This window comes from Pseudonaja textilis, chromosome 1, assembly GCF_049901715.1.
Source record: "Pseudonaja textilis isolate UNSWEBS1 chromosome 1, rPseTex1.2, whole genome shotgun sequence".
Taxonomy (NCBI): domain Eukaryota; kingdom Metazoa; phylum Chordata; class Lepidosauria; order Squamata; family Elapidae; genus Pseudonaja; species Pseudonaja textilis.
The window spans coordinates 112,107,088-112,251,266 of NC_141990.1; the positions used below are offsets into that span (position 1 = coordinate 112,107,088).

At 38.0% G+C, this 144,179-nt stretch overlaps 3 protein-coding genes across 7 annotated transcripts in view; 1 reads left to right on the forward strand and 2 right to left on the reverse strand.

Annotated features, from left to right (window-relative positions):
- Positions 1-14,634: 14,634 nt before the first annotated feature.
- CYB5R4 (cytochrome b5 reductase 4) lies at positions 14,635-53,977 on the reverse strand. 4 transcript variants are annotated; one of them, XR_015739787.1, is made up of 16 exons: positions 53,775-53,977; positions 51,684-51,837; positions 48,559-48,659; positions 47,350-47,434; positions 43,974-44,015; positions 36,376-36,430; positions 33,961-34,018; positions 33,399-33,492; positions 32,107-32,139; positions 30,599-30,721; positions 29,155-29,295; positions 28,461-28,613; positions 28,050-28,200; positions 26,431-26,517; positions 17,493-17,631; positions 14,635-16,230 (listed from the first exon to the last, which is right to left on the reverse strand). XR_015739787.1 is itself a non-coding variant. In XM_026726771.2 (16 exons), exons 1-16 carry the CDS (start codon positions 53,847-53,849, stop codon positions 16,176-16,178), a joined length of 1,572 nt encoding a protein of 523 aa, XP_026582556.1. In that variant the 5' UTR covers positions 53,850-53,977; the 3' UTR covers positions 14,635-16,175. The 4 variants fall into 4 exon arrangements, 2 of the variants coding, with proteins under 2 accessions (XP_026582556.1, XP_087770897.1); XR_003376520.2 differs by having other exon boundaries at positions 17,493-17,657; positions 26,431-26,657; XM_026726771.2 differs by having other exon boundaries at positions 17,493-17,657.
- A 436-nt stretch (positions 53,978-54,413) lies between these two features.
- On the reverse strand, positions 54,414-64,951 carry RIPPLY2 (ripply transcriptional repressor 2). 2 transcript variants are annotated; one of them, XM_026726504.2, is made up of 4 exons: positions 64,702-64,951; positions 64,407-64,479; positions 63,322-63,386; positions 54,414-54,851 (listed from the first exon to the last, which is right to left on the reverse strand). In XM_026726504.2, the coding sequence occupies exons 1-4, from the start codon at positions 64,782-64,784 to the stop codon at positions 54,689-54,691; spliced, it is 384 nt and encodes a 127-aa protein (XP_026582289.1). In that variant the 5' UTR covers positions 64,785-64,951; the 3' UTR covers positions 54,414-54,688. The 2 variants fall into 2 exon arrangements, with proteins under 2 accessions (XP_026582289.1, XP_026582288.1); XM_026726503.2 differs by lacking the exon at positions 54,414-54,851 and adding an exon at positions 58,556-58,844.
- Positions 64,952-101,586: 36,635 nt separating this feature from the next.
- The window catches only part of SNAP91 (synaptosome associated protein 91), an 89,809-nt gene continuing 47,216 nt past the window's right edge, over positions 101,587-144,179 (forward strand). The window contains exons 1-4 of the mRNA XM_087914782.1: positions 101,587-102,130; positions 103,121-103,280; positions 141,231-141,373; positions 143,414-143,489. Coding sequence (XP_087770908.1) covers positions 103,151-103,280; positions 141,231-141,373; positions 143,414-143,489 — 349 coding nt within the window. The 5' untranslated portion in view covers positions 101,587-102,130; positions 103,121-103,150. The remainder of the gene's footprint in view (positions 102,131-103,120; positions 103,281-141,230; positions 141,374-143,413; positions 143,490-144,179) is intronic.

A 144,179-nucleotide genomic window follows, 5' to 3' on the forward strand; every position in this document is an offset into this window, starting at 1 on the left:
GAGAAAAATCTAGAATAGTTTCCCTCTCTGTTGGCATCTTTCCTCTTTAATACAGCATCACCATGTGGATCTCAATCTTTCCCTTTCACTGATTCCTTATCCCACTTCTCCATGTATAAGATCATCTTGCTCTCTTTTGCCAATCTTGTTTTAGCATCCAACTTGCAGTGTGGGAATAGTTACTAATTGTTTTTTTCAATTCTATGTCTCAACTCAAGTACATCTGAGAAAAATATATGAAGAGGAAGAGCAAGATTGGGGTCAAAAAAGGGTCCTTATAGTCTAACAAAATGCATTTTTGCAGAATAAAATCGTTACCCAGGCAAAGTCAGAATCAATTCATTTATTTTTCACATGTTTTTGAACCACCCATCTCGCTCAATGCTTCTGGCGCAGCTTCTTTCATTGTATACATTGGAAGCATATGCCCCCAAAGAAAGTCAACTGATCGTATCCTGCCCTTATATAGAGTCACTCATGCCATCCAATGAAGAAAATCTAAATGACAACTTGCTATCCTTCCTGCTAAATATATCTGTGTCACTATGGCACAACTATTTTAGAAAATATGCTAGACATAACTTATCAAAATAAATAAAGGTGTGCCTTAATGTGGCCTTACACTGCTCTTATAGCTACTTCAGCAATGCCCATCAATTTTAATAAGATTCTGTCAAGAAGATCTGCTTCAGGATTGTGGTCTATTAACTCAACCCTTCCACCTCTTTCTCTGCTACATTTAATGGCATCCAGTATTTTATCCTAGGCCCCTTGTACATATGTGCTTCTCTGCATATATATATAAAACAGAATCCTTGTTAATTGGCATATGAACAATACAGCGTGAAAAGGAAGAAGAAGCTCATAGGAATGAGTCTGAAATTTATACTAATGAGGAATCTGTGGATTCTTGCCAAAGAAGAATAATCAGGAGATGAAAAATAGCATTACCCAAAACCAAATAATTAACGATCATGGCAATTCTACACCCACAAGCAGAGGCTGTAAGACAGCTAATATATTATCCAGACAGCAAGTAGTAAACTATTTATTAGCAGCAGCTACCACTATAAAAATTGACACTGAGCTTAAGCTACACTGTGGTAATTCAGGTGGGATGGCAGCCAAGCTAGAATGTCAATTCAAAAGGAAATGAGATTCCCTCTCAGGTGAGACGAGGCCACAATTACCCACCTTCCAAATATAAACTAAGTTAGCAAAGCATGGCAAAGGGTTTTTTTTTAAGTCTCAGAAATTCACAAATGCCTAAATATCTAAAGCAATGAAATATGTGTAAAAGGAATGTGTATATTAAGAGCCATCAATAGAAGACACGCTAAAGGAGAAACACTTTGATGATGAAACACTCTAGCAAAAGTTATTTTTCTACTATTTGGGCTTTCCATTTAAGTACTGTGGCCTATTATATAGGCTAGCCCTAGCCTGTATAAAAGTTAGCACCAGAGGTGGTATTCAGCTAGTTCTGACAGGTTCTAGAGAATAGGTAGCAGAAATTTTGAGTAGTTTGGAGAACCGGTAAATACCACGTCTGGTTGGCTGTGCCCCCATCAATTCTCTGCCTCCTGAATCCCAGCTGATTGGCTGGGTCTTCTTTTGTTGCCCTGCACAGGAGAACGGAGATGGAAAGCAGGTTAGTGGGGTGGGGAGGGAATGGGGATTTTGCAGTATCCTTCCCCTGCCATATCCACCAAGCCACACCAAGCCATGCCAACAGAACCGGCAGTAAAAAAAAATTGAATACCACCACTGGTTAGCACTCTAGATGACTGCCCATCCTTTTTCTCCCTCTTTGTTTCTCTTTAATCATTGTCAGCCTCCTAAGAAACAGGGGCAAGGCTGAAGAGAGAGTAATTCAGCAAGATCAGCAGTTTTGTTTGCTGATCCTGGCACACCTGTTTGAAATCTGCATTGTTTTCCCTCTTCATGCTGCCTTAGAGGACTAGAAGCCTATGACAGCCAAAAGAAAAGCAATTAAGAACTGATACAGTTTCCAGAACAAGCCAGAGAGGTTGAATGAAAAAAAAAAAAAATCAAGGTCAGAAATTTACAGGTACTCCTCCACTGACGAGCACAATTGAACCCAAAATTTATATTGTTAAGTGAGACATTTGTTAGGTTTTGCTTGGCCCCATTTTACAACCTTTCTTGCCACGGTTGTTAGGTGAATCGCTACGGTTGCTAAGTTAGTAACACAGCTGTTAAGTGAATCTGGCTTCCCCATTGACTTTGCTTGTCCGAAGGTCGCAAAAGGGGATCACATGACGCCTGGGACACAGCAAAGGTCATAAGTATAAACCAGTTGCCAAGCATCTGGATTTTGATCACATGATCATGATGCGTCTTCAAAGGTCATGTGGAAAATGACCAGAAGTCGCTTTTTTCAGTGCTGTTGCTTTGAACCATCACTAAACGAACTCTTGTAGATTGAGGACTAACGATATCCGTCAAGGACGGTTGCATAACTGATCATGGCAGAGTGAAAAAGGGGGAAAGGTGATGGACTGCTCATAGCATATAACTACATAAAGGGGCTGAACTTGCAATGTGACATCATAGAGCGCATCCGGTCATTTTGAAGAAATTTAAGCTTTTTGTAGATGCCCCTGACCAGTTCTTACAGGTCAAATAGGAGATACTACTATTCAGTGGTGGGATTCAAAAAAATTTACTACTGGTTTTGTGGGTGTGATTTGGTGGGCGTGGCAGGGGAAGGATACCGTAAAATCCCCATTCCCTCCCCACCCCACTGACCTGTTTTCCAACTCTGTTCTCCTGTGCGAGTCAACAAAAGAAGACCCAGCTGATCAGCAGGGACTCGGGAAGCAGGCAATAGATGGGGGTGGGGACAGTCAGAGGTGGTATTCCAAACTACTCAAAATTTCCGCTACCGGTTCTTTAGAACTGGTCAGAACCTGCTGAACACCACCTCTGCTACTATTGTCATGTCTTTGCTGTGGGATTCTCACAAGCAAAATTTTTCTTATCCTCCTCCATGGGAAATAGGATACCGAGATGGCTTTTGCTCTAATTCAGAAGGATCCTTCCTACATTCTTAAAATGAGACCTGTTGCTTTAGGCATTAAGACCAGAAAATGTTCGATAAGAAATAACTCTCTTCATGAAACACTTCTTAAATCACAAAGCAATTTCTCTATTTTGAACTTTACAGCCGTAGTTTCTTAAGGACCACATTTTTCTTTTTAAATTCCAATGGGGAAGATGTGTAATAACTGCCTCAAGACTGAGCAAGAACAGCGGCCTGTAAAAACAACCTAATTAAAGTCTATTTCAGAGTTCTTAAGCAGCATAAGATTAATGAGGGTAATATTGTGGTGCTTTTTCTAATCAATCTGACTGCTGTGTCCACAATGTGCACTGTCTCTGCCTTCACTTTCTATTAGATTCTCTACATGGCCAAAGAATAGGACAGGGGGCTCATAGCTTGTGGGAAGAGAGTAAGGAATTGATCTGCTGATATTAAAGTCTGACTCTGGTTTGCTCATATAATTTAGCCAACTGGAAGCCAACCATAACTCCACCAGGATGAAATCTTTCACAAATATTGGCATGTTCAAAAATATCTGATTATTTTGGAAGGTCAACTCACAGGCTCAAATATTTGAAATGCGATTTCTTCACACAATTAGCAGTACAATGCTTCCTGTTTCTACATTGGTGTTTTTATTAAATTTTACAAAGATTATTAAAAGGAAGGAAAAGACTCAAATTAGGCACTCCGATGATGATGATGATCAGCAAAAAAACCTTCTCCATATACCATTATATCAAATACACACACACACACACAGAGAGAGAGAGGGGGGGGTTAATTTGAATGTAGACATTGCAATAACAACATCAGAGAGGATAAATCTTCCTAAAATAGCTATCCAAAAATGCTACAGAAGCTTTCCTTTTTGAAAGCACTTTTTCATTTGCAACGAATCATAAAATTACAAAAGCATTTCTGCTGAATTTGCTAAGTTTCAATGATCAAGGTATAAAAAAAGAAAGTCCAGATAATACAGATCATAATAAAACATTTGTAGTAGCTCAGCTGTGATGCAGCCCTGTGTATAAATATAATTTAATGAAAAAGTATATTTCAAAACTCCAGAGCCAAATCTCCAGGCATAAAAAAGAGCCCATCTATTTGGGGAAGGGGGTGAAAAAGAGAGATTAGAAATGGGATTCAAGCCAACCATTAAAGACACAGACTCAATGAAGCCACTTGGGGGATTCAGTGCATATGCAGAATTTGTTGAGGAAAGGAAGAAATGAAAGAGAATATTGCTGGCAATTAAATGCTCCAACAGACAAACATGGAAAACAAAATTTAATTTATTTATTTTGCTTTTTAACTAATAACAAATAAAAAACAAATCAGAAACATAATAGTCATAATGATAAAGAGTAGCAGTGATAGTTAAGAGAATTAAAAAATACACATAAAAAGTGCTATAACAAGAAAGTGAAAAAATATGATCAAACAAATAAAAAATATATATGTAAACAGTTAAAATTCTATATCAATTTGTCTAATGCAAGTATTTTTTCTTAGATATACAAGACTTGCTGAATATTTCCATTAGACAAGTCTTACATATTTAAGAAAAATTGAATCTTGACTGGGTCCTTTGATAAAGATAATTCTTTCTGACATTACTGGTCCAATCAGAAAGTTATTTAGTGTTCTCACCTATTTTATTCTATCCTCTCTGAATCAGGTAGGTATTTAGTTCCTAGAAACGCAACATTATGAAAAGATTTTAGGTATCTATATAGAAACCAAGTTCAGAATAGATGTCTAGACAGATTTCTCAAGAACAAAAATCTCAGACATTCTAAGTGATATATAATTATGTTAAATGTATAATTCCACATATGATTGTTGCTTGGTTTGCCTTGCAGATTTAAGGGACTGTCTAGAAATGTAGCTAATGTGTATTAACTATTCAATAACACAGCTAATTGTATAGCACAATAATCCCCTAAAGTAGTAATACAGTATTTCTACTCATTGTTAACTTGCAGCTGACAAAATAAAATAGAATAGCTTTATTGAAAGAAGGCAACTGCTTCATCAATTAATGAGTGGCATGGGAGAGCATGGAATTTTATCTCATACTTCAAATTAATAAAGTAGAAAGCTGCAACCAACAGACCATAGATGAATATGTTTATTAAAATGCAGAGTTTGGCCACAAATTTCCTTCCCTCTATCATAAAATGCATTGATCTTGAGGTATTTGGTTTTGAATTCACATTTTGAAATGTTGGCTTTTTTCCCTTGAACTGTATCTTGTTCTCGGTTTTAATATTCTGATTTTGGGGGGTGTACTCTTGTTGTAACGGCTACTTTAATCTGTCCCTGTTTTAAAGTATTTTTTATGATTTAGCAAACGGAGCTTCACATGGAGCTCTCCAAGGTGCTAATCTTGATTTCTGTTTAAGATTGCTTTACATATCCCACTTGGCAGAGGCTGCTGTCTGTTATTTTTGAAATGTGTGAGTATCAGCTTCTTTCTTTTGACACTTAAGAACTTAATGATAGGTTCAGTTTCTTTCCTGGGTAACTGAAAAGCGGCTGAAGCATAGAAGAAGTTTCTTCTCCACAGCTTTGCTGATTCGGCACCTACCCACTGAAGTTACAGGGCAGCCTTTTCTCAAACTTGATTTACTCCAAATATATTAGATTTCGACTCTCAAAACAATCCAGTTTGGAAATTCTGCAGAGCAACAGCTCAAGGAAGACTGCTTTGCCTGCAAAAGTGAGATTGTTAGCCTCAAACGTATTTGATTTGCTATAGAAAGTTTCACTGACACAATTAGGTAATAATCTCAGAGTCTTAATTTGTTTCAGCCAATAACAGAGCATGTGGTACTACAAAAAGTTGGTTCTTGACCTCATGCTGACCCTTGCTGAATCAATTCAAGAACCAGTGCTTCCTCTCCCAGTGTTTTTCACCCACAGTTGTTTCTGCTAGAGAATATAAAGCTATTACATCTCCTCCGATTAGAAATACATTAGTTGAATTCTTGATGAAAACACAGACATTAATGTATGATTTATTTCTGCCCACGCTTGGAACATTCTGACCTGCAATCATTCTTTCCCCTACAATGAGGGGAAAGGCTCAGTCCAATTATTGCTTAAGTACGCGTTGCCTTGGAAACCTGTATGGAAGGACAGGTGAGATATAAATGTTCGAAAACAACTAAATGAAATTAATTAGCATCATGTCATTATTGTCAACACTGCAAAGCTTGTCTTCAAAGTTCTCTGTAGTCATGCCTCACCTAGTCCTTCTGATTTTTTTCCTGAATTTATATCTACCAGTGTTATTTTTATTTATCGTTCTATGCTGCCCCTTCCAAAAAAGCCCCCCTTTCCATTTGTGTATTTAGTATTGTTCTGTATCCATAGTGCAAGATCCAAAGCAGCAAACCTTCAAAAATAAAAAGTACAAGCTCTGTAGTAGATAATGTGAGGAGAAAGTTTCTTCAATCCATTTTGTAAAAATGATGGGATATTTTATTTAGATCAGACCTAACATTTTAATCTTCTCCTTTATATCCAGCTAAACTAATTTAAAACCATCTTAAAATCTCTTATAGCACCCAGTTCTGTTTTTACCCCTTTTCACATACAACTTTAATATTGTGGGATGCTGAGTTGTTGGCACTATAGGAGAACCAGAAACACCTCCCAAACAAAATCAATTCCAGCTTCCTGTTTTCTTATGCAACTCTATGTTCTCCTGGTGCTTATTCTACAACAGGGGTGTCAAACATGATTTCGTGGAGAGCCACATCAGGGTTGTATTTGACCAGGGTGAGCATGGCCACCTCAACATCACAGGGGTGCCTGTGGTAGCCCAAGCACTCTGCCAGCGAAAACAGACTCCCAAGTCTCTTTTTGGTTGTGATAGTCTCTACAACCCTCTGACAGTGAAAACAGAACTTGGGAGGTTCACACGCAGTCTTTGCAAGCTCCATTTTCACTGGCAGAGGCACCGTGGGCTGGTCCTTCATTTCCAGGGTGGCCCCATGGGCCAAATCTGAGCACTCTGTGGCCCGGATCCCGGCTGAGGGCCTTGAGTTGGACACACCTCTTCTATAAGGTGTTCACATGGTACCACTTCTATTTGCTCTGTTCAGAACCTCTCTCTTAAATGAATTATTTTGCACAAGAAATGAGGCTACCAAATCTCTCAGGGTTCAGACCATTAAAGTATTTATGAACTTCCATTGAAGTCATGCTATGATCCTCAACATCTGGAAACTTTGCCATCCACTTAAACTGAGAGGGAAGTAGGTAAAGAGTCGTTTCTTTGGGACTTTCATTGAACTGTTCTTTGCCTTGTCTATGGTATATATCTAGCATTATTATTTTTCCAATTCAATGTACACAATTCCTACTGCTAACATGCTGCAACCATGTCAGAATAAAGCATAAAACCAAAGATGCTCTGTATCAAAGGTCAGCATCAAACCGCATTGATTTCAGGTTTTCACTTTATTCTACAAAGAAATAATTTCCCCCTCCTGTGGTTGCTGATGTAAGATTTGGCTGACGTAAAACACTCAGCTATAGCTCCTTCTGGAAGACAGGAAGGCATCTCTCAAATTCATTTCAACTATTCTCCTCTACTTAAATTATTTATGATTCACACATTCCCAAACGAGATGGCTGAATTAGGCTTTGCCACCTGTCAAAGGAGGTATTAAACTAGGAAACCATACTGGATTACATTGCTGAGAATGGCTTTGAGATAATGGAAAAGATAGAAGTAGAAATTAAAGTGAGCTGGAAAGTGGAATAGAGAACTGTTCTACTGCTTCGTCTCCTGCTTGGGTGGAGGGGTTGGACTAGATGACCTACAAGATCCCTTCCAACTCTGTTAATCTATCTATATGTTTGCATCACAAATACCAAGCAGGAGGAAAGAAAATGAAACTGAACTGAAAATATTGGTTAGAGGAGCAATAAATTGATATGTTAGCGTGAAGATCTTGGTGTTATTTGAAAGGCCGTTGTAGAAAAAAAATATTCTGCCGATACAAGTTAATTAGACCCTGAGGAAGAAGCTTTCTAAACCTAAAGCACAGCAATAAAATAGTCAAGGAACAAACATTGCAGAATAAATTCGTTATAGGCATGTATCCAGGAAAGGGAAAAAGAAAATCAGGGTTTTAAAAGCATTGTCCCTCAATTTTCTCCAAATTTAAGAGGCTGAAAAAGAACAGGACATAATTTTTAACACTGCTTGAGGCAATGAGAAATTTGTTTAGAGCCTAGCAACAAATAATTCAATAAAGCTGTTCAAACGCTACCTAAACTGCATTTTGCAGATGGAGCACTATCCTGTTCAGCCTTCCTCAGATTGTGTGATCTCCAGATATGATGTGTTACTCCCTAGGATCATCAGATTTGTAGTCTAGACACATCTGGTAAGCATTTTTCAGGCCTTCCATTTTCTCCTTCTCTCCAATTCTTTTTTTGACATTTTGGTTTGCTCTGAGGATTACCTTTTTCATGCCTTTCTAATTTTTGTCCAAGAAACCAACTTAATTTGACACCAAATTAATATGTTACAACTTCTAGATGGATTTTATTGAAATTTCACTGCATCCCAGATTTTGCACTCTGACTATTTGAGTTCAGATAAACCAGAAAAGAGGAGGAAAATTATGTATTTAATAGTCACATTTATACAGCTGCCCATTTCAATAAGTTATTGCACAGTGTACAACTATATTGTTGTGTATTTTCCAGATTCATATTGAAGATATCTTCAATGTTTTCACTTGATCTGTTCTATCTTCTTTTGAAGGGACTAAATATAAACAGTATTATGCCAAGAAAAGTGATGATAACTAGAACTGGCTGAATTTTCTGAAAATGGATCCAAATCATTTTGCCTTTCAACTTCTTCAAAAAGTGATGTGGCTTTTTGAACTCTTGCCAAGTTCCCACATCATGCTGTAATACAGCTTGTCTGGCTATTATGATTTATGCTTTAGCAAAGCGCATGAAGCAAGACTCTTGGGATTATTCAGTCTTGACTTAGGGCAATACATGAAAGGAAACGGGGAAAATGCTGTCCAAAAAGAACGCTGCAAAGGATGAATAAAGAGCTGTGAAATACAAAATACATTACAGTAATTACCACAACAGCATACCTTTTACCAGTTCTTGGATATTTCCCTCTTCCTTTATGCATGTAATATTTCCAACTTTTAGGAATTAGTACGTTTGTTTCTACCTGGAAACTGCTTCTGGACTTTGTGCTTGAGGTGGAAAGAAATGCAACTTTGATTTTGGATTTTAGTATTTAGATAGGTTTGTTGTTATAGAAATGGTTAGTTTACACTATTTTGTAAAAGTAAAAAGTTGAGTTTTGATCTTACTGCCTTATTCTACCGCACCAGAATGAGTCAGAAGTAAATGCCTCCCCCCCCTTTTTTTTCTACACTTCTTTCTTCCTTTTTTCCCTCCCTTATTTTTCCTACTATCTGAATTCTTATTTTTGTATTTTATATTATAAGCCAATTAAAAAAACCAACAAGAGCCCTGTCTGCCAACTTGCTCCTGAATACAGCACAGTTCAAACCTCTCAACTGCTTGAAAGGTTGTTCTGCTCTCCATTTACCAGTCTACCTGTTAGGATCTTCAGAGTTCTCCACTAAGTCCACTTCGCTCTAAAGGGAGGACAGGCTGTGGCTCTTCCCAGAAGACTCCTGGTGCAAAGCTTAATAAGTAAAACCTTTTCAGTTGCCTGAGTCTTTTAAAACGATGGCCTGTTGCTTTTTATCTCTAACATTTCCTTTTTGCTATTATTATTCCCATTTTATCTGGTTGTTTAATCCCATATGCATTTTGCAAATCCACTCTTGGACAACCGCTTGTCCAAGATAGAATAAGATCTGTCTTGGGTAGGGGGTTGGCCTAAAAGATCTCCATGGTCCTCTCCAACCCTATGATTCTATGATTCTAATAGAGATACCCCAGAAAATGTCCACCTTCCCAGATCTGGTGGAATAAGCAGAAACAATCATCAACATTATCAAATAACAATGGTGTTTTCAATAATCATTAATTTTTTTTGAGTTATGTCATTCAGTGTGGAAATACCTACAAATTAACTTACCATTAACTTACAGTTGTCCCATCATTTTTAAAAAAGTACTTTTTCAAAGCTAAACTTTAGCTTTGAAAATTAAACAAAAAAACTAATAGGAGGAAGTTTAGCACAGAGAAATAGCTTCAAAAATGGTCAAATATTAAGATGACTGATAATTTGAGAGAAAGCACAGATTTTGCTTGACCACTGACCAAATAATAATAATAATAAACACCAACTAATATCTCAGGGGCTGCCACAAAGAAGGGGGAGTCAAGCTATTCTCCAAAGCACCTGAGGGCAGGACAAGAAGCAATGGGTGGAAACTAACCAAGGAGAGGAGCAACTTAGAACTAAGGAGAAATTTCCTGACAGAACAATTAACCAGTGGAACAACTTTCCTCCAGAAGTTGTGAATGCTCCAACGCTGGAAATTTTTTTTTAAAAATGTTGGATAACCATTTGTCTGAAGTGATGTAGGGTTTCCTGCCTAAGCAGGAGGTTGGACTAGAAGACCTCCAAGGTCCCTTCCAACTCCGTTATTCTATATTTTTTTTAATCTTGGGCATTATGTATTTTTTAAAGCTGTATGCTATAATTTTAATGACATTTTTTTTGGTATGCATCTATGAGAATCTGTTTGAAGACTCAGAAGAACAGGAAAATATTCTAAATAAATGCCTGCCATAATTCAATGAGCAGCAACTTCAGCTTATAAACCAAGTAGCACCAAGACTTCACCTCTTTTCTAACACCACCAGAGTGAGTAAGATTAACCTCAGGAAAGATAGGGAGATATTTCTTCCTTCCTCGTTTACATTTGAGAATTCCCAAACGGAGTAGCTCTTCTACTACCGGAATAATTTGCATAAAGCCACCCCGCATACTATCCACACGCAACCTCCCCTCAACAGACCAAGGCGCTGCCATCGACCCAGGGCGACATCTGTGCAAACCTCTCGGGAGCCTTTTAAAAACAGAGCCGCCTCCCTCTCATAAAGGTGAAAACAACATTGTTTGGCGATCAGACGAAGCTGGGGGGAGGGGGGAAGGTGGACGTGTCCAAATCATGTCGCCACCCCTTCAGAGATCGCATCTGGCGACGCTTAAAGAGATCCCAAGTTCGCCGAGGCGATGTGACCTGAGCATCTCGCCTTTTGCTCACGTCTCCCACCGAATGACTAGTGCGATCATATTTCCTCCCTTGCATTTTCCACGAAGAGAACTAGGTCGCGCGTTCCCTTGCTCCTTTACGCGTTAAGAGAAGGTTACACTTACCCTCCCACGTTTTCCCTCCTTTCCCTCCACTCGCCAGGCGCGCACCCGCGGTCTTCTCCACAGAAGTCCGCCGCCCAATCTCCAGACGGCTTTCATTCATAAGACGCCGGGCGCCGCAGAGAGACAACCGGCACCTTCTCAGCCTGCCTTGCTTGAAGGGAAGGCGCTGCAGCCTTGCCGCCTTCCGCCGCTCAACCACGCCGGCGCCTCTCAGCCGGTTCGAGTTTGCTGAGGCGTTTCTCAGCTGCCCTCTAGCGGAGGTCCGGATATTTGCACCCCAGATCCGGTAGGCAACCCACAGAAGAGATCTTGTAAAAGTTGTTGTTAATCCAAAGCGAGGACAAAGAGGTCCAGCAATCGGCCTCAGTCTTGGCAAATTAAGATAATGAAACGGTGAATGGATTCCACCCACTTTGCTGTTAGTCGTCCTTTACTTTTTCTTTCCCTCTTTCCCGGACTTCTCAAAGCAGCCTTGTCTTCCCATATTGTGCCCAAAAGATGATACTTTGAACCTTATGGTTGTTTGCCTCAAGGGGGAATTCTGGATTGCTTCATTCGGTGATCCGTTTGTTTTCTGGTCAGTTTTTGGAGTCTTTTCCAACACCATTAAGGAAGCCTCGTCCTCGATCATGCTTTTTCAAAGTCCCATTTTTGCTACTATGGTGTCACAAAAATAAACATCGTCCACACAATTCTAATCTTTGTAGGTATAGAGACAGCTATTTATTTGTTTGTTTTGTCAAACATGTACAAGATAACAGGTATAAGTATAAATATAAACATGAACAAAGGAAGTAAATACAGATAAGTGGGGATAGTAAGACAGGATGGTAGGCACACTGGTGCGCTTATGTACGCCCCCACATTAGTGGTGGGATTCAAACAAATTTACTACCGATTCTGTGGGCATGGCTTGGTGGGCATGGCAGGGGAAGGATACTGTAAAATCTCCAGTCAGAGGTGGTATTTGCCAATTTTCTGAACTACCCAAAATTTCCATTAACAGTTCTCCAGAACTGGTCAGAACCTGCTGAATACCACCTCTGCCCTACATCACAACAATCTGTGTATGTTTTCCAAGGCCCTCCATTGCCATCCCAACAAGTGCCAATCTATGATTTATTTATTGACTGCCAATCCTAGCATACAAAAGTTACCTGTCACTTCAGTAACCGCATTCCACAAAGGCTGGACGTCATATTTATTGTCGTTATTTTGGGCTTCTTTATATTTAATCTTAAAATCTTTTTTCCCCAATGCTTCTTGATTTTCATTATTAGAGCTTGCAAGTCATTTGCATCCTCAGCTGTCAGTAGTGTCATCAACATAGTACAGGTTACTGATCCTTCTTCCTCAAGTTTTACACTCAATTTATTCCAGCCATGCTTTCCTCAATATATGTTCAGCATATAAACTGAATAAATAAAAGGAGGGTTACAGAAACATTATTAAGTGATAGTATAATGCAGTATATTGTTGCTTTGGCCAACATAGCTAGTATATGAGACACCCAGATCTGATCCAAAGCCAATTTTCTAGTCTTTTGAATCTGTCTCATAGAATTTTGCAGTTTTCAATACCCTTCTGCAGTTGCAAGACATCACTTTAAAATACTTCCTCAACTATTGAAGATGAAGGAAAAAGGAAATGCAATCTCGGAAATTATATGAATCAAAAAATGTACATGCGCGCATGTTCCCTCTGTGCTGCACAGCATTGTGGAGAGCTGTACATCTTTTTTTCTAAGTAATGATCTCACATTGACTTTTCTATTCCACTGAAGGATAAATTGTATCCACATCCTTTTCAATTCTGGAAGAGGCAAGTAATTTTCCCGTGGTTTACTTGACTTGTCTATGTTACTATGACAACAGGAGACTCCAGAGCAAGTTTGCGCTTATAGTCTTCAAAGGAAAAAAAAGATCTATGTTGGAAATGATACAGTGGTAATAAAAATTTACGTTGGAAAAAAAATGCAAGATTCCATCTATTTGGAACTCCTACCAGCAAGGCGCAAACACAACCCTATTGTTCTCATCTTGTTCCTAATTCTCAGCATCAGGTACCCAAGACAGAGTTCATGAATGTAAAGGATTATTTTGGTTATTATTTCAGGCAACCACAATTGTGTTTATCTAATGACCTTCTACAGCTTTTGTGAGTTATCACAATACTGTGCGGCAGCTAAACTCCAGTTAAGTTGCATAACAAAAATTCCTATTCATTGGTGCCCACAGCATTGCTATTTTAAACTATCAAGTAATAACACAAACTTTTCCTTCACATTTGCTTTAATATTGTATTACTGTAGTATTACTGTGAATGAATAACTTTCTATAACCATCCCTGGATGTCCCATTTTTTTTTCCCCAAACCAATTAGTTTTCTCAAAAATAAATTCTAAGAATTCCCCTTTTAGGTAAGCAGAGCTCCCTTTTAAGTTAACGGAGTTAACTACACACGTTTTAAAGATATTGCTAATATTTTTTTGCACTCAACCTCTCCTAACTTGAAAATACACAACTTTTTTCCCCCTTAATTTTCTATTACATTTTTGTGTGGACATCCTGTTTGACTGTAGCATTTTTTTTCCATCAGGAGCAAACTGTTAAGTTTTTTAAAACGTGTCTTTGTTTCTCTCAAGTCAGAGTGTTAATGTAAGGATTACCATTTTCTATCAGTGATAAGGGTGAGGCACATATATTGTGGAGACCATTTTGTTACACTCATTGCTAGCGCAGGACAGGAATTCCTAAACTTTTTGCCATCACACCACCCCTTTGTGCAGGGGCGGGCAATTAATATTCCCAAGGAGACACCTGAGAAACTGGGACAGTCGTGGAGGGCCGAACAAATACCCTAAAATTAATTCTGCTGCCGGTGCTCATGTACTGAAGGACAGGGTGAGGCACATATAGGGAACGTGGTCTCACCTTAACCCAGCTGCTGCTCTCCTGCCGCAGATGCAGAAAAAATTCCTCTCAGCAGCTGACTGAACAATATACTCAGCTTCTTTTACTGCCCCTTGTGGCATGCTTATTTACATTTTTTCTGCTAACTTCTAATTGACCTCATGTGGGCCAGATGTGGCCCAAGGGCCATAAAATTCTCAGGTCTGCTTTAGTGTAATCTTAATGGCCACAACTCCTCTAGAAATCCAAACTCCAAAATGAATACAAATGAAAAAATGAAAACAATACACTGAAACTTTGAGAAAGCTGAATTTATTATAACAAAGCAATTAAAAGGTGCATCACACTTTCTCTGGATTCTGTTTGCACCTCCCCAAGAGAGGTTCACCTCAAAGTTTGGAAAACTCTGACATCAATGCTGGGGTTAACCTCACACTGAACTGCAACAATGGTTAGAAAATACAATTGGACTTTGATAACCTATATATGAAGTCAAACAAACCACATCAATTCTTTATTTTGTAATTTGTTCAACACCTTTAATCTTGTAAAAGCCTTTTCATATTAATAGATTTTCTCTGACAATAGAAAAGAGACCAAGTATTTTAGTATAATCTGGAAAAAAAAACCTTTTGAATTTTCTTCCTGTTTTCAGTCAAGGTTCAAGCTCCAGCAACTTGAAAAATATCCCAGGTTTCTCCCTCAAGAGACGAGGGGAACAATTTGGAGGAAGTGGGATCTCAACGGGAAGGAAGAACCTTGATATGAAATTCAGTAAAAACTGGTTCCCTTTGAGAAATACAGCTATAGATTCATTGTGATACAGGCACACATTTGCCCATCTTACTGTTGCTAAGTTTTATTATTAGCTATTTACATTTTTTAAATTATAGCATTAAAATCAATATCTTATTGACCCTGTTATACATTTTTCCATACTTTGATACAAAACAATCTTAAATATATTTCCGAAAAGAAGGCCAATGTCGTCAAGATGTTAAATTGTAGGCTCCTATCCAATTTCAGTCATTTTCAGAGTGGTGGTTGTGGAAAAGTAGAAAAGGGAAACATTGTACACATTGCCTTAAGCTCCTAGAGGGAAGAAGGATATAAATCTAATAGTTTCCTGATCAAGATTTCCAGAGCGAACTAATTTAAAATAAGTTCTTCAATTTTTCTCTAGAAGACTGTCTTTGAAGACTACCTATCTTCAGAAGGCCATCCTTCCAGAATATGGGATGTCAAGCAATTTTTAATCTCCTAAAGTCAATACAGAAGACTGAAATAATACAAATATTTCCTTTTAAGGTAACATTTCCTTGCTTTATTAGTCTTATACAAAAAGTAATTCATTATATAAAATTTATGTATTGTAAGAACACAAAGTTGACATTTGTAACACTAGAGCTTCATATGAATAGGGTTATATTGTAACCAATCTTTTTCCTGAGTTAACCACTTTATATGTACTTTTCTAATATATTGCCATAAGGTGTTTTACAGTAACAAAGTTATAACTTAAGAAAAGGTATCTGGTGCTTATCAGTGCAAAGGAATGCTACTAAACCTTACTCAATGGAGGTTAGAGTTGATTCTGCTCAATGCATATAAAATCAGCTGATTTATCTAAAATATTTCAGTTCACATTGTAGCAAAGATAAATACAATTACAAATAAGCAAAATATAAAATTATTTCTTGACTGAGAATACAGAATTCAAGTACTTATATTAAAATGAACATTATTCATGCATAATATTTTCTTGCCGAACTTCAAAATGGAAGTAATAAATATGATGATGAAATACATGTACAGGAGTTCCAGTGTTCTCTTTTTGTTATGTGGTAAAACAATATACATCATTACCCGAGTGTCCAAGAGTTTTCAAAAGCCTGAAACAAAATATATTAAATGGAAAATTAATATAGGTTATGTGAAAATCTAGTTTGTGTGAAAAAAGTAATGTAAAAGTCTGTTTTAATTTCTTTATAATCTGTAAGATTATTAAAAGTATAATTTGGCAGGCATGCCAATTCTTAAGGTATGGAATGAAGAAGAGAACATTCATTTGTCACATTTACTCTTTTAAGTTTGTTTAAAGTTTTCATTTGACCTGTTTCACAATTGAAAACTAAATCAAAGTTCAATAGGAACTATAAACATAGTTCTTTTAAAAACAGTCTTTAACTAGAACTCTATTTTGAGTCAAAGAATTAATTTAATGGTGCCAAGGTTTATTGAAAATTGCTTCCAAACAGACCCCTTGAATATTAGCATTAATTAATCATTCATACTGAGGGTTGTACTTTTCTAATATATTGCCAGTAAGGTATTTTACAGTAACGAAGTTATAACTTAAGAAAAGGTATCTGGTGCTTATCAGTGCAAAGGAATGCTACTAAAAGATAGCTTGTCCAATGAGCCATGGCTTAAGCAACAGCAATTAACAAAAATCATATGTACACTGGTATGGAGGTTACATACTTACAAAACCTGAGTTAAAATGCCCATAAAATGCAGTTGCACCCACAATGATTCAAACAGGAACTTGAGCAAATTGTGATATAAATTTGTCCGTTTATTTAATATAGTCTTCTTCTACTTATGCTCAAAACATTTCACATAATGTGTGAGAGTGAATGTTTCAGTTGTTTAAAACAGGGGTCCCCAACCACCGGTCCCCGGACCGGTACCGGTCCCCGGAACAATTTCTACCGGGCCACCGGTTTGCTGGGCGCCACCATCTTGTTTTGATGAAAAAGTGCTTCTGGTGAGCGGCGTTTGGGTGCTGAAAGAATCCTCGCACCTTAGTTTCATTGAGGGGGGGGCAGCTTCGAACAAAACTAAGGCGCGAGGATTCTTTCAGCACGCATGGCAAGGAGAGCTGAGCGACCGTCCCAAAGCTGTCGCGAAGCCATCGACACAGGTACAAAGGAGGAGTTGAAGGTGGCGGGGAGAAGCGGGGGACGGCTGGCTGGCCGGTCGCTCAGCTCGTCTTGCCATGCGTGCTGATGCCAGTACCGGGCTGCAGATGATTTTGTGATGCCGGTACCGGGCCACGGCACAAAAAAGGTTGGGGACCACTGGTTTAAAATACGCAACATACAAAATATGCAGTTGAACAGTATTTATCTCCTGTTCCCATTTCACTTACTGTATTCCTTGTTCCATAAATGGCAATGGACCACAAATGCATATGAGTATTTTAGACTCGTGTTTACTTCTTTTCACAAATTCAGAAAGCAAAGAGAGGGAGATTTTTCCTTGTTTGCCTGGCCATTCTTTCTTTGGCTCTGAGAGAACAAACTGAATGTCAAACCTGAGAAACAATAATTAAAGACACCAATGTTTAAAATGCACATTTCAAATGCTTAATCCACAGGCATTCCACCATCCTCATGTAAATAACAATTCCTGCGGAACAAAAAGGTAGTTCTCCATTAGCAACTGCCATGTACAGTGACCGTCAGCAATTAAGATGGTGATGAAAAAGTAACTTTCCTACCAATCCTCATATTTAGGCCTTTCACAGGTCCATAAAGCCAAAGAAATGCTGAAGCAAGACCATAAGCACTTAGCAGCAACTTTGCTTAATCATTAAATTGCCAGTCCCAATCGTGGTTGCTAAATGAAAACTAGCTGTACTTCCAGCAAGAAAGTGAATCAGTATCCTGATCCTGGATAGTTCTGCTCTATACTCTATACAACTGGCACAATAATGCAACAAGTTGGATCGAGAGTTGACCTTCCATTTGTCTAAAGGGCTGAGATCACTACTAAAAGGCAAACAGTCTTTCTCCTCACACTGCTACATTGTTCTGCAGAGTCTGTAACCTGAAGTAGATTTTTAGGGACATCAAAAAGACTAATGAACAATGAACATCCTATTCTCTTCCTTGTCCCCAAAGGTGCTTTTTCAAGAGGCAAAACTGGACTTTCTTGTTTTTCTTTCAAGATGTTTTCCTTCTCATCCAAGAAGCTTCTTCTTGGATGAGAAGCGAAACCTCTTTGAACGCACCTTTGGGACAACTATGACTTGGATGACTAAGAATCTTCAGACATTTATTCCCTTCCTTGAGCCAATCAGAGTGAATGACTGCTCACAAAAGGTCTGGATGCCCATTGAAAAGTTAATTTTAATAATTTTAATTATTATTAAAATAATAATTTTAATAATGTGCTAGGAGAGCCACTTATTTGAAGTATTAATTATTTTCAAGCATTTTGGCTGTCTACTTTTAGAACATACTACAGAGGTAATTAACTTTGCTCTCAAGTCTTCCTGGCCTTATGCTCCTATATAAAACTTAAAAGTAGAACATGTTAGCTTTGCATACAGGAGTGGATATCATCCATTCTTATTCGCCTTACCTTCATCCAACACTGACAATTCACTTATTTAACTCAGTGTGTGTGTCTTTGTGTAATATATATATATATATATATATATATATATATATATATATATATATATATATATATATATATATATATATATATGGATCTTTGGTTGTTCGGGTTTTCTCCCGCGTAAGATTCGAAGTATCTAGGCAACGTTTCGATGAAGTCTCATTCATCATCTTCAGGCTTCTGTCTCCGGCTCTGTGCTTCTCAGAGTAATGGAGATTGCAGCTGCTTCCTCCTTTTAACTGCCAGCGGGGTGGGACTTGATTGGGTGGGGGCTTAGCTGTGTTCTGATTGGGTGGGGGTGTGTTCTCATTGGTAGGGGGTTTGGCTGTGTTCTGATTGGTTGGGGGTTAGCCGTGTTCTGATTGGTTGGAGGCGTGTTCAGTTCAGGTGGGGGCTTGGTTGTGCTCAGGTTAGTCTTAGTTGCTGGGGATTTGAGCTGGAGAGTTGTGATCTGGCTGTTTGGCTTCTAGTTTGTGGTCCTGCTGCATCTTCATAGTGGGTGTCGGTTTGCTTCATGTATGGCTCAGAGGGGTTTGAAGTGGGTAGTGATGCAGCTGCAGTGCAGCTTCTGGTCCATGGTCGTTTCTCATTTTCTGAATGGGTGGGAGTCTGTTTTCTACATGGAAGTGTGGTGGTGGCATCTTGTGTGGCTCTTATGGGTGTGGGTCCGGTGTCCTTCATGTTAGGTATTCGTCTGTTCATGAGGGCGGGTTTCCAAATGGCTGGAAGGCGGGAGGTGTCATCTCGTTTGTTCATGCTGTGTGGGCGTTTTTCTATCTCTATGGCTTCTCTGATTATTCTGCTGTTGAAGTGTTCGGTTTTGGCGATAATTCTGGTATTTTTAAAATCAATTTCATGTCCTGTGGCTTTGAGGTGTTGGACCAGGGAGGAGGTCGTTTCTTCTTTTTGATTGAGTTCTTATGTTCTTCAATGCGTGCACTTATTCTTCTGTTAGTTTGTCAATGTATGTGGTAGGGCAGGCAGTGCAGGGATTTCGTATACTCCTTGGTTTTCTAATTCGATTTTGTCTTTGGGGTTTCTTAGGATGGTGGATATTTTTCTGTTTGTGCAGAATGCTGTTTTGATGTTGTGTTTTTGGAGGATCTTGCTAATTTTGTCTGTAGTGCCTTTTATATATGGGAGGAGGGCTTTGCCGTTTTCTTGTTCTCTGTCTTGGATTTTGGTTGGGGTTTCTTTTTGGATTAGGTGGGTAATCTTCTTTCTTTGGAATCCATTGGCTGTAAGTATCGTTGGTGAGAGTGTGTAGTTCGGTTTTTTGGTGTTGTTCATCGGCTAAGCATTTTGTTCTGGAGATGAGTGTCTTGGCTACGGAATTGATCTGTGCTGGGTGGTGGTGTGAGAGTGCATGTAGATAGCGGTTAGTATGTGTTTTCTTCTGGTAGATGGTGTGTCCTAGGGAGCCATTGGATCTTTTGTATACCAAGACATCTAGGAAGGGAAGTTGATTGTTGGCTTCTGTTTCCATGGTGAATTGTATTTTGGGGTGTAGGCTGTTGAGGTATGTGAGGAAGTTGTTCAGTTTTTCTTTCCCGTGTGGCCAGATTATGAAGGTGTCATCTTATCTGAGCCAGAGTTTGGGTTTGTGGTTGTATTTTCTAGAGCTTGAGTTTCAAAGTGTTCCATGTAGAGGTTTGCGATAACAGGTGAGAGGGTGATCCCATGGGTGCTCCTTCTATTTGTTTGTATTTTTGTCCATTGTAGGTGAAGTAAGTATTGGATAGGCAGTGGTTGGTTAGATCTAGGATGTGCTTGGGGGTTGTATTTGTTTTGGATGGCTGTCAAGGCTTCTTTTATTGGCACTTGGGTGAAGAGGGATATGACATCGAAGCTTACTAGTAGGTCGCTAGGTTGTAAGTTTTGTTTCTTTATGATCTCGATGAACTGGAATGAGTTTCTTACATGTGAGTTGATGGATTCTGCATAGGGTTGTAGTTGTTTGGCAAGAAATTTGGCCAGGTTTTGTAGAGGTGAGCCTATGGAGCTGACTATTGGTCTGAGTGGGGTTCCTTCTTTGTGTATTTTGGGGAGACCATAAAGCTTGGGGCATCTGGATGATTTTCTCTGGGTATGATTCCTTGCTGGATTTCTTCACTGATGGGGAGGCTTTTATTTTGGATTTGGTAGTTTTTCTAGGTAGGTGGTGGGGTCTGTCTTTAGGGGTTTGTATGTGGGGTCTTGGAGTAGGTTGGTTAGCTTGGTTTGGTAGTCAGATGTGTTCATTACCACTGTCGCGTTGCCCTTGTCTGCTGGTAGGATTATTATGCTGGTGTCTTCTTTCAGGTTAAGTAGTGCAGTTTGTTCTTCTTTGGATAAGTTGCTTTTGGGTGGTTTGCTAGTGCAGAGGATGTTGGTGATTTGAGTCTGATTTTGTTAGCATCATCAGGGTTGGTTTTGGTCAGGCTGGTTTCAACTCATATGATGGTTTCTGTGGGGATGTGTTTGGGAGCGACAGCAAAGTTGAATCCTTTTGAAAGGATCTTGGTTTCAGCTTCAGTGAGGATCTTGTCTGAGATGTTGTGCACTGTTTGTTTCATGTGTGGCTGTGGGGGGAGGAGTTGGTTTCTGGCGTTGTTGTAGTTTCCTGAGTTTGTTGGTGTGTGTGTCTGTCTTGAGGATGGTCTGTGTTTGGCTCTCCAGACAGCGCAGTTGTTTGGTTGTCCCAAAGTAGAGGGTGAATCTTGTTGCTGAGTCTGAGGTGGAGTGTGAGGAGATCTTTGTTGATTTGGTTGCAACTGCCGAGATCAAAATTTAATTCCCACAAGCTTCCAATTGAAATGCCACACCAACACAGCAGCCACCAAACGCATCCTTAAAAGAACAGAACTGGCCCTAATTAGAAATGAACTTCACACAAAAGGTTTCTCCTAGACCAAATCAACAAAGATCTCCTCACACTCCACCTCAGACTCAGCAACAAGATTCACCCTCTACTTTGGGACAAATCCAAACAACTCGCTGTCTGGAGAGCCGAAACACAGACCATCCTCAAGACAGACACACACACCAACAAACTCAGGAAACTACAACAACGCCAGAAACCAACTCCTCCCCCACAGCCACACATGAAACAAACAGTGCACAACATCTCAGACAAGATCCTCACTGAAGCTGAAACCAAGATCCTTTCAAAAGGATTCAACTTTGCTGTCGCTCCCAAACACATCCCCACAGAAACCATCATATGCGGAGTTGAAACCAGCCTGACCAAAACCAACCCTGATGATGCTAACAAAATCAGACTCGAAATCACCAACATCCTCTGCACTAGCAAACCACCCAAAAGCAACTTATCCAAAGAAGAACAAACTGCACTACTTAACCTGAAAGAAGACACCAGCATAATAATCCTACCAGCAGACAAGGGCAACGCGACAGTGGTAATGAACACATCTGACTACCAAACCAAGCTAACCAACCTACTCCAAGACCCCACATACAAACCCCTAAAGACAGACCCCACCACCTACCTAGAAAAAACTACCAAATCCAAAATAAAAGCCTCCCCATCAGTGAAGAAATCCAGCAAGGAATCATACCCAGAGAAAAATCATCCAGATGCCCCAAGCTTTATGGTCTCCCAAAATACACAAAGAAGGAACCCCACTCAGACCAATAGTCAGCTCCATAGGCTCACCTCTACAAAACCTGGCCAAATTTCTTGCCAAACAACTACAACCCTATGCAGAATCCATCAACTCACATGTAAGAAACTCATTCCAGTTCATCGAGATCATAAAGAAACAAAACTTACAACCTAGCGACCTACTAGTAAGCTTCGATGTCATATCCCTCTTCACCCAAGTGCCAATAAAAGAAGCCTTGACAGCCATCCAAAACAAATACAACCCCCAAGCACATCCTAGATCTAACCAACCACTGCCTATCCAATACTTACTTCACCTACAATGGACAAAAATACAAACAAATAGAAGGAGCACCCATGGGATCACCCCTCTCACCTGTTATCGCAAACCTCTACATGGAACACTTTGAAACTCAAGCTCTAGAAAAATACAACCACAAACCCAAACTCTGGCTCAGATACGTAGATGACACCTTCATAATCTGGCCACACGGGAAAGAAAAACTGAACAACTTCCTCACATACCTCAACAGCCTACACCCCAAAATACAATTCACCATGGAAACAGAAGCCAACAATCAACTTCCCTTCCTAGATGTCTTGGTATACAAAAGATCCAATGGCTCCCTAGGACACACCATCTACCAGAAGAAAACACATACTAACCGCTATCTACATGCACTCTCACACCACCACCCAGCACAGATCAATTCCGTAGCCAAGACACTCATCTCCAGAACAAAATGCTTAGCCGATGAACAACACCAAAAAACCGAACTACACACTCTCACCAACGTACTTACAGCCAATGGATTCCAAAGAAAGAAGATTACCCACCTAATCCAAAAGAAACCCCAACCAAAATCCAAGACAGAGAACAAGAAAACGGCAAAGCCCTCCTCCCATATATAAAAGGCACTACAGACAAAATTAGCAAGATCCTCCAAAAACACAACATCAAAACAGCATTCTGCACAAACAGAAAAATATCCACCATCCTAAGAAACCCCAAAGACAAAATCGAATTAGAAAACCAAGGAGTATACGAAATCCCCTGCACTGCCTGCCCTACCACATACATTGGACAAACTAACAGAAGAATAAGTGCACGCATTGAAGAACATAAGAACTCAATCAAAAAGAAGAAACGACCTCCTCCCTGGTCCAACACCTCAAAGCCACAGGACATGAAATTGATTTTAAAAATACCAGAATTATCGCCAAAACCGAACACTTCAACAGCAGAATAATCAGAGAAGCCATAGAGATAGAAAACGCCCACACAGCATGAACAAACGAGATGACACCTCCCGCCTTCCAGCCATTTGGAAACCCGCCCTCATGAACAGACGAATACCTAACATGAAGGACACCGGACCCACACCCATAAGAGCCACACAAGATGCCACCACCACACTTCCATGTAGAAAACAGACTCCCACCCATTCAGAAAATGAGAAACGACCATGGACCAGAAGCTGCACTGCAGCTGCATCACTACCCACTTCAAACCCCTCTGAGCCATACATGAAGCAAACCGACACCCACTATGAAGATGCAGCAGGACCACAAACTAGAAGCCAAACAGCCAGATCACAACTCTCCAGCTCAAATCCCCAGCAACTAAGACTAACCTGAGCACAACCAAGCCCCCACCTGAACTGAACACGCCTCCAACCAATCAGAACACGGCTAACCCCCAACCAATCAGAACACAGCCAAACCCCTACCAATGAGAACACACCCCACCCAATCAGAACACAGCTAAGCCCCCACCCAATCAAGTCCCACCCCGCTGGCAGTTAAAAGGAGGAAGCAGCTGCAATCTCCATTACTCTGAGAAGCACAGAGCCGGAGACAGAAGCCTGAAGATGATGAATGAGACTTCATCGAAACGTTGCCTAGATACTTGAATCTTACGCGGGAGAAAACCTGAACAACCAAAGATCCACATATAAATACCCGCTGAGAACCTCAGAAAACATATATATATATATGTATGTATATGCATACATACATACATACATATACATATTTGTTTTCGTAGACCTGCATACATACATACATACATACATACATACATACATACATACATACATATATACCATATATACTCGAGTATAAGTCGACCCGAATATAAGCCGAGGCGCCTAATTTTGCCACAAAAACTGGGAAAACTTATTGACTCGAGTATAAGCCGAGTTTTTCAGCACATTTTTGTGCTGAAAAAACCCTCGGCTTACACTCAAGTGAGATTCCTTCTGAAAAAAAAATGGTGTGGAGCTCCGGAGCTGGGCAGCCGCTTCCTTCCGTGTTTCCGCAACTGTAAGCATGGGGGTAATTGGAAGCAGAAAAGTTCTTGCATGATGATATATTGTTTTTCTTTATTTAACTGTTTTTTTTGGGGGGGGAAAAGACCCACCGTCATGTGAGAATGCTCAGACACGAAATCTATCCGCCTGAAAATAAGTGTGTGTGGGGGGGATCGCAGAAAACAACGCAAGCCGCTGCCACCACCTCCTCCCCTCCTCCTCCCGAGCAGACTGAAAACAGCTACGGTGAGGAAACGAAGCCACCCGGCTCGCGTTGTTTTCTGAGCCTAGAGCCAGGGCGCTTTCATTGCACGGCGGAGCTTCTTGTTTCAGGAAACACCGGGCGTCGTTGCTGCCCCTGAGGGGAGGGCGATTCTGGGCTGCGCGATTAGGGGACTTCGTGGCTTTGGGTGTGTGGGTGGGAGCGAGGACGGACGGAGTCTGCGCGAGCGGGCTTGCCTGCCCTTGCTGGCTGCCTCTGCTTCCTTAGGGGCGGGAAGGGGGCTCATCTGGACCAAGGGTGAGTCTCCCCTCAGTTTCCCCTGAAGGATCTTCCGTCGCTTTTGCCTTCTCCCTATGTCTTCCCTCTGTTAAAATCCCCCACACACACACACACACTTATTTTCAGGCGGATAGATTTCGTGTCTGAGCATTCTCACATGACGGTGGGTCTTCCCCCAAAAAAACCCGTTAAATAAAGAAAAAACAATACATCCTCATGCAAGAACTTTTCTGCTTCCGATTACCCCCATGCTTACAAGTTGCAAAGGAAACACGGAAGCAGGGAAGCGGCTGCCCAGCTCCGGAGTTCCACACCATTTTTTTTTCAGAGGGAATCTCACTCGAGTATAAGCCGAGGGGGTTTTTTTCAGCACAAAAAATGTGTTGAAAAACTCGGCTTATACTCGAGTATATATGGTATATTTTCTTAAGTTTTTGCGGGTACTTACATGTATGGCATTCAGCTTTGTTCGGGTATTTTCCCACATCATTGTAGTTGTGCTTTTAAAGTTGTAGCAACGTTTTGGCAGAATCTCATCTGCCATCATTACATTACAGAAGCCTGATGATGGCAGATGAGATTCTGCCGAAACGTTGCTACAACTTTAAAAGCACAACTACAATGACGTGGGAAAATACCTGAACAAAGCTGAATGCCATATATATATAAACGCATATACATATATATATATGCACACATATACATATTTATATATACATACATACACATACACACATATATAAAATCCCAGAATGCCATAGTTATTAGCATATGTGTTGTATGAATGCTTATATACATATCAGCCTATATACAATAGACCTTGTGACGAGATGGCCAGTGAACAAACTTAATAAATAAAAATACTGTATGCTAGAGATATCAGAAAGACATAGAATGCGGTCACAAAGTTCAGAAACAATAAAAAATAATTATGTTTATTATTCTAGAAGGCATGGGAACAATGAATTTTGATAGAACAAAATTCAAAGAGAGTCAGAGTTCTCCCTCCACTGTCCAAGATGGATGGCCATTTAACATGGATGCTTTAATTGAATTTCTGAATGGGACGGGGGCTCAAATTTAGCAGCCTAAGTGGTCCTCTTCCAATTCCACTGTTCCCCCAAAAGAGGTCCCTGCTTAAATTTTGAGCTTTTGTATCACATTCTTATATTGTGAACAGCAGACAGGGCTTCAATGTATAAGGATTTTTTTTTAAAAAATACAAAATCATTGTATACATCAGTTTCTGAAAACTATTAATTACCTCATGTCCTTAAGAGCTAACTGCTCCAGCTGACTTTTCCAAAGTATATCATCTTCTGTTTTGTTGACGAACATCATTTTTACTGCCCTTAAGAGGATAGTTCAATATTTAATGTTCAGCTTTTAAACACAAACAGTATTCTTTGAAAAACACAACCCTGAACACCTCAGTAAGAATTCCCAGAATGCCTTTAGCTAATCCACTTATTCAACTCTAGTAGCAGGTCTCTGAAACACACAAAAAATAGTAAGATGTGATGATTCCAGCTTTCTGTTTGCCCCTTCTTAGCTAATAGCCCTTCTGCCCATTTGAACAATACAGTACCCCCTATAACTGGCACTTTGGGAGGACAACTGAGTCCCTTACTGAGGAAAAGGGGGCCACCTATCTATCCACTGGGACAATCCTTCCCATCCCACTTTGTTCTCTTTCTTGAAGGGAAAGAGAACAGATTAATCCTGCTCAACTGTTTTCTCATTTCGTGTGGTTTGTAACTCTAGTCTTTTAAAAATAGAAGTAGACTCATTTTTCATTATTCCTCCAAGATTATTAAACATGGAAAGCCCATATTTAAGAAAGCAGGAGCCAGGTTTAGTCTGGAGTTATAAGGAGTCAACAAAGGCAATAAAATTAGACCAAAGTTATTTCATGTTTTTATTTCAGCAACTTGATTGCCATAAAGAACAGGAATCTCATGGCATCTGGGCCAAGGGCTAACATGCTTTTATGATGGTTATGATGTGATTTTCACCTATGCCAGGAAAGTTGCTATTCTAGCCAAACATTAGAAAGGGTATAGATAAAAAAATAAATTCTCTAGACTATAATCATTGTGTTCCGAGGGGAGGAGAAGGAGGGAGGAAGGAAAGAAGGCCATTTTCCCCAGATGCCCTCAAGGGGGCACTGCTGGATAAAGCAGAATTGTATTAGATTTCCCAAGAAAAAGTGGTTGAAAAGCCAGTGTGATCAGCAAGATTTAGTAAAGGGAAATATTTACAGTAATGCTCCCTGTGACAGACAACGGGAAGGTATGCTGAGTTCTGCCACGGCATATCCATGCCAAGGGACAGGTTTGTTGAGTTTTATTACCATAAAACAAGCTGCGTGAGAAGCTGGTGCTTTATTAGCAAAATGCCTTGCGTATGAATTTTTCAGTGGCTCTTCCTTCATCTGGCATTCCCAGATACAGTCTGTGTAGTGCTGTGCATCTCACTATTTATTGCATGCAGCGGTAAAAATGGGTGCTAGTTTGGTTCAGGCATACAAATAGTAAAATAAAAACAGAATAGGTTGTAATAGGTTGAAGTTACACTTTGCTTTCTGTGTAAAGAATGTTGTCTTTACGAGGAGCTTAAAGGATCTTGTTGATGGAATGGGGGAGGCAGCTCAGTGCTGGTTTCTCCCTTTTGCTGTTGTAATAGTATGTGGCAATGACCTTGGGAAACAGAAGGAAGAGCTGCAGATCAATAAACTGGCATGTAAAAGTATATGCTGGCAATCATTATTATGAAATTGGTCACTCATCAGTTACTTCAACGGTATAGTTTATTTGAAGCAATATAAGGAAAAGGTTTTGAATGCCCCTAAATGAACAGGAAACTTCTAGAACAGAAAGATACCTGAGGGTAGCACTATTACTCAAAGCATAATTGAGAAGTTTAACCATTGGTGTGAATCCGGTGCCTGCTGCCAATAAAAGCAAATCTTCTACATCTTCCAGTTGTGATTTTCTAAAAATACCTTCAGGATTACTCAAAGAAATATAGTCTCCTGTTAAAAAACAAAATAGGACAGATATAGTACAATAAATGATAAGATTAGAAAATCATGATACCTCTATTCCCTAGATACAAGTTAGCATCATCACAGGTATTCTATAGAAAATAATAGAACAAATGAAATTGGGCAATTTGCAGCCTACACAATACTATTCTTTTAAAAAATGCATATTTTGAAAACATTTGAAAAATGAAAAAAATAATAATAGATTTTAAGATGCTCTGAGAGAGGAAGAAAAACGTCTGTCATACCTATTTGTAAAGTGTCAAGCACCGGTGTAAAAAGTCCTCCAGGATAAATTTTAATCATAAAAAATATTTGTGCCTTATCATTGGAAGAAAGGATTTTGAATGGTGATACCAAGCAAGATAATACTGGTGTGTAAGGCTTGACTATCTCTGTACCTAAAGACAGCGCAAAAGAAAAATCCATAATAATAAGCATTAAATATTCCAAACAGCTTTAGTGCAAAAAGGTACAAATATTAAGAACAAACGTATTAATATCCAGATGAATAATGAAAACCATAAACTAAGTGCGACATTCATGAACAATTTATTTCTAAATAAGCCAAAAATCTATGCATGATCATGCTATAAACTAAATGTTAAATGTTATATTATTTTGTTTGATTAGAATATTTCTCCTATCATATTTACTATCAACCTGTTTTGTATATTTGTCTCTACCCATCCTATCCAATTTATGCTATTATGGTACTTTTGGCCAAGGAATGTTAAAATGTTAAATCACTGGACTGCAGAAAATACCTTACAATACTGCATTATCATCAAATAGATGAGCAAAAAAACCCAGCTGTATGATACAATGTATAAGATATATGTTTTTCCCTTAGTCAAAGAATCAACTCCTTGTGCTTTCCTTGAAAATCAGAATTAGGACCAATAAAATCTAAAAGTAGGGTAAGATTTTCATTCCCATTACCTGTAATAGTTTGTTTGAGGTAAAGATGGTGTCCCACTGGCACTTGGAGATGAGTTCCTGGTGGTAACTCTACACAGAACAGTCTAGTATCATGAGTGACATTTGTTTTTGACAACAGCTTGCATTTCCTGTAATACAAACCTTAGGAACACAGAAACCGAGGAATTAGCTGAATTCACTTTGCTCAAGTATTAACACTTTTAAACGTTCATGCTTCAAATACATTTAAAATCTTTGTTCCTTTTAGGAATTTCAAAAATAAATTTCTCAGTGACCTGAACTCTCTTTACAGAAACAGAATGAAAATTCTAAATCTAAGTCACCGAAATCCTCTGCCTCTTACAAAGTATATCAAGCAAGTATTCTGCTCACCACTATTTTTCATATATTTCATTAATATTTTAATCTCAAAATATTAACATTTATATTTACTGGCATATTAATTATGCCAATATGTTCAAATTCTTGAGATATGGATTCAAAGTACATTTCTAGCCAAAAGGTCTGGTCCACATATTCAAGTCTTACGGTGGAAAACAAATCAATTACAGACACGATGGTGCAAAGGTATGGTAACTGATGCTATGCCTGTGTAGCAGATAAAAACCACTTTTTCTCCGAGTGGTGAATTAAACTGTCACAGTGAGACACACAATGGTCTAATCTTCGTTTATGTTGCTTTTTCATACATATTCTCCTGAAAATTTGTTCGGAAATAAGTGTGTCAGGCTACTCCTAATCAATGCTTCAACAAAAGCAAGGGTGAACAGAAGGTAGACAGAAACTCCAGGCCCAATTAGGGGACTATCACTATTTATCTTGTTTTCGAGGCACTTCTTTCTATCTTCAGAGCGTTTGTCAATATCAAAGACACCCTAACCATCATTCTGCTTCCGGCCAAAGCAAAATCACAAGTTTGACAGACATCCTGTTTTATTAATGGGACCTGTTATTATCTAAACTGCCTACAGTTGCTCGGAGGCACTGATGTTCTGAGCTACGCAGTGTACACAATTATGTACAATTCCACCAAAGAGCATCTCCTAAAACTGGCACATCCATGCAGGTATTGATTCAGATCCTGTAGAGAGAGGCTAGGTCAAAACCAAGTATGGAAGGCATTCAAGGGATGTTGTTAATTATCGTTAAGATGCGGTAATACAATCTGAAAAGCCAGCCCCGGGCTTTTTCTATCCCATCTGATACTAAACACACTTAAAGTGGGGTTATTTCGAGTTTCTTTTTCATGACCTCCTCTTCCTCCTCAAGACTGTGTAATCTTTTCTGCGTGTCCCACCTTAATGGCTTGCCCCGGCTTTCCTGAAGGTCAACTCTATACTCCTTCACAGATGTATAGAATGGGAACAGGAATTTCTTTTATACCCTAAAATTAAAACGAGGTGTGCGGAAATGAACTTTTGAGTAGAACAATAAAATGTATTACCTCTATCTGTACATTTGACAAAAGAATTATGGTTCTTTAGAGGCTGCCCAAGTTTTTTCCAGGACAAATCTTCTTTCTTCTTCAAAACAAATTCCACTTTTCCCACTTTTTCAGAAATCTGTACTAAAAATATACATAGTATTGTTCTATAGCAATACACCTACAACATTTTGCACAGGTCATGCAATTTTACAAATTGCTATCCATCAGTACGGCTGGAGGGCAATTTCATTCAGTTTCTTAAAATGGAAGGTGTAGTACAGGTAGGCCTCCACTTACAACCAATTGAGTCCAACATTTTTGTTGCTAAGTGAAACGTTTGTTAAGTACGTTTTGCCCCATTTTATGATCTTTCATGCCACATCTGTTAAGTGAATCACTGCAGTTGTTAAGTTAGTAACACGGTTGTTAAGTGAATCTGGATTTCCCCTCCCTGTTGACTTTACTTGTCAGAAGGTCATAAAAGGTGTTCGCTCACATGATCCCAGGCCATTACAAAGGTCATAAATGCGAGTCAGTTGCCAACTGTCTGAATTTCGTTCACCTGACCATGGGGGTGCTGTAACGGTCATAAGTGTGAAAAATGGCCATAAGTTACTTTTTTCAGGGAAATTGTAACTTTGAACAGTTGCTAAATGAACTGTTTTAACCCTACATTACTGAATGAAACTTTTTTTTATACATAGATAAACTTCCAAAATATTTGTGTGCCGTAGTCTGAAAGCACATATTTACAGTTAAGCAGTTTTTGGATTAGATCCCTTTGCAAGGTTATAGAATACAAATGTATAGAATAAAAAATTTAAAACAAAATATAAAGCCAGAATCTTGGGGGCAGAGAAATGTGCACATCTTTGAGTCAGTGCTGACTCCTGGTGATCACCTGAACAAATCCCTGCAAGGTTTTTCAGAAGTGGTTTGCCTTTGCCTCCATCTTACAACCGAGAGAGAATGACTGACCGAGGATCATCCAGTTGGTTTAGCTTAGGTTAAATTTTGTTATTGTGGGGTCCTTGATGCCCTCTGAGCCTTGACCGTTTTCTTGCAGACTTTTCATTACCAAACTAGGTAACATCATCGTTCCCTGATGATATTGTTATTCTTGTGTATTCTGGCCCTATTTTTGTGATCTTTTAGACTAAAGAAGAGAGATTTTTTTTAAAAAACCACCTCTGACTTGATTCTAGTATTAGTTTTGGAATGTGGAACTGTTGTAAAATTATATCTATTCCAATACAATATAATTTGTAGGAATAGTGAAGTGTCTTTTTGCTTTAGCATTTTGCAAATTCCTCAGTTTTATACTTTGGAAGCTTTCAATAAATTCTTTGTTCCTGCTTTCCTTCTATTGTTTTTTTTTCTTTTTCCACTCTAATTATTTTTTAAAAAATTAAAAATACCTGGAAAAAAATCAAAATGGAATATTCATATTACATCAGCTTTTGAGTATGTTAATCAGATAAAGCGAAAAAATCATGTTTGAACCACAAAATAATGGATTTACTTACCTATCATATCTTCATAAACTGCGTAACTCAGTTCTGAAACAGATCCATATAATTTGGTTTAAAAGTCTTTAATTTACATAAGATTATTAGTTATAAAGTCTGTTAAGCACTAAAGTAAAAAGAAAATATGAAACTGTTTAAAATGGATCATGTCGTATTTCTGTTTATGAAAGTCTGTACAATGAAAACTTACACAACGAGCTATTTGCCACAACTCCATTACTACATGAATGAGCCTTAGATTTGTGGAGTTTTCCTCTTTCCATGGTATGTAATAGTTCCAAAACTGTTTTTGTATGTAAAAACAGGCTTGTACTAACCTGGAAAAAACAAATTTGGAGCAACCACTCATGTGTAATAAGGAGCTCTGATAAAATGTATGCAAACCAGAGGTTTTCATGTAGCATCAAATCCCTGAACCCGAGCAAGAAGTGAGCATATCTGGAACTCTAATTTCCCTGGGAAAAAGAATGGATAACCCAGTGGTAGATCAGTTATGCTGTATTCCGAGTTAAATCCATGGTTTATTTAAGATGGACTTGGAAACACTCCAACATAAAATTTAGAGAATTGCTGCTTCTTACAGAAGACATTTCTGACCTACTTCAAACAATACTTCTTAGTATTTTCATGCTTTCTATATTTCTACTCATTAGATGTGCCTAATGCAAAAAACCACAGGCATGCATTTTCCATTTGCTCCCAATTACTGAAATTCGGTACTTTGAAACTCAAATACTTTGGACACCTAATGAGAAGGAAGGACTCACTGGAGAAGAGCATAATGCTGGGAAAGATTGAGGGCAATAGAAGAAGGGGATGACAGAGAATGAGGTGGCTTGATGGAGGCATTGAAGCAGTAGACGAGAGCTTAAATGGGCTCCAGAAGATGGTAGAGGACAGGAAGACCTGGAGGAACATTGTCCATGGGGTCATGATGGGTTGGACATGACTTCGCAACTAACAACAACAACAATTGACACCTAAATTCTATATTAATCTCATTTTTCAATTGGTTTAGGTGTTTTTTAAACATCTTGCTCAAGAGCAGAAACAAGTGCAAAGAAAAAAAGCTCCAAGAATAAACAATTTTTCTTCTATCACAGATTATAGCACATTTTACATCATTGGATCCTAGTCTTATGATATAAATGCAGCCTTCGCCATATACAAAAGCTGAAAAAAGCACATAATATTGGTATCCGCTGAACTTGTATTATTTTAATACAGCCATAATCCATTTATTTATTGATAAAGTATGAATTATATTAATATGCCAATAAAGAGCTTACCAACATGTATAAGGTACGAGAAGTCTTTCACAATTATTTCTCCTCTTAATGTGCATTCTTGAATATCTGCTATCACCCATTCAGAATTCATATCCTTTCAGAAGGAAGGAAAATGGGGATGGGGTATAGACAGCTCTTACAACATTGTTCTACATTATTATCACTAGACACAATCAATGGCATTTTACAAAGCAACAAGAAGCAACAAGAAGAAAGTGAGGATGAGGGAACTAAGTGAAGAATGCATATCTGGTTCAATTTAGGTTTAGTTTCAGAAGGTCATTTAAAAATGATAGAAATGTGATTTTTACAATAGTAAGAGAAGGGTCATACTACTAGTGTGGAAGTAAACTTCAGACATGCGAAGACAGCAAAAAAGATGCCTGAGGGAAGTGGGCGGTAGGTAGGTAGGTAGGTAGATGAATAAATGTGTTCTCAAGAAATGAAGATACCTTTAAACATTTTAAAATAACAGAACTGAAAAGAAACAAAGGTCAAGCCTATACTGAAAAAAGACAAGATTACAATATTGCAACTATTTTCTATCAAATGATTTATTTACCTTTTGTTTAGTGTATATTACCACAGTGACTGAATCTTGTGTCTGGAACCAGTCATAACTGAAATAAATTGAGAAAATTGTAAATTTTTCTTTTAAAAAAATATGTGCCTCCACAGGGATTTTTCTTGATGTGTGATTTATTAAGTATTTACCGTATATACTCGAGTATAAGTCGACCCGAATATAAGCCGAGGCACCTAATTTTGCCACAAAAAACTGGGAAAACTTATTGACTCGAGTATAAGCCGAGTTTTTCAGCACATTTTTTGTGCTGAAAAAAACCCCCTCGGCTTATACTCAAGTGAGATTCCCTCTGAAAAAAAAAAAATGGTGTGGAGCTCCGGAGCTGGGCAACCGCTTCCCTGCTTCCGTGTTTCCTTTGCAACTTGTAAGCATGGGGGTAATCGGAAGCAGAAAAGTTCTTGCATGAGGATATATTGTTTTTTCTTTATTTAACTGTTTTTAGGGTCGGGGGAAAGACCCACCGTCATGTGAGAATGCTCAGACACGAAATCTATCCACCTGAAAATAAGTGTGTGTGGCGGGGGGGATTTCAACAGAGGGAAGACATATAGAGAAAGCAAAAGCGACGGAAGATCCTTCAGGGGAAACTGAGGGGAAGACTCACCCTTGGTCCAGATAAGCCCCCTTCCCTGCCCCTAAGGAAGCAGAGGCAGCCAGCAAGGGCAGGCAAGCCCCACTTCACGGACTCTGTCCGTCCTCGCTCCCACCCTGAAGGATCTTCCGTCGCTTTTGCCTTCTCCCTATGTCTTCCCTCTGTTAAAATCCCCCCCACACACACACACACACTTATTTTCAGGCGGATAGATTTCGTGTCTGAGCATTCTCACATGATGGTGGGACTTCCCCCCCTAAAAACTGTTAAATAAAGAAAAAACAATACATCCTCATGCAAGAACTTTTCTGCTTCCGATTACCCCCATGCTTACAAGTTACAAAGGAAACACGGAAGTAGGGAAGCGGCTGCCCAGCTCCGGAGCTCCACACTATTTTTTTTTCAGTGGGAATCTGACTCGAGTATAAGCTGAGGGGGTTTTTTTCAGCACAAAAAATGTGCTGAAAAACTCAGCTTATACTCGAGTATATACGGTAATTGTCAGGAATAATCATAGGAATAATCTTAGGCCTCCTTAAACTGAAGGAAAACATCACAAGAATTCTGATAAACAAATAAGATATTGAGACTTCTATTCTATCTTACCATCCATTTATAGAAATATAAATAAATTGATATCAACAATCACTTAAACATAAAACTTCCAGTCTCGTATTCTTATTTTGAACTACATTAGGTAATACACTGTAACAATACATCAATTGTTTATGGAAATTTTCCAAGAGAGCTATTTAAGTACTGTGAACTGCAACTGAGTTGTGAAAACAAATAATTTGGCTTGACCGCTATTTATATAAACAATGTTTAATTCAAAGTATGAATCCTGACCGTATAAAATGGCTTCCTAGGTTCCTATACCCCATTAAGTTTTATAGGTAGAGTGGAGAATTAATTCTCAACCAAATCAACATTATGTGATCTGTTCTGACCAACAGACCTGTCTTGATGACTCTGAACCAATAGAAATCTTTAACACTTTGTGTCAGAGAACTAAACTAAAAATGTTACTTGCATTAGAGTCAATCTACAAATTGTGAGACTTAACCCCCAGATGTGGACAGTGGCTTGAAACTGTCTATATTCAGTTGATTGTCTGAAACAACTAAGCAATACTGGCATCATTAAAGGTGTATGACAGAAAACCTTGAACGTACTACTATATCATAATTATACTGCAGCATCTGAAACAATGGACTACCATTGCTCAACATTTATACTTAGACTGATTTATCTTTTGGCTTTGACCAAAACTCTTCCAAACAACCCCAGATAGAAGAACCAAATATTTATCTATTCATTTTTCTGAAGCATACCCACAAGGCAGGAGAATGCTTCTGTGTAATGAGAATAATGCTTCTGAGCAAATGATAATAGATTTTTGCCATCCTGAGCTACCTACTCCAACATGAACATTCACAAGTCTAATTTAAAAAAAAAAATAATTATCCTTCCAAGGGACTTCATAATTATCAACTCCAAGAGACTTCACAGAAATATTCATGAAGCTTTCTTGACAAAATGCAAAATGGTTTCCTGATGCCTTGTTTTCTTCTGACCTCTTAATCTATTCTATAGCCCTGGGCAATCTCTCACCCAAGCACTAGCAGACCAGACTCTGAGAAAAAAGTTAGGTTAAAATGGGGGGAAATTAATCTCTACAATACTGGCTGATTTGTTCCAATTACTAAATAAATTATATAATATACTTCTAATGTATTTTTAATCAGTCCTTCCTTAAAATAAATAGAATTCCACTTAATGCTGAAATATGACAATACCTGGGAACTATTTCTTTGAAACAGTCATCCAAAACTTTTTTTTCTGGAAGTATACCTACAAAATATAAGAAGTACAGTAATATACAATGGTTAACATTATTCTAGCATTAAGAATTTATCAGACTAAATTACTCCTCGGGACAGCAGGAAAAACAATGGGGAGAATATATTCCTGATTTTCATGAACAATGGGGTTAGATGAAAAATACTATTAATTTTGTTATTTATCATTTTGTTGAAATAATCATAAAAACTGATGGAGATGGCTACTGGAAATAATTAAGAACTTCCATTTTCAAATTTGTTTGTTTAATATAAATATTTGATTACACAATCCTAGCATAAAAAGTGGGAGGGACACCTTACACTAAACTATTATTATTATTTAAATTTATTATGACCACCTGCTCCAAATGTCTTGGGTGGCCTTTTGGGTGGACACAGAAATGTCCAGAACTACAGAAATGAAGAAAATATTGGCTTGCAGGTCACTTTTTAAAAAGCCACATGAAATGGAAAAACCTTGCCATATAATTTCTTTTTATATCAGATGAATCGTGAGTATTTGCATATCACTTATGTTGTATGTTGTCATTTCAAATTGTAAATGAAACTTTCAATATGTACAGCAGATGCATATTCAGAAACATCAGAAGGAGTCATTAACAAGGTTGCTAAACAGTTCTCACTGAAGAACCCATAAAAGAACTTACGGATCCTTGAAAAGCAACTTGGACCATACAACAACACTTTTTTTGTGCTTGCACAAACTCTCCTGAGTAGAGGGGTAAAAAGAGCACTACCTCCAGTACATGCAAGGGAACACAGTACAAACCTCAATGCTGGGTAATGATTCTACGATAATCAGCTAAATATAATTTTCAAAACTTATTTCAACATCTTGGATTTCCTTACATAATCCTCTTTAGTCTGGCTTGACTTTAATAGTGGTGGAAAAAAACCCTTACATTGTCATGGTGCATTGGGGTTGGGTGCGTCAAATAAAGATTCACTCTTAGGTGTTTCCGAGTCTTAAAATTATGTTTGCATATTTTTCTTTTACTAAGATTATCATACCTAGATTGTAAAAACCCAAACAACCATAAATTGGCAGCAAAGATAAATTATCAAGCACTAATAAACGTGTTGTTGAATGTGTTGTTGAAACTGCTGGCTAAAGAAACAATCCTGGATAAGAAATAACAAAGCGGAAAAACAATTACAAAAAAATAAAAAATCATTTTTATCAACAGGATTGTGGGGAACTAGACAGCCTGTGATATATTATCATTTCAGTTGTGTCATAAATTCAGTTATTTACCTAAATAGATGAACAGAATTATCACGGGTGGGATATTTAGCTAAATAGATCAACAAATTACCACGTGTGGGCAAAAGAACAGTCGAAGCAGGAGCAATTTCTGACTTCTTGCTGGCTTCCCCACTGACTTTGCTTGTGGGAAGTTGGCAGGGAGAAAGTCAATGAGGAAGGGTTGCAAGTTGCTTGGCTAAGTCTTCCCTACCTATGGTCATCCCCAAGTCCCTCTGCACTTGTGTCATGCCAGCTACTCATACACCCCTATGCACCCTCCCTAATTCATGCCACTATCCTGCACATCATTCCTACGTGTACTTCACACGCCCTGCTCCATCTGCATTGTCCCTCCACACTTAACCCTTGCCACACTTCTCAGGCCCTCCCCTCGCACCCTCATGCACTGTCTCTAACCCTTACCTCTCCTCTTACACATCCTCTCATTCCCTTACCTACCAGGCAGTAGCCACTTACCTGCCTGCTGGCCTTGGATTTACAACTTCCTGCCAGCTTCCCCAATAATTTTGCCTGGGGGAAGCTGGCAGGGAGTGTCAGAAATCATAACTGGAAATAACAATCATGTGACTGTGGCTGACCAAAGCAGCACGGCATGTTGAAGTGGTCACAATTTTTCCAAATTTCAATCCAACAGAAGTAATGAGAGAATGGGAGTCTAGATTCTTCCTATAAAACCATTTGAGTGAACAAAACTGTTGCCCTATGATGCACCATTTCACCCAGTGGAAGATTACAAACAGACAAACCTACGTTTTAATTATTATATAGATGAAAGATAATAAAGGTAACCCTTTTCCTTGTGTTTGACATGTTATTAATATTAGTAGTATTATTTTTAACAAATTTTAATGGATTATTTTTACTGTAATGAAGTATTGTACATCATAAAAATGGACCACCTTCTATTAATAACTTCTTCATAACACCTCTGATACTAACATAAGCCATTTCCCCACTAGTAATTTACAAAGCATCGTACAGCTGCTGTTCTTGTCCTTGTTATTGTTATTTTGGCATAATGAAGCCTAAATGGGTCAGGAAGATGCTTTCAATTGTTAGTAGAAAACAACTGTAGAACACCTAGTTTCTGGTCTGGATCCTTGACACCATTTCTTTTTCTTTTGTTTCTAGAAGGACGCTAAAAGGAAAACTTCTTCCTTCCTCTTCCTCTCTAGAAAATGTGCAGTCCATAATCTAAGTCTGTGATTTAGCCCAGAATAAATCCGAACCTAAGTACAAATCCAAAATAAACGCATTTAGAAAATAGCCAAGGACACTACATAAAGCAATACAATTGCCATGTTGGTTGCAGAAAAAGGTACCAGCAACATCAAAATTATTGTTCATTCTTACTGAAGGAAAGAAAACAAAGTCTCCACACCACAGTAAAATAACAAAATATACCACAATACTGTACATCCTCATTCACAGTAAAAGATGCTTCTATTTATTAACCACTATAGCTTTTTTTCAATGTAGCATGACCTGCTTTATTCTTTATAGAAACTGAGGAATTTGATTAATTCTGGGATTCTAGTTTATTATAGTTTTTTTGATTTTGCAAAAGAATAGGAAAATAGTCAAAGAAAAATAGAAGAGACCAACAGGTCATCTGGTGATTTTAGCCATGCTAAAACAGGTTTAGAAATAAATTTGGTTACTTGGCAATCTCTGGAAACTAACTGGATATTTACAATATTATTGTATCAGATTAAAAATTTGCACTTCTGCCTCTCTCTGTATGATAATTACTGTAATACTAAAAGTATAGGATACTTCAAGCTGACAGTTATGCTGAATTATCAATTCACCGCTACATTAAACAAATCAATGTATTTCAGAGCTACTCCATCCACAAGACAGTCCCTTTGTCTAACGAGATGCAAAAATCAGATTATATATGGCCTCCCTTTTCATTACACATAATCCTCGATTTACAATCGGGCACTTAACAACCTTTCAAAATTATGACAAACACAGGAAAGGTTACCTATAACCCATCCTCAAAGTTACACCTCCCGTGATCGCATTTTGGACCATTGGCCCCTGTTCACACTTACAACCAGTTGCCAAGCATCCTTGTGATTGCCATTTGAAACTTCTCTGCTGGCTTCCCCAGAAAGTCAATGGGGAAGCTGGCAGGGAAGTTTTCAAACTGCTGTTGCCTGGTAAAGGATTTGTCTCCCCTCTGTGCATTGAGGGGAGAGGACACTTGCAGTGGGTTTGAGAAACAAAACCTGGATCATGAAGATCCAAGATTTTTTTTTTTTCACCAGTCCAGCGTGGGAGTTTCCACCCGCCTTCAATGCACAGAATGAAACTATAGCACTGGGTTTACAGAACGGAAGCCTGGATTTTCAGGATGCAAGCTTTTTGCTTCAGCCCAACACCTCCATGCACAGAAGAGAACTCCAATACTGGCCTGAAAAAAGACATTTGCATCCCGTATTATCCAAGTTTCTTTCCAAACTTTCTACAATTCAAAAACATCCAGGCTTCTAGACAGAAATGTTTCTGAATGGTAGAAAGACTAGTATATAGAGGGGAGGGAAACTCCTGTGGGGGGAGGTCCAAAGTTTCCTTTCTCCGGCCCAGTGTTGTTCTCTTCTGCACATGGAAGAAAGAGTGGTAGACCAGAGAAACAAAACTTGGGATCTGATTTTTGTTCCTCTGATTCAACGCAGCTCTTTTCTGTGCACAGAATCATCAAATTAAACTTTGATATGCATGTCTGCAGCCCTTCCCATGCTCAGGAATATAATTTAGAACACAGGCATGGTTTAACAAAGGATCTAAAACGTGCTTTGAATTTCCAGCCATTTATGATCTAATCCCCCAGTTAATGTAAAAGATATTTAAAATACCTCTGTAAAACAACTGCATGTTCTATGATAGACCAATATAAGCAAATAAAGTTAAACCTATTTAATAAACATTTTTTAAAATAAATTGAGATCACTTATTTCTTGTTTCTTTAAAAACGCTTATGCCTTAAACCAAATTTTGAATTTCTATCAAGATGAATATGTATCTTAGATAAAAGATATTTCTCTTGGGAAAGAATGAGTTTCTTGTAAAAGAAATCAATGTTAGGTATTAAATTGCCTAATTTAGAGAACATCTGTTTCCTCTTAGAAAAACATCTAAGTTCTTTGACATTCCAGAAAATGATTAAAATATGTCAAAAATACACTTTAAGCAGTTATTAGAATCATAGATCAAGGGCAAAAATAATTACTTATTACTTGTGATAAATGTTTAAAATAGCTGGAAATGAAGCATAAACAATCACAAAGGGAAAAAAAACTCTGAAAACTAAAAAAAGATTTTTCAAACCAAAGGAAAATACAATGAAAAAAAGGGAACTGAAAAAAACAAAAACAAAAAAATAATAAAAACTCTTCACCTACCCCAAGCCAAGGTGCCTATCTTCCTCTAGAAAAATACTAAATATTTCAATACTACCACTTATTTTCTTCAGTTGATTCTAAAACAATAAGCTTCTGTCCAATTTAATAAGCCACAGGAATCATTGGAAAAAGAAATTACTCCATTTTTGTTTTGTTGCTAAATGAATTTTACTGAATAACTTCTGCTTCTAAAACATTTGTGTAGGCAGTTATGAAAAAAAAAAATAATCTTTTTAAAATATTTCTTACCAAAGTTCCATTTGCTAAGAACCCACTTAGCAAGATATAAGCCATATATAAACCCATATTATAAGATCTCAAAAATATATAAACCCATATTATAAGATCTCAAAAATCTCACAAAATAGGATTGGGAGTTTATACTGAACAGAAACAGGTGTCTGTACAATAAGCACTTTTTATTTTATTGATTTATTTATCAAATTTATCAAACTGCCCATCTCACTTTCAATTTTTAGCTTATTTTCGTTCCTGCTTCCCTTTTAAAAAACAGACTTATATTTCTCCATAAATACAGTTACAAACTAATTTTGCTCAACATTATAAGGAATATTTAAAAATCATAAATTTCTATCAACTGGGCCCTGTAACATCCTGCTGAATGTCTTTCTTCTTTAAAACTGGTTCTCATTCCTTTATATATTTCAAGTTGAGTCATCCTTGTTTTGTGTGAATCAATAATGGGTTAGTGCTACCATTTTCTGACCTAAAATACCTCCTTCATCTCTGAAAAGCACTGTTTCACATAATGTAGTGAATTTTTTATAAATTCAGTTTTTTTCTAGAAGGCTATAGGTGTTTTTTTAGTTTACTTTATTGTCATTGCACCTCGTACAACAAAATCAAACACCATCTTCAGTGCACATCATGACTATGACCATGAAAATAAACACAAACACACATCCTTCACCCTCCACACATTAAATCTAAAACCTCTGACACCGCACCAACACTGCACTATACAGTAGAATTCAAAAGAGCTACTGCTCTGGGATAGAAGCTGTTTTTCAGCCTGTTTGTCCTTGTTTTTATTATTCTGTACTGTCTGCCAGATGGTAATAGTTCAAAAAAAGGGTTCCCAGGATGAGATGGATCTTTGAGAATGTTTTGAACTTTCTAAAGGCAGCAGGAGCTATAATGTTCTTCCAAAGAGGGGAGAGGGCAACTAATGATCTTCTGGGCAATGACGTTAACCCTCTGGGGTGCTTTCCAATCTGCCATTGTGCAATTGGCAAACCATACAGAGGTACAGTATGTTAAAATGCTCTCTGTGGTGCAGCGGTAGAAGGTCACCAGCAATTTTTAATTCAGTTGTTGTTTTCTGAGAAGTTTCAGATAGTATAATCTCTGCTGGGCCCTTTTGACCAGGGCTGCAATGTGGGCACCCCAGGTCAGGTCCTCTTTTAGGGTAACACCCAGAAACTTAAAACTGGCCACTTGCTCCACTCGGTCTCCATTGATAAGCAAGGGCTAGATGTCTGATCTGTTCCATAATTGATGGGAAAGTGCTTCTGAAGTGGAAAAGTCCCACCAAGTTTTCTCAGTCGCCTTTTCTACTCAGGAATAATTTCAAAGCTAAAGCTCTGTACTGTTCTTCAGTTTGCTCAAGAAACGGTTTTCCCTCAGGAGGGGGTGATCCTTGTTTTATCTTTTCAACTTCAGACCTACAATTTATCACCACAAAGCAGCATTGTAAATGAAGTGAAACAAAAAAGATTGTCTGCTTACAGATAAACTCTTAACTTGGGAATGATCTAGTACCAATCGATACCAAGCCAACCAGAAGTCCAAAAAAAGCTCAAATTAGAAGATTCTTCTACAGGTAGTCCTTAACTTACAACAGTTCGTTTAGTGAGTGTTCCAAGTTACAACCGACAAATGTGACTTATTACTGCTTTTCAGTTATAACCTTTGCAGCATCCCCGTGATCATGTGATCAAAATCCAGATGCTTGGCAACGGGTCCATATTTATGACCACCGCTGTGTCCTGTGGCCATGTGATCCCCTTTTGCAATCTTCTGACAAGCAAAGTCAATGGGGAAGCCACATTCACTTAGCAACTGGGTTACTAAGTTATCAACTGCAGTGATTCGCTTAACAGCTGTGGCAAAAACAGCCATAAAATGGGGCAAAACTCACTTAACAAATGTCTCACTTAACAACAGAAAATTTGGGCTCAATTGTGATTGTAAGTCAAGGACTACCTGTACAACGATGCAAAACTTTACCAAACAGAATCAACCACAATCTTACATTCGTAAATAAGCATGTTTCTATGTATTATCTTTCTCCATTTTTAGGAGAGGTGGAGTAGAAGAAAGCGTAAATAAACTCTGCTATATGATATTCAAGAAAGGTAGTATAAGAGTTGGAAGTAAAAACAAGGGAGAAAATCAAGAACAGAGCCATTGGAACAGACTTTCTGTAAAAAGGCCAAAAAAGAATTCATAATAGTACATTCTCATTCTCTCTTTTTTTAATAATGCTATTATTTTTAGACATGGCATAAACGGTAAGAAAGGGGGGTAAAATATAATAAAAACCTAATTGCCAAGGCAACGCATTTACTTCCTATGAAGCATGAGGCCTTTTTTCTCTCTCAAATTGTCTGATGCTTTTAAATGTACTTCAAGTCCCTTTTTGTTATTCATCGCCACACCTATGGAACATTGCGGCCCAGCTGGTAGAAAGGATTACAATAGTGAACTGGAGATAGATGGTATGATATTTCAGTAGGAAATCCAGTACAGTACAAGATTTTGCTACTCCATAGATGAATTTCCTTTTCTATATTGTACGCAAAAAAAAAATGCTGAATGTTTATCATACTTACCATTCAAGGTCCTGTTTTCTTCAGTTACAGGGAGACAAATTTCTGTAAAGTATGCAAAAAAATACTGTAGTGATCATAATAAAGAAAATCTCTTCCGATATGATACTATGTGCAAACATTCTGGGCAAAAAAAAAGTGCCAAAAGCTTTATTCAAGAAAAAATAACCAAGAGTTGAATAGCAACCACACAAAATATCAGCTCTAAGAAATGTGAGAACTAAACTGAAGAGAAAGCTACTTCCAACGACATGAAGATGCTTCCTTCACAACAACTGCAATCATTTTAAGTGCATGAAATGTGAGTAATGTTTGTGTCCGTAAAAAGTATACTAGTATTACACTCTTAGCACGTAGGGTGTCATTTAGTGAATGACAAACACACTTGGCATCTACTGGAGGATACAAAATCATGATAGCCAAACTGCACGAAAATTTCATTTACTCCATGGCTATGCCATTAGTTGGTATCTATGAAAGTGCTGAAACATTGGCTAAGATGATAGCTCATAGTTTGTCGCACTGTGGCAGTATCACAAGAAACATCAATAGGACAGAGGTACAAAAATGAGCCATGGAATGAGCCCCCTTTCAAAGAAGATGAAGTCAAAATATATGGACATTTCAACATATGGGGAATCGGTGGCTCTGAGGGGGGACTACAGCCATACAAAGACTTGTGTTATTTGAATTGTCTTCAAACAAATCAAAACTCCTCAAGGCTAATGCCACCAATTTAACTCTTTAATATCTCCTCCCAAAATATGCAAAACTAGAATCAAAATGTTCAACCATATCTACTCTGATGACGTCATTTTTCATAGTTCTTCCATCTCTTGAACAAAATGGAATGCAGTCTTTTATATCAACAGAGGGAGATGTAATGGGAAAAAGTGTCTAATGATTGTTTTTAAACTGCAGCTTTTTATACTTTCTATCACCAATAAATAAATAAAAATATGATTTAAAAAGTAAGAAAAACTAAAAAGCAGCCTTTTAAATTGGGTTGAATACACACTCTGCAAACCCCAGTAAAACCCATGACTGTCAGAAGCTGTGTACCCTCAACATAAAACACAGTGTTTAAAACACTGGTAAATTTTGACAACACTAGTGTGCAGCTGACTAGCGTGGAATGCACTATTATTCCTCCTAATGATAATACCAGCATCCAAAGACACAGATTTATGTGATTTGTTTATTTATCCTTAAAGCTACTGCACCACTCCAAACACAGCAAGAAGGCACAAGGGAAAGATTGCACAGAACTGCTTTGGAACAAGGACCGGATGCAGAGCAAAACAATTAAAGGGAAAAGCATCCACCAGCTGGGGGGAAAAATGAACAATAATCACTCACAACCCTAGGAATTGTCTAGGAAACCTAGTCCCTGAATCTTAATTTAATCGTGTAAAAGTTGGGCAAAACTGGCTTGTTTTATAAGCTGTTTGTGCTGTTGTTAATGTTTCCCAACACTCGATTATGATTCTGATGCAAATAAGTCATTATTCTGCTAGGTCAAATATCCATTCTACATTATCCAGACAGCGTAAACTGGACAGCAACAGCAAAATTCAGTGTTTGAGAGATTTCTCTAAATTGATTAGATAATCAGTTTTAAAGAAGACAAAGATGTCAACACAATGTTCACAGGATAAGTAGCATCAACTTCAAACACATGGGTTTCTTATTACTGAGTGGGGGGGGGGGAAACATTCATAATTTCACATCGGGACATTTAAAGATGCTATATAATTACGAAACATGAAATATCTCTAAGCCAGCAAAACCCTCTTCCATGACGTTCAAATGGTGCAGGTTAAACAGGTGTTCATACACATCTGCAGGGAGGAGTATTTCAGAACCATCCACTCTTCACAAAATCAGGGGTTAAGGAATTAATTGGAAGTCAACTGTTAGTAAAACATGACATTGGCAGCAACACACATGAATTTATGCCTCAGCTCTGTGAAACTGTAAAGGATTGCTCAGAAAGTTGGTTTTGATGCACAAAGCACCTTGGAAGCAAGTACTCATATGTTTGTCTTTTGTTTTTCTCTCTTTTGTTTTTCTTTGCTAACCTATAGCAACCGACTGAAGCAATGTAGCCACAACTCAGGTCTTTACTAGCAATAAGGTACTATGATGTGCTTCTGTAAAAGTCACATCACAGCTACTGCACAAAAAAGTCATAAATATGGAGACATGTTGGCTTTCCATATTCTCCCTAGAAATCATCAAGTCATAGCTTACACACACACACACACACACACACACACACTAATGTCATGTATAATATATTGTGTATAGATAAATTATGACTGAAGAAACTGATACTTTTCCAAAAGTTATGGTCATACTGCAGTATTTTATCTCTAACAATATCCATTATCCTTCTCCATTTTAAACAGCAAAAAAAAAAAATCTTTTAAAATCTCTGACATATTTAATTGCGCTTCTATTATTGTTTTTTCTGTTTTAAAATACATGTTAGATCAGGGGGTCTTCAAACTTGATAGTTTTAAGAGTTATGGACTTCAACTCCCAGAATTCCTCCTCCAGTCATATTAGCTAGGGAATTCTGGGAGTTGAAGTCTACAAGTCTTAAACTTGCCTAGTTTGAAGACCCTCGTGTTAGATTATCCATTATTATTTAGTTTTTTTCTCATTAAAAATGTAAATTTCCTAGTGGAATGCAAAATTAGCATACATTAATTGATCATCAGAAACAAATCAGATTACAAACATGAAATATTCTGAATAGCTTTCTTAGGAATATTAAAATATGAAATCAGCAAAATAGTAATACATTGCAGAAATTGAGGTGTAATGTACACATAGTTATTTAGTAGCAGTATTTTTCACAATGAAGCACGGCAAATTTCTGCCAATTACTTGATTACCTTGTGTGTAAGAGCAGCAATAACACAAATCTCTATATATTCTTGGCCAGCATTTTTAAAAAAAATCCACTATAAAGTAGAAAACCACATGCCTTCTATATAACATTTTGGAGAGTTTATTGACATTGAGTCTTGTATTTAAAGTTAACATATGTAATTTTTCATAAAGCTAGGCATCCTGATATTCTTTATATATTCTAAGGATAAAAACACCCTCAAGTTAACCTCTAATAACTCCATAAACAAATCTGTACTATTTTCCTGGCAACAGCAGTCTACCACTGTCTAATTCCAGAATATTGTTTCCATTTACCGTCTATTCTATATATCTGAAACTCCTTAATAGCAAACTTAGTTTCTAAGCCCAGTTAAGTCAGCCAGGTGCTACTGCTGTTGAGACATGTTATACAAGACCACGCCAATCATTCTTGACTCAGGTCACTGAAATTGAGCACACCTTATGGAATAGAGTATACCTTTTAGAGAAGCTGCTGGTTTCAGGGCTATTCTTCCAACCAAGCATTCTTTCAGCATCGATTCATAATTGACCCAGCGATGAACCTGCAAGGAAAAATGTAAGCTTCTATTTGACATTTATGTTCATCTAACATACTTGATAACTTACTTCTAAATAACCATGAAAATATTCTAAATCCCATCAATTAAGCAACACTAATAACCAAATTGGTAAGTGAATAAAAACATACAGGCAGTCTTCAACTTACAAATGTAATTGAACCCAAGATTATGGTCATAACTCATTGTGGTCATTAAGCAGGTCACTACACAAAATGCAAGTTTACAATTATTTTTTTTGCAGAGTTGTGAAGTGGCACCATGGTTGTTAAGCAAATCCATTATACCCATTGGTTGCGTTTTGCCAGAAATTGGCAGAAAGAAAACCGTCAAAAATTGCAGATACATGAGTGCAGCATGCTACAAATGGATGTAAAAATGAACTAACTGCCAAGCATCCAAAATTTGATCATGTGGTTGAGAATGGGCAGGATGGCTTATGGCCATCATAGGTAGCTTTTGAAGGGTCCGCTGTAAATTTGAACAATTGCTAAACAAACAAGTCGAGGGTTACCTGTAATTCCTGAGCTATATATAACATTTCCTATTCCACACATTAATTCATAGCAGGAATAAATGAGGAAAGGAATTATGCCTTTCCTCCTCAGGTGAACTCTAAATATGTAATCCATTTTTTTCAAAACTAACCGTAACTATGTTGTGCATTTTATTTTTATTTTTTTTAAAGAGAACTTCAGTTCACAACATTCACTTTAACCTGAGATGAATTTCTCCTAGGTAAGGTAGATAAGTTTATCTATGTATCTGTGCCTCTGTGTCTGTCTATGTGGAGGTAGAGAAAGAAAGAAAGATTGTGAGCCTTGTTGGTTCACTTCCTTTGGAATGCTTTAAATTTATGCTATAGTTATTAATAACTAGTTATTATAATAATTATATTAGCATATTGGAGGTGGTAACCCTTTGAGAGCTGTATGCAATGAAATTTCATTTTAATGTATGGCAATTAGTATACATTCAAAGTGACAATAAAGTTATTCTAAGTCTAAGTCTATCCCTTAAAATGTAATGTTTTAATGAGATGCACTACAAAGCAGCGGTTTTTTTCTTCTTGTTCCTAGAAATTGAACACCAACTAACTCTGCTGCTACCTGATCAAATAAATCTGTGCCATCAGTTCCTGCAGCTTTCATTAACTCAACTTCTCCACCAGGGTGATACTCCATATATGGTGTTACGTTATACACAAGCCCTAGAAAGCAAAGAACTATTATTAAAAATACCATTTAAATGAGGAGTTTGCTGAAAACTAAAAGTAGTATAAAATGTCATGTTTATTTTGAACAAAGACTGAAACAATGAAGCTGGTTATGCTTTGCTGGTTGTGTTAGCTGAATTGAATGGCATAAAAAAACATTTATTCTAAAAATAGTTGTCAAAACATTTCATCCATGACAATGGACCTCAAGTAAATACATAACTATAATCCTGTATAAAATAGTTATTTGTTTATTTTTAAAAAATGTTAAGTCACACTTCATTTCCAAGTGATTTCTGGGCTCTGCATAAAGCACACAGTAAAATGGAACATTGTAATACAACCTACTAAATTAAAAAAAAATAGAATGACCTTCTAATGAACTAAGTCAGAAACCAACTGAAAGATAAATTGGCAAAATATTCCTGGTTCCAAGGCAGACATACATATTATAGGCTATGGCTATATAGTATTTGCATTTTTTGTTATTTGTACTAGGAATGCCATCTAGTGCAAAATATTTATATTGCACATAAAACAGCTTACATTAATATTATACATTATCTCTAAGGTCAGCTTCATTTACTTTCTATGCTGACAAATGAATTTTATCATCTCTTTCATCATAAAGCATCGGGATGTATTAGTATACCTTGTATCCCTGCTTGTTCAAGGAAAAAAAACAAGTTAACACATGCCTAAATGAGCACAGGCGAAACATCTTCACTTGATAACCCTATGCAGCCATTTCTCTACTGAAAAGGAATAATACAATAATTCCTAATAGAGAGGACTGCCTGTGTTATGATAAATATACTTGATCTATGTTTAATTTGAATTTCATAATTTTAATCTTATGAAGTTTTACATTTTTATAGATTTCAGTTCAATAGTAATTTTATGACAGACAACATAAAACCTATTTCACAACTTCATAGCTGGTATCCATATACTGTAATTTACAAATGTAGAGGTCATTCTTAAATTATAATCATGAATCCCACAGCTAATACTATAGATTCGCCTTTGGAGAGATGGGCAGCATTCAAGTTTAATAAATAAATAAGTAATGCAGTACATTTTTAATTTTATGTTTGTTAAAGATCAAAATATAGTTTACTAATAGATAATAAAATAATGGTGAATAGTATTGGCTGCATATTTGAACAGATAATGTCCTATGTCAGGGGTGTCAAACTCAAGCCCCAGAGGGTGCTTAGACCCTGGAAATAGAGAAGGACTGGCCCATGGTGCTTCTGCCAGAGAAAATGAAGCTTGGGAGGGCTGTGTTTTTGCTGGCAGAGGTTGCAGGAAGCTGTCGTAGCCGAAAATGGAGCTCAGGAGCCCATTTTCTCTGGCAGAGCACTCAGGCCACAAGTGCCCCCCGACACAAGTGACGTCGAGATGGCCATGCCCACCCTGGCCACGCCCTGCACTCCCCCAGGTCAAACACAACCCTGATGTGGCCCTCAATGAAATCGAGTTTGACACCCCTGTCCTATGTCCTTTCTTCTTCAGTTTGGCTTTTTTTTTTTCTGGCAAACAGAAATCAAGGAAATTTCCATACTCTAAAAGTTTTTAAAGCTGAAAGTCACTTCAGCTGATCTCCTCCGAACAATATCCATTGCAAGCCTTTTCGTTTTTTTACCTGAAAGTTGCAAACTGCATATAGAACATAATGTAAATCAGAGGAATGAAAAGATTTTGGGACAACTTGATCACCAGCACAATTCTCCACATGACCTATAAGCAGTAAAGGCAGCTGACAAATATGTACACTCCTGTTCTCTTCCTATTTTGAACTCTCCACACATTCTGGCAATTGCCTGAAAGGAACTGTGAGCAAATTCCACACTCACTAAGTGATGATGTTACCTATTCAGGTAATGAAATGTCTGCCACCAAGCAACCAAACTCAGAGACCACCAAGGCTTTCATAGAGAATATTCTAATTACTTAAATAAATGTTTGAAGAAATCATGAAAGGCCAAAAAATGTTCAATATATGTTGATATTTATCTAGGATACAGTACTTCACCATCGTATAGTTTCATCAACAGCTTTTTCATAATTACACTTGGTACAACCATCTCTGTATGCAGCCATCTCTCTGTGTATCTCAATTATACTGTTATCAGTGGTGCAATTGATCCTGTAAATCAGAGATTATTTTGATTGCACATTCTGCCCAGAAGCTCCCTGGGTGATTCTGAACCCATCCAATCTCACAGTTATTATGGGGAAAATACAAAAAGGAAACATTATGTATGTCTATTGTTTATGAATGAAAGGTTCTCAATCAAATAATAAAAAAAGATCTGCTCTTTCTTCATTCAAAAAAATTCTAAGTGATATTACTATCTCTCCCATTACACTTAGGTGTTATATTTATAGGGCGTTAAATGATATATGATTCAAGCCATCCAAACATATAAGAGCTGAAGCACCAAAACCACTAATACCTATACTAAATTCAGTTTCTCAGACAGGAAATTCCAAGGAACAGAAAAAAATACGGTTCGTAAAAAAACAGGATGTCCACGAATTGAGCAAACCACATCTCTTTTTTCATTAAAGCTGTTCCTCTTTTTTTTCAAGCTTCTGCAAGAGCTTGAAAAAAAGTTTCTTTAAAGAATCAATTTATTAAAATTACAGTTCTTAAAGCAACATTATCCGTGTTCACATGCTAGTGCAGTTCTGTCCCCAAATTGAGGCTGTTTGGGGTGCCACACTCACAAAGGATTGAATCACTTCGGAAATCATTTGAAAAGTATGCACAACCCTACAAAATACATCTTCTGAATACTACTAAGCACAGAAATAAGTCTTGCAAAGGATATCTAATAGGATTGTGCAGCAAATGCTAAATGTTTTATTAGCTATGCATAAAACACAAGATATTGTATCTGCTTAAAAAGCTTCTATTCCTCATATTTTTTCAAATTACCTGCTCCTAAGATTTATTATCCTATATCAGTTATTAAGATATAGTAAAGAACAAACAACAGAACAACCCACCTCTAATACATATCCAACAGTCATCCCTTTTATTATGTTTCATAAGCTCTTCTTCAGTAACTTCTAATAATCTTCCTTTTAGACCAGTTAGATCTTTTCCACTTTTGGTTAACCGTATCCAGTCCATAAGACTTCGACCTGATTTCAAAGGTACCTAAAAAGAGAAGAGGAAAATAAAGAACATTAACAAAATAAATAAAATAGACATAGCATATTTAGATAACATATGGCAGATGAGGCAGCCTTGTACAGCTCGCTTTTTTAAAAAAAAAATCCACTGGCACTAAATGTCACCACAAGTAAGGATCTGCTGCCAGATTTTCACAGCTACTTCCAGCCTGAAGAACATGGTGCCATGTCTCCATTGCCTCACCAATGTCACTGTTCCATTGCTGATTAGCACATCAGGTATTCATTCCTTTGTGATTCACAATTATTTTTTAAATATCAGTCCATCCCTTTCAACTCTACATTTATACAGTAAATACAATTTCTCTTTACTTTTAATTTGTCACAAATTGTACATAGTGAATCCAAAGCTATACACAATTGCACAGAGTAGCCTTCAGAAGGACATCTAGGCTATGTTGAAAAGATGATGAATGATTTATAAAGTATATATTCCATATCATATGGCAATATAGAGTCTTTTTCTAACAAAATTGGAAATTATTGAATCTAAGCAGAAGAAGCACTACATACACTACCTTGAGTTCCTATACAAAAGTTGCAATAAAATTGTAATCAATCAACACATCAATAAACACACTTATGGCATTCCATAAAGCTGAACTATAGCATCCAACACAACTAGTCATTATAGCTAGAGCTAGTGCTCTGCTACATATGGAAACTCAATAGCCCTCCATTACTAGGAAAGACAGTAAAGTAATAAATGGGGTACAATTTAGGTAAATGACAAAACTGAGAGATGTCAACAAGTGCTGTTTTCAGGATATTCAAGGGTCACAACATAATTTCCTTAAAAGATACTTCTGGTCTATTTTTTCTCAGCATATAAACTTCAGTTCATATTAAAGCAAACTCTGAAATTACGTCAATGTTCCAAAGCTCACATCATAAATATTCATCTAGTAACTGGCACACAAAGTAAATTGCTAATCAATTCAATTTTTTAAGATAAGTATATTACACAAGGAGCAGGAATTGAGTAAGAAACAGTAGGCCAGAGATATTAAAGGCACAATGTTAAAAAAAAAAAGGAAATGGTTATTTTCCTCTACTTTCCCAGAAGAGGCACCACACATTTCATGATCTTTCTGCAATGTGGGCTACCCTATCACAACTGCATCCTGACTAGGTGTGCCATGAGCTCTTCCATGGGTCTCTGGGGAACAGAAGCAGCTGACAAATTGGTACAGTTATCAAACTTAACAAAACCTTATGTTCTCCATTATTCCACTTGCCAGATTCACAATCACAAAATCCATAGTCTATGTTAACAAAGAGCTTCTTTAAACCTCATCTTCTTACATACAAAAAAAATGATGGCACATAATCATACTGCTTCTCCGCCACTTCCAAAATCTGCTTTTCTTCTTCCCCCATCTCACTTTTATTTTGATCCACGAATATGAAATCTAGACATGGGGGGGGGGGGAATTAACTATAAACATCTAAGAAAGACAACCAGATGTTGTTCTTGTAAATCAGGATTTGCAGAACACTTGTATACAATAAACTGGGTTCTAAAACAAGCCAACAAAACGTCTTTGTTTTGCAAACGATTACGCAAAAGTGAATATTTTAGATCTCTGTGCCGCACAAAAAGCACACACCATTAAGAAGCCAATATGACTATATAAAACTTTTGTTTAATTGGTCAACGCGCTTTTCCCGTTGGATTATTTCTCCACGACAGGCAGAAATTAAACAGGTGCTCCGCTACAAATCGCGCCACCTGGTGATTTTCAATGCAAACAGCCTTCCTTCCCCACGTCACGTTTAACAAGCGCTGCTCCGCAAATCCACCCGACATCCAACCACCCACCCACCCAGTCTCCCGTGGGACGTGAGACAGAGCAGCCCCACCAGGCAGGGGGACTCCAAAGCCGCCACCCAGCCCCGCACCTTGCTGCGTCCCGCGATGGCCACCCGCTGCTGCGAGTCGGGGGCAGGAAAAGACTGAGAAGGCACGTTCAGCATCTTCCCGTTGCGATCCTCCGCGTCCCTGAATAGGGGGAGGAAAAAAAAAAAAAGACGGAGCCGGAGAGAGAAGAGCTTAAACCGTTTCCGGGTTCGGCCCGCTGAAAAAGCAGCTCCCGAGCGGAGAGGCGGGGTGGGAGAGTGCGCAGGCGCGCGCCGGGTGAGCACGCGCGAGCTGTTCCTGTGCTTCTCCTTCTTCACCCCCACCCCCGGCTCGCGCTTGAGTTTCGTCGTTTTGATTGACGTGGGGAAGTAGTATCGGCGGCGTTCGCTGGTGTGCAGGAAAGTTCCCCCCTCTCCATTTAGTTCACATTCTCGCCCCTCCCTGTTGCTTAGCGCGCGCCCTATACGCTTCTGCTGTCTATTTTTTGGCCTTAACATTTTATTGTTATATTATAAAATGAAAAATAAATAGAAAAATAGTGGGTGGGGGAAAGCTGCTTTCTTGAAGGGTCTGCGGGTGGCTTTGAATGGAATAGGAGAATGCGTGTGCAATCAGCCGAAATCATTTTTTTGTCAACCTCTGTAACTATATTTCAGGCTCTGAGATCCCTTAATGTAGAGCCAGTCCTGAATGGAACAAAGTAATTAAGCGGAAGGAAATAAGAATTAAAATAATAAAGTAGTTAATTAGAATTAGAATTCTTTATTGGCCAAGTATATTTAGACAAGCAAGGAATTTGTCTCTGGTGCAGAAGCTCTCAGTGTACATACAACAATAGTGATAGATCATTATCATAGTCATTGTAAAAATACAGTCATCATAAAACATTAGGTACAACACTTAGTGATAGTCATGGATACCTGATAAAGAAATTAATGTAAATCATACTAGAATACTAAGTAAACAATATAAATCTTAAGATACATGCAACAAAATTATAGTCATAAGGAGATAAGGGAAGATGGGAATAATGATGATGTTGGTTCTGCTCATCAATCAGTCTCCATTTTATTTCCAGCGCCTTTCTCCCAGCTTGGAATTGGACCGCATTTTTCTTCCTACATGAGTATAAAAGGAACTCTCTCAAATATATTTGATCCATTAATTTGTCATTTCAGGATGGAGTAAACTGAGAAGGGTCTCCTTATTTTTGCTGCAAAGGATCAATGGCTAAAATAAAGTCTTTTACACTGAGCTTTGCTGTTAGCAAAAAAATGGCAGGAACAAGGCAGCAGACAGTACATGATGGTGTACAGATCGTTAACATAAAGATGTGCATATAAATTTGAACAAAAGTTGAATGTATCCCTATATGACCAACAGTAGAGTTACCAAACAAAAAGGATTAATTTTTAATATTGGAAATACAAGGTGAGACTAGTATGGGGCTCAACTTACAACCACTTATGACCACAATTGAGCTCAAAATGATGTTGCTAAGTGAGGTATTTGTTGAGTGAATTTTGTCCCATTTTATGATTTTTCTTGCCACAGTTGTTAAGTGAATAACACAATACGGCAGTTAATAACTCAGTTGTTAAGTGAATCTGGCTTCCTGATTGATTTTGCTTGTCAGAAGGTTGCAAAAGGTGATCACATTGCAACTTTCATAAATAGGAGTCAATTGCCAAGTGTCTGAATTTTGATCACATGACCTGAGGATGCTGCAACGGTCGTAAATGTGAAAACTGTCATAAGCCTTTTTTTCACTGCTGTTGTAGCTTCGGTCACTAAACGAACTATTATTAAGTCGAGGAGTACCTGGATCAATTATATGTACAATATCCACCACTGTCTTTTAAGTGTCTTCCTATAAGTATAGTAGAAAGACTGATCAATATTACATGATCACAGCCTGATATGTTAAAACTGGCCTGACTGGTTTCTCTTATGTGTAATGTATGTTTTATTTTCTTTTTCTGTATGTTAAAAAGTATAAAAATAAAAATCTTGGAATAGTGACATTGACTTCCAGGTAGAATACATTCAATTGTCCTATTAATCTCACTGCAAAAAGAAGGAAACAATACTATATTTTGCAATACTATATTTGAAGGCAAATAGCAATTCTGGAGTGTCAGTGTCTCTGTAGCATTTGCCTGCAAGTCGTTAAATTGAACACAGTATCTCTCTTCCAGTGTCGTATTTCATCTGTCGAGGGCAGCTACATGATCGTGGGAAAAGCTTCATCTGCCCTAAGGAACTGCAGGCAGGTGCTAAGTTCATGACCTCACGCACTTCTCAAACACTACTCCTTCCAATCAGAAACACTGCCCAGCTCTTACACTGAATAGAGCTATGTAATTATGCACGGTCTATGCAAGGGAAATACCCATGCAATCCAATGTGCTCCTTCTGAAATGTCACCATGTGAAACTAACACTGTACTGTACAGTCTAATACTACAAGCTACTTCTGCTACCTGCCGTCTGCTTGCAATTTGGCAGTTCGAATCTCAACAGGCTCAAGGTTGACTCAGCCTTCCATCCTTCCGAAGTAGGTAAAAATAAGGATCCAAATTGTTGGGGGCAATATGCTGACTCTGTAAACTGTTTAGAGTGGGCTGTAAAACACTGCGAAGCTGTATATAAGTCTAAGTACTATTGCTAATAAAAATGACATCATTAAAAATTTTCCATAGAAAATTAGGCATGATTGAATTTAAAAGTTACTGATTTGGTCTAAAGTCCTATGCCCATGTTTGAGCTGAAGTGGATTTAGGACAAGGGTGTCAAACATCATCACAGCAGCATCATGTGATGTATCAGGTCTTTTTTCCCCTTCGCTAAACCGGGCATGGGCAGCGCATGATGCAATCAGCCCATGGGCGGGAGTTTGACAGCCCTGATTTAGGAGCTTGCAAGATTGCAACATTAAGTTTAATAGATTAAAAATCATGCTACTTAAAAGAGCAGTTTATAGAGTGAGTATACAGGTAGTCCTCAACTTACATTCATTTGGTGACTGAAGTTACTACAATGGCACTGAAAAAGATAACTTATGATGGTTTCTCACACTTAAGACTGTGGCAGCATCCCCATAGCCATGTGATCAAAATTCAGATACTTAGCAACTGGCATGTACTTTTGACAGTTGCAGTGTCCCAGGGTCAGGTGATCCCCTTTTACAATCTGACAAGCAAAGTCAACGGGGAAGCCAGATTCACTGAATAGCCATGTTAGTAATTTAACAACTGCAGGGGTTCACTTAACACTTGTGGCAAGAAATCTCGTAAAATGGGACAAGACTCATCTCACAATGAGTTAACATTCTACCTCAAAAACTATTATAAATCTTCCATAAAATATACTGATATGATAGAAGAAATGTATTTTCTAAATTCGTCTTTAAACACTTATCTGGTATTCTTTCGTGCATACGAATTTTCTAATGCTGAGATTTTACACCTACTGCTAAGTATTCTCTTGCTTAGCAGCAGAAATTTGGGGCTCAACTGCGATTGTAAGTCTAGGACTACCTGTTATTTGTATTGGGTGTAAAACATCGAAATTTGTGTTTTTTCTTTTCACATGTTACTACTCTAACTCTAAAAACCACAAGGCTGAAGGTTCTGAGATTTGCATAATAATAAAGTTATAAATAAATAAATAAAAGTCACTATTCTTTCTTAAAAAAAATATTGAATCCCAATATAGAATCTCTCAACCCATCTTTTCTATCATCTCACTCTTATTTAATCTGGCCACCCCTATAATTTTATATCTTGTCATTTTATGAATTAATATCTTAGTACGGTTTAATTCTTGGCATAACTACCGTGTTTCTCCAACAATACGGCCTCCACCAATAGGAAGGCCCAGCATGATTTCTAGGCATGAGGTGAAATTAAGCCCCATCCCCCAAATTTAGGCCTATTTAATCCATGCATTTCCCCGCCATTTCTCACATCGTTCATTAGAACTACACGAGATGGAGAAATGGGGGGGAAGGGCAGGGGGGGTGAGGAGAAAACTTGCCTTTAGGAGTGCCCTGCAGGTAGCCTAGGCTAGAATATCCCGATCTACTGATAGAACATCAGCTGATAGAAGCTCCCCAAAGGCAGAGTCCCCAGCCGCTTCAGGGCGAAGCATAGCTGCCCGTGTCCCCGCACCATTAGGCAGCGTCTTTCAGGTGATGGAAGCTCCCCAAGGGCAGTCACCAGCCACTTCAATCAGCCGGAAGAAGCGGCCTCAGGGCGAGAGCACACACTCCCATCGCCACGAGGCCGCTCTACCGGCCGATCGAAGTGGCTGGTGACTGCCCTTGGGGCGCTTCCATCGCCCAAAAGACACTGCCTAATGGCGAGGGGACACAGGCAGTCATGCCTCACCCCGAAGCAGCTGGGGACTCTGCCTTTGGGGAGCTTTCGTCAGCTGATAGAAATGGCCTTGCAGTTAGGGGAGTGTGCATGTGCGCTCGCCCCGAGGCCGCTTCTATCGGCCGATCAAAGTGTCTGGTGACTGTGCTTGGGGAGCTTCCATCACCCGAAAGACACACCTTGCCCTGAAGCGGCTGGGGACTCTGCCTTCGGGGAGTTTTCGTCGGCCAATAAAAACAGCCCTGTGGAGAGGTACGTGCATGTGGGCTGCTCTTGGTTGGGGAGGAAATTAAGTCACCCCCGAAAAGATAGCCTAGCCATTTTTTCGGGGCTCAAAAAAAAATAAGGCCCGGCCTTATTTTGTGAGAAACACGGTAAATTATTGATTTCAGAAGGACAAGGGAGGAAAGGTTATGTATAAGACATAAAACCCATACATACCAGTACTATAAAAATAATTTTAATTTCACAATAACTTACATATAAATTAGCTTAAAATATTATGATTGCATTTTGATATTAATATTAAATAAAGGAATATAAACAGGGTATTTGGAAACAGTGCAGTTAATTATCCACTTCTGCTCCAGACTCATGGTCTGTGCCATCGCTATTTTCCTCGTCCTCTGATTCATCATAAAAGAAAATTGTGGCTTGGACAGGAAAGTTCCTCAGAAGTGCTTCAGCTTCATGATACATGTAGTCAAAACACTTGGATTTGGGCCAGAATAGCCTAAAACAAATAGACATATGCAATTTAATATGTAAGGAATAATTAAAATCACTTCATCTCATTCTACTTAACCTACCATTAGCTTAAAATAGCTTAAAATAAATGATCACTTCTTTAATATTAGCAGTATTTGAAAATGGAATTATATACAATTAGAGATAACCGTTTCTTTTTAGGCCAAGTACGTGCTGCTGAAATAATTAATGCATAAGTTTGATCAAAGATTACCTTTATGCTCTCAGGGAGCTTAATGCTGTTTAATTTGTAAAAGCAAGAAAGTCAAATTTGCATTAACATTCCACCTCAAAATCTGTCATAAATATTTCATAAAATATACTGTGAGAAAATAGAAGAAATTTATCTTCTAAAGTTATCTTTGAACACATATCTGCTATTCTTCTGTGCATATGAATTTGCTAATGCTGAGATTTTACATCTATACCTTCCCCAAAAATGGTAAAGTCAATATCTAGGCAGAACAATTAACGATGGGAACTCAAAAGCATCTTCTGGGATTGAAACTATTCATTTTTAACTGCCACTTTATCAAGCACACTCAAGAACATTCAGCAGCACTATTCTTTCTCAAGAGGAGCTTAAGAACAGAAAGTGCTTTTTAAAACTGGAAGGATTTTAAAATACGGTTGAAGTGCATATAGGCAGGAAGACATGGTAAGTTAATTTAAGGTTACACTATATTTAATTACAGCAAATATGACCCCATCAGCACACATCTGCAGACATAGTACAAATAACCAGGAATGCTTATTGAAAGAGAATCCTTAATTTTCCCAATCAATATCCCAATTTATATTCTTGCAATACAAGGCAATGATTTAAGACATTGAAATTTTGCTTGATTACCAGTACATCAATAATATTAAAGCACACAATGTTTAATGAGAAGTTCAGATTTTATTCAACACTTAAGTCATTTCACATTTATAATCACTCTGCATAATCAAATATGCAAATATTGAAAAAAAAGGCAACCACAGTCAAATGCAACTTCTCTGGCACAATTCACATTGGGTCTTATTCATAAATTAAATGGGACTCAGAGATATCTGGTATGGACTTTATGGCTGCAGTTTTTAATAATTTGGGGCACTTAATAATTCCATAGAAGTTATTTATATCCAGTGAAGAAAGTTTAGCACTGCACAAAAATTCAGTTTTGTCGCTTACTACAAATGACATACAGGATAATATTCCATTATCTGCTATTTTTTTAAGTAAATATAGCAGGTTTCTAATTCATCCTATCCTCTTCTCACAGAGGGTGACTGTCAATGAGGAGAGAAACCATACAGAAATGCTGTAGGTGGCCTTGGATCTTGAGGTCCTCAGCCTGTACCGGCAAGGATCCACAGTGTAACCAATATGCAGCTGTAGCTATCAGAAAAATGTTGACTGCATTTGGACACATCTGCTACAACAATCCATGCCAATTTCTTTATCAATTGCTTTAAAAATCATGGGCCATGGTTTGGAAAGTACAGTGATCAGTTCTAAAGAAAACTTTGCTTAAATATGTGGGCTTAGATCAGCCAGCAAAATTTCAACCTATTTAATAGCTCTAGGGATTTTATTCTTGACTGGTACATAAACATGAGAAGGGCAGAATATATATCTCATATAAATAAAAAATATAAAAATTGACATAGATGCTACAACGTGGCCAGAGGAAGAACAGGAAAAAAATAAAGTTGTAAGCCTTCCAGAGTCACTTGACAGTGCGATGAGAGGCATATAAATTTCATAAATAAATAAAATAGTACAGTATGGGTGACCACTTTAGAGTCAGTCTTAAGGTCTTTCCTCATTGCTGAGTTGAAATGCTTAACATTTGACAATTCTGAGTTCACAAAAACTGCTCGCAAACCCTACATGCTCTGTTGCTTCACTTGTGCCGGTCACTCATGCCTCTTCCGTTATCTTCAAGGTCATGGTGATAAAACTTAACAGATTTTATGCCTCTTCAAGCAGAAGCCTTTGTAGGAGCCAACGTTTCCACTGAAATAGTGAAAGTCGTATGGCGTTGTCACATCACCCTTTCGGATGTGCACAAAAAGGGGCAGAGTCTGTGGAATGAGTCTGGGAGTGACACTGAATATGAGACTGTCCCTGGATGGAGCCAGACTAAATGAAATCTTAATACCAGCCAAGCTATGGAAGAAGTTGGGCTGTTTCACTTAGAAGCTGGGTTGAAGATGAAGGAACATGGCAAGGAACATCCAAGGAACATGACAGAAAAAGATATTACCCGGGCAGTTTTGTGGCATGGTAGAACCATGACCTAAGTAAGACATTTAGGTGTGCAGAAAACAACTCTCCCAATGAAGATTCAGAATCCCAACAGCAGGTTAAACTTTTCTAGCACTTGAGACAGAAAATCCTTCAAGTCTGTTCTGAAATAAGAAGAGTGCTTTGGATAGCAAGGCACATAGATTTAATAAGTAATACTAAAGTAAAATTATTATTTCAAAAATAAATGTATTTGAATTGCCTCTACCTTTTACGGGCAATAAATACATAAACATCACAAAAAAATAGTATTTTGCTCTCTTCTAATTAGTTCAAAAGATGCTCTGACAATTGATATGGTCAGCTCCAAAACAGATAAAAGTCATCTATTATAACTGATACTGCACATGCTAAAAAGAATAAAGACATAACAGAGCATCACTAAAACCACAAAATTAAAACAACATATACTTTAAATGTGGAAGACACTGGGAGGAAATCTTCTTAAGGCAGATAGTCCTTGGCTAATGACCGCAGCTGAACCCAACATTTATTTGTTAAGCAAGACAGTTGTTAAGTAAGTTTTGCCCTATTTTATTACTTTTCCTTCCACAATTGCTAAGTGAATCATTATAGTTGTTAAATTAGTAACATGGTTATCAAGCAAGTCTAGCTTCCACACTGACTTTGCTTATCAGAAGGTCACAAAAGGTGATCCATGAACCTGGGACACTGGAACCGCCATAAATACATGCCAACTGTCAAGTACCCATGTTCTGATCACATGACCATAGGGATGCTGCAATAGTCATAAGTGTGAAAAGTATTCATAGGTCACTTTTTTCAGTGCAGTTGTAATTTCAAATGGTCACTAAACAAATGATCGTCAGTCGAGTCTATAGTTTAAAAAAAAGGTAAAGGTTTTCTCTGACCAAATATGTCCAACTCTAGGGGCGGTTCTGCTCTCCGTTTTCTAGCTGAGGGAGCCCGCATTCTCCAAAGAAATTTCTGTGGTCATGTGGCCAGCGTAACTACACACTGAGGCACACAGAATGCTGTTTCCTTTCCTTTGCATACTTTCAGACTGCTAAGTTGGCAGGATCTAGGGCAAGAATAGGAGCTTACTCTGTGGCGCGGTGCTTAGGTCTTGACCTGCCAACCTTCCAATCAACAAGCCCAGTGTCTTAACCGCTAGGCTAATAATTGGAGAAGCCAAAAATATTGAGAAATCATGTTGAAAAAGCTGTATTAATTATTTACTGATGTTATGTTTTGTTCTATTTATATTCTGCCTTTCATACAGAAGCAGTACTCCTATTTTTCCAGACTCAACACTGTAAAATAGATTGGGCTGAGAAAGGGAGAATGAGAGAGAAAGGGAACAAAAGAGAGAGAGAGAGAGACCGAGAGAGAGAACACAAGAGGAAGAGAAAAGAGAATGAGAGAGAAAACAAGAGAATGAAAGCAAAAAGGCAGGAAAGAAAATGAGAAAATGAAAGAGAAACAGAGAAAAAACAAAAGAGAATGAGAGAAAATGAAAGAATGAGAAAGAGAAAACAAGAACAAGAAAGAAAAAAACAAGATAAAACAAGAGAACATGAGAGTTAACAAGAGAAAGAGAGAACGAGAGACAAAGAAAGAGAACAAAAGAGAGAGAGAGAACAAGAGAGAATGAAGCAGGGGGAGACCCAAAAACAGTCAGAGAACTTCTAGTTACTAGATGAAGTCCTGATGTGTTTTGTGTGGTTTCAGATGCTATTTGAAATAAATATCTTATATACAATCCTATCAATTGATACTTTTCTGTATGATTAACTGCTACCAATTGAGGGCTTTACCTATTGGATTCCCCCCACACACACACACCAACAGGTACCTTTTTAGGGCACAGGAGCCCTGCTGGGAAAAATGGAAAAGATTAATCCTGAGAGTCTCACTAATAGCAATAGCACTTAGACTTATATACCACTTTATAGTGCTTTACAACCCTGTCTAAGAGGTTTACAGAGTCAGAATATTGTCCCCAACAATTTGGGTCCTCATTTTACCCACCTCAGAAGGATGGAAGGCTCAACCTTGAGTCTGGTGGGATTTGAACTGCCAAATTGCAGGCAGCCGGTAGTCAGCAGAAGTGGCCTGCAATACAGTACTCCAACCACTGCGCCACAGAGGCTCTTTGTATTTTCCTAAATGCTATGTTTTAGGAAAAAATGAAATTGTTTTATCTTACCTCACTGGGTGGGTATATTGTGCAAGTTTTACAGAGTCTTCTGTAGCCTCAGAAGGGCTGTGCAACTGGAGCAGGAAATAAAGGTCAACAGAATGGTTGAAATTTCTAATTATGGATAAAAATGAATTGTACAAATGCATAAATGTATATAAAATATATATGATAACATGTATGACAAAAAAGGAACGTCAGGATGATCACACCGTGTCCAATGTTTTAATAATTTAATCAATAAAATTTGTAAAAAAACAAAAATGGTTAAAATTTCTGATACTTTCAGAAAGAAGAAATCTGAAATTGATTATTTAATTATACATTATACATTTTTTATCAAATCAAAGCCTTCCATTTCAGGAAAATGACTCTGGGTGGCATATAATAAAAATACATAATGTTATTATTTAATATTATGCTTTGTTTCCAGCTTTTTGTTCAGGAAATATATTAGACACTCCCTTTTCCATTTTTTTCCTTCAACAGCAACCCCGTGAGATGGGCTGGGCTGAAAGAGCATGGGTCTTTCAGTGACCCAGGGTGATTCAGTGATATCAAAGTAAATATTGGATTTCATTTTAGTCAGCACACCCCCAAGCACTCTAACGCAATAGGCATGGTTATTTTCCCTCCCCCGATTGTGCAATCATCATAAATCTTAAAATTCGAATTAATAAATTGCTGCCTTTCATAGTGCCTAGCACAAACTGATATATTACATTGCAAAACGCCATAACCAATTTAGGAATTATATTTCAGTCACATGAGCCCCCAACATGCAAACTTAATTTAGTAATGAAAATCCTTTGCTCCATAAATCAGCCTTTTAGTTGATGTTTTTTTGATGGAACGCAGTGAGATCTTTTATAATTATTAATGCACCAATATCTAGAATCTAGAATCTGGACTAAAGATATTGTGGCATTAATAATAATAATAGTAGTAGCAATCGTTAATGGCATACGTTTCCTTCCTTTCACCGCACTCCGAAGTGAAAGAAAACTGAATTAGTCCATTCAAGAAAGACCAGCTCCTGTAGCTTAATCCCACGTGGAAGGGCTGTCATAATTGTGACTACTGGACACACTCACCTCGACCTTTTGCACACGCTTTCTTTCGGCATCTTTTGGGGTGAGGATCCAAGGTCTCCAGAATCCTTCGGACCTGCAAATATATTAGACACGCTGCGTTAGCCGCGATGTGGCAGTAAGGCTCAGTCAAGGGGGAGGGAATCGGTTTCTGGAAGCTCCCGGGACCACCGACGGGGCTGGCTCCATTTTTCCCGCGCGATCAAGAAGCAGCTGGAAAAGATGGGGACCTCCCTCACGCCCCAAGGCTTGCTCGGCTTGCCCATTACGGGCTCTTGTGGTGATTAAGCTCGGCTACCCTGAAGTGTCTTTGGAGCAGATCCGGGAGTTTGCGGTTCCAAGCGGCGGAGAATTGTGGAGGCAGAGCGGCGAAGTCTCCATGCTCTGACTCTGGCCGCACTCAGCCCCAGCCAATCACACCGGTAAAACGCGGCCAAGTGTCTCGTTTCCTTTCCTCCCCGCGCTGGGCTGTGTGGATCGGCTGCCGCCCGAGGGGTTTTTATAACGATTGCTCAGGAGCCTCCCAGCCACCTTATCTCATTTGCCGGAGAGGTAAACAAAAAGGCTGCGCGTGAAAGCTGCAGTGGGGTAAACAAGGAGCGTGGACGCGTGCAAGCTCCAAATGGCCCAGGGAGAGATTTGGCAAGTGAGCGTTAATCACACTTGAGCAGACACATGGCTGTTTGTCCTGAAGAGGGGAAGCTCACGCTTGGGCTCTCGTCCGCAGGGTCCTGGGTGAGAAAGCCAGGAAATATCCAGAGTTTGCCATAGAAAGAACGGCGCTTCCACGCGCTATTTGCAATATTGCTATCCGTTCATTTATGGATATATTGGAAATCCAAATAGCCCGAGCAATCACACAATAGAATTAAACAACAGTAATGGTACTTAACACTTTAAATTGTGCAAGCAAGAAAAAAAGGAGGCAAGACAACAGCTAAAAATGAAAGGTATACCAGCATCCAAAACAGCAATAAGTAACATAAATTACTGATACAACTTATATTATTATATTATGATGTAATATATTATTATGTGTTATAAATAAGCACGTAGTCCCTGCCAGATATTTGGTGAAGTAGCTAAGATCCTGGCCTAGAAACCAGAAGAATGTGAGTTCCCATCCTGCCTTGGCATAAAAACCAGTTGGGTGTCTGAGCCAGTGATTTTTTCTCAGCCTTTGTAACAGACAAAAATAGGACGAATTTTATGTGTGTTCACTGCCTTGAGTTACCTATAAAGTAATAAAGGTGAGATTAAAAATCTAATAAATAAAATGTTTTGGACCACTTCTCTAATCCCTTGCCATTGGCCATGCCAACTAGAGAAGACTGGGACCAAAGTTTTTAAGATCTATTAGGCATTCACTTGTCTGGCATTTGGTATAGTCCAGGGATCAGCAACCTTAAATACACAAAGAGCCTAATTGGAATCTCCCCCCCACCTTCAATTCTAGAGCTAACCAAACTCTATGGCAGTTCCCTCACCATAGTGTCTCCTCCTAGCGCTGTGTCCTTTTTCTTCTACCTCTCCTAACTGAATGCCCTATCAATTGTGGAGCCAACCAGCAACAGGGAGCCGCAGCAGAGGGAGGAAAGAGCCACATGTGGCTCTAGAGCTGCAGGTTGCCTACTCCTGGTATAGTCCAACTGAAAAAGGGTTGTCTTAAGAGTAAGTAATATTTGATGATAGGAATCTGATTTTTGAAACTTCCTGGGCTCAAGATGCTTACTTTTTTAAAAGATTGATATCATGAATAACGTTTCAGAATACTGCGTATCTGCAGCCAATAAAAAATATGGAATCTTTTACTTTGGAGTTGGCTCGATCAACAAATATGCAACTTCTTGGAAACCATGGAAATTTCCAGAATGTCTTTAACCAACGTCATACAGAGGCCATTTCATTTCATATATCGGAATTCCATTTTGTAATTCTTTTGATAAGAGCTCAGTAAAAAAATAATACCTTACTTATTAGATTCTGAAATGTTTCTAATGAACAAACATGACTTTTTCTCTGTTGTGGTAATTTAATTTTTGTGTAACTAGAACTTGTGCATTCTCTAAGGTCATTCCTATCGAAGAAAAATTGAAGTCCACTTATCAAATTTGATAAAAAAAGTACATTAAGTCATAGAATCCACATGGAGCTGGTTTTAAAATTACTTTTGAAACTTCAAACCTGTCTTTTCAGAGAACAGTATAATAAAATTATTTGTGTCAGACTAAGACTGTGGAGATCCCTGAAAAAAAAGCTTTGACTTTACCGAAATAATCCTGCAAAAGAGAACCTTGAAACAGAACAGAGTGAATACCACTTTTGTCTGATGTAGATTAATTAACGTAAAGATTTAAATAATTACATTTTATTAATTATTCTTCCCCAACCCCCAGTCTGTGGATCTGTACTGGTCCGCGGCCTATTGGGAACTGAGCTGTGCAAGCAGCAGACAAGTGGGCAAAGCGTCATTTGCATATGTGCAAGATTAGGTTGTGTGCACAAAATCATTCAATCTCTCCCCCCCCGCCTCCACCACCCATCCATGTAGACAGAAAAGTTGGAGACCACTATACTAGAAGACTGCAGGTCCTAGACCAGTGGTTCTCAATCTTCCTGATGCTGTGACAGCTCCTCATGTGGTGGTGACCCCCAACCATAAAATTATGGCTCGGTTCCTAAGACCATCAAAAATATGTGTTTTTCGATGGCCTTAGGCGACCCTGTGAAAGGGTCGTTCGACCCCCAAAGGGGTCGCAACCCACAGGTTGAGAACCACTGTCCTAGACACTGATTCAGCATGTACTCTGAACTATCTGGCTAATATAGCAAGGAGGAATAACTCTGACACAGAATGGGATAACTGGCCTGCTGCAGCCAACTTACCATGGACAACTCACTCCAGGACAACTCGCCATGGGACAACTTATTGTGGGACAATTTAACAATTCTACTTAATTATTTAAAATAAATAAAAAATATTTTAATTTTTGCCATTCACGTTTCATTCTGTCCCTCCCTTTGCATTCCTTTCTTTAATTATTCTATTCCACTATTTCTTTGATATTAGTGTAACTCGTCCTGACGCGAGTTGTCCTGATGTGAGTTGGCTGTGCAAGTTGGCAAATTGTCATAGAACCAACTCTGATAATACTTAACTCCAGTTCCCCTAAATTATTTTAATTAGTGGTTTTATATAGGTTTTAAAAACAATGCATAAATGCCAAGGAGCAAAGCTAAGTATTAACAAAGTTTGTTTCTTTATTTAAATTAATATAATACCCATCTCACTCTGTGAAGCGACTCTGGGCTTATGAATCACTAAAGCTTTGTACTGCCAACCCAGCAAAGTGCCCCACATAGATACCATCTGTGATTGAAACTAGGAATGTGAAAAACATTCCATGCACAAACAGTTCCATGCATGGAACAGCTGGTTTCAGAAGGTCTGTTTCCAAACCCAAACACACCTGCTTTGGGTACTTTGGTTAATGCATGAAACAAAACAGATTTATTTTGCTCTGGAATTAAAAGAATTGTTTAGTTACAGGGAAAGTAGTTGGCAGGAGCTAAGGAAAACCTAAGGACATTGGTGGCTGAGGACAGACAGGAAGGAAAGCAAGGAAAAGAAAGTTCTAGGAAGATATGAGTATGGAGAATCTGGATCATCAGCATTGGTGGCAGCAATTTTTATAGGAATACTCCATTAAAATGGAATGATATTGGAATGATAGTCATCACTGTATTCGGAATTGTGGAGTAACCAAATGAAAGAATTGCATGAGAAAGTAAAACTACAGGTAATCCTTAACTTACCACCACAATTGAGCCCAACATTTCTGTTGTTGTTAAGTTCTCCATGATATCTAATTAAATTATAAAGTTGAAATGAAAATGTATTATTAAAAGGTTTTTTTCACAATAATCCATTGGAATTTATTTTCACTCAAATGTATCCATGTTATTACTTCTAATTATTTAAAAATAGTAGCTGTGAGAGCAAAATGAATAATATTGGCAAATTTAAAATAATAGAACAAATTAATGCTTACTAGACATTTAATATCATAATTTCTGTATGACAGTGGTGTGCAGATATTCATTGCAGTATTATAAAACTACAAACAATTAAAATAACAGATTTGTCACATAGTACAGGCAGTCCTTGACTTACGGCTACAGTTAAGCCTAAAATTTCTGTTTTTAAGCGTGATATTTGTTAAGTAATTTTGTCCCATTTTATGACCTTTCTTGCCACCGTTATCACTGAAGTTGCTAAGTTCGGTGGTTAAGTGAATCTGGCTTCGCCATTGACTTTGAATATCAAAAGGTGTTCACGTAACCCTAGGATACTGCAATATTACGGTATGAGTCAGTTGCTAAGCATATGAACTTTGATCATGTGACCATGAGGATGCTGTAATGGTCACAAGTGAAAACCAGTCATTCACTTTTTTCAATCCCGTTGTAACTTCGAATGGTCACTAAATGAACTGTTTTAAGTTGTGTATCTTTGCATTGCCATGATCTAAAGGCCACCTTCCCCATTTTTACATAGGAGTCACCATCATGACTTGTTGGAGCAAAGAATCTTGTTAGTATGTCCACCGACTAAGCTTTCACCAGCAGAAGTTTCTTGGTAACAAATATCAGTGACATTCTGTAAACAGTTAAGCCTGGAAGGCTTGGTTGTTCTCCCAGGCCTTGGGATGAGATGGATGGGACCCCTTACTGAGTGGATGTTTATTGTTTTTGTCTGTATATAATGGCCAGGTCCCATCTTGGTTTGGTTTGTATTTGTGTGTGTTTTTTATGGCATTATGTTGTGAGTTGCCCAGTGTTAGTCAGAACTGGGCAATGCCTAAATTGATTTAAATAAAAGTACTACATATGAAAGATAAAATCTCCTTCTCGTTAACACCCATGGAGCAGTATGAAGGTGATTTGCTATGTTTTGGGGGAGGAGAGGGTTTCCCAATTGATCCTACAGCCCTGGCAATTTCCCATTCAAGTAGTAATCAATTCCAGCTTTTCTTAATGTCTTGGCCCAGACTGATTTATTGATTGATTGATTTATATTGCCGCCTATTTGCCCATGGCGACTCGAGGCGGCTTATACAATGTAAAATCATATTTAAAACCAAAAATAAAAACAAAAACAATAAGAACTAACAAAAGGAATCAGATAAATTAGTAAAGTACAATAGACAAAATTTGGGAAAACAAAAAACAAAACAAAAAACAAAAACCAATTCCTAGCCCCAAGACCAATGACAGTGGATCACACTAGCCATTTGATGGGTTCCATCCCTCTCTGGGTTCCCCAGGCCCGCTGGCAAAACCAGGTCTTCGGTGTCTTTCGGAATAGTATTAATGAGGGGGCCATTCTAATCTCTGGGGGAATGATGTTCCAGAGAGAGACGGAGCCACCACAGAGAAGGCCCTTCTTCTAGGTCCCAGCAGGTGTATCTCCCTCAGGGATGGGACCCGCAGCATTCCCTGCCTCCTTGCTCTAGTGCAGCGGCCGCCAACTGGTGGGTCGCGGCCCACCGGTGGGCCATGAGAAAATGTTGGTGGTCCACCGAGAAATCTCACCCCCAGAGCACCCACACAAAGCAATTAATCCAGGCTGCACAGAAACACAAGGCTGTGCCACCCACATGGCCCGCGGAAACCCTCCCCGCCCACTCACTCCTTACCCAGTAAACTTGCCTGGTAAATTGCTATTTTTCCTTTTTCCGACCATCAGCTGTTCTGCTGTGCCAGGAGATTTAGATTAGCTAGGAAGCAAGAAATGGTTGGATTTCTTGCTTTCTAGCTAGTCTTTAGATTTTCAGCTCTGCTTCCCTTAGGACTGAAGGTTTGCTTGCAAGCAAATTCAGTGCAGACTCACGACAAGCAAATTTGAGAAACTGAGCTAGCCGATGGCAGATAGATAGATCGCTGAATGATTCTGTGAGCAACTCAATCTTCCTGTTTTGCCTGATTTTGGGTGAAAGTTGCTCTTTTTTATAAAAAACAATAGAACTCAGAAGGTCATCACACAGTCCATTACAACACAGGTCGTTACAACACAGGAGGCTGATAGACACACAGCCAATACCTCAGCCACACATGTTTTTACAAAAAAGCCAGCCAATCTGCAAACATCAACTCCATCAACCAATCAAGAAATGACAACACAGCCAACTTCCCCACCAGTATATATAGGGAGACAGCAGCTCCGACCACGCTTTGCTCGCACAAGCATGAAGCCGAAAGCACCAGCCTGAAGATGGCGAGTGGGACCTCGTCAAAACATTGCCAAGATACTCTCAATCTTACACGGGAAAAGACCCGAACACGCCAAGACCTCCATACCTGTACCCGTGAAAATCTATGAAAACATATACATACATACATACATACATACATACATACATACATACATACATACATACATTATATAGGTCCGTAGTCCAGCAACAAAAAAGCTAATCCTTGGTTTGATAAACAGGCATAGAATCAAAATCATGGGAAATATAAGTATCACTTTATAAAACCTTAGTAAGAAGACACACCTGGAATACTGCATTCACTTTTGCTCACATTGCAAAAAAGATGTTGAGATTTGGGAAAAAGTACAGAGAAGACCAAACTAAGATGATTAAATGCTTGAAGACGAATAACAGGAAGAACGGTTGCAGGGTTTGGGTTTGGCTAGTCCAGAGAAAAGAAGAACTAGGGGTCACATGATAGCTGTATTCCAGTATTGGAGGGGCTACTACAAAGAAGAGGAGGTCAACCTATTATCCAAAGCTCCAGAAGACAAGGCAAGAAACAATGGATGGAAACTAATCAAGGAGAGAAGCAACCTGGAATTAAGGAGAAACTTTCTAACAATGAAGTTGAACTTGCCTTCAGAAGTTGTGGGTGCTTCATCACAGGAGGCTTTTAAGAAGAGACTGGATAGCCATTTGTCTGAAATGGTCTCCTGCTTGAGCAGGGAGTTGGACTAGAAGACCTTTAAGGGTCCCTCCAGATCTAGTGTACAGTATTTTTATTCTCAACACCCACAGCTACTTTCTGGTTCTGAGGTCAGCCCCATCCAGGTGATAGTAAACTGCAGTCTGAATCGAATTACTTTGCTGCTAGAAGGGACAAAGGAAGAGGAGGGGTTAGACTATCGCTTTATGCATAACAGCAGTCCCATGTGCCGCTATCCAAGTTATAGCTTCCAATGCAAAGGTACCTTAGCTTCCATTCCTGCTAATTTCCCACCTCTCAACAAATGTCCTTTGTTATCATCATCAGCATTTGCAAGACAAAACTTGGAAATCAGGACACTAATTGTACGGATGGAAAAACCATCAGAGAAGAAAATATTTTTTTCCTATGATATTTACCAATGGAAGCTTTCTTTATGTTTTTTTTAAAGGTGCAGTTGAGTCAAAATACGAAGAGCCATAGTTAGCTAGCTACTAATCATTAGCAAAAGAGCCAAAAAGAAAGCTATAGGGCAGACCTATGAGCCTTGCCTGCATATTGTATACTAAATGTGTGAGCATCTAACATTAGACTGGTTAAAAATTCTAAGCTCCCTGTTGTCGCATTCTTTAAGATAATGTTTTCCTTTTTCCCCCCATTTCACCAAAGGGGAGATACAACAGGATAACTTAGCTATTTATAGATAGTACTGGTAGATGATAACCACGGGTTTTTAACAGTGGTGGGATTCAAATAATTTAAGAACTGATTTTCTGCTCTAATGATTTCTTCCAACAACCAGTTCACCAAACTATTCAGAAAGTTAACAACTGGTTCTCCTGAAGTGGTGCAAACTGGGTGAATCCCACCACTGGTTTTTGACCCTCCTGGATCCAAATAGGTGTTATCTTTGGCTCTCATTGGAGTAGCCCTCCACCAGAAGGAAACAAGCAGTTTGGTGGTCCTGCTGGACTCCCAGGTGCTGTTTGAGGAGCAGGTGGCAGCTGTGACTAATGGGGAACTTTGCACGAATTCATCTTGTGAGCTAATCTGACACATAGCTGGACTGGGAGGACAATCACTCATGCCTTGGTCATTTTCTCGGTCTAGAATGCAGCACTGCACATAGCTTCCATTTTCTTTCCAGGTATAATCAAACTAGGGAGTAGTTATATATTTATTTATTTAACTTATATGCCTCCCATCTCACCGAAAAAATATTATTTTTAAAGCCCTGCGTCGCCCAAAGCTAAGCTCTCTGTGGGGCTGTCTCTCTCTCTCTCTCAGAGTATCTACCCAATCTACCAGGTCAGATAGGATGGGCCAAATTCCAGGTTCCTTCTCTGAAATGTTGTCATCTAGCAGGACAGTAGGAAGCCTATTTGTTAGTAGTGGATTCTGTTCTGTGGAATGCCCTCTCTCCGATATTCAGCAAGCTCTCAGTCTGACATGGCGGCAGCAATACAAATTGATTAAATCAATAAATATCAAGGATTATTGCTATAGGGAGTCGGGTTTGGAATGTTAGATTTTACTGTTTCTTTTATCTACTTATTGTTAGTGGTGTGAACTGCCCAGAATTATGTCACATATGGTAGGTAGATAGCTAAGTCTCTTAAATATTTTTATTATTATTATATATTATTTTTATTGCTTAGGAAATTAAATTTCCTAAGAGGTCTGTAGGGACCGTGCATAAGCGCAACAACATGCCTGCCATCCCTGTTCTATTGTTTCTTTTATTTTTTTGTTTTATTTTTCTTATATGTATCCATTTCATGTATTCATAACTATGTTTATACTTATACCTGTTATCTTATAATCGCTTGACAAAATAAATAAATAACATAACATAACATAACATAACATAACATAACATAAATCAATAGAAAAAAAATCAGCAAATGGAGAAAAGTTTCTCCTTTCTTTGCCCACCCTAGCTTTATCTAACTCTGAATTCTGAATGTTAGTGGTATTACACAGGTAGTTCTCGACTTACAGCAAGTTTATTAGTGACCATTCAAAGTTATAATGGCACTGAACGATGTGACTTACGAACGGTTTTGGACACTTACAACCTTTGCAGTATCATGTGATCAAAATTCAGATGCTTGCCAACTGACCCCTATTTAGGACTGTTGCTGGTCATGTGATCCCTTTTTGCGGCCTTCTGACAAGCGGAGTTGATGGGCAAGCCAGATTCACTTAATTGCTGGATTACTACCTTACCAACTGCAGTAATTCACTTAATAACTGTGGCAAGGAAGGTCGTAAAATGGGGAAAAACTCACTTAACAAATGCCTCACTTAAAAACAAAGTTGGGGCTCGATTATGGCTGTAAGTTGAGGACTACCTGTGCTATGTGACAAATCTGTTTTTTTTTTAAAATGTTGTAGTTTTATAATAGTACAGTCAGAATCTGCACAGCACTGTCATAGAGAAATTACCATGTTAAAATGTCTAGTAATCATTGTTTTATTTTATTTATTTATTTTAAATTTACCTGTCAGCTATGGAATCCATTGCTGCCACACAGTTGAAGAATGTGGTAGAGGGAGTGATGTAAATTGAGTAGCTCTTAGTAGACAAAATATGTTATTTTGATAGTTCAAGGTTACAGAGTGTGGCCACAGAGGAAAATAAAACTTACCGTGGGATTTGTGCACGTGATCTGTTGATGAGGGAAAAAAAGGAGCGGGTTGTAGCTTGGGACTCTGCAGGGAAGCTGGGAAAAATCAGTTCCGGACTTCCCCAGTAGGTGCCAAGTACTGTTCCAATAAAAGTACTTCGAGATGGAGTGTGTCTTGGAGTTACTGGAAGGAATGGATTTTCTCTGGAACGCTGACATTACCAGTATTATTCATTTTGCTTTCGTAGCATCTGTTTTAATTAATTAGAAGTAATAGCATGGATACATTTGAGTGAAAGTAAATTCCAATGGATTATTACGAAGAAAAACACCTTTTAATACCACAATACATTTTTATTTCAACTTTATATAATTTAACTAGATATCATGAAGAACTGGTTATTTTTATGGAGCGAGACAAGAAGTAGCATTTTTAGTAATGGATGGTTTTCTGTTGAAATAACTGGTAACTTGCCAGTCTGATGGAGACATCAACATTCTATGTCTATATTGTACAGATGGGAAGATAAAACCCAGATAGAAAAAGAGATTTTGAAAAGACCTCCCAATAATACCATGGGGTTCTAATCAACAACTTAAACTCTTAATTAGATTCAGAATCATATTTAGACTGCGGTCTACTGTCATCTGGGAGTAAGTCCAATGAACAGTGAAGGATTTATCTCTTCAGTAAGCATGCAGGAGATTGCAATGCACAAACCAATTTCTTACAATAGAGTATATGTTCTTTTTTTTCCTGATTCAGACATTACTAGTAGAAGAAAAATGTAGCATATGATTCCTGCAGAAGCTCTACCTTTCATGCTGATTGTCAAGCAGTTTTTAAACAGGTTAGAAGTTAAAATATAATACTTTATATGCTACAAGATAACCTGTCCCGCATTGGGGTCAATATTTCAGAGACATTTCTTTACCTAAACAGAGAAACAGAATGACCCCAAAAGCAATAGGAGCAAGAGAGACTTCAGACTTCCTGCTGGCTTCCTGATTGTGTTTTCTGGTGGGAATTGGGCAGAGAGCATCAGAAATCTTCCTCCCCCCCCCTTACTTTCTCAGCCTAGCTTCTTGCTTTGCCAGGAAGGGATAGCATGTGGGAATGGTGGTAGCATGATTTTGGAACGGTACCTGGGGGTGCTTAGGAGTGTGGAAAAGGTGTTGTGCAAGGAGTCCCTTCCTCCTTGTTCTTCCCTTCCTCCTACCTCTCCATTCTTCCCTGTTCCCTTTTCTTCCCAGCTGATGGGTAAATAGCAATTGCTGGAGGGAGGAAGTGAGGGATTGCGAGACTGACTGGGAAACTGTCATGGAACTTGGAAATGAAGATCACATACTTGCAGCAGCAGCTCAGTAGCCCAACAATAGCCAGTAGCGCTGAAGCAGGCAACTTCCCCAAATTTCATTCCCTTGGAGTCATGGGTCCAAGATTTTGGATATATTCTATCAGTTAGTCCATTTGAGGTATCTTGGGTCAAAAACTGTTGTCTTATGATGCATCATTTTAATGCAGTTAAAGGATTAAATAAATAAGAGGATAAATAAATAAGAGAATACAGATAAATAAGGGAACTATTAAGGCATGCGTTGGAAAAAATGAGAATTTTAAAGAATAGTGGGAAATCTAATATTTGCATATTTTATTAATATACTTGCCCAAATAAGCTCTGGAGTTCTATTACATCAATACTATTAATTTGAAATACATTGTACAAATATCAAAAGATATATTCTCATTCTCAAATATAAGTTTATTATGCGTTTGCTTTGTTGTAGTTATTATTGTTTCTTGGATTTATATCCTGCCTTTCCTTAAGAAACTTATTTTTATCTACTAAATAACCAGTTATCTGAGCAGATGACCAAATTTTTTAAAAATAAAAATAATAAAATCAATATGAATAGTTTTTAAAAGTGTATTTTAAGTACCAAGAGAAAAACTAAATTATAATAAAATAATAGACATTAAATAGGCATAGACTTTAAAATGAACTATTTAAAAAAACAACCAGAAATTATAAAAATGGTTAGAAGATGGAAGAGGAAGAGCAGCAAAGGAACAGCAATAGTGCCTGGTGCCAAAGAAATTACCAGGACTTCTTCACTTTTTGAATCTTTGCTTTTAGTGCTCATTAGTATAGCTCTAATATTTCAAACATTCAGAAGAGGGATTTATCTTCTTGGAGTTATGTACTCTAGGAAATGGAGAAGGCGAAAACATTATAATTCAAGTCACCCTGAATTGGAACTGAGTTTGTTTCGATAAATGTTTTATGTGTCAACATTTAATATGCCATGCCATTTAATAAAAACACACGAGAGTATACAGTGAGATCCTGGTAGATTGGAGTGTGTTATTCTAAACAAGGAGTGTGCTCACAGATGGCTCAGGGTGAGATTTAACATGATGGTGCTAATGGCACTTTTACATGGGAATATCTAGATGGAAAACATTCCATACTCTTAATATCTAATTCTGTGTGAAGGTGGTTTAAACATTATTCTTGCTGGAAAGCATTCTATCTTTTCAGTGGTGTATAACAAATAGAATTCTGTACCAATTGTATATAAAATATAATGCTGAATGTGTGAACACTTCTACTTGTTCAGCCAGACCTCTGCTTTGCTTCACCAGGGATGGGAGAAAAACATTCAAGGTAATTAGTTTGTCGCCTCTTTATCACTGATGGCACTGCGCGGTTGAGAACCTTTTATTACCAAAGATTCCACGGTCTGTATGACTGGTGATTTTTAACCTCAGAACCGTCTTCTCTCACTCATTCACACTGTTCAGATGGAAGTCAGTTTGAATCTACAGTATATGCATTTGTGTATTGATAGTGTATTGTATTTCTGCATTTTTAGAACCTGATGAGTTAAGATCAGGATATTTATTCAGACCGCTTACAAGGGTGGAAAAAAAAAAACTAGTATAAAAATCGTTTTTGTCTGAAAAAAAACTAACATCAGTGTGTGAATTTAACATGTAAGTGTAATTGCATAAAGCCAATTCACTGGAAGTAAAAATGCTGCTAAAGTTATGAGGATTGCTGCAGGAATAACAATCAGAGATCCATTTTGCAGGAGTATTAGGAATTATAGATCTCTAATTATATGCTAGTCATTTAAAATCAGTTGTATCTGTGAATGACTTATCACAAGTAGCCTGAAAAACACAAATGCAGTTACTATCTGCCTATTCTCCACATATGAAATTCTGCCCCTGCAAATGAAATCTTGCTGCAAATAATAAAATAATAACCTACATTGCAGCTTATGTTCCTTACCTCTAAGATATTAAAAAAAACAGTTCAAGAATCCTCAATTTAGTAATGATATCAAAATAACGTAGTACAATTATTTTTATACATCATTCAACTGCTAATATATCAGGTCTACATTTCGATTATCATACGTCCAATTTATAGAATGAAATGCTGAATTGAAAATGAGTTTCACTGCATTATTGGTCCACTGAAAATTTTGCTTAGGTAGTGAATTGCATGCAACTGAGTTAAACTTGGCGGAACGCAGGGCAAAGGTTTCCTGTGTTAGTGCCCAGATTTTGGTACCTACTAGTTGTGGAGTACCCTTTGTTATGTCCTTCATTCTTTCTTGGAGAGCACTCTTGTTATTTGAAGTGTTTTATTTGCTACTTTTTCTTTGTTATTACTTCATCACTAAGAAAAATATACTTGGTAAGATGTTATGCTATCCTGGGCTGAATTTTAATGAATTGATACAGTATATTTATGATGGCTGGCTGGCTGGCTAGATTAACCATTGAGTACAGTGGACACAATTCTGATAAATGTACTTGCTTAGGACCGCAGCCTCAGTATGAGGTGGTGTGAGGCAAAAAATATTATACCTGAGGAAGTGGTACAATCCAATTCACCAAACATAAACATGTCTCCTTTAATGCTGAATAAATACAATTCCAACTTCATTCCAGATAAAAGCTTCATAATGTTAATAAAAAAAACCTTGGCATTACAAAAGTAAAATTTCTTTCCTCACTTACAAATGGTCAGAAAAGCTTCAAATATTACTTTGCTTGTCAGAAGGTCGCAAAAGGGATCATGTAATACTGCAACCGTCACAGATATGAGTCAATTGCCAAGCATCTGAATTTTGATCATGTGACGATGGAGATGCTACGGTGGTCATAAGTGTGAAAACTGGTCATAAATCACTTTTCTCAGTGCTGTTGTGACTTTGAACAGTCACTAAGCGAAGTATTGTAAATTGAGGTAATTATGATTGCCAATATGTAATTCTAACTAAATTAACAGTATGTATAGGAACCAATTATTATTTTCTATTTAGTCACACTGCTGATCAGATAGTTGCAGGTACTCTTTCAAAATTCTGGGGGTTTTGTCAACATTTTTTAATGTAATTTTGCATCCATTGGGCTTTACCAGTCTAAATATATACAACTTTGCAGAGTCTTGAAAAGGAATACCAGTGTTACTAATTTCTGAAGAAATATATTTAGAATCCAAGCGTTTATTCAGTCCTTTTTTTACTCTTTACTTTCAAAAACTTTTTCCCCTGCCATATGATGTAATCTTATTGTTTTTCTTGATTAATCTTAATCTGGCTATAGATGTAGTATATGGGAAATCATATACTTCTGTGTCACAAGGGATCTAGTTTTAATGATATTTTAATAGACATTGCTTAAGGACAGAGTCTAGCAACTCCAATTAATTTCCAGTTGTAACTGAGAACAATGTTTAATGCGCAGTGTGATGAAAAATATGACAATATGGAAATTAATCTCTATTTCCCATAATTGTTCTCCTATCATGCCCCTGGAAGTTGCTAAACTGAAAGCTCAATTTATTCATTTGAAAGCCAAATAATGCTACAGAATCAATCAGTTATAATTCTGATCTGATTTTTCTACACCTCAGAGTTCCTTATTTAATGGTTTCTATATTGAAACCGGAAATGCACAGTATTTTAGAAAAGTAATATAGATATTTTCAGCATATTTGTCTACATTGGGTATATTTTTAAAACTAAAACCTGAAACATTTAATTTCAGTCAGAAACAATGATGATTCACATTCCTTCACACTTTCCCACCTACAAATCTTGTTTGATTTCTCATCATGTGATGGCTTAACTTTTGATGACTCACAACTACAAAGCAAGACATTATTATTAAGTGCTAGTCACCTAAATGATGAATCTGATCCACATACTGTAAAGTTGGATTATGTGGATTCAGTTTGACCTACAAGTGTCAACATATTAGATAATTACAGGACCTTAGTTTCAGATGAGTTTAGTAATCTCAGCCTTAATTCTGTGTTAAGACTGAATTTTGTGTTACTTTCAGATAAAATATCCGTGCTTTACCAGTTTGTTAATTAGGGTGTAAGTCTGGCATTGATTTGTCTCTCGCTGCATATATTGAGCTGGTAGCTTAAGTACTTGTTCTTGGTCAGAAAACTTAGCTAGAAGAGGTCAAGGAAGATATTTCTTAGGATGCCTGAATTAGGAAAAACCCTGCAAAATATCTTTTTTAAAGCATAACTTAACAGTAACTAGTGACATTGGCAGAATGTCCTAGAGATTTTAGTTTGCTAATTGTAGAAGTTCTTTTAGTCAAAATAAGTCTGACATTAATAGATTTTTTTTATAATTGGTACAAATGAAATATTATTTTTAAGATCAGTTGACAGGTGTGGTTAAAAACTTATACATTGGCATTACTTTAGAAAACATAATTGCAAGAAAATGGGTAAAGGGATGTATGCAGCAGCATCTAGTTGTCCTTGACTGATCTAGTAAGCAAAGGGTAAGTCTATTTTGTACTTAGATGGGCCTATATAGGACTGTAGATAGATTTGGCAAGCAAGTCAGCAAGACATATTGAAGGAGACCTGTGATTGCCAACCAGTTCTCTTTCATGCTAAATAGTGCAGATTAATAAAGTGTTAATCTGGAAAAAACAAGCATGTTCCTGATGCTCAGCAACAACTTGATTCAGACATAAATATAGCTACAGAACCTTACCATTACTGCATAATTAGAAAAGTAGCAACTGGATTCTGTGAATTAGACACCTCTGAATAACCCAAATGAGAATGAACATCTCCACAAAATAAAGCCCTTTCGCACCCAGTTCTCCAAAGGAACAAGGAACAGAAAGTTCTGTCTCACGTGAAATGGTGGTAGAGCCTGCAAAAAAAAAAGTGGGAGGAGACACAGTACTTGCAAGTACTACCCATGTTTTTTATTTATTTTTTATTGTGCATATTTGTTTGGTTTTGTGTAAATCAGAGGGAGGGAGGGAGGGAGGGAGGGATTTATTTGGATTTGGGACTGGGGCACCAAAATCCATCTGGCCACCTTTCTTTTTGAAAATCTGAAACCTAGGAGACAGGCCTTGTGAGGAGATATAAATTTCTGCAAATGGACAGATGTGTGGTCCACAGGTTCTAAGCTGCAGAACTTTAACAAAAAATAGTTTTACTCTTGTTTTACCAGAAATATATCAGCCCAGCTTTTGAATACATTAAAGGGATTAAAGAGGTTCTTCTAAACTGGTACAGTCCTTCAATGGAAGTGCCTTAGCTCTTCTTTATTTACACAATGGTACAATATATTTCCCTTAGCAATATTGTATCAGTTATATATAAAAAGCAAACAGTTCTTATGTGATTCTGGCACAGGAAGAGAATTACTGAATAGTTCAGACAATCTACAGAATAAAGATACTCGGGTAATAGGATTTAAAATATTTAAAATTTTGTGTGTAAGTGTTCATGCTTATCAAAATATTCATAGTGTTATTTAGGTATGTCTGTTGGTTAGGCACAGGAGGACATTGGTGTAGTTTTTTCTGCATATGCTAAACTTTAAATATAAGTGAAGTGCCCTATGCAGAATGATCTGTCTAATAGGGAAGAGAACACAAGTTAGAAAACAGGGGTGTCAGAAGGCTTAGCCTGACAGATGATAACCTATCTTCTGTTTCTGGGCCTTCAAGAAAGGTCCACTATAACAATCTTCCTTGACTTTGTACCCTCATTCTTATTTGACAGTGGAATCACTAATAAAGCCATGAAACTCAAAACAAACTTTTGCAGAATCACAGTATAAGTATTGGATTTTCACAACATACTCAAGTCACAATACAATTGCTTTGTGGCTTAATGTGATGTATAAACCTAAGCATAGTGTTTTGCAAACCAGGGCCAATAGATTAGGACTGTGTGGCAATCCAACTATTGTGATTTATGTGCACAAATATAATATGTTTAGCTTTGTATCCCCTGAGTTTCTTTTAGTGTTGTAGTATGCTGTTTCCAAGAAAATAGGGCTCTCTCTAGTTCTGTTGGTGTAGGTGAAAAATGGGGTCCTCCTGAACTTTTAAAGGTTCTAAGATTATTGGATAAAAACGAGTTATTATTTTAGGCCACGGCCTGTTCAGGTATAAGTGTTCATTTGGACAGTAATATAGCAGGATAAATGCTTCTGGAACTACTTCCTGTGTGTATAGTCATATCTAATCTCAATGTCCTTAGTCCCCCACTGATTTTGACCCTGGATCATGATATAGAACAAATTGCACAGTTGGTTCAATAAATCTGGTGAATTCTGTCCTAAGTAACATAATCATAAATAGAGAAATTGGGAAAACTCTAATTGCTGTTGGAAGGATATATTATGACAAAAACTCGACTGGTGAATATGCAAAATCAATCACTATGATCCCTTCTTCCAAATATCTGCTTTCTCGGGTTAATATTTCTTTTACTTCCTTTTTCTATTTTGGGTATAGGTCTCAGTTACTTTTTATAAATGCAGGCATTAAAAATCTTTAAATATCTACTTCCTACATATGGCAGGAAATACTTCTCTAACATTTATTTTCTGCAGCCACATTTGATGTCTATATCACTATATGTGGGTTTTTTTTCATATGCAATGTTAATCCCACACAAAATTTTCTGGCGCATGTCTCCAATCCTTAAAGGCTATAAATGGAAACCTTAACTACAGTATTTAAGCATCTCACATGTGGGATTAATAGAAGTTCTAAAAAACATACACAACCAAGTAAATATCACACACTGTCTGTTTCTTGTCACTTTTTTCAATAGAGAATCTGGGCTTTAAAATTCTTTAGAAAGCACAGTATAGTTTTGTCAAACAAGAAATATTTTCAGCATGCCCCTCATCTTCCATTTAGCCTTCAAGGGTTAAAGAGAAACTGTGCCTTTGTGTGTGAGAAAATAAATGGGGGAAAAGTACAATTCAAGAAGAAGAAAAAACCCTAGAAAAGCCTGAAAGACAGAGAATCAAATTATCTCTTATGACTAATATGCAGATACAAGCATCAAGGAGCTATTCCTTCCAGAAAAATAAATTAGTGACATTGCCTGATCGTAGCTGACTATGCCATTTAGATCTTCAGAGAGTTAAACAGTCCACCCCAATAAATCTAGTTTAGGGCCTGTAAATAAAAGGGGAGAAAGGCTGGTAATTAATGGCTACTGTCTACTGAACTTCCATGGCCAATAGCATTAATGATGAAATAAATGCTTCTCTCTTCATCTCCAGGGGGAAAGTGACTTGTATTTTGTAACTCTGATAAGTGATAGCTAAGCTTCTACAGAGAAATTAGCATACAAAGTAGTTCTGTGTTGCTTAATTATTACCTGTCTATAATCCAGGAAAGAAAAGGTCAGAGATTCCTCTTCCTGAGGACCCAGATTGTTTGGGCAACAGGCTGGCTCTGTAAACTGCTTAAGGCTGTAAAGCACTATAAAGTGGTATATAAGTGTAATTGGTATTCCTAAATGTTCCATACTGTAGGTTCATACCATAAGAAGGAAGACTGGTGCTGCAGAGAAGAAGAAAGATAATTTTGCAATGGGACACTAAAGGATGTGCATATGTGTGCAGTATATAAGTGGTGTGGATGTATCTAATTGTATACATACAGCAAAACACACATCTATAACCGTTATGTAGATATTTTTGACAAATATCTGAATATGAATCTTGGTGAAAAGCTTTGCAATCTGTACTATAATTGTGTTGATGAATGTGGCTTAATTGAGCTATATTAATGTTGTTGTGGGGTGGTATATGGGTAACAAAGATAGAAAAGCAGCTGTCTGCTACTGAGATCTCTGATTTCAAAACAGGCAGACCCAAGAAAACCTCAGAAAAATGAGGGCAAGTCCAGGGAGAAGAAATGAAGGTGGAGAAAAAGAATCCCAAAGGAGGAAAGGTATGAATTACTCACTAGTGGAGGATGAGAAGTGAATGTGAAGCATCTCGGGCTCTGATGGGATTATTTTGAACATATCTTGATAAGGTTATGTTGCAAATTTTATGTGAATCACACTTCACACATCTGAAAAAGTTTCAGAAATACAACGATAAAACATGCGGCCACCGTGGTTGTATCTGGATTCCAATATTTTTCTGTCTTCATTGATTTGTGAAATAATAAATTGGTTGGGCTTTAAGATTCATGAGATTCTAGCGTGTTTGCTAAAACAATTTATTGCAATTACCTCTCTTTGAGACTGTCTTCTAAAGCAGGGGTCGCCAACCTTTTGGACCTCAGTGACCACCAAACTCCTAATTTTAGATCTCAGGGACCACTAACTGGTTCTGTGGGCATGGCCTAATTTGTGGGTGTGGCTTGGTGGTCGTGTGACTGGCTGGGCATGGCTTGTATGTAAATATTATAAATATGTATATAAATATTGGTTTTTTTATAAAAAAAGAGCAACTTTTACCCAAAATCAGGCAAAGCAGGCAGGCAGGTTGGGTTGCTCACAGAATCACAGATACATTCAGAAATCTATCTATCTGCCATTGGCTAGCTCAGTCTGTCACATAAATTTTGCTTGCAAGCAAACTCATAAAATTTGCTAGCAAGCTAACTCACAAAATTAACTCACAACACACCATGTATGTAAATATTGATTTTTTTTATAAAAAAGAGCAACTTTTATCCAAAATCAGGCAAAGCAGGCAGACTGAGTTGCTCACAGAATCATTCAGTGATCTATCTATCTGCCATCGGCTAGCTCAGTCTCTCAAATTTGCTTGCCGTGAGTCTGCACTGAATTTGCTTCCAAGCAAACCTTCAGTCCTAAGGGAAGCAGAGCTGAAGATCTGAAGACTAGCTAGAAAGCAAGAAATCCAACCATTTCCTACTTCCTAGCTAATCTAAATCTCCCGGCAAAGCAGAACAGATGATGGTCTGAAAAAGGAAAAATAACAATTTTAGCAGGCAAGTCTGCCCAGTAAGGAGTGAGTGGGCGGGGAGCATTCCTGTGGGCCATGTGGGCGGCGCAGCCTTGTGTTTCTGTGCAGCCTGGATTAATTGCTTCAGGAGGGTGCTCTGGGGGTGAGATTTCTCTGTGGCCCACCAAAATTTTCTCGCGGCCCACTGGTTGGCGACCGCTGTTCTAAAGTAGCTCAGTATTGACCCACAGATTATTGGGAAAATATGAATATGCTTATGTCCCTTTTCTCTTCCCCCATTCAAAAAAATAATCTCTTTATCAAATGATTAGGGAAATTAGAACAAATAGCTGTTTAGTAATCTAAGAAGGTCATCAAGTTGATGGTCATTAAGCAATTTCATCTTTTTAAAAATCTGATAAAGAATTTAAAAATGAAGACTATTGTGTCCCTTGAAAAATAAGCAAATACATTCTCCCATAAGCTTTTTTTCCCCAGATGTACAGAGTGTGGTTCAAAGAATAGATCTTTTTTTTTCATATAAAAGTCTTACAGTTGTTGTTGGGGTAAAAGAGAAGGGGGGAAAGCGGTAAAAGATCCGGGCATGTAACACAGAATTATTTCTGATACTATATTAATCACGTTAGATGAGAATAAGAATGTTTAGGAGGAGAGTTCAGCAACTGGCAGGACCTCACTGATGTCAAAAATCACACAGGCTCAAGACTGGCTAATAAACTGGATGAAAGATTATTAGGGAAATAGGGGAGGAGGCTGAAACAAAATCATCCCAGAAGAATAAAGTGGCAATTCACTTCCATCATTATTATAATTCTTATTTTGGAAATGAAGCCTGCAGGAGTTGACCTTGAGATGAAGTCACCTTTACATTGAGCCTTGTCATGTCATTGAATAAAAAGTTACTGAGACCCCAATGTTGTCTTGAAGGGAAATAAATCCATCAAAGTTTGAATTTTATTGTCCTGAGAAAGGCTAGGCTTAGGTAAACAGTTGTTTTAGACAGGGAAGGTGTTATAAAACAGGAGTGTTTGAAACCTCTCCTTCCAAGAGCTTCCCAGGCGTCAGCCTTTCAGCCAGAATGTCTTCCCTTCAGCCCAACTCTAGAAGAATTAGAAAGGCAGGTGCTATGAATCTATCTACCCAAAGCCCCAAAATACAAGCATTAACAAACCTTGTTAAGTCTTGAAACATAACAGATAGCATTGTACCCATGCAGGAAAAGGTTTTAATAAAGAAACTTCCTCCTAAAGCCACTGAAGTTAAATCTCTAGATTAAAAAGGACTATTTGGGGAAAGGGAAGTAACAATTAATCGCTCAAATTTTCAAATGAAATTAGTACAGTCACCTAGCTACACATGTTACTTATTATTCTCTTTTGAAATCTTTGCACCTTTGTTCATCACCATTTCCTTTTTCTTTTCTTTTTATAGAACGTACCATATGAGTGAAAAGCAGCCTTTTTCAGAATACTGACTGTTGCTTTGTTGAATCAAGGACACTCTGGATTTTGGGGTCCAGCCAGCAAATCAGACATTATCTCAGAGTCATCCCACTTTTCTAAAGTCCTTGGAATAATTAAGGCACACTCTAGTTTCTCAAGCTTTGCCTTTTATAAATGGCATTTTGCAAGGGGGAGAATTTGGGGGGGTGGATAAAAACTTCAGATTCATTAGTATTGTACCTTATTAAAACTAGGAATTTGTAACACACGGAAGTGGTGAAGAAGGAATAGAATTAGGTTTCATTTGAAAGTGACTAAATATAAAGCAGCCATTACATATACATTATTGCCCTGGATAATAACGCAGTGTGAAAAATAGCCCTGCTCTATATTTAATCCATGAGATAAAGTGTTAAATCTTCTCATTAATAGGCTTGTAGTGGAGAATCTTCTCATTAATGGGCTTGTAGTGGGGAAAATCTAGGAAACAAAATGGAAGCTGCACCCCCTCCCTTCCTCTTCACCACCTGTGTTCTTTTGCATTTGGCCAGGGTCAAAACCAGTTCTTTTTGCCTAATAATCCCATCAGACTCAAATGGAACTTCCCTGCTCCAGACAATGCACCCTGCAATCCCATCAAACCAAAGAATAGAGGTCTTCTCACCCTGTCACCTTACAGCCCAAGGGCAAGCCTTACAATAGAATTGCAACATAGAGATACTCCAAATTTGCATCCTTCTCCTTATCAACTGATGACCTCAACAATCCATCTCCTTTAATCATGAACTTCCTCAGCTTCTGTCCTCGCCCACCCCAAAAAGGAACCACCCCCCCAAAAAATAAAAAAACCAACCCCCCTCCCCAACCCCACCAAAACAAAAAATATTTTTTCAAACCCCCCCCCCCCCCCCCCCCCCAACCCCAAAAAACACCCCCCCCCCCCCCCCCCCCCCCCCCCCCCCCCCCCAAACACCCCCCCCACCACCCCCCCAAAACCCCCCCCCCCCCCCCCCCACCCCCCCCCCCCCACCCTGATATTTTGCAATATATATGTTTTTTTATCAATTTTATTGATTTTTTATTAATGACACTTCTTAGTGCTTAATAAACATTGTGTTCTCTGGGTATTTAATTTGCTTAACAACACTGATTACATTCTTAATCATCATCCCTTTTTTCGAACCACTGATAAAATAGATTCCATGTTTGATAGTATTCTGTGTCTTCTTTCTGTTTAATGTTCAATGTTATTTCTGCACACACTAGTACCATGATGGCAAACCTATGGCATGCATGCCGGAAGTGGCACACAGAGCCATCTCTGCTGGCATGCGAGCCGTCTCCCTGGATCAGCTCCATTGCACATGCGCATGCACCTCTGGCCAGCCAGCTGATTGTCGGGTATCTGCAACACATGTGCGGAAGGCAGGACGTGTGAGAGATGCATGTGCATGCGCAGAGGCATGAGGTGCACATGGAGGGTTGTGCACACATGCACAGAGGGGTGCCGGGGAGGGTTGCACATAGATGTGCAGAGGCACACAGTGTGCAGAAGGGGGATTCTGCATGCATGCACAGGGAGCAGGGGAATCTTATGTGCATTGCATTATGCGTGCATGCACATGTGTGCGTGCACCTAAACGCACATGTGCACTTTCGGCACGTGACAATGAAAAGGTTAGCCATCACTGATCTAGTATCTTGATTATTTCTTCATCTCACAGTATTTCCTCATTTTTCCAATATTGTACAAATATAATCCTCGCTGCTGTTACGACATGTAATGTTAAATACATACATTTCCTATCAAATTTTTCTGATATTATACTTAATAAAAACAGTTCAAGTTTAAAATCTACATGTTTCCCTATCATCTTTTCTAGCCACCTGTGTATCTTTGTCCAACATTTTTTTTGCTTTAGCACAAGTTCACCACATATGATAAAATGTGCCCATTTTTTGATTTTGCAATACATTTTGATGCACTGAACAGAAATGATCCCAATGACACATACTTGATACATATCCCAGTTTATAGAGTATTCAAAATACCAAACTTTGTATTATTAGAAAATAGTATAAGAAATAGAGCTTTCTCCCAGCCTACAAAAATAGGATTGTATATGTACAGAGAAATATCTTGGATGTCTCTACTACATAACATTGATGTTTCCAAAATTTCAAATATTTCTCAAGAAGTTCCAAAGTGAAATTAAAAATAAAAACAGGAATATACTTGTGTTTGACGAACACAATACAGAAGCCTGATGATGGCAGATGAGATTCTGCCGAAACGTTGCTACAACTTTAAAAGCACAACTACAATGACGTGGGAAAATACCCAAACAAAGCTGAATACCATACATGCATGCATGCATGCATGCATGCATACATACATACATACATACATATATATATCATAGTACATAATTTAAAGGTTTAGCAAAACATAATTGAGGATCCATATAAATGTTCATAATTTTTAAAATGTTCATAAATTTCCATAAAGTCTCTTCCTGGTCTCCATGCATTATATTGAAAAAGACACTAATAGAAACTACAAATGCATAATATAATCTAATAAATATGAAGACATTAAAATAAGAACATAAACTAATTAACTTCTTTCAGACTGGACCATTACAACTGCATCAGGAGAAAATTATTTTGCTATATTTCTAAATGATGGTAATATTTGATCAAAAACATATATTTCTACTTTAAACTATTCAATTCTACTGAAAGGTTTCCTATATGGATATTTAGCGCCATCTATTGACTAAATAAAACTATCTCCTATATCTACAAGATTAGAGCTTTTCAAAGTACAGGGAGGAGGAGGAGGAGGAGGAGGAGGAAATGAGTTACAGAAAAAGGAGGGAAATTTATGAAGGAAGGGCACCTTGAAGTTAAGTGTATTTGGAACTGGTCTGTGTCTCCATAATAGACCACTTAGAAACCCCATAAACACTATATAATGGAAGCAAGGTACAATACAACTACTAAGTCAGTGAATAGTTATTTTAGGGCAGAGTATCCATATATGAATTTCTGCAATTCTCCAGTGAATAAAATATATGAATAAAACTGAGGAAAAGTGGGAACACTGAAAAAACTCACTTCATTTTGCCTACAAAAGTTGATTTATCTTACTGTGACCTTTCTAAATTGCTTGGGTCCATTCAGATGGTCACAACCCACAGTTTAAAATTACTTTAAAGGCAATGTTGGCAGAAAGAAACTGACTTAATAAAATCAAACTGAAAGAGGTTCCCAGAATGTACTCTGCGGTGAACTGGGCAGCCAAATGGGAATTGGTATGGTGAGAAAGGAGGTAGCTAAGCCAATGGGTAAAAAGTCAATTATTGGTCTGCATACTATAATCAATACCCATTGAAGACATCTAGGCTGCTGTGTATGTGGCTATACAGTAATAATAGCAATAGATACAGAATAATAATAGAATACTTTTACTAGGACTAATCATGTTAGCATAAAATTATGAGCACTGTCCTGGTTGAAAAATAATTACTGTATGAAGAAATTGAAATCTTGGGAACATTTTGGTATTCTGATCTTAATGAAGCCACCCAGAATTTGTGGAGTCAAACAGGATATAAACTGTGCACGTCAATAAATATATTTTCTATAAGTGCTTTGTATGGATTGTCAGTCAGTGTGTGTTCATTTTATAAGTATGTGTTGTGACTTTCAGTGACAAAATGCTGAAGCCTCTAGAACAGGAGTGTAAAATTGGTGGCCCGTGGGCCGGATGTGTCACATGCAGGCCCCACCCCCCCAATTCCACGAAGGGGAAAAACATTGCAAAACGTCACTTGGTGCCAACATGATGTGATGAGTTTGACACCCATGCTCTAGAAAACTTTTAATCCAAAAAAAACCCCCAGACATATACTGTATTTGCAATTCTATAGTGTTTGAACTTAAACTCATCTATAGCAGCAGCTTTTCTGCTGGCAAAGCATCCAAATACAGCTGTATAAGTATGCCAATATTTAAATTTAAAGCGATAGGCAAGTTTGCTGAAACAGGAAAATCTCCCCTTTCCCTTGGCAAAGATGCATCACCCTCAAGTTACCCAATGTATTAGTGTTCTTTGCCTTCACTGTTAATGATATTCTCCTTTAGCATCAGGACACTGGCTGTCAAGCACCTTATAAATCAAATAATAAACGATGCAATTCTTTATGTTAGTTTCCCTTCTTTTTCTGAAACGTAAGGGTATAGTGTTAGATTTATTTTCCATCAGTGGATTCATACAGCTGGCAATGACTGTATATTGGATGCAAAGTTACTTATTGCAAATGTATTATACTGAGAAAGGATACAAAAATGTGTTCCAATATGGTTGAATGGCAGAATTCCTGGCTTCAGAAATAATAATCATTTATAAATCTCTTCCTTTGCATGATAATTATGTAACTCTCCTACATTGATGGATAAAGCCAGACACAACACTAGAAGTTAAACTCATGTCTGGTTTACTTTACTAAAATTATGTCTCATTTACTTTGGCCATGTCTTGCAGGCAAATTCACTGGAGAAGGCAATGATGCTTAGGAATGGTTAGTGGAACAAGAAGGGACAAGCAAAGAACACGCTGGCTTGACAACTTCAAATCTGGTACAAAGTTGAACATCCAACAATTGAAAAACATGCTTGACAAGGTAGCATGGAGAACATATGCCTATAAAGTTGCCAAGAGTTGGGCACAACTAAATGGTTTAAACAACAACAGTATTCATGGATATTATTGAAAAACAATAATATGTTTCCCTTGTCATCTTCTCACACCATCACTGTATTTTTCATAAGCAGAAAGAGAAACGTGATCAGAAAGAGAAACATATTTGTTGTGGGTAAGCACATAAAGCATTGATTAGTTCTGGGGAAAAGTTGCTGGATTCGAATTCTATGGAGTCTCACAATGTTTAGAAGTTTGAGCAACAGTAATAACTTAAATCCATGCATTAGCCATCAATAATAGCAGTTTCAGTAGAGAAGCCACTCCCTGAGAGGCATTAGTGCAACCTTCTCTCATAATTTGTTGTTGTTTTTTTTACAAAGAAAACAAATGAAGGAAGTATATGGATGTGGGTGGGGAAACTATGTCTTTATTTTCTGAATGGAGTGAACAAAGAGGTTTAGGTTTGGAACCTGTATTGCTGACAGAGTCGCAGGCTTAGCAAGAACAGGATGGAAAGGCTGGCAGGACAGCAGGATGAAAGAAGTACAGAGCGATCAAAAGGGCAGAGAGGATGAGGAAGATAGGGATGTGGCAGGAGTTGATTTGATGCGCCCCTGTGGTCGAGATGCAGGTGAGCTGCCATGCATCCAAATTTTGATCAGATGACCACAGGAGTGTTGCAATGGTCATAATCTACCTGTAATGCAAATGTTGTAATTATATTCGTGAGAAAGACTTGCTGTAGCAAAACCTGAACCAGTGTTACTCAGGAAAAGCATGGAAAATACATTTCAAAAGTAGTTGTTGTTCATTCGGTTCTTTAATTTGCTTATTGGTTTGTTTTTATTTGATTGCTTTATCTACACGGACTATGGAAGCTGCACAAAACCAATACAGTGCCTAAAAGCAGACATGATAGGATGATATAAAGCTAAACATAATAGGAGGAACCTTAAGACCGCAAACCAAAACAAGCCACATACCAAAGTCCTCAGTCTATTTGAGAGCTTCAGGATGCCAGACTTTATGCCTTGAAGGGCTTTATAGGTGGCAGCCAGCACCATGAATTGTGCCCAGAAGCTCACTAGTAACCAGTGTAGCTTGCATAGCAGAAGTGCTAAACGTAGGCATAATGAGCTCAACTCTGAATTGCTCATGCCATTACATTCTAGACCAGCTGTTGCTTTTGAAGTCAGGCCCATGTACAGTACATTGGGGTAGTCCACATGTAAAATGACTAGCTTTGTACATACATGCACTTTATATGTATGTATATGTGTACAATCTTGGGCACAAAGCCAGATGGGTAGGCTTGGACCAGTCTTTTTCTCTCAGTCCTAGGAAGAAGAAAGTGGCAAACCACTTCTGAAAAACATTGCCAAGAAAACGTCAAGGAGGTGTCTAGGCTGTCTCTGAGAACTGAACATGACCGAAAAAAGAAAAAAAATGTGTGTGCATGCACACATGCACACATGCACACACACACACACACACATACACAAAGCAATATAAGTCTGTCCATAGAAAGTAATTGGTTGGGAGACTGCAACAACAGCAGGGGAATTGAGCAATGAAAGATGTCGTAGCCTACAGTCCTAAATGAATATTTTGCAAGCTGTGGTCAGAGCATCTCACTCCAAACGGGTCCTCTTAAGTTTGCTTGTGGTCCAGCTGGCATGAGTACAGGACAAGCAGAGCTGAAAGAGATAGTGCAGGTAATCCCTTAGACTCCCTTCTCCAGACTTACATTTTTCCCTGACAAAACCAAATCCTCAGCTGAGCAATTTAACAATTTTTACAAACTTTTAACAAAATGGTTCCCGCTTACATTGGAAATTGGGTAGTATTTTCTCCCTTACATATAAGCTACATCCCAATTCGAGAAATCATGAAACTCAATTATTTTAAGAAAATATGAGCTTTGAACTATTTCTTAAGCAATGTTTGATTTGTAGCAATGTGTAGGTTAATTATTATACCACATTTATTAAAGGTTTGGTGTACAGGAAACATACCAGAACTTTTCCTTTTTTTTTTCTTTTTAGGAACAAGCTGCTCTGTTCTCATTCTGCAGCTTCATTCATTTTCAAAATCCAGTCTATCTATGCAAGCTTTTTTTTTTTGCTTTATTTGTTTAGGTTTATATTTCTAATGCTAATATCTACTCTCAGGTGGGATATAATCAATATCAACATACAGAAACATAGCATCCTTTCCACAAGCAAGCATTATAAAATCTGCAAGGAATATATTTGGATTTAGAAGAGAAAAAGCACTTCCCCCAAATAAAGTATAAAATAGCATTTGTCATTCAGTATGTATAACAAGACTGAAATGTATTAGCTTGCTGTTTAGCAGCTTAATGAAAGCTGATTGTTTAAAGAAATGACAGATGAGTGAGAAAGCATTTTGAGCTGACAGGTGGGCTTACTAGAACACTGCAGTGATGTTACTGCTTGTTTTTCCACTCAACTGGGAAAGTAAATAATTCAAGCTGTTTTTGCATCACTTGTAACTCAAAATGGTTGAATACACTGAACTTTAACATATTTATCTGTAATTTAACATTGAAGCATGAGCCAAATTTTATCAAAGAGATGTTGCAGTTGAAACCAGGATTTTGATATATCTTTCCTCCCTTGTCTACGCAGTACACAATATACATGATTGTTAATTATTACTTATATTAATGATGAACCATATCAATTTAACATTGTTCCACCAAAAGAATTGCAGAAAATGCCTATCCATTCTGCGTAAAAAAAAAGTTAAATTTTTTTTGCAGACAAAATTAATATATTCACTGTCAATTACAAGTACACTAAGCATGCATATTGACAGTATCTTTATTTTTCTAATATTTAACATTAACCCAGTGTCATGAGGCCCTCACTGGTTCATGGAATCCATCAACCGACAGTACACAATATGTTCTTGTAATTTTTTTTCTCCTCTTTTTTTAGTAAAATAAAGGAAGTTATTGGTTTCTCTTCTCACTTGCTTGTTTCATTTTTAAAAAATTAAGCAGCATTTCCTAACAATAGCTAAACAAGCCATACTTGTATTCCTTTCCTGGTACTCTTTCATCTTTCTCTAATCGAATAAGTATAGTCAAGTGGCAAGACAATTATAAAACAAAAGCTTTATATATATATATATCTTGTGTATATGTGTGTGTATATACACACACACATATATATATATATATATATATATATATATTATATATATATATATATATATATATATATATATATATATATATATATATATATATATCTGTCCAAGCTTTTTAAAGGTACATATCACTCTTCAGGATTTACACAGATCCCTAATGTTAATGAAATATGTGGACTGCTGTTCCTTTGTACTTAGGGCCAAGTGAAGATGTTTGGCTGGTAGTTTATCTCAAGCTTGTTGAACATGGTCTTCAATTTCCCATGAAAGCCATCTGCATGAGGAAGAAATACCTATGGAAGGAATCTTGAGACCCTTCTAGACCACCTCAGTGGTCTTTTTCTGGACCCAGCCCCAGATCAGACAAATCTGTAGCACTGCAAAACTGCCTACTCACGTGATGGCGAACCTATGGCATGTGTGCCGGAAGTAGCATGCAGGGCCACTTTTGTCAGTATGCGAGAAGGCGCCTGGAAGAGCTCCACTGTGCATGCACACATACCGCGTGTCCGCCAGCTGATTGTTGGGTATCTGGTGCACATGTGAGGGGGGCAGGGCGTGCACGGGAGATGTGCTTTCATGTGCAGAGATGCCTGGCACACGTGGGGCATGCGCGCATGCAGAGATGCGCTGCACATCTGGGGGAGTCACACATGCATGCACAGGGGCATGGGGGGGCACACACATTGCCTTCTGGCCTACTCCATCTCAAGACTTTTATCCTTATTTTTGCCTTCCTCTCACATAAGTTCTTTAAGTGTCACCAGCTTTTCCTCTTCTTTGTCTACATTGTAGCAGCTCCTTCTTTCTTATGAGAAAAGTAGCAGCTGTGAAAATTTTTTACTAACATTTACTAACTAAAAAAACAGCATGTATATCTGGGTAAGTATGTGATAGGATGGCAGGCTGCCCTGGGCTGTGGCATTTGTCACACACACATTTCATTTTACTTTCATAATGACTTTATTTTCATAATGAACTTTTCTAAGTATTCTTTGTTTTTAGTAAACAAAGTAGTATTGCCTGCACATCTTTTTTTAAATATTTTGCTCTCTAGTATGGATTCCAGCTGTCACCCTTTCAAGACTGTCTTTTAAAATATTTACTGTATAAATTAGAAATGATGTGTGTCATTGTTTTACTCCCATTTATATTCTGAACCACTCAATTTCTTCAAATTAAATTCTGATATTGTTTTGCTCATAATAGCAGTAGCAATAGCACTTAGGCTTATATACCTCTCCATAGTGCTTTATAGCCCTCTCTAAGCAATTTACAGAGTCAGCCTATTGCCCCCAACTATTTGGGTCCCAGAAGGCTGAGTCAACCTTGAGCTGGTCAGGATCAAACTCCAGACTATGGGCAGAGTCGGCCTGCAATACCACACTGTGCCACCATGGCTCCCTTCCTAATAAAGGTTTCTCATTAGAATAATCAGACATGTACCCATTAGTCTTAATGGGGAACACACTTTGGTATGATCTGCACAAGCAAAAGCCTTGCTATAATCAATAAAGGTAACCAAACTTCCTTCCAATTTTCTTGCTTTTTTGATTAGCCTGTTTTTGTTGTTGGCATTCTGATCTCAAGTCCCTCTATCTTTTCTGAAATCTGCCTGGCATTTGGCATCTCTTTTTCCATATGGCTCTATTCTTATTTGTAAGAGTTTAAAACTACTAGCATGTGGGAAAAAATGTTAAGCTCGAGTAACTTACATGTTTTGTTTGCACTTCTCATCTCATCATACTGATCTTTTCCAATTTCTAGGACACTCTTGTTCTCTATTTGTTGACATAGAGCTAACACTTTTTCTCTCAAAGCTATAAACAATTCACTGCCCATGTGAATCTGTACTTTCTAATTCGCAGATCTATTGTCTAACATACACAATTGTGTTTGTCATATATTCTCTGTTTGCAAATGTTTTTGTCATTTTATAATTCTCTTTAGGGTTTTGATATAGTTTTAAAATCTTCTTTTGCCTCAATGATTTCTGTAAAAATTGCTTCAGGGTTATACTTGTGTAATCTTTCGCCTTAGTGATATTTTTTTTTGTAACATCTCTAGTCTTTTCCACTACTTGTTAACATGCTGAGATACTTTTCTTGTTTGATATTTAAATTTTTCATTCAGGCACTGTGCAGTCTTTTTATTGTCTAAAGCATTCCCTAGCTGGCAATAACAGTTCTAAAAGCCATAGGGGATTTTCTTCTTTGAAGTTGTAAGATTTTTCTTCACTTTTTCACATTCTTCTCCTTAGGTTTTTCTCATACATATTAAATCTGTTTCTTAGATTGTCTTCCGGGTCAAATCTTGCTGGCATACTTATCTATGCTCTTTAATTTTCTAACCTTAAAATGCTTATTTGATACAAATAATTCATATTCTATTCACCAATTTGCAGTCTGAAGAGATCTGGAGGGCCATATTGTTGATATTGTGCATATTATATTTCCCCTCCTGCAATGTATTTACTTCCATGATATACAGTTGTACAGTTATTGTGTTTGTCATATAAATATATTTATTACATTTATATGCTTCTAAAAGATTCATGAGGGCTTACTACAATATAATGCACAGTTAAAATATCCATGGTAAAAGAACAAGATTCAGTTTATTTATATAAATCAGCTCAAAGCCACAAAGTTATATCCAATCCCAAGTAGTTACAATCCTGTTAGATGGTGCATAATCACTTGTCAAAGGTCCTTGGGAAAAACCATAGTCTACATTAATGACTAGAAACTAAGCTTCTAGAGCAGTGCTTCTCAGCCTCACCCCTTTAAGATTGGTGGATTTCAACTCCCTAGGGAATTTTGGGAAATGAAGTCTATGCATCTTTCCTTGGTTTCATCTCCTCTCCCTCCCATCCCCATCCCCCCACCCCAACCGTGAACATGAGCATCACAAACAGCTTCTCTAGGGGTATCTCTTGGACCAGTTGATTCTGATTTATTGAGACAAATCCTAAAATTCTAGTCTTCCCATTTCTTTGTCAGACTTCCCTTTCTAGCAATCTATGGAATATATTTCTCAAGGTCTGATTAATAATATTAGTAATAAGTTACAGCACAAATATTCCAGTAAATATTCTACTTTCAAATAAGAGACCTATTTATAGGTTAACTCCAGTCTCTCACATTTTAGTGCAACATGGACAAAACTTGGTCTCATTTGTGAAGGAAGGGCAGTCTGCATCCATTTATTGCCTTCAGTAACTACTCCTAAGCTTTTTGTCAGTATCAGAAGTTATTCTCACGTTCCCAACATTTGCATTCGGATCCCCATTAACACTAGGTTGTTTCAAGGTGTTGCATTAAGTATCTCCTTCAATTTGGTATAGAATTCCTCAGTATGTTCTGTTATTACATCAGTGGTAAATGCAACCACTGGTATATTGTTTATTGGATATCTGCTGTATTATTTGTTGGGTTACAGTTGAGTATATTTATCAACAGCATTGGAATCCCATTGTTTCATATGATCATACCCTGAATAGGATATTATGTAAACTTCTGGTGTAAACTGGTTCATTCCAGTGTATGCAAGTTCACTTCTTCATAAACCATCCAATTTGGTGTGCTTTCTTTCCATGTATATTCAAAAGAACTCTAAATCAGTTTGTGACTTTACCCCAACTACAACAAACCAGTTCAAGCAAGCTGGCAAGAGGTTTTATTCCTTTGCAGGTAGAGACAACAAGAAGTAATGAGAACATCTGATTAAAGTCAGCTCTGAGCATCTGCCTGCTCAACATCACTCGTGTTGGGGGCACCTATGGTGGCCAAGTGCTAAGGCAGGACTTCCCTCAGACCCTCCATCACTCTCATTATAAACTTCCTTCCCTTCATTTTCTTTCCTTCTTCCTTCTCCTTTCTTCTTCCCCTCTTTCCTTATTTTTCCTTCCTTGCTCTCTTCCCATCTTCCCTTCTTTTTCTTTGTCTTTCCTCTTTCCCTCTTTTCCTCTCCCTTTTCGCATGCTCAAACGCAAAAGGGGAAACAATTCTCCTTTTGTTTCATTTTTAGTTTGTTTGATAGTCCTCCGCCAGCAAAAACGGGGCCCGCCCCCCGTTTTCAGCTTCGATGGCCTCCGGCGGCCCTCTGCCAGCAAAAACAGAGCTGGGGGGGGGGTTCACACTCCATTTTCACTGATAGAGGGCTGCAGGAGACCGTTAGGGCCGAAAATGGGATGCACGAGGCTGCGTGTGCCCTCCCGAGCTCCCTTTTGTCTGGCAGAGGCACCACAGGCCAGTCCTTTGCTGCTTCCAGACCAGCCCTGCAGGCCAGATCTAAGCACACAGGCCTTGAGTTTGACACCCCTACTCTAATGATATAGTTCAACTTGGGCCTTCTGTAGATGACATCGTTCCCATATCGTCAAAAGCCCACTGAACAATACTTGTTAGGTTTTTATCTATTTCCGTAATTAATGCTATTAATTCAGTAATTAATAACTTCAGTAATTAATGCTGGAATGAGAGCCCTATATAAATGCAACAGTCAAGCATAGAGCAGAGGATTAGGTTATTGATGGTAGTAACAATCACATGAATGGATGCATTCTTAGCAGAAACAGAACAGGAATCTAATTAATACTAAATCCATTAATTATAAATCCAGATATTATGGAAAAATGTCAAAGAAAAAAGGAATAACTTATTTTAGCCTTCATAGTGCAAACAACTGTCTAATGTTCTGGTCACATACATTTGTAAATCCAAAATAAAACAAGTGCATCTTCAGTTTCTAGCCAAGTAAAGTGGAACATTGTGTCAGCGTTCTCTTTGGTTGGAATACTTGTGTCTTTCAAGGCAATGAACCCTTTGAAGATTGAAACGTCGGAATGAAATCTAGTAATAGGTTCAGGATACAATTCTACATTTTATAATCTATGAGTTTGACCTCTCCAAATCCCATTCAATTTTCAGAGCAGGAGAAAACAGCTTGAAAGATATTTGACATGAGATCTGTCATGTACAGTTGCTAATAAAATTATGTTGTTAAATATGTGCTGTGTTTTCTCATAACATTTCTCCAGTAAGAAAGAAATCTTTTACTATTTTCCCAAAAGTCAGGGTATATATTCAAGGTATACCCAGGGCCTTGTTTCCCCCTTCCAGTCGTATCCTACTCTAGAGCACGATGCTCATCTCTGTTTCTCAGCGGTGGGAGACAACATTGTCCAAAGACATTTCTGTGATCATGTGGCCAGCATGAGATATACCCAGGAGCACAGAACACTGTTACCTTCCCACCAAAGTGGTATCTATTTATCTATTGCATTTGCGTGCTTTTGAACTGCGAGGTAGGCAGGAGCTGGGGCAAATAATGGGAGCTCACCCCACTGCATGGCACTTGTGTGTCGAACTCAGGCTGTCTGCTTTCCAGCTGACAAACTCAGTGGTTTTTTTAACCACAAAACCTATTATAAAAGCAGTGGTCAGTTTAAAATATTTGTTACTCAGGCAGAAATTACAGTGGTAAATATAACTTACAGAGTGCATCAACCATGGAAGAAAGCATTTACATGCACAGGACAAAAACATTCCTAAAGATCTGATTTCCTGATTCTGTATATGCATATTCTCTTTAGCTTTTGGCTAGGAGACTATTATAGATGTAGGTACATAAATGTACCAGGCAACACATACACGGCTCACACACTACAGTTTCAAGAACAGAAATGTATTATTGAGATAGCTATTGGTTCATGCTGTTGACATAAAGAAGGAAGCTAAGGACTTGATTGGGAGGGGGAAAAAAACCATAATTTTAAAAAAATCTAAGATGAGGTAGTGAGGTTGAAGATAGAGGGCAGTGTAAATATCAGACAGGTTGTCAAGTGCATGAGATCCAGAAAACAAATTATAATGTTAGATATTTCTGTATTTCTTTACTGCTATTCTTGTGGAAATTTGTATTTTTGTAGCCCAAATATGGTAGCTGTAGCTAAAAGCATAAGGGAGAAAGCCATTGGAAAAAGTGTATTTGGTGAGTTTTCCTTCTGCAGATTAAATTGCAAGTTTGTTAATAAATAATGTATATATTACATATATTTGAGTTTATTTCTAAAACATTACAATGAATAATAATAAAAAATCTAAATTGGAAATAGGAATCCAACTAGAAGGCAAACAGACTACTGGACCACAAGGAAAACAATGCTAAAGGACAGACATGCTATATGAATTACTTTCACCAGTCCTCACTGCAGAACATTTAGGATACTGATGCTCACCTGAACACTTTTCAAATAACAATGGCAAGAAATTAAGCTTTAAGCTTTATCAATGAATTAAAAATTGACAGATCACCAACTTTGAGATATCTACCTCATAGTTTTGAAGAAATTCAAATGTGAAATAAAGATTGACATTTTTATTAGATGATGGGGATATGGTCAAGTTAACATTCTTTTTTTAAACAAAAGATGTAGGTAGGGAAAGACTCAGAAGTTACAGGAAGGTTAGCTTTGTACATATTCTTAATTTATTAAAAGCATTAATTAAAATTATTAGGCAAATGGATGAAGAAGTCTTGTTAATGGACTCAGTACATTTACTATTGCAATAACCCATCATTTTTAAATCACAGAATGTTGCTTAAGCACCAATTGATTCAACACCTGCATATTGTGTAACTGATTTACAAACTACAACAGCTTTTTCACACAACACAATTATCTTTGAGGCTTCATTTGTCAGGTGAAACTACCTGTTTTGCACACACCAATAATCTATCATAATGATCCACATTGTGGTCCTCAAAATATAATGCAACTATAATGTATATGAAGGCTACACACCCCAAAACTTTAAAATAGGATACAGTACATGAAGGATGTCACGTTAGGATTAAATAGGAAGTATTTACTGCATTTATTTATTATTGAGTATTATTCTGCATAAATCATCCTTATGAATCTATCCAATATAAAATGATTTGAAAATGGATTTTGTAAACAGTGGCCAAGATAATAAACCCATGCAAGTAGTATCATACTGATTTCTGTCTAAGTAATAGTATGATTAATTAGAAAAATCAACCTTTCCTACATACCTCCCTCACAGAACAAAATCATTTTGAACTCTAAAAACAAAAGTAATTTATTTTTGTAATTTGCATCACTGTTAAGAAACTTCACGGAAGTTATATATATTTGGCTGGGTTTCCAGAATACACTGGAGCATAAACTCTTTAGCCATATTTTACTCTGAGGGCTTATGGAAACCTAGAATCTTGTACATTCATTTACAGTTTCAGTGTGACTACAAGGGAAGAAAGGTGAAGATAAAGGAGGATGTCCAGCAAAACCAAGACCCAGTTTGATTAACAGCTTCAATAGCTGGAATTACCATGGCACGGAAGAACGGAGAGACTTAACATGAGAGACCTGCCGAGAGATACATTTAACAGCGCAGTCTTGAACTACACACCCTAAACTTGGCACTATCTCTGCATTTTCGAGCAATCACATTTAGACGTAAGGCGTTATTGGTTATCTGCTAAGCTGCACCAGTTGTAATACTCAACTGTTATATTAACGTCGAAAGAACTTGAAGCTCAGGAAACATAACAGAAACAGAAAAACAAGATTGGCTTTCACATTTTGCAACAGAAAGTTTAAAAAAAAAGGATTATTTTACACGCGTCCACCTCTGGCACGTGAAATAGGATCTAGGATACGCACACTCCCGGTGCAATAAAACAAGCGAAGGGCAGAACTAAGTTAACGGGGAAGGAAGGACCGTCTCTGCTGAGCAACCCAGTCAGACCTGGTTTAAAAACGTCGTCCCTCACGTGGTTAAGCGCCTCGTTCCTTCCCCGGCGAGCAAAGGGGGGAAATCCCGGTGGTGACAGGCGTCCCCTTTAGGCACACGGGGGACTTTCTCCGGTTTTACGGCCCCTGGAGGGCTATTCGGTTCGTCTGCTCCGGGTCACCTGATTCGGCGGGAGGGAGGAAAAAAAAAAGCCCCAGGTTCCACGAAAGAGAAAGAGTCAACCGGGAGGAAAGACAGAGGTGTGTTCTTGCCAGGCAGAGAAGCTTTAGCGTATCGTACGCCTGCCAGGCATTCGCCCATTCCTGCTCTAGGGCCACCCCGGGGAACGCGCTCGCCGGAGATTAGGCTGCCAGGCGAACAAGCGGAGATTAAGCTAGAAATAGCGGCAGCTCTTGGGCGTGGAAAAAAGCTGCGCTCCGCCGGAGCCGCCGCCGCAGCCTTAGCGCATCTTCCTCTCGGCCAATCCCCCTCACCCTTCGCCAGCCTCCTTGCACCTGAGGGAGAGGCCAAGTGCGCTCTAGGCGCGCCTTCCCGCGCGCTGGAGCAAAGCGCCCGGTGCGAACTGGGGGAGAAGAGGAGGAGGAGGAGGAGGAGGGATTCTCGGCGCAGCTGCTGCCAGCCGGGCGGGGGCAAGAAGGGTTGCGGCGGGAGGATCGGCGGCGACGGGGGCCTTTCTCGAGACCCGGGAGCTAAGCAGGGGAGAGGAAGAGAGGCACGGCGGCGCGCGCCGGGAGGACGGGGAGCGTGTTGACAGGTTCGCCGCGTTGGGTTCCTCTGCGTTCCCGGGAGTGAGGGGGGCTGGCGGTGGGGGGTGAAGGAAGGCCTCGCCGGCGTTTAGCAGTCTTCAGCATGGGTGGGGGTGGGGAATGTGGAATGAGGGTGTCGCTGTGCCCGGATAACCAGACGCGGCTGGTATCGTCGCTCCCTACGCATTGGAAGTGCTGGTAGTGTGTGTGTGTGGGGGGGGTTGCATGGCATTGCAGAGCAGGAAAAACTAGGGATTTGGGTAAGGAAAGAGAACCGAAGGAATGGGGTTTTTGGGGGGTGATGTCGGGGTGGGGTTGGCCGGGCTCTGGGGAATGGAGCGGCCTGCGGGTTGTCTCGTCTTTGAGGAGGGAGCTGCTGCCCTGTGGACTGGGGAGGAAAAAAGGCTCCGAGAGGGCATAATATGGCGCAATGATATAATCTCTCCTCAGACAGCGGAGTGGAAACGCAGGGCGACCGTGTGTGTGTGTGTGTGGGGGGGGAGAACCGGTGCTGCAGTGGAAATCGGCTGCAAGAGGAAGCCGGGGTGGATAAGTGGCCGTGGCCGAATGGGAGACGAGCTATTAAATTCATTCTGGGAGCCCTCTTGAGGCTCGGATGGGAAGGCCTGCGCTTTGGAGACGCGGGGTGGGGGAGCCTTTTCTCGTGCCCTCCCTCCAACATAAATAACGGAGAGGGAGGTGGTAGTTTGCAGTAACCGCCATCATATTGATCAAGGGATGCAGTTCACAGGAGGAAAAGGAATCTCTCCCCCCCTCCCAACGTCTTAATCACCTGAGTCATATTTCCTCTTTATTCCCCCATCTCTAAAACATCAGTGGCCACACATTTCAGTGCAAACAGTTACACAACAGAAAAGATGGGGGTTGGGGAAGGAGTGAACTGAGTCAGGCTTTACAGCGAATCTACTTTTAATGGACAAAATGTCTTGTCTTTTTCTCCTCCCCTCAATTGTTTTCCACCCCTCCCTTCTTTATAGAAGTGGCAGCAGTCCTAGAATTAGTTGAAGATGTCAGGTCAGACGCTGACAGATCGCATCGCAGCTGCTCAGTACAGCGTTACAGGATCAGCTGTAGCCAGAGCGGTCTGCAAAGCAACCACACATGAAGTGATGGGCCCCAAGAAGAAACACCTGGATTGTAAGCATCTTTTTATATGCATGGTCATGTGTGACTTTTAAGCATACAATTCAATACTCCTCAGACACCAGTCTGCTGTCTTGATGAAGCTTTATGTGAGGCATCTTGGAAAAATGAATTTGTTGTTGCATAAGTTTTAAAGTTAAGTTTGGCCATTTTCTTCATTTTGAATAGTAGGATATCTTGTGAATCTGGAAAACAGTGAAATATTCTTGCTTGCTTTGGTTAGCTGAATTCAGTCCAGAATTAGTGTTTGGCTTAACTAGCAATGTAAAATTCTTTTCAAATAGAATTTTGAACATAGTAGAATTGAATAGTTCTTCATCATTGTAATCTCTGTAATGATTCATTGTGTATTAGGAGCGTTAAACTAGAAAAGGCATAATTCAAATGGATATCTTCATTATTCAGAATCCAAAACTTAGTTCTTCAACAGTTATCAAAGCAAACTGTTGCATGTTTTGTTGGACATGGTTATATTGGCAATACAGGTGGGCCTTGTTTAGTGACTGTATGCTGTTCGAATGATGAAAAATAATTTTAGGACCAATCCTTGCAGGTTTATAAAGCAAAGAAAGCTGAAGTAAGATTGTAAGCACAGTTATGATTTTAATAAGCAACCACTTCACTTAATGATCAGATTCCTGGTCCCAATTGTGATTGTTAAATGAGGAATGCCAAATGTATGTACTATATTTTGTAGTGAGTTTTAATTCTTTCTGGTGTTTTAGCTTGATCTTCTATCCTATGATATATCAAAATGAGTTATCACTTCATGTTAAGAGTGGACATCAATCTATAACATTCCAGGTACTATTGAGTTACAGCTGTTACCATCTGTGCCCATGACTCATAGGTTTTATATTCATTTGTTGGGTCACCGGTTCTTTTCTCCTGAGTTAAACATTGATGGACAGTCAGCGCTATATATATGATTTTGTGTTTGCAGGTTGTGGAGATAAACCAGTACTAGTAGGAATGAGAAGATATAGCCACATGCATAGTTTTTATAATGTTTTTGTCCATTTATGATCAATCTTTCTATAATCTCAAGGCAAACAACTCGACAGACAATACATGGCAGTGGCAGATTTGTTATGAAAATATAGAAGCTATCCTTTTCCAACAAATCTCTACAAAATAGGATATTTCTCATGTGGAAAGTCACAGCAAACAATACGTACTGCCCCATATTCTGGGCTCCTTTTAATTGAAAATTTATTTTTTTCTGGTCGCATCAAACAAATAAGCGTTGAGAAATCAAATCACGGTGGAGTAAAATATTTTTTCAGATCACATTGTTACTTTGAAGAAAAAACAAAATGGCCACCCCCCCAAACAGCACTATTCAAGAAGGAGTAGAGTTTTGTGTTGAATATGAGTGTTCCAGTTTGCCAGTTATACGAGGATGTGATGGCGTTTCTTTTTGGCTTAATGTGATGTGTGAACTCATTCTAAAAGAAAAAAAAATTACATGGTTTGTTGAATTAGTCAAGCCTGAAATCTGCTTACACTTCCCTAAAATCTTTCTGACCTTATAGGAAAGAATGTGCTTGAATGCTGGGCCAGAGTTACACTCCAGTATGTGTGTGTTATCTCAATCTGATTTAACTTTAAATTTTAAATGGATTGGAAATTGAATTGTTATTATAAATATTTCTTTTATATTTTATACTTTTTATTTCACATGACAGATTACAATTACACAACTGTATGATATATTGGGATTTTGTGGGTCATACTCAAGGCAGGAGGTTCTAAAAAAAACAAGTTTTGCTGTTTTGTCATATCTTGTTGCAGCTTTTTTTTTAGGGTCACAGAATTATAAGGTAGTGAACTTGCAGCAACCCCTGAAGTTGTTATTTCTTACTATGTTTCCATAGCAAGGTAATTAATATGTTGTAACTTAATATATTAAGTTAATAATCTATATAATTCCAAGCAGTCATGCATAGAGGTTCTGATTCTCCACATACTTCATTTAATAATCAAAACAGTCATTTCATAAAAGGATAATTCAGTAATGTTTGTTGTCAGTCCATTGTTGTTTCTACTTGATATTTTAATCAAAAATATACTAAATTAGATACTAATGTTTTAGTAATGTACTAATGTCATGGGGGTAGCATGTGATTTTTGTGGTAGTGAGCAAAATACTGCAATAGATATAGGTAGTTCTTGACTTAAGACCACAAGTGAGTCCAAAATTTCTGTTGCTAAGTGAGACATTTGTTAAGTGAGTTTTGCCCCATTTTAGGACCATGGAGAGCTTGATGGAAAAGCTTATTTGCATTATATTTACCAGTAGTGAAGTATAGGATGGATTAGGAAAAGGCTTAAGGTGCCCTGAATTCTTTTTCTTTAACTGAAGTTCATAGGAAATTACTTTGTGGGGTAACATTGATGTCTTCTACTTGTGCAGCCAGAATCACTTGGTGCTCTTCTATTAATGACCAATTTTACATTTTAGCATCTGAATATCCCATTGCTGCTCTCTGATCTTTCTGTAAAGATGATTGAATATGGTATACCCATAAAGCACAGAAGCAAGAGTAAAATGACAGAAATGTATACTGTGTACATATAGTGATAGTAAAAAATTGAGATTTTATCTTTAAAAATAAGTAAGCAGAAGCAAGGCTTACCTGTATGGTAATACTTCCCCTTATATGTGTCCTGGTTTTTTGGTTTCAAGTGTCTCAGAAAATAATACTAAAATTTTTAATTGTCATATACAGGTAGTCCTCAACTTACAATGGAGATTGAGCCCAAAATTTCTGTTGTTAAATGAGATATTTGTTAAGTGCATTTTGCCCCATTTTACAACCTTTCTTGCCACAGTTGTTAAGTGAAACACTGCAGTTTATAGGTTAGTAATGTAGTTGTTAAGTCAATCTGGCTTCCCCATTGGCTTTGTTTGTCAGAACATTGAAAAAGGTGATCACATGACCCCGTGACACTGCAACAGTCATAAATATGAAGCAGTTGCAAGCATCTGAATGATGTTCACATGATTGATCACACGATCACGGGAATGCTTCGAAGTTCGTAACTGAAAAATGGTCAAAAGTTACATTTTCAGTGCCATTGTAACTTTGAATGGTCACTAAATGAACTGTTGTAAGTGAAGGACTATCTGTAGTAGTAAGATTCTGGTACTTGGGAAGGCATAAGTGCAAAATAAATGAATATGCAGTAAAAGCTTCTGGGACTTTCTGGGACTTTTGCAGAAATTTTCCAGAGTGCACTAGTTCCCTTTTGTGAAGTTAAGACTTGCAGACAAAATAATTAAACCATTGGGGTTAGCGTTTTATGAATGGCTTATTTGGTGCCATAGAATAGATAACAATGTTAGCCTAGCTATAAGGGAAAGTTTGGCACTACTGTGAAAAGAAACCAGTCAAAACATCTGCCATTATTGTATTTATAGATGTTAATACTATGCATACAGTGACGATATGATTTTCAAAAAAACTGCTTGTTTAGATTTATTTACAAGTGATCTTAATTTGGTTGCCCTCTGCTTTTGATTGATTACTAGTAGAATGATTGCTAGCACTCAAAACACTAACATTTGTAATTAAATATCACCCCTAGATTCAAACTACAGTATGGCAATTATTAAACATTTTCAGATAATTATGTTTGTATTCTGGCAAGGAGTAGAGCCATTTTAATAATCTGAAATATGAACTGTTAACATATTGGGAGATGTAATGAAAAGCAGATTTGATTAGTATTGAATGAAATTTCACAAATAGATTCTGATAACATGTTTCTAACAGAATATATTCAGCATAGCAACCCATTCCTCAGTGTGGATATAAGTCACACCTGGGACAATATGCACATGCAGTGTGGTTTTTCTATAGTATTTGAGCAAATACCATAAATACTATCCAAATACTATCCACAGGCACTCTTTGAAGGGCCTACAAAGATGCTCGTTTCACATAATTGAAATTAAATATGGTTAATATGGTTGTACCAGTCCTACATTGAATAACGTTGAATTCCTTATTAAAAATACTAATCTGATAACATATTTTAGACATCATTCCAAGAATATCAAGTCTGTCTGCGGCACTGAAGCCTCAGATTTTGAACCTCTGCACCTGCTTCATTGAAAGTAATCAACTCTAATGGTTTTAAATACACTGCTAGACTCCTGTGGGATTTTCCAGTTGGTATGACTAGTATTTCAATATGACATTTACTCAGGTAATTGAGCAGCATCTTTTTCCTTGACAGGTTAAGATAAGTTCTTGGCAATAAAGTCAACAGGAATGCAGCTACGGAACCTGAGTGAATATGAGTTAGAGCAGGTGGTTTCAAAAGTTTTATCTTTTAGTTAATCTTTTAGTTATAAAAGAGAATATTTTCCCCAAATCCCTGATCAAGCAGCAAAGCAGTGAGTTATCATGAATGCAAATGCTCATCCATACTACCCGAGGAGTTGGAGGTCCTGAGTGTCAGTTTACAAACGCTGCCCTTTCTGCTACATCTTAGAAAATTTGGAACCCACATTTGGTAATTTTTCTTTTTTTTTGTTCCTTAATTTCTCACAGAATTCCTATTGAAACGCCAGGGTTCAATTGATGACACATAAAAGAAAACTCTGAATTAGAGCTCTTTGTGAAGTCTGCTCTGTTATAATGAGAGTGATTCAGTTCCACAGCATTTTGCAGTGTCATCTGGTAGAGCTCTTTTATATACTGAAATATTTATTATGATTTATTCTGGAAAGGGACTTGGCCATATTCTCAATGCTTAACTCTAATAATTTGCAAAATCCTTCAAGCTAAAAATTGCTCCTATTTAACACCATTATCAGGTGTGGGATTCTACTAGTTCGCACCTACATGCTAGAACCGGTTAACATTCTAAGTAGTTCGGAGAACCGGTTGTTAGAAGAAATTACTGGCCTAATTCTGTAAGGAAGGCAGGAAGGAAACATTTTGGGGTTGCTTACAGAAACTGCCTATCCGTTAACCCTTATTACGTTCTTGGCAGGACTAACAGATAACAGATAATCAGAGTTGGAAGGGACCTTGTAGGTGATCTAGTACAACCCCCCGCCCAAGCAGGAGACCCTACACCATTTCTGACAAATGGCAGTCCAATCTCTTCTTGAAAGTCTCAAGTGATGGCACTCCCACAACTTCCAAAGGCAAGCTGTTCCATTGGTTGATTGTTCTCACTGTCAGAAAGTTTCTCCTTATTCCCAGGTTAAATCTCTCCTTGTTCAGTTTCCATCCATTATTCCTTGTCTGGCCTACAGGCGCTTTAGAAAATAACTTGACCCCTTCCTCTCTGTGGCAACCCCTCAAATATTGGAAGACCACTATCATGTCTCCCCTGGTCCTTCTCTTCACCAGACTAGCCATGCCCAGTCCCTGTAACCGTTCTTCCTATGTTTTAGTCTCCAGTCTCTAATCATCCTGGTCGCTCCTCTCTGACTTTTTCTAGAGTCTCAGCATCTTTTTTTTAATGTGACCAAAACTAGATGCAGTACTCTAGGTGTGGTCTTACTAAGGCTTTATAGAGTGGTATTAGTACTTCTCTTGATCTTGATTGTATCCCTCTGTTAATACAACTTAGGATTGCATTAGCTTTTTTGGCTGCTGTTACACACTGCTGGCTCATATTTAGCAGGTTGTCCACTAAGATTCCAAGATCCCTCTCACAGTCACTGCTATTGAGCCTGGTTTCACCCAGTCTATATGTGTACTTTTGGTTTTTCTTGCCTAAGTGTACAACTTTACTTTTCTCTATATTGAATTTCATTTTATTAGATCTGTCCTAGTGTTCTGGTCTATCAAGATCCATCTGGATCTTGAGCCTATCTTCTTAGGAGTTAGCTATTCCTGCCAGCTTAGTATCATCTGCAAATTTGGTAAGTTCCCCTTCTATTCCCCCATCTAAGTCGTTAATGAAGATATTGAAGAGTACTGGGCCTAAGACAGAACCTTGTGGCACCCCACTGCTTACTTCCCTCCATGTAGCCTTAGACCCATTAAAGACTACTCGTTGAGTACGGTTTGCCAGCAAGTTGCGAATCCATCTAGTGGTGGTGCTATCTATTCCAGTGAGACTAGACTTCCTGTCTCAGGAACGTCTATGGAGTTTTTTCCCCCTCCTTTGCTGGTACTTTGCTTGTGTGGAGTGACCATTCAAAGTTAAAATGGCACTGAAAAAAGTGACTTATGACCATGTTTCACACTTACAACTGTTGCAGCATCCCCATGTTAATGAGAGGCCAGGTGAGGAGATACATGCCTTGATGTGAGTGATATTGAGTTGGCCACACCCAGCCAATAACATGACCACCAAGCCATGTCCACACAGTCACATGACCATCAAGCCATGCCCACCACCTAAGCCACGCCCACAGAACCTGTTGTTAAAAATTTTGAATCCCATCCTTGACCATTATTGAGGGAATTCCATTAGAATGGAGATATTCACTGTCTGCTCTGCTTGAATTCGGTTGAGGTTTAAAGCAGTGGTGGGATTCAAAATATTTTACTACTGGTTCTGTGGGCCTGGCTTGGTGGGTGTGGCTTGATGGGCATGGCAGGGGAAGGATACTGCAAAATCTCCATTCCCATCCCACTCCTGGGAGAAGGTTACTGCAAAATCCTATTCCCACCCCACCCTACTAACCTGCTTTCCAGCTCTGTTCTCCTGTGCAGGGCAACAAAAGAAGACCCAGCCAATCAGCTGGGACTTGGGAGGCAGAGAATAGATGGAGGCGGGGCCAGTCAGAGGTGTTATTTGCCAGTTCTCTGAACTACGCAAAATTTCTGCTACCGGTTCTCCAGAACTGGTCAGAAACTGCTGAATACCACCTGTGGTTTAAAGTTTTGGAAAATATCTTTGAATAAGTTAAGTTTATCTCTTGTATGCATGATCTCATCCTTTAGCTTGCTATAATTTAGTAAGGATGATAGGGCTGATAGGAGCCAAGAGAATCTGTTCCTTGTTTTGAAATGCGATTGTATTGCCATACTGAAAAGAGACAGCATTGGAACATCCTTGAAAAGTCTTTGGACCCAGGAATGGAGGACAACATCAGAGTAATAATTATCATCCTTTTCTTAAGGAAGGATTATTAGGTGACTGGTAAGTGACAAACTCTAAATACTCTTGTAAAAAATGATTTAGTCAGACTTGGGTGACGGTGCTGAAAGAGAAGAGAAATGCAACCTTTAGGTTTCACTTGGGCCTCCCATAAATCTTCAGTAACCTTGAGCATGGTATATGTCTGGATCAACTGTTTGGAATGAGTAAAGAAAGTTTTATTTATAGTAATGCAATTTCTACTTGAACATCCATTACCAAAAACTTTACTGCTTTATATTCTTGGCAATTTATACTGAGTCCTGGTAAGCCCTGTGGTACACTTTCTCCCATAGTTGTATGTAAACTTAATTTGGAAATACAAGTGAAAATGTTACATGAGGATGCCCACCCAATTTCATTTCTCCTTATCATCTAACTCAGATGAAGTGGTGGGTAGCGATATCTGAGTAGAATAATGGACTGGATACGAATTAATACATTGAAAGTCAGTCCAGAGAAGGAATTACAAATAGTGGGTGGTTCATTCTCTAGTTGAGTGGTATTTAGCCTTTTCTGGACGGAATTTCATTCTGTTTTATGGAAGTGCTCCTGGATCCATTATTACGACGAGAAGAGCAGATAGCTTCAGTTACCCAAAATAACTGCCATGGTTAGATGATTCTAGTGCTTCATTAGCTGCTTGATTCCAAGCGGGGGTGGGATCCGACCGGTGTAACTACCGGTTTGGTGATTTATGTTTTGCGCACACGTGCGCACTGCGTGGGCACATGTGCCTGATGCACACTGTTCACATGTGTGAAGTGTCATCAGCTGTGCTGCCCGGACAGCTGAGTAGCACTGCGTGCGGATGCGCAGCATTTGAAAAAGCACTTTTTTCCTGCTTTTTCAATCGCAGCTGTGTCGTGCAAAGCAGCTGAGGTTGAAAAAGCAGGAAGTAAAGGTCAAGTAAGAGCCCAGGCGGGCGGGTGGGCCAAAACAGCAGCAGACACAGAAGTGGTTCTGTGTCTGCTGCTCTTCAGAGCTACTGGTTCTACAAAGCCGGACAGAACTGGTAGAATCCCACCCCTGGTTCCAAGTCCTTTTCTGCAGCCAACTCAAAATATTAGCGTATACATTAAAAATCTGAGATAGCTTGGGACCAGAATCTAATGGAAGATTTCCTCTGCATATCTGACCAGATTCTTGTGCAAAGATTCCTCTATAAGTACCTTCATTAAATTGGACTGCATATTCAGGAAGCATTTGTTTGTTGTGGTACGCCATTTTTGGAAGTGATTCCCCAATTTTTTGTTTGTGCCCACACTTTCTTTTGCTCAAAGGAAAGACGTTTTGCATTTTTAAACAGGTTGGAAATATTGCTTTATATTTTTTTACATGGTATCCTTAGGTTGATCATTAATATTGCTTTTATTCTGTTAGTCTAATACAGGGATGTCAAACTCACAGTGTGTGGGCCAGATGTGTCATGTACTGGCCCCACCCCCATCAGGTTTAGTGAAGGGGGAAAGTCCCGATACATCATGTGACGATGCCATGTTGACACGAGTTTGGTCTAATACATATCTCTCCAAACTTTGGTTAATTGATCTAACTAGTAATTGCATCCAAATAAACATTTGATTATTTTGTCATTTGGTTCATTGAGGCTAACTTCCTAATAAGTATTTTCAGGGTAGCTGTCTGTTTCCACTGTTCTGATTTTTTTAGACAACTATGACTTGGTTATCTGTTGTCCATAAAAATGCAAACTGGTAAATTTGTATTTGCAACACTTTCCAGCGAGAAATTATCTGACAAGATTGTATTTGCAAACCATGGTCATTTAAGTATTCTCTAAGAGCAGGCTCGCACTGCTTGGCAAGGGAAAAGGGCCGTGTTATTAAATCAAAATCAGTTGTTCTGTGGCTAGTAAAACCACAGAAGATAGCAGCAAGGGTTGGAAGTGCTCAGCAGCGTGTCTTTTGGGGCCGAGGATGTAAATTTACTTTCTTTTGGGGAAAAAAATGACAGACAACACAAAACTTTTGCTCTGTAGGGTTCGCCTAAGAGATTTACTTCGACATGTTTCAAAATGTTTATGATGAAACTGCAAGCCAACTCTTAACCCATATAAAATTTACTTACAACTTTCTAGGCTCAGCCTCCCTCAGAATGGAGACAGGCTAAAAATACAATTTTGCCCATAGTTTATGTTGCCTTAAATGTTAACTGTGAGGAAGTTTGTAACCCCATGGTCAATATCCATGCTAACTTTGAAGTAGCTGGCCAGTCATAACTTCCTGTATCTCATTTGTGAAAAATACAAATCCATATCTTCACTGGGTAGTCCCAGGGACTCTATCTGGAGCAGGAAAAGTAAAAATATTTTTTGATAACTCTTCATTAGATGCATCTCCAGGAATAAATGATACTCAGAATCAAAGCCAAGATAAGCTAAGGAGAAGCCAGATGTATTCAGTTTCATGGACCCTATTTAAATGACATTCTAAGGTTAAGCACAGAATAGAGTAGTATTGTCATCTGAGCCAGGTTATTGAGTTCTAAGTGGAACTCTACAGTTTTGCTTAGTTACCAATAATATCTGTTGTATTGGTTCAGATGTCTATGGGGATTCTCAGTCGTCCAGGTCATAGTTGTCCTAAAGGTGCTTTTTTCAAGAAGCAACTAGACTTTCTAGTTTTTCTTTGAAGACATTTCACTTCTCATCTGAGAAGCTGCTACAGCTCTGACTGGATGGTGGAAATGGAAGATTTATACTCCTTGCAGACAGCTAGTCATTTGCATTCTTTTAGAGAGTTGTTGAGGCCATCTGGAGGTTTATTTGTGTTCTCAGTAGTGTAAATGGGTGTGGAGTATCAGTAGCACACCCTGAGTAGTGTAAATGGATGTGGAGCCACCTTGGAATGTTGAAATTAGTTCAGATGTTTATATAATTGTATTCAGTAAGCAGTGGGCTGTATAGCTTTGTGCTTTACACTGTGTCCTTACACTGGCAGTTTTCTCCTTTCCATGAGGCCTCAATTTACTATAATTTATCATTACCCTAATGTACATATAATACTCTTATCATGTGATTTATTTGGTTTTTAACTTCCCATGATGTGCAGTTCTTCCCCATTATTGTTGTGAAAACGGAATAGTCCAAGCAGTCATTAGGGGTCAACACTGACTTCAAGGCACAAAGGCACTCCCTCCCTAAGAACTAACTAGTTCTTAGAATGCATTCAAATGACATTTAAAGCCATTGCTTAACAGGTGAGCCACAAATAAGCCTTGGTTACAAGTTGTGCTTTAAATTTTTAAATTAACTGCACTACGTCCAATGCACCTGTGTTTGGACAGTTGCTAAATATAACTGCAATTATGTGGCTTAATGAATTATTAGGCATTCCATATGGTTGCCTATAAAGCATGGTTAAAAAACTTGGTGAAGCATATGAAGCCAGACAAGTTGAAAATAATGGATATGAAAATTAGGTTGAGATAGCATATTGAATCATTGAAGGCCATTGTTTAATATCATGGCTTGTTCTCCTCCTAAGCCTAATTTATTGGTTTAGCTGTAACAAATGTTTAATTGTAGAAAACAGTGATATAAGGCTATATGTCTGTGTATATAGTGGTTTATAAGACTGAGGTATGTATTGCTATTGAATGAAATTAAAAAGAAAGTAGAGGCTGCAATTGAAATACAGTTTAATATTTAGCAGGAGTTTTAACTACTCTGGTCAAAAGAATTGCCTGTATAAAATTGCTGTATAAAATTCTCCAAAGAAGAAATAGATAATATTTTTATGATCAAGGAGTACACCTTGAAAATTCGTAGGGTCCTTTGAAAGCAAATTGTCAATAGATGTTATGTACTATAGCATAGTAGATGATTGCTTCCTTATTCTTGTAGACATTTCCCCTATTATTAGTATTATTTCTCCAGGTTTTCTGCCTTCTGCACAGAGGTAGATTTGAAGCTGTACAGATGCAGATAGATAACTCAACAAGATGTCCATAACAGATCGAGTCCCGGTTTGTCAGGCTTCGACAGCGGCAGGAATTCGCGTTTGTGCACGATCCCTGCCGCGCTCGCTGCTGGAGTGCCTCCGATCCAATTGGATCTGGAGGCTATAGTTATCCTGTAAGGATAACTGAAGACAGGGGAGATCCAGACAGGGGTCTGGGAACATCGCAATCCCCTTCCTCAGCCGGCTAAACTCCCTTTTCCAGAGGCGGTGGAGCGGCGGTCAGCAATGGCCGCCACAATGAACCTCTCAGCTGGACAAGTTTTGTGCAGGAGGAAGTGAAGAAAGTGAAAGCTTTTGGCTGAACGGGGACAACAATCAACATCTGAATACCCTGGAACTTTGGCTTTTTAAGTGATACATTGTTCCCAAGAGGATTGCAAAGCTGCGGTTGAAAGTGAAAGGGAAAGCTTTTTTTTTTCTCCTCACTTTCCTTTCCTACGGAGATAGCAGATGGAAATCGGAAATACCCGCTTTGGCAGCAGAAGGTAACTAACTTTGAAAATTAAAGCCAAGGGGACATTAGATTTCTAAACACTGACATTTAAAAATTAAAATCTTTTTGCTATAAGTGGGAAGGAAGAGAGGTAAATGATTTATACCAAGATTTCTTGAAGGAGACTGCTTGGAGCTTATAAGATCAGAGATTAAACTGCAATAAAACTTCAAAAATTACTTTGGAACTGTGTAATTGAATTCTACCCCAGGAAGAGACACTATTTTAAGAAGAAAATGCTAAATGAAACAGTTTGTGCTGATTTGGATTGCTTGATGACTTTAGAATTTTTGCAAACTATTTTCTGAAAGTTTAAAAACACTTGGATTGTTTTAAAAAATAAAAATAAAACAATGGCATTATCTGTGGAAGAATTGAAAATTGAATTTAAAAAGCTAAAAGAAGAGGAACAAGAAGGCAAGGGCTCTTTTGGATCTGTTTTCCACTTTTTAGAAATGGCAATTTTTACCTATCAGGAAATACAGCAATCAGAAAGTTGGGATGAAGAAGGAGAAGCCATCTTTAATGGACAAACTATTTTAGTTGATGAAGAAAAGGGAAAAGGCGGAAAGAAAATGGAGAATTCAAGATTTAAAAAAACAACCAAGAAAGGGAAAAAATAAAGTGAAAAATCGATATAAAGTCAGAAAGCAACAGAAAAGAGAAATACAACAGAGAGGGGAGACTAAAAGGGTGGAGATTGAGAGATGGGGGGGGGGGTAAAAAGATTAGATTTGACAAGAAAGGAAGGGAAAAAGGAAAAAGAAGTTATAAAGGCTTAAAACAAGATGCTAAAAAACAGGGGTTTTTTAGAGATAAAAGGTAAAATATGATTTAAAGAGATTCTGCAAAAGTACACAAGATTGTATTGTAGCATTTGTATTTGAAATAGAGTTAGAAAACTGGAATATTGTATGTGTTAATAGACTATTGTAGGGAATGTGTAAAATATCTAAGATTTAATAATAGAGTCTAACTAATTAATTTGTTATGGAACATTGTTTTTTACTATATTATAAGCTTATGTTTTTTTCTTATTTTAAAATGTTATTTAGAATGTACTAAGCAGAATCAGAATGGAAATTATGTAGTATTTTAAGTGTTAAATTGAGGGAAAGATAGAAAGGCTTCATACTTCAACCACTGATTACAGGAAAAATTTTGTATTAAAGGAAAAAGATAAATAGACAATTGAAAAAAGAAGGGACAAAAGATACAAGTATAATGGTTTAAATTGAGATAAAGTAAATAATAATAGAATTAAGAGAGTGAAAAGAGGGGAGATTGAAGATAGTATATAGATTGAAATAGTATATAAGGTGAGCATGAATTTGATTTATGTCTGTACAAAAAGATGTAACCCGGGGTTAAGCCGTTTTCTAAAAAGGAGTTTTATCTTTTCATGTTACGTGTTTTGTTTGTTTATGTTTGCTTATTGAGAATTGAGATTGTTGGATGAGAACATATGAAATTGTAAATAAGATAGATGAAAGTATAAGTTTAATGAATAAAATTGAATAGAAGTAAAGGGAAAAATAGTGAGAAATTGGAAAAAGAGTAATAAGATATGAAGTTGAATATATAAGATGCATATTAAATTGTGTTTGTATGGAAATGGGATAATTTGGAACTATGCTGTACTTAAATAGGATGTTTCATTTGCTTTCTTAAAAGATGTTCTATATTCTTACGTTTTTGTTGGTTTGTGTATTGTTTTTGAAAATCAATAAAATTTGTTTTAAAAAAAAAGATGTCCATAACAAATTAAATTTATTGGTTCATCAGGTATCCTCATAACTTATGTTTGTGATGAAGTACTTCTTTAATGACCAATCCTTTGTATATCTGCCTTGTAGTAAAAGATGGCTATCTCCTAACCCATCTTGTAGCGATAGAAAGCAGCTGCCATGAGTTAGGGAGTTCAGGCAAAAGAGAGGAAAACTCCCCCAACATCTCAACGGTCAAATTAGTGACCAGTCGGGATTACAGATGTGGCCACGTGACCTGGACTACATTTCCCAGGATACCTTTAACTACATTTACCATGATGCATTCCCTTAAGGGGACAGCTCATAATTCCTAAGTAACTATCCACTTCCCATAGACTGGCTGGGACAGCACACCAGATATCTCTAATTTAAGCTCAAAGCAGCAAATCAGTAATAAATTTGCGGAATTTCAGACTGTGTATTAAGTTTTGATGTCAGAAGAAGCAATAGCATTTAGCATTTTGGCTTATATACCACCCAATAGCGCTTTATAGCACTCTGAGTGGTTTGCAATGAAGAAGCGTTATTTGCATATTGCCCCCAACAATCTGGGTCTTTATTTTATCAACTTCAGAAGGATGGAAGGTTGAATCAACCTTGAGGCCCAGTCAGATTTGAACTCAAGGCTGTGGGCAGAGTTTGCCTACAATACTGCATCCTAACCACAAAAACTATGGCTTTTGACATGGAACTGGAAGATGTTTCTTAAACCATGCAAAATGTTTTGTAGGAATTTACACTGGAATTTAGTGAAGAAATTGATTCTGGTTTATGTTGACTTTGGGGGGGGTATTTAGGTTTATTTATTTGATATGTTATTGTTAATGTCTGCACAGTCATCATCATTGTTGGTTGTTGTTGCTCATTGCCTAATGTTTAGACAAGATTTGGCATTTTTAGCCACCGGCTAAGTCTTTCCCAAGTACCTGAGAAAGGCAGGTGGTGTTTCTGATGGTGTTAAAGTTATTGTCGCAGGAGATAAACTATTCCAAATAAAGCTACCTTTTACAATTGATTAGTGGTGTTTTTGTCAGTATTGATGATGTTTTGATAGAGCCTCAGTGGCGCAGTGATGGTACTGTAGGCCACTTCTGCTGACTATCGGCTGCCTGCAATTTGGCAGTTCAAATCCCATTCAGGCTCAAGATTGACTCAACCTTCCATCCTTCTGAGGTGGGTAAAATGAGGACCTAGGGTGTTGGAGGCAATATACTGACTCTGTAAATTGCTTAGAGAGGTAAAGCACTATGAAGTGGTATATAAGTCTGAGTGCTATTTGCCAGCTGTTCTTCCGATATTGAGGGGGTGAACGATAAGATACCACCAACTCACTCGTGTAGCTTCAGTGAAGTTTTTATTCGTCTCCCACGCCACAACAACAGGTAACAGCGATCAAAATCTGTTAAAGTCAGCTCTGGTTTTCGTTGCAACCCAGAGCTGTATTTATACATGTTATACACTGGATAATAGCATAATAACTATAATCGCCTTCCGGCCGCCTTCTCTGCCTAACATCCGACATCCTTAAATTAAAGAAACATGGTAACTGCCCCTTCCCCCTTATCGGTGATTCCATGCACCTCTGTGACAATTCACCCTATCCCCCATTTGCCCCGCACCATTATTACACCACCACCCTCTTGATATTCAGCCATGAATCTTCATTATTGCACCACTCCTTGCCAGGAAGTCGATGTCAGTCATTTGAGGAATTCTCATCATAATGCCAATGTGGTAACACAGTCAATGTAAGGTATGTAAATAACTATGGTCGTATGGCTGTCTCGGCTCCAGTCCGTTCGTCATTGGAGTCGTGACACTATTGCTATTGCTATTCACGTGGTGCTCCCGATTTTGGGGGGGTTGCATCCTAAGCGCCTGTTACTATTTGTACTTTCTGTGCTTTCTTTTGCTACAGTCATTCTACTTCTATTTGCAGGTCTTGTATTTTGTGATCTTCTCCAGTGCTTTCTTTTCTATTTTGCTATTTATAGGTTCACTATCCAGACTTTTTTGTCTGTCTTATCAACACTTGGGGTGTTATGTGGCAGGTGCTGGTCTGTTTGAATTCCAAAGTTCCAGAGCCCTTTTTATTATTATATTTTTATCTTGCCTTTATATCTAACTTGATATGGGGAAAATACCTAATACTTTCCAAATTTAAGTAACTCTAAATTAGGTTCTTGGGAACCCGCCAGACATTGTTGAATTATAATTCCCAACAGATGTATTTATCATGGTGGAGAATCTAGGAGCTGTAGTTCCCCAGCCCTCTTTTCCAGCCAATTTGATCTCAGTGAATAATAATACTTAAATGTGGGCTAATATTTTAAGATTAATAGGACAAGACTATTATGAATAGCATGCAAAGGAAAAACAGAGGATGATACAAAGTTCTATAAAACAAGGCAGTAAAAATAATAGTAGAATAAGGTTTTAAAGAGTTGAGTGGTAATGTCTGGTCTTGGGACAATAGCTATTCTGCAAATGCCAAGATATACAAAAGTCTCTAACTGGTTTTTAAAACAAGATACAGTTAGACTAAATGATGTTTCTTACTCAGTAAAATAGAATTTGGGCTATCACAAGGATATTCTGAGCCATATCTAACAGTTGAGGCCGCAGATTGTGGTCTCCCCTGATTTTAGCTCATTAGTTGGCTAATACTGGGAGAGGCAGTATTTTATATTTTTGGATCTTAAGCTGCTTAGGCCTTTATTTAGGCTTGGTAGCTCAAAGGTAGCAGCCCATCAGTTCAGGAACTGGTATTATGTATCCTTTTCAGCCCTCCTATAAGTAACAAGTAGTTCTCTAAAGGCTGCAATTTCTGGGCTTTCAAGTGAATGTTCCAAAGTCTTTTTTTGCCAGTAGTGCAGAATTTATTATAGCATCAATTACTGAAGCTAAGCTATCCCTATCCAGATAGGGCTGAAAATGGTTTGCCAGCCATAGGCGTTTCTTCTTATTGAAGCCTGCTGTGCCTCTGCTGACAGTTTGAAATCAAGGAGAGCCCTCAAGCTAGTTATTTGTCTGTGCATTTGCTAAAAATGCTTGTTTTTTTCATGAACAATGGAAATACAGTATTGCAAGCATTCCTGTGAAGAGCTAGATGCATCTGTAGCTCCCTGATTAGTGAAATCCACAAAAGAAAACCGTATGTATGATACCGTAAGAGTTTTTAGTAATGCTTGACTCATTTAAAATGCTAAGAGCGGAGGCAGGCCTGATAGGCTGACAGAGGTATAATAGAATCTTACAAATAATATTACAAAAGTGATTGGGTCTTACAAAGAATCATTATATATCACAGTACATATAAGATTCTATTATACTTGTGGCAGCCTATCAGGTCTGCCTCCACTCTTAGCTTTTTAAATGAATCTTGCACTACTAAAAACTCTTGCAGTTAGTCTTATTTTGTGTCGAGTGTCACCTTTTCCTTTGCTTAGTATTAGAGATCATTTCTACTTGTCGTCCATGATGAGGCAAATGAACGTCCTGTTATATAATACCATGCATCTTTGTTTACTTTTAATGTATGACTGCAGACCTGAAGAAAGAAAAATGGGGTCAGATCACATTTAAGATTACGTTGTGATTCAGAGTTAGGATGAAATCATAGTAGCTATAGTACTGACGCAAACTTTTAAATAATTTAAATAGAACAGTATTTCTGTTAATAGGAGAAATAGTACAAAAACCTTCGATGCAATTCAGGTTTGAATAAGTACCTGCATACCATGAATGATGTATCTTATGTTCTATGGCAGTATTTCTCAGACTTTTTGCAATTGCAGATCAATAAATAAATGTTCAAAAAATACGGGGACCACCTAGATAAACAAACACACCACTGTATGTTTTCTTTAAGAGTATGTGAACTCTTAACAGAATAACAGTTGGAAGGGCTCAAGCAGGAAACCCCATACCATTTGAGACAAATAATTTTCCAATCTCTTCTTAAAAACTTCAAGTGTTGGATCCACAAGTTCTGGAGGCAAGTTGTTCCACTGATTAATTGTTCTGTCAGGAAATTTCTCCTTCGTTCTAGGTTGCTTCTCTCCTTGATTAGTTTCCATCCATTGCTTCTTGTCTTGTTTTTAAGTGCTTTGGAGAATAGGTTGACTCCCTTTTCTTTATGGCAGCTCCTTAGATATTGAAACATGGCTATCATGTCACCCCTAGTTCTTGTTTTCATTAAATAGACATACCCAATTCCAGCAATCGTTCTTTACATGTTTTAGCCAGTCCCCTGATCATCTTCATTGTTATTTTCTGTATTCTTTCTAGAGTCACAACATCTTTTTAACATCATGGTGACCAAAACTGGATGCAGTATTCCAAGTGTGGTCTTACCAAGGCATTATAAAGTGGTATTAATACTTCATGTGATCTTGATTCTATCCCTCTATCAATGCAGTCTGCATTGGCTTTTGGGGAAGCTGCAGCACACTGCTGGCTCATATTGATGTGATTGTCCACTAGGACCCCAAGATCCCTCTCACAATTACCATTATTGAGTCAGGTACCAACTATACTATACCTGTGAGTTTAGTTTTTCTTGTCCACTGTACTTTTTTCACCACTGAATTTCAGTTTGTTAGATATGGTCTAATGCTGAAGTCTGTCAAGATCCTTCTGTATCTTAAGCCTATCCTCTGGAGTGTTAGCTACTCCTGCCAGCTTGATGTCACCTGCAGATTTGATGAGTTCCCATCTATCCCCTCATCTAAATCAATAATGAAGATATTGAAGAGTACTGGGCCTAAGTTAGAGCCTTGGGATACCCCACTACATACTTCCCTCCATGTCAATGCAGTTCCATTGAGAACTACACATTGAGTGTGGTTAGAGAATAAGATACTGTATTACTGCAATGGTTATTGTTGCAACTATGTATGCCATCCCATTCTTTCCATTTAAAGGCCTTTTAAAACAAAAGTTTGTAAGAAAATTTGGTTCAAAATTAAATGTAACAATGTTTAGCATAAACTTGCTAGTCAAGAATATTCTTCAATGTATATTTCAGTATAGTATGGTTGGTTCTCCAGTTCAATTATGTTGATTTTTAGATATTCATCATTGTACTTCCTATTCATATTTTTCTTTTGGAGTTGCATGTGTTAGATCACAGTTCACCAAAGCACAGCATAGGTGGTTTTGACAGCTTGTAACTGCATTTCAGACTTGTGGTCAATGTTCTGAACTTTAGTATTCATGTTACTAGTTGTATTATAATTTCTAGTTTTCAACCATCAATCCATTTTCATGATCTTGCTGATTAGTGGTGAATGTGGGGTGGCTGTATTACATCACGTAGTGGCAGACAACATTGTTCTGGAGTGTGATCTTACATTTAAATGCCGTACTAATGGAAAAACACAAGCAGTCCATTGACTTTTGCAATTGTACTAATTGTGTATGTGGTTGATGTGAGACTCAAACCTTGGTCAAAACAGCTGAGAACAACTGTAGACCTACAATGAAATAGGACCAAGACATTAAGCTTATTTAAGGATATTATCAAACAAGCTTTCTACTGTAGTAGGAAGAATCCCAAACTGGTTGAGATTTCAGAAGAATTTTGCTGTTCATTGCAGTGTGTGCTTTAAAGGTCAGGGAGAAACAAATTATACCAGCAGCTGAACACTTCGGGGGGATTTCATGTCAAAAAAGTCATAATAGAGGATCAAGAAATCCAGATTCAGTTTTCTTACTCCAGATCCACCTACGAAACTAGGGTAAAATGGCAAAATGTTCAGTGAAAGCCCAGAGTTATAGACTTGATGCCTTGACTCCTACTCATGAGAAGGAAACTGTTAGGATTAGGATCTGAATGGAAATAATCTGAATAAGACAAACCTAGAAGCTTTCTCAGTTGGAATTTAGTCACCGCTGAGATCATTTCTTGCAGTCTTCCATGCAAATTTTAAATCCTTACTTTTGACCCTGTATTCTTTTAGTGAGTAAGGATTTGATCCTCATATGACTGGCAAGTGAAAAAAAATAAGGCATCTGATAATTCCTCTTCCTCCTCGATTTGACTAATAATTCAAACTATCTTTCACTTTTATTATCTAATTGAGAAATCACACACAATTCAGACTTTATATCTGTATAGACTTAAGGATATTGAATAAGAGGGTTGAGGTTTAATAATCCAGACAATTTACCTTTCCCTGTTGAGACAGAGGTCGGCAGTAGACTTCTGTTTATATTTTCTTGAATATAAATAGTATTTATAAGTTTACATATAAACAGTGGCGGCACAGTAATTAGAATACAGTGTTGTAAGCTAACTCACTGCTCAATGACAGCAGTTTGATTCTGATCGTCTCAAGGTTGACTCAGGCTTTCATCCTTCTGAAATTGGTAAAATGAGGACCCAGATTGTTGGGGGCAATATGCTTATTCTGTAAACTGCTTAGAGAGGGCTGTAAAGCGCTATGAAGCTGTATATAAGTCTAAGTGCTATCGCTATTGCTACATGTAACATAGAACTGTTTTGTCAGATTTCTTTGCTTATATGAAGTTTGATAAATGGCTTTCTACTCGAACACAGGGAAATAAGCTTTGAAAATTGGGGTAATATGGAGTGAGACTACTGTGTGATCTATATGCTTAATTACATCTGCTTCCATGCCTCCTCTTCAGAAAAATGCCTGAGTGGGACTTGGTTCCTCTTTATTCAGTAATCTTGGTTTCTCTTTCAGTAATCTAGCAATATAAAATTTTCTGGGAAAAGTATTCTCAAAATACTAGGTGCTTTTTGTCTGTTCCCCCTTTTTGTTTCAATGTAGAACATAAGTCTTTTTTTTTTTTAACACAGAACCATTAGGGAAACTCGTCCACTTGTTAGTTATTCTGGGGTAGTTTGAGAGAACTAATCCACATGTTCAATAGATACTTATTTAAGCAGCAGTAGGCAACCCAGCTATTTGAATTATATTTCCCATTGTATATTGGCTACACAGACCAAAGATCATCTGAGCATCAGATCATCTATCCTTCAGCTGAGCTTCATTGGTATAATGCATGAGGTTGACTGCCACCATTGAGTGACACTTTTGTTGACAGCTCTGAATTAAATTACCGAGTCTTACAACACCTTCAAATATTAACAAATAATAATCAAGAGTTACCTTGTGGGAAATACATTTAATAAATAAAACTACAACTTTCAATTGTAAAAATGCAGTTTTCATAGCTAAGCTGGGATTTAATTGGAAACTGTGTGACTCAGTTACTAACATTCTTTTTGAATTTATTTTTATTTATTGCATTTTGGAGCCACCTATCTCCCTACTCTGAAGTATAATATTCTTCCTTCGCAAGTAGACTCACATACTGACTCGATTTTTACACAGAACTTCTGAACTTGTAGGAAATAAGGCATTGAAAATCATCACTGAATCAATAGCAAAGTTTAATTCAAAGCGGATGCCCATTAGTGACTGTTCTGTTAGGTTCTACTTCCAAAAATGCCCTAACAGTGTGCATCCAAACAGCTTATTAACAGCTTACTAACAGCTATTTTAAAAATAATATACCCCCTGATTTTGCCTGGAATATAACTACTGCTGATTAAAAGATGCATTGATTTTCAGATGAAAGGTAAATGACTGCTTAATAGCTAGTGTCTAATTATTTTGCTAGAAGTTGTTATATCTTTATTTTGATTAAAAATAGAATGATTACAAATACTTCCACTGTAAATGGAAGCACTGTTTATCAAGAAACATTATGTAAATATACCACTTCTGGAATCTAATCTAAATATGATTTGAAAGAAATGTTTGTGCAGCATAAAAGCCTTAAAGCATATATTCCTAAAGTAGAAAGCTATTAATAGAATATTCCATCTAGTTATCCTTTGTTTGCTCGGCAACATTTATTCATAGTATTGCAGTGGATTCCTCTGATCGGTCTGATCTGAACCCCCAAAATTGATGCTGGTTAGTATTTAAATTAGTGCAAATGTAATTGCAAATTGAATTTTAATTAAAGTACATCAATATGGATGATATACAGGACAGTGCTTTCTCAAACTCCTCATTTCCCAATAATTTTTTACATGCAGGTAGTTCTTGATTTACGACCGCAATAGAGCCCAAAATATTTGTTGCTAAATAAGATATTTGTTAAGTGGATTTTGCTTCATTTACAACCTTTCTTGCCACAGTTGTTAAGTGAATCACTGCAGTTGTTAAATTAGTAAAATGGTTGCTAAGTGAATCTGGTTTTCCCATTGACTTTGCTTGTCAGAAGGTCGCAAAAAGTGATCACATGACTCCAGGACACTGTAATCGTCATAAATGTGAGTCAGTTCTCAAGCATCAGAATTTTGATCACGGAGATGCTGCAACGGTTGTAAGTGTGAAAAATGGTCATAAGTCATTTTTTCAGTACTGTTGTAACTTCAAACAGTCACTAAAGCAATTTTTGTAAGTCGAGGACTATCTGTATGTTTATTTAATTTACACAGACATTTGTCTCTATAGTCTCCCTCTCTTTTTTCCTTTTTCCTGTACTGTCTATTTTTAATAGCATTGTTAAGTATTTCATTAAAAAATATAAATAAATGAGTAAAAAAAGGAGGAAATAGCCTTTTCATACACAAACAACAAGCAACAAGAAACAGCAAAATAAATTCCTTTCAAGCATTTGCCAGGATGTATGGAGAGTTTAAAATTGGGAAGAAAAGTGTGCACAGCTGTCAGAGTGATTCAGAAGCTGCCTTTACTAGTTCTGGATCATGAGGAGAATTGTACTGATGGTCAATTCTGTTACAAAATCTTTTCAGCCTCCCATTCATGATTATATTCTATACATAATTTTCAACCTTCTGGTTAATACATGAAAAGGCTTGTAGTGGATATTGCTCTGATGGGGTCAACTGAAGGGAGTTTCAGCATTTAAAACTTTTAGAGTCTGGAAATTTCTGTTTGCTCTGCCAGAAAAGAAGCCAAACTGAAGAAGAAAGGAAATTAGGACATTATCTGTTTAAATATGCAGTCAATAATATTCACCATTATTTTCTTTATTATCTATTAGTAAATGATATTTCGATATTTAACCACCATAAAATAAAAACAAATTAATGATGTTTGCTATAGGATTAATGGCCATAAGAATAATCATATTTGTAAATTTTATGGATGTCAGCTATAAAGTTGTGAAATAGTTTTTTGTCCTCTGTCACTATGAAGTTACTATGGAACTCAAAATAATAATAATATAAAACTTTATAAGACAATTATGAAATACAAATTAAATCTGTACCTGTGAGTTATATTTATCGTAATACAGGCTGTCCTCATTTTATGGCTGTTTGCGGTAAAGAGGGTGATGAAAAAAGTAACCAATTCTTGTATTTATGATCTTCTGTAAAGCAAAGAAAAACTGAAATCTATCTATAAGCAAACTTGTGATTTCACTAAAAGGCTGTTTGGTTTAACAACCAAATTGCCAGTTCCAATTGTGACTGCAGAATGAAGATTTCTTGTAACTATATACTATTATAAAATTAAAAAGTGTGCTTAGAGTATAAGAGAATATATGTCACTCATGGAACTATGGAGTCCTTGATAATCTCTGAGCTTGGTTGTTTCCTTGCATATATTTCATTATTAAACTAGGTAATGTCAATGTGACAATCTGACTGAGAACAATCAACCAATGGAACAGCTTGCCTTCAGAAGTTGTGGGAGCTTCATCACCCGAAGCTTTCAAGAAGAAACTGAATTGCCATCTGTTGGAAATGGTTTAGAGTCTCCTGCTTGGGCAGACGGTTGGACTAGATGACCTACGAGGTCCCTTCTAACTCTGTTTTATTCTGTTATTTCTGTTAAAAGTATATGAATTTTTTTCTGTTATTTCTGTTATGTGGAATTGCTTCCTGTTTATGTACAATAGGTTGCCCTGCTAGTGTTGGTGGGAGCAGGATATTGTTTTCTGTGTGATTGTTTGCCTGGTATTAATTCCTGTTTATCTGAGCATTGGTTACTGGAGAGAATGTGATCTAGTCTTTCTGTTTCCTTCTTACAGTTTTTATTGTCATGAATCAGTATTAAAGGTACTAGGCCAATTGATAGAAGGAACATCTAGGTTTAACCAAAGGTTGACTGTGGATAGCTGTATTCTATATTCCACCCAGTATTTGAGACAGAATGGGAGACTGCTCTTAAAAATGCAAAATGGATGTGCTCCAGTGGAGTGAATTTGCAGAAAGGACTCAACTGGGCTCCATAGGAATTCTTGCCAAAGAATTCTACCTTATTTAATGTGGACAAGGACCTCTTGGACATTATGGAAGTGCCAAAGGTAGATAGCCCAATGGTAGCTCTAACTTCCTCATCTGTCATCCCACCTGATGCGGGGGGATGTTTTAAAGGTGGAGGACCGGAAGGAGCAGATGGTGCTCTGGAGAGCTCATTAAGCCGACGCCTGGACCATCAGAGCATTGACGACCATGTCTTTTTTTTACTCGGGCCTCTTTGCGGTGGCTGAGGCAGCTTCAGGGTAGAATCCCACCTGAGGATCTCAGGTTGCATCAGGACCTGAATAAGATTATAGCTGCAGCTCAATTGACTGCTGATGCCACCCTCAAATTTTCTTCCAGAGCCATGGCCTCTTCCATAACCGCACGTAGGTTCCTCAGGCTAAGAAATTGGCAGATGGACATTAGAACCAAATGGAAGCTGGCGTCGGCTCCTTTTAAGGGAGAGAGGCTTTTTGGGGAGGCCCTGAATCCTTTTTTGATGGAAACTAGGGACAAGCGAAAGATCCTGCCCTTCCAGGGGAGGCGCTTTGATTACAGGTCCCCACCCTACTACAGGAAGCCCTCCTTTAAATAGGGGGAAGCTGAGGCAGGCTTTCCCTGTCAAAGTAGGCCCTTCTTCCAAAGATCCCCATCTCAGGCCGATAGACCCTTCCAACAGACCCTTCAGGCGCAACAAGTGAGGTCCGAGCCTCATCTCCCATCGGGGGCCGTCTGGGACTGTTTTGGCAAAGGTGGGAACAGACCATGACGGATGCTTGGATTCTGTCAACCTTATGGTTGGATCTCTCTCTGGAGTTTCTTTCCTCCCCCCAAGAGCCTTTGTGTACTGCCCCATTTCCAGGGACCAGTCAAAGAGGGATCTCATGGAATTGGTGAACCACCATCTGCTGGACATTCGGGCCATCCAGCTGGTTCTGGAAGACCAGGAGAGACAGGGTTTCTGTTCAATGTTGTTTGTGATTCCAGAGGCCTCGGCGGGGGGAGGATGAGCAATCCTCAACCTGAAAGGGCTCAACAGACATCTAATCTACCGAAGGTTCAAGATGTACTCCCTCCACTCCATTCTAGAGGGACTGCGGGAGGGAGATTTTTTGGCTTCAGTAGACTTGATGGAGGCCTATCTCCATGTGCCCATACACCCCAACCACCATCAGTTCCTGAGGTGTTGCTATGGCAGCTGCCATTTTCAATATAGGGCTCTCCCGTTCGGCCAGTCATCAGCCCCATGGACTTTTACCAAGACCCTGGCAGCTATAGTGACACACCTCAGAGCCTTACCCATAAGGATCCAATGCTATTTGGACGACATCCTGATAGCATCCTCTTTCCGAACCTAGATGGAGGAGGATCTGATGTCGACAATCAGGATTCTTCGAGAGCATGGGTTCTCGATAAACCTGGACAAATACCACCTAGTACCGTCGACTTGGCTCTTGTATTTGGGGGCTATCAGACACCTTGGCCGGCCAGGTTTTTATTTCACAGGAGCATCAAGACAGTATCAGGGAAGTCACGTCGCTGATCCTGTCTTCCAGAGGAGATGCCTATCATCTTGCTGTCACAACTTCTTGGCAAGATGATATCATGCATCGGGATTGTCCCATGGGCCCACTTCCATTCCTGAACGCTACAGTGGTTCCTGCTCCCTTACCAGAGGGTGTGCAGGGGCAGCTCACCAAGGAGGGTTCACGTCTCCTTACCAGTTCTTCATTCTCTCCATTGGTGGCAGTCCCAAGCCATGGATCAGGGATACTTCTACGGGGAGCCCCAGAGGATTACCATCACCACCAACGCCTGTCTGTATGGTTGAGGGGCTCACTTGGGAGTCCAGGTCACCCAGGAGAGGTGGTCACTAGAGGATCTCGCCCACAACATAAATTGGCTAGAGCTCAGGGCTGCCTGCTTAGCACTCAAGGATCTAAGGCAGGAGGTGGTGGAGAGACATGTTCTTCTCCTCACGGACAATGTGGCTACCAAGGCCCACATAAACCGGCTGGGGGGGGGGCACTTGCTCCAGATCTCTAATGCAGGAGGCAACTCTATTGTGCAGGTGGGCGGAGAGACACCTGTTGTCTTTAAAAGCAGAACACATCTAAGGAGTGTCCAGTGTGCAGATAGACTGGTTGAGCAGGGCCACGGTCGACCAGTCAGAATGGCAACTGCATCCCAGTCTGTTCCAGGAGATAATGGAACGCTTTGGCCGCCTGATTCTGGATCTCTTTGCATCGCCAGAGAACACGCACCTCCCGAGGTTCTTTGCTCGATTCCCTGCACGAGGAGCAGAAGGGGTCAACACTCTCCAGTGCAATAGTCCCAGGGACTATTGTATGCCTCCCCCCCTTCCCCTGATTCCGGGGGCAATCAGGAAGGTACTGATGGAGAGGGCGGAGGTTCTGTTTGTAGGCCATTACTGGCCCAGGTGCCCGTGGTTCGCCAACCTGGTGGGCCTGTTGGTCGCCAGACCCTGGAGAACTCTCCTGCACAAGATCTCCCTCAGCCAGGGCCCGACCGAGCACTCAGATCCAGCCTAGTTTCAATTGACTGTCTGGCGCTTGAGCTGGGGATCCTGAAGTGGGAGAAGTTTTCCACAAAGGCCATTCAGACTACCCAGGTGGCCAGAAGACCTTCCACGACCAGGTTATATAACGGAACGTGGAACATTTTCTGAAGTTGGTGCGATATTCACCAATTGGAACCTACTGTTGTTTCTGTTGCAAATTTGTTAGAGTTCCTGTAGGATGGGTTGGATAGAGGTCTCACCCCCAATACCCTGAAGAGACAGGTGGCTGCATTGGCTTCGGTGATTTCGGTCAAGGACTCTACTACTCTGGCCCAACACCCTAGGATGAAAGCCTTTCTTAGGGGAGCCACGAATTTGAAGCCACCGGTGGTCCACCACTACCCCACCTTGGATTTGCCTAAGGTCCTGCAGGCACTGACTTCTCCCCCATTTGAACCCTTGTGTAAAGTCAGCCTTCGCCTATTCACGTGCAAGGTGTCATTCTGGGGGCCATCACCTCTGCCAGGCGTATCTTGGAGTTGGCGGCCTTATCCATCAGGAAGGACCTGTGCATATCCCATGCAGACAGGGTGGTTCTGCGGTTGGACCCTACCTTTCTGCCCAAGGTGAACTCCTTATTCCATTTTGCCTAACTTCTGTCCAGAGCCTACCCATGCACTGGAGAGAAAATGGCACACCTTGTATGTTAGGAGGGCCCTCCGTATTTACATTAAAAGAACCTCTACTCTTAGTCCTGTTCGTTTCCTTTTAGCCATTAACTTTGGGTCTCAGGGTGACACCTTCCACAGTGGGTCGCTGGCTCAGAGCCTGCATTGCAAAGGCCTATGAGTTACAGAGGCTTCCTGTACCCAGGATAATCACTGCGCACTCAACCAGAAGTGCAGCGACCACCACAGCCTGGGCAACGCAGGCATCGATTCTGGACATTTGTAGAGCTGCAACCTGGTCATCAGTGACCCCATTCATAAGACATTACAAAATTGACTCCTTTGCCTCAGCAGAGGCATTTTTTGGAAGACGAATCCTGCAGGGTGTTCATGTAGAGGTGGGGACCTCCGACCAATCGAGATCCCACCCATAGGACAGCCATCAGCCAGCTTTGGTATGTCCCATCCTGGATTCTCCCTTCGGCTCAGTGGAGAAGGGGCATTGATCCTATCGGAACGCTTCTTCTCGGGGAGCCGAAGGGAGAATCCAGTCCCACCCTGTATTCTGTCAGGTCAGAATAGGGAGGAAATGCTCCTTTTTTTCGCAGTATCAACTAAGCTATCAGTTGGAGGACAAGGAGCAGCTGAATTCGCTTCAATGTCATTCAGAACTGGGGAACGTTACCAGGGGGTGTGTCCTCAGTTTTCAACTCCATCTGCAGAGCTAGGAGACTAGAGACTACCCATCCTGGATTCTGCTTTCAGCTCCCCGAGAAGAAGCGTTCAGGTAGGATCAACGCCCTTTCCAACCAGGCCCTTGGTTTCCAATATGAATGTTAAACTAGTATTAATCTTGTTAATGATGCTTAATAAGGTGATGGATCTGTAATTTGCAGACTTGTTCCTTCTTTGAAAAATGGAAAGTGAATGAAAATCTTAGTCTCTGTGGATATATACCCCTGCTTGCCTTTATACATGAAGAAGAAGGCCAGAATTGGACCCCTACCAGGTTGAATTATTTTTAACTAACTCAAGGCAATTTAATCATTCCCATGAGCCTTCCTGGACTGAGAGCCTAAGTGTTTGTCCTTCATGATTGTGATCAGTTACCAAAATATTGGAATTCTCTTTAGAGCAGGGGTCCCCAACTCCTGGGCTGCAAACTGGAACTGGACTATGGAACTGGTGGGCGAGTGGACATGCATTCATTTATATAGGTTCATGTAAGTTCAAATGTAAGTTCATTTACTTACATTTGTGAAAGCGGCACACCTGCACGAAACCATCCCCTCTTCTCCCCACCCCCTCCCGGCCTCTACCACCACTGCTGGTTTTCAGAGCCAGAAAGGTTGGAGAGAACATATAGGAAATATTCTGTTTATAAAGAATTGTAGTGTTGGAGTGGGCTGCTTTAAATTCTCAAATTGAGTGGTTCTCAGGGAAAATGAGAAATTGCATTATTTTATACCATTATTTAATTTGTGCTACAAGTTTGGAGTTAAACAATGTCAATTCAACCTGATTACTGACAATTGGAGAAAGAAACAGTGGATTCACCCTAAATTTATCCGTAAATGCTATGAAAAAATAAGATAAAACCAAAAAAAGCCCTTGTGGTGTTATCTTAGTTTCCATCAGTTGTATAAAGTTTTAAATATGCATTTAGTTGTTGTTGGAGGAAAGGTTAGAGTTGATAGAAGAAAGTTATGCGAGACGATAATTAACAAAAGAGTAGTTGGGTATGACATAGACATTCTTATATATTGAGGAAAGCAATATAACTACTGATATGTATAAATGTGGTGTTATAACAAAAACTAGGTCTCTATTCTATTTGTGAGAATACAATTAAAACTGTCTAATGTATTCTAGATTAATTGTGTCCTGACAAAATTGAATCGGGTTTGCAGCTTTTGTTTCCCAAACATAGCCAACTTGAGACAAGTGACAGCTGTGTCTTTCATGGTCCATCTTCAGGAGTGAGGTGAAATGCTAAGGTATAGAGCATAGGGCCAGATGCCATACCTCTTTCTAGCAGCTGAGAAGTTGCAGCATCATTGCTTAAATCCCCTCCCAGCTGAACAAGTCAGATACAGCTTTTTATTTACAGTTGGTGATAGTGATAAACCAGCCAGCCTGGGAGAGACTGAAGTAAAAAGGCCTCATCACATTTGCTTGGTCTCTATGGAGGGGCCTGGCAGGACCGTATCTTGGGATGTAGAAGGATTCTTAGCACTAGTATGCCCCCAATCCAGTGTTTCGGTCTGCTTATTGAGTCTTGACAGTGTCCTAAAAAATTAAGTATTCCCTGATGATTTTTGACCATCATTATTTCTTGACAGCACTTTGATGTTTATTTGTTTAATATAATGGCTTGTTTGTTTTGACTAAAGTGAGGGGGGAAGCATGATTGAGTTATGTATTTGTGATAGGCAGCTATATAAATCACAAATTGCCCATTTAGATGGTGTGCTGTCAAACTAAAACATCCCTTAAGAGTTTGTATTCCTCAGATCAAAGTGATATAAATACACATACCAAATCAGGAAATGTTTGTGTTTGCAGATTACTAATCTGGATGTGGTGGGATTCAAAAAATTTACTACCAGTTCTGTGGGTGTGGCTTGGTGGGCGTGGCAGGGAAAGGATACGGTAAAAACTCCATTCCCTCCCCACCCCACTAACCTGCCTTCCAGCTCCGTTCTCCTGTGCAGGGCAACAAAAGAAGACCCAGCCGATCAGCTGGGACTCGGGAGGCAGAGAAGACATGGGGGCAGGGCCAGTCAGAGGTGGTATTTTCTGCTTCTCCAAACTACTCAAAATTTCCACTACCAGTTCTCCAGAACTCGTCAGAATCTGCTGAATCTGATCTGCATGCTTTTTTTTTTCTATCACAGTATATTTGGTTTCATCAGGAAGTTGCATGGCTGTATTCATGCGAGTACCAGAAGTTGATCGTGATTTGAAATTGTCCCCAGGTTAACTTTTACATTCCCCAGTTGCCTATTAAATGTGTCTTGAAAGCTCCAGTGCTCTATATATTTGTAGAGTAGGGCCCAGATGAGTACAGGTAGTTCTCAATATACAACGATTTGTTTAGCAACCAGTCAAAGTTACAGTGACACTGAAAAATGTGACTTATTTATGACTGGTCCTTGCACTTACGATCATTGCAGCACTCCCAGGGTCATGTGTTCAAAATTTGGGTGCTTAGCAATTGGCACATTTTAAAGACTGTTGCAGCATCTTGGAGTCATGTGATCACCATTTGTGACCTTCCCAGATGCTTTCTGACAAGCCAAGTCAGTGGGGGAAATTGATTCGTTTAATGATTGCAGTGTTTCACTTAACAACTGCAGAGAATTGCTTAACAGTTGCGGCAGTAATGGTTGTAAAATTGGGTGTGACTCACTTAACAACAATTTCCTTAGCCATAAAAATTCTGGTGCTGATTGTGGTCCTAAGTTGAGAACTCTTTGCATGAAGTAAGACCATATTTTCCAAGTAGGATTCCCCCCCCCCTTGGGCCAAATTGATGTAGAATTCTGTGAGGTGATAATTACAATTCTCTTGAAGTCATCCTTATGACCAGAATGAGAGTTTCGCTTTAGATGACAGATGTTGGGAAATGAAAGCAACTGTCTCTGTCATTCCTTCTGATTCAACATATCCAGGAATCGTTGATCATGTGCTATTGTGGTGACTGCATTACTGCTGCATTACACTTAGAGAGTTGTGAGTGATGAAGCATTTAACAGCGTATCATATAACCTTCCCTGTGTCACAATTATTTGCGTATTTTATTATTTAGCAATAACAGTGATTATTTAGCAATGATTTTATTGCTGCCTGTTCTTACAGTATTATTGAAACAATTTTAACTCCTTGCCTCATGAACCTTTTCGTACAGAGAGATGAGCCATCTTATGCACATATACCTCTTTCTGATTTGATTTTAAACAAGGAATTTATAAATGTGTATTTGAAGAATTAAAAATGTGTATTAGTACAGAAAATGATTTAGAAGAAGTATTTTTGACTTCACATGAGTACAATATCTCTTTACCATTTATTAAAACAACTCCTATTTTTTCAGCTATCCATACTGTTCTGAAGATGGTTATGATTGTTGCGAAGATGGTTCACATTAAAAGATAATGTAACCCTTAAAGCAGCCACATCTTTTTTCAGGCTCACACAAAAGCTGCTTTAATTACTGTAATAGCAGAGGAATGCTATGCTCATATAAACTCCAAAGAACTTCTCTAGAATATTTTTCCAAGCATATACAGTGCTACTGTGGAGGGTCCATGATATCTTGCCATGGCCAACTCATCATGGGACAAGAGGTACAGTAATATTGAAGAAATAATGAAAGAGAATCATTAAAGAAAAGATGCCAAAGGAAGGACAAAATGAAATATGAACAATAAAAACTAAAATTACTTTTCAATAATCAAATTGAATTGTTGAATTGTCCCGTGCCGAGTTGGCTATGGTGAGTTGGCAGCAGTGAATTGACTGTGTCAAGTTGGTTGTGGCGAGTTGGCTGCGGTGAGTTTTTCCATTCTGTACTGTGGATATATGAGATTTTTACTGTACCGGTCTCAGGAGAAGAAGCTGATTCCAGTTTAGAAAATTGTTATGCCAGCAAAAGTGTACCTGAGCTGCTTTGAATATAATAATAGGAAGTTTCTTTAAATTACTGCTTATGAATCCTGAATGTTAAAGCCGTATTGATCTTTATACTTTCCATATCAATGTGGATGTCCAGGAGCTTTATAAGTAGTAGATTCTATAGCAACTAAGATTAAAATCTATAAATAATAGCAATTCTTACTGAAATATAGCAGGAAGAAATAGGATCATCATAGGAATGAGCGTAGTGATAAGAATAAATCTCCAGTAGTATAAATTGCTTCACATTAATCTGCTCTATTCTAGCATGTCATGATTAGGTCACTGAGCTTCTGGACAGGTGTACAAAAAGGAAAAAGAAATTTGTCATTAAATCAATCAATATACTACAACTAAGTAGACATATTTAAATCTGGATAATACCTGCTGTTTTCTGTGTGCTTATTTTATGTTTGTGATGTGATATCTTTGTATCTATTACATGTTGCCTTAAAAGACAATTGATTTGGGCAACAATAATTATTCAGTTCTGAACTTGATTGACAGTATAATATCCAGTCATGTGTAAAATCATAAGTATTCTCTCTCTCTGTGTGTCTCTCTGTCTCTCTCATTTTGCTTAACTAAACTTCGATAAAGATAAATGTCTAAACTGATTCTAAACCAACTCTGTATGTATTGGTCTAAAGTAGAAATGGTTGAAAAGTCTCAATGAATTTCCTTCTGCTACAGCTGTTGTGGCATGAACTGTTACAAGAGAAACGGATATGAGAGAATAATGTAAAAAAAGATGTCTCTTGTACACTAGGTACTCAAACCTGCAGGTTACTCATTTAGTATTTTCGAAGGCAAAGCTATAAAGTGAGTTGTGCTGTCCCAGCCAGTCTATAGGAATTGGATAGTTACTTACGAATTATGAGCTTCCCCCTTAAGGGAATGCATCATGGCAAATGTAGTTAAAGGTATCCTGGGAAATGTAGTTCATGTCACGTGGCCACATCTGTAATCCTGATTGGTCACTAATTTGACCCTCGATGGGTTGGTGGTGTTTCCCTCACTTTTGCCTGAACTCCCTAACTCATGGCAGCTGCTTTCTATCGCTACAAGATGGGTTAGGAGATAACCATCTTTTATTACGAGGCAGATATGCAAAGGATTGGTCATTAAAGAAGAACTTAATCACAAATGTGAGTTATGAGGATACCTGATGAAATCAGTAAATGTACTTTGTGATGGACGTCTCGTTGAGCTTATTTATCTGCATCTGCACAGCTTAAAAATCCACTACTGTGCAGAATACAGATAATGAGTAGCAAAAAAAAGAATGTGGTTAATTAATTGGTTACAGTATTCTGATATGGAAATGACGTGACTTTGAAAAGACTAAAACACCAGATGCTTTCCGGGAGGGCGGAGCTGGTGTCACGACGATACGGCATGCAATCTTGGAGATCTGAGATCGCAGCTGATATCTTTGCTCCTGGACGGTCCTATCATATCTAAACCATCCCGAAGAGATGAGTGAAAGTGAAGAGTGCATCCTGTCAATCCCAGGGATACCGCAAAGTCCCTGGTAGATCCAGGAGAAGCTCTTCTTGCCAGCGGCAAAGACGCAGCCATTAAAGCTGCTGAAGTTAGGACTGTTCCAAAAAAAAAGAGAATGGAAAGAGAAAGTGTGCCGGTTTGGTGAGAATTTTTTCTTTATTCTAAGATTTGAAAGGACACCCTAAGGAAAAGAAAGAATCTGTAAAAGTTTTGACAGAAGTGATTAAGTGGCGATTTTAAACAGGAATGTCAAAGTAATGGGTTTTTTTTTTCTCATTGCTGGATTTTCTATACATGATCTTATATTTTGAAACTGGACTGGTTTTTTCTTTTACATCTATTTCTTTTTCTCCTTTTTGATTTTGTAATATTTTCGGCTAGAGGCTCCCTTTTAGTTATTTCTTTTTAAAAAAAATATATTTTTCTTTTTTTTTATTAATTCTTATTATATCTTGCTTGCAAAAGGAGGGGGAAAGTGAAAGCAAAGAAACTTTGTAACACTGCCAACTAGAGGCTTGAAAATATTCTATTTCCCTGTGACCAGACAAAGCTGAGAAAGAAAGAACTGAGACTCTTTTTCAAGGACATTGCTATTTGATAAGGTAGAGGGAAGAGCATGGGAGAGTATTATTATAGGTGCTCTTCTGGGTTTCTATTAGCAGCTGGAGTCTGGTGTTGAAATCTAGGGGGAAAAAAGGTGATACGTTTTTGGAGAAGAGAGCTATAATAAGAGCCTTGGATAATTAAACGAAGTGCAGTGTGCTCTTTTTACTTTTTCGAAGTTGTGCTATCCCTCCTCACCAGCTTTATTGAATTTCATTTTATCTTTTTTTTTCTTGTAAAAAGAAAAATTTGGGTTTTTGGCTTTGTTGGAGCTTGTCTTTGTTTTTCTTTTTTTCTTTGGAAGTACAATCTCTATGTTTGCTTTTTATTTTAAAGGGAAAGCTTTAGTATTAATGTGTTTTTTTTTAAGGGAATAGTCTTTTTTTCCCTTTCCTGGTATTTTTGTTTTTTCATCTACCTTTCTGGTTTATTCTTATGCACTCTTTTCTATTTGAGACCTTTCAATTGGATTAAGGTGTTGGAGAACCTGAAGAATTTTTCCTTTTCCTTTTTTTTTCTTTTTTCTTTTTTCAAACCCTTTTCTTCATCTAACTACTGATTGGATTAAGGTATACAAGAACCTGAAGAAATTTTGTCCTCCTTTTTTTCTTTTCTTTTTTTATCATTATTATTGGGCTTCTTTTTTCTACTATTTTTATTCTGGTTACTTCACAATTGGATTAAGGTTTAGAAGAACCTGAAGATTTTGAATTGCTTAAAATGAGTAGGAAATTTACAGCTCCTGGTTCTTCAACTTCTACTTCTTCCTCTCCACCATCTGGAGGACAATGTTCAATACAGACAATGTTAAAGCAAGAAAAAGAACAAGAAAAAGTGACTCTGCAGATGATTATGCAATGAATTCAAAATATTCAAGCAAGATCAGAGAATATTAAAAAGAGAATAGAGAACATTGAACAAAGAACAGAGAACATTGAACAAAGAACAGGGAAAACTGATGAAAAAGTGGAGAACATCCAATAAATGATGTTGAAGTATGATGAGAGATTCCAAAAAAATGAAGAAGAAGAAGATAAACAAAGAGACAAGAAGATTGGAGATATTGATAATAGATTAACGATAGTTGAACAAGATAAAAGTGGTATGTTGAGATGGGAGATGGATAGATCAGAATTCTATCTTCGATTCCAAAACGTGGAGGAAGAAAAAGGACAAAACTTACCTCAAGATACCTAAAGAGACTGAAACAATGTTAGAAAACAATATAACGATGATGGAGTTAACTGAAGCACTCAAAAAGCAAAATAATGGAAATGCACCAGGCAGAATTTTACAAAACATTACAAGAATCGTTGAATCTTCCATTGCTAGAAGTTATGAATGAAGTTATGTTAAAGAAGAAGATACCTAAATCATGGTCAGAAGCCTATATTACACTTATTCCAAAAGAGGAGGCCGATCCATTACAAATTAAGAACTATAGACCCATTTCTCTACTAAATGCAGATTATAAAATTTTTGCTTCAATATTGGCAGAAAGACTTAAAAAATATGTAAATAATTTTATTCATCCTGATCAAAATGGATTTCTGCCAAAGAGACAAATTAAAGACAATATGAGAGTAATCTTGGACACCTTGGAATACTACGTGGCACATCCTGAAAAATAAATGGCTCTGATATTTCTAGATGCACAGAAGGCATTTGATAATGTGAATTGGCGATTCATGTTATTACAGATGGGTTTTGCTAGAAAATTTATTCAAGCAATAGAAGCTATATAGTATAAGCAAACGGCAAAGGTAATGATAGAGGGAGAACTGACAGACTCTATCAATATAAGAAAAGGAACAAGATAAGGGTGCCCACTATCACCTTTGTTGTTTGTGTTAACTTTGGAAGTGCTAAACAGAAATATTAGAGATGAAAAGAATATAAAAGGAATGAAAATCAAAAAGGAAGAATTTAAGCTGCAAGCTTTTGCAGATGATCTGATTTTCATCTTAGAAGACCTTTTAGAAACAGCATCAAAATTGATAGAAAAGATAGAGACATATGGAAAGGTGGCTGGTTTGAAAATAAATAAAGACAAGACAAAGATCTTGACAAAGAATATGCTATTAAGACAAAAGGAAAAACTGGCAGACCTATTGAAAATTCAAGTCACGAATAAGATCAAGTACTTGGGGATATATTTGACAGCAAGATGTAGTACATTAAAAGAGAATAATTATATCAAACTTAAACAGCAGATAGCACTAGATCTGGCAAAGTGGGAAAATTTACAACTGTCACTAATAGGGAGAATTTCAACAATCAAGATGAATATATTACCTAGAATTTTATATTTGCTTCAAACAATTCCAATTAGGCTTGGAAAAGATTACTTTGAAGACTTAAATAAAATTGTGTTGAAATATATATGGCAAGGTAAGAAAGCGAGAATAAAGTTAAAACTTTTGCAAGATGCTAGAATTAGAGGAGGATTTGGTTTGCCTAATTGGGAGTTGTATTATCAAGCTACAAATCTGATGTGGGTTAAGGAATGGATAACACTAAGAAATACTATTAGACATGATTTGTTGTTGGGGTGGCATGCTTTTTTATGGTATAAAGGAACTAACATACAGGAGTATTTTAGAAGACATTATATACAGGAGTCTCTGTGATTAAACTAGGAGAACATTAAAAGACAATGTTATTTGAAAATTCCAGTCTGGCTATCGACAATTGAAGCATTTTCTTATCCTATAATATACAAAAAGGAACAAACAGTTAGATATGGTGAAATATTGAATGAAACTCAAATCTATACAAAAACTAGAGGAACAAGTTATAAAGATGAATTGGTTTTCATATGCACAAATACATTCAAGGTATGATAAAGATTCTAAAATGGAAGGTTTCTATGATAAGTTGACTGATTTAGATAAGATTTTGACAGGTACTGATGAAAAGGTGATTAAAAAATTGTATGGATATTTATTAGAAATTAAATTAGAAGAAGAACAAGTTAAAGAAACCACGATTGCTTGGGGGAAGAATTTTGGATATGGGATCAATTTAGAGAAATGGCAAAAATTGTGATCTCAAAATTATAAAATGACAATGTCAACAGCATATAAAGAAAATTTGTATAAGATGTTTTACAGGTGGCATTTTCCCCTGACAAGAATAGCAAGAATGTTCAAGAATAAATCCGAAAAATGTTGGAAATGTCATCAGACACCTGGCTCATATTATCATTTGTGGTGGACTTGTGAGGATGCTAAAAAATACTGGACTAAAATCCACGTGGTTGGAAAAAATGACAAAAAAACATATAGACTTGAAACCAGAGATATTTTTAATGGGGATTTTACCTGAAATATATAGTAAAGAATTGAAATATCTGATTGTAAATGTACTAACAGCGACTAGGATTGTATTTGGCAAAAACTGGAAAAATGAGAAAACACCATCACAGGAGGAAATCATTAAGAAAATATTGGAATGTGCTGAAATGAGTAGATTGACATTTGAAATTAGAGAACAAGAGGATAAACAATTTTATAAAATTTGGGATCTATTCTATCAATGGTTAGGCAATAAAATACAGCAATGAAGCATGTAGACTTTTAGAAAATAATAAATATATAAAGATTTACTTCTTTCTTATTATATCTACAAAATGATTTTAGGATAGATTTGGGATGATAATATGAACTGTTATAAAACAAACTAAGTAAATTATGATTATCTTGTAAAACATGAATGAATAAAAGTATAGTCAAATGATTGATTAATAATGATACTAAGGTATTTAATTTTTGATTGAAAATACAAGATTATATGCAATGTAATTGTAATTGAAGACTACGAAATGGAAGCACAAAACAATTTGTAAACCAACCGGCACACTGTATGTATACATATGGAAGATGGTTTGATGTTTTTATGTTTTGTTTGTTTATATTTGTTTTTAAAAATCAATAAAAACTTTTTTAAAAAAGACTAAAACAGCAAAGCATTTATATATATACACAAATATGGCTATAATTTTTAATTATAATGGACTTGGGCCGCATATTTTTTTATCTGTTTTTTTACTGTTTCTTCTCCCTTGTTATTCGTTCACTGCAAAAACAAACTCTCACAAAATAAACTTTGGCAATAGCAATAATGTTAGACCATCCAATAAGGAACTGTTTTCCATTTTATCTTACATTGGTTTTTCTAAGTATTATACACCGAATGGCTTTTTTTTAACCTTAAACTTATTTTTTAGCGAAATTACTACTGTATCATGTAATGATTTTGGTCAGTAATTTGTAACTATATTCTCTTTAACCAGTACATCATCTTCTCTCTATATTTACTGTTACTATTCTTCTCCAAATATTGTAGACCTAATCCAGGCCACAAATGAGACAAATGTCAACATTCCACAAATGGCTGATACCCTCTTTGAAAGAGCGACAAACACTAGTTGGGTTGTTGTCTTCAAAGCCTTAGTTACAACACATCATCTAATGGTTCATGGCAATGAGGTAAGCTTTTTAGTCCTCAAAGCTAAAGCAAGGGATTGTTAAGAAAGCCTGTGTTTGTCTCATAAACTCTAAAAAAAGAAAAAGTTATAGCAAGTAGTGAGCTTATCTGATATGCTGTTAAGGCAGTATAAAATATTTAGTTTATGTGGGGTTTTCTCTGTGAATGTTTCAGAGGATAAATGATCCACTCTGCTTACTGAAGGAGATAATTCTACCCCAGCATTTCATGCATCTAATAGATATATATGCTCTGGAGATTGGGGATCATTTGAAATAAATCTTAGAGAATATGGAAATTCAGGATTTAGGTAGGTAACTGCATTAGGCAGTTAGGCCTTTGGTCATGCAATGTTAGAATCCGCTGAAAGAATTTAATGTTATTATGTAAAAATAAGATCTCTGTACTTCTCTGATATACAAAGAAAAGTGCTTTGATCTACACATATTTTCATAATTTTTAAAAAGAGGCAACCTTTTTTTATTTTCTTATACTATATGTGTGTATTTATGAACTGAGACCTCATTTTGTATTTTTTTTTTTACTTTGAATGCATGGTGAAGTATTTGCTTCAAATCTTATCTTTAAAGTTGTTTTTTTACAGAGTCTCTCTTATCAGTTTCAATAAATATCTGCTGATACCCCATACACAATAAGTTTTTGCCTAGAAAAGAAAACAATTCCTTTATCTAAAACTGGAGGAGAGTGAGAACTTAGTTTTATGTGAACTAGTATTTCTCTACATTGGTCACGTTATTTGCTCTTCTAGAAACCTAGCATATAAACAGAGTGGGGTCTCTATTCTTTTACTCAGACTATGGACTGTTATTTTATTTTTATGCAGAATAATTTCTTGTACCCTAATAGTAAAATGTGATCTTACGGTTTCCTGAATTGGAATTCAAATGGAAAACAATGCTTTCCTTAATATAATCTATATACCACTAAAATTTTCAGAATACAAAGATATTGAAGAGTACTGGGGCTAAAATGGCACCTTGAGGTACCCCACTGCTTGTTTCCCTCCATATAGATGTAGTTCCATTCGGGATTAGATGCTGAGTGTAGTTCATCAGCCAGTTATGACTCCATCTGGTGGGGATGCTGTCTATCCTGCATTTTTTTAGTTTACCAAGAAGTAGGTTGTAGTCTTAAGTGGGAGAAATGGTGCATCTTAGGGAAAGCATTTTTGAATCAAGGCACCTCTAATGAACTAATTTATAGTATCTGTCCAAAATTTGTGGCTCAATGACTCCCAAGGTAATGAAAGTTGGAAAGTTATCGCTGTTTCAGTGCTGGTGGCTGCTGCTGCATCCTTCAACCTGATCTTTATTTCCAGTGTTGCATGACAGTTTCTTAACTAGTCTCACAGTCCCTCCTTCCCTCCCTCACCCAACCTGCTTCCTTTACTGCCTGCAGGGAAGGGAAGGGAAGGAGATTTCTGGTGCTCCCTGCCAAATTTCCACGAGGAAAGTCAGTGGGAAAGCCGGCAGGAAGTCAGAAATCACTCTTGCTTCCACTACTTTTTTGCCTACTGTTGACCATTCTGTTTTTCTATTTAGGAAAGGAAATAACTTTGAAAGGATGACCCAATGAGACATGGTTGTTTAGTATATGTTAGCAGTAATCTTGTTGTGTCAATTTTGTTCAAAGAAGCAATATGTTAATTGCATTTTAAATATGATCAGAGGTACTTACTGACTGTATGTAAAATGCAGTTGTCTGTTAATTTTTAGATTAAAACTTGTGATATGTTCAAATAATTCACTTCTAACATTGGTATGTCTAATACAACATGAATGGTTTAACTTTTTTTTAATATGGGAGGATTCAGTGCATATTCAGATTTTTGAACTTACCACCTGTGTCTAGATAATTGTATATAAGCTTATATAACTAGAGATATATACAAATTAGATACTAATTATGTAATGAAATTTTTGTGGGTTTTTTTTTACAGCAGAAATGAAATATGTTTAGAGATCTGTCATGAAAAAGGAAAAGAGAGATAATTCATTTTATTCTGTTTTTCTTCCTCTTAGAGATTTATTCAGTATTTGGCATCTAGAAACACACTATTCAATCTCAGCAATTTTTTGGACAAAAGTGGATCACACGGTAAGAAAAGCAATTCACTTTATCAAGTTTAGTGTGGTATTTTATTTACTGAAAATAACATGAGCAGAAACGTAACGTTTTTTTTTATAGTTTTAGGTTTACATATTTGGATTAAAGCAAATATTTATCATAAACTTATACAGTAAAGGTTAAATTTATCTTTGTTCTTAATCTGCATTTCTGTGTACTTTTCTAAACACACCAAAATAGCCTTTCTAAGCACTTTGAGATGCTACCTCATTGTTACTTTAAGTCACAGTTAAAATGAAACAATTCCACTTTTTTTAAAGTATTTTTCTTAAGAAAACAAATGAAAATTAGTCCTCAGTGTGAAGGTAATAAAAAACTTATATTCTGGAAAAAAGGCTTTAATATAATGAATATTGTGTCATTAATGTAAGTAAATGTATTTGTATGTGTTTATGTGTTTGTTCCAGATATGGTTCTCTATATCAAATGAGGATAAAAATAAAAGATAAAGTTGAATGCTTAATAATGAATGGCCATTTTTGTTTAATAAGGAACAAAGAACTTATACCAGGCTCAACACTCTGCAAAGGATTGTTATACTGATTCTTTGCTATGATGTCAGACCTAGTCAGTTTAGTGTAAGTTTCCAATTCCTGGTAAACATGTTTTGTTAAAAAAAAAAATCTGTAGGCAGCCTTACATCTGTTAATTCCTCTGAAA

Coding starts and splice junctions, on each gene's coding strand:
- CYB5R4 (XM_026726771.2), bottom strand. CDS start 53,849: ATGCTGAACGTGCCTTCTCAGTCTTTTCCTGCCCCCGACTCGCAGCAG. Junction 48,660..51,683: donor CTGTTGGATATGTATTAGAG/GTGGGTTGTTCT, acceptor TTTGCTTTCTAG/GGCTTGTGTATAACGTAACA. Junction 30,722..32,106: donor AGTTTATGAAGATATGATAG/GTAAGTAAATCC, acceptor GTATATTTTTAG/TACAGATTTCTGAAAAAGTG.
- RIPPLY2 (XM_026726503.2), bottom strand. CDS start 64,784: ATGGAGACTTCGCCGCTCTGCCTCCACAATTCTCCGCCGCTTGGAACC. Junction 64,480..64,701: donor TGCTCCAAAGACACTTCAGG/GTAGCCGAGCTT, acceptor ATATATTTGCAG/GTCCGAAGGATTCTGGAGAC. Junction 58,845..63,321: donor CAATATACCCACCCAGTGAG/GTAAGATAAAAC, acceptor TATTTGTTTTAG/GCTATTCTGGCCCAAATCCA.